A 119,222-nucleotide genomic window follows, 5' to 3' on the forward strand; every position below is an offset into this window, starting at 1 on the left:
ATGAATCCATGATCACCTTCCTCCAATAATATAATGCAACGAGATATTTTATTAGTAAAGCCTTCCCAAAAGTTTATAATCCATATAAAGAAAATAAAAATTTCTTACCTAAATGTGGTTTATAATAAATATTGCATATCTATCAATATAATATACTAAAAGTGAGGAAATCAATGTGGTGATGACAAATATCACTCATTGATTGGCCTCTCTTTTAATATAAATAATTAAATTTAAAATAAAAATAAAGGATCTAATAACATAAATAAATATACATCACATATGTTCACTGCTATGCGTGATAATTACTTCCAAAAATAATTTGATTACATGCTTAATTATATTAGGTTCAAATTATTACATGATCTTTCGCTTATAATTTTAGATGTTATAATATCATTATAATATCGTAAAATTTGATGAATTTTATTTTAGGGCATGATATTGATATTAAACTACTATATAGTGGTTGTAAATATGTGTGGTGCGTCTATGTTTGGTGTAGGGATTTTCATAAAGTGCATGTCAATTATACTAGACAATTAAACATGTAATTGGTACTTTAGAAATTTATAGCAAAGCAAATTTTAAATAGTGCATATCTAACTGTGTCAAAATATCTTGGGATATACTTATTTTAGTAAAAATTTCTCCAAAAGTAAATCTGAGTATGCGTGAGAATTGATAATGGAAAAATATAAAACTCTATACTGCTACAATTTAGTCTGCAACTATGAAATCATAATAAAAATATACGTATTTTTATGCATAGCCTAAATGTAAAGCTCTAACTTTACTAAAATTAGTTCTATTCTCGTGTATGTACGGATATTTAAACTATTTAACTACTTTTTTTTAGTAATATATTTCACTGAAATATTTATTTACCAATAAATCTTGAAGATACTCATTTATAATCATCTAATACGAACGATAAAAAACATTTTTAGCAAATTATTATTAAGTGTCATATATTATTTCCATAATATACAAAAGAATATTTTTTCCATATATAAATGGTAAATAAAAAGGGATAGAAAATAAATGGCAAAGATTTATTAGGATAAAAGTTTTTGGCAGGAAATTTTCACACCATAAAGTGACATAGTCGCTCTTAATGTCTATTTTAAACTTTTAGTATAATGTAATAGAATAGATAGATTTAGGAATTACTATGCAATCATAATTAAAAATATATGGACTTTTTGCTATTCTCACGCTAACACAACCCTATTATGTTGAAATATAGGATACAACAATGAAAACACAAAACAAAAAAATATAGGACCGCAATTCGTTACACCATTTGGTGTTACTCCTGGTAGTTAATTAGTTAGTTTTCTTTTTCACTTGTATCTTTATCCTATATAAAAAAAAATGGAAACACAATTACTGGGATATTCACTTTGCTGGAATTTGACGTGCGAATTTGAATCACCATTTTACAATTAAACACAATTACTGAATATTCACTTTGCTCGGAATTAGACGTGCAAATCACACTTTGAACTTTATATTAAGTTCGATTTAAATGTAGATGAATAAGATTGTGGATATATCTTATAAGGGTTTTATATCCTATTTGGGGGGTAGTAGGGGGAAATTGATTTTGAAATTTCTAATTTTATAATGGTTGTATCTTATACAGTTATACTACGTAGTAAGGGTTTGTTGTTATATTTTATGTTATAATCTTGATCTATCTATCTATCTATCTATATAATATACCAAAAGAGAGAAAATCAATGTTTTAAGTTCGGATATACTAATAACATATTATATGAATTCTTACTCATAATATACTAATAATAAGTGGCATTGGAATAGAGTATGAGATTGTTTTGAAAAAAATGCTAACAATTGATAATTAATGGCAAATGCATTATTTCATAGTTCTAATATTAAAAATGCTAATTGTTGATCGACAATGGCTAATTCTTGGAATGTACTGTGTATACACCAAGATTATTAACTACAAAAATATACTAAGAATCTACTTCAATATCACAATAATATTTTTACAATATGACAATAATATGTTTAAAATAATAAAAAAATAAATTAACTAGGTTGGCCAAAACATCTTTTTAATTATTTAAAATATTTTAACATCTCTTAACATGCATTAAAATATTGAACTTAAATTTACTAATGACCAATTGCATGTATTGTCCATTTTAATTTAAAATATGTGTCTTATATTGACTGTGGATATATATATAACGAATATTTACCTTTGCTTTAATATTTGAAGAAGCATTTACCAATGTTGTGTAAAATATGCTCATTGAATAAAAAATTGTTTAATAATTTTGTATTTTTCCTTTCCCGAATTTTAAATTTCTACGTATCCTTTTATTTAATAGTTTCTAAATCTTTCAAATGAAAAACAATTTTAAGAATTTTATAGTTTCATTTTATATTATTAGTTTATTTGTATTTGATTATTTGATGGGTAATATATTTGCCTTTATTTTACATTAGAATCTAATGAAAAATCTTTGCGCACAATTTTGGATAACGAAATTTATGTGGAGGGGCTATATCGCTCTCTGATTTGTCGCTCTTATACTTGATTCTATAAAAGAAATTTCTCTATCTCCCAGCATGCCTATTTTTTCTATTAAATTATGTAATATATAAGCTTACAATAACTTATCGCATCTAACTCCGTGAAAAGACTATTGCAATGATTAAATTTGGACGGAGATATTACATATTATAATTTTTTGTTTATTTACTCAATTATTATAATAAGACATTGGCTTTGTAGAAGACTTTATAGTAGAATTTTAAAATTCAAAACTCTCTTACCAAAAAAAATAAAAAATGTTGGTCCAAGGGTGGGTGTTTGGTGTGTGTGGATACACAGGTCGGTGATAGATCGAGGATGAGTTATACTTTTTACCCTTTAATAAGGAGATTGACAGGGGTGAGTATCTTTCCTATTGTGAGTGACAGGGATATGGATGAGAATTTTAGACGAGTACAAGTACGGATACACCTACCAACCTCAAAATCATGACAGATGAATAAAGGAAATAGTGAGTAGGTGTTAAGTGATCGGGTAATGATGTAAATATAAAATGATTAAATAGGTGTGACTATCGAAGTGAAAGGTGGATGAGAAACACTATGATTGATACATGTGTTGAATAGATGAAAATAATTTTGTTATGTACCCTTTTTGTTTTTCCTTTTTTAATAAATAAGACACCAAATGGGGTAATCAAAAATTTATCCATCATTAATTTTAATTTGGGAATATCTATAAGGTATATGTGTCCAAAGTATTGTGTAATCAGACAATCAAATTGTGAAAAGAGTTTTAAAATTAAAAACTCTCTTACCAAAAGAATATTGTCGATTCCAGCCGTCTACGGCAAGCTTTGACACATGTAATGAATGGGGATGAAAATAATTGTGTTTAGGTACCCTTATTTGTTTTCTATTTGTAATAAACAACACACCAAATGGGACAAAAACAAATTTATCCATCATTAGTTTTAATTAGGAGAATATCTTTAAGTTATATGTGTCCAAAGTATAAAATCAGACAAACAAGTTGTCAAATACTATATAATAGAGTTTTAAAATTAAAAAATCTCTTACCACAAAATATTGTTGGGTCCATCCTTTTAGGGCTAGGTTTGACACATGTGATGAATGAGAATGAAAACAATTTTGTCTATGTATCTTTATTTGTTTTTTGTTTTTAATAAATAAGACACCGAATGGAGCAATAACAAATGTATCCATAATTAGCTTTAATTAGGAAAATATTTATAAGTTACATGTGTCAAAAGTATAATGTAATCAGACAAACAAATTGTCACATACTCTTAAAGTTTTAAAAGTCAAAACTTTGTTATCAAAAAATAATGTCAAGTTCAGTTGTCTAGGGTTTGGTTTGAGCCGGGTGTGGATACACGGACGGGAGATGAATCATAGTTAATTTTATTTTCCGCCCGTGAGACGGAGATTAGGTCGGAGATATTTTCAATGACTAAATATAAATTATGCCTAATTTCAGTAATTTTCAAAAAAATAAAGAACTTACGTACCAAAGAATGAATATTCAAATGATAGATAATTGAATTTGAATTTAAATATCCCATAAACTTCTACCTTTCCAATTTCATCCCCTTATTGAATCATTAATGACTCAATTAAATAATTTAGTTGAGAACCGTTCAAAAATGAAGAGGGGAGAAAAGAGGATTACGGAGTTGATTGAATTGAAAAAAATTCAATCAAATTGGCAAAGGAATTGAATTAGCTAGGAGAATTAATTAAATTTAATTAATAGGTCATTGACTATGAATGTTGTAAGACGATTGATATCCCAATTTGGACTGGTTTTGGTTTTTTAATTTTATTTTTAAAGAAGGAATATATGCTTGGCCACGTGTCTTCTATGTGGTGATTCTTATGTGTCGCCACATGTCTTCAAAATAGTGTTGCTTAAGGACAACGAAACAAACCAATGAAATGTTGAATGAAGTTGGAAATGGAGTTGAAACGATGAAGTCAAGTTGGAAAAATATAAATCAAGAATGCGTGAAGTTTTCTTGCGGATTACCTTTTAAACAACATGATTGCTTTTGTTGTAATCCTCTCGATTGTTATGCTACTAAAGAAGAGTGTGATAAAAATTGTCATTAGTAAAAACCTCTTGGAGAAAAACAATCTTCTATTAAAGAAAATAATGTCATATGACTTTTGATTAATTAATGAGTTACTTTAAGTGTTTTTTCAAACAAAAAGAAGACAATTATTCTCCCCTTGTCTATTTATAAACTACATAGAAGATCCACAACTTCATAGGAGAAGCAAGAGATTAAAAAGAGGACTCGAGATCTTAACGAGTCAAGGCTAGGCTATCCTCGTCCTAGGCTCCATAGGCCGCAAATAGGCTTGGACAATACCTTTATTTTTTGAGGGAAAGAAAACAAGTATGGGCCCTATCAATGGACATGTAAATAATTTTGGGTGCACGGTGCACCTAATAATTTTCACATTTTTTTAAAGGTAAAATAAATGACCCGTATGAGAGGAAAAAGTCCCTCAATTGAGTCCCATGAAATACGAAATTTATGTACGGGTGATGTACAATAAATATTGTACATTTGAGTAAAATTAACTCAAAATGGTTAAAAGTTACCCTTATATAATGTAAAAGTTATCTATTTTTATATTGGTAAAATTTTTCATTTTAATAAAAAATATTGCTTCTAAATGTATAAAGGTAATAATTTAACCTCAAAAGGTTTATAAATCAATTATCTGTGTCGATACAATTTTTTATTCTACTAGTGAAAGCAATAGAGTCATGAATATCCATGCAAATTAGGGGTGTATTTACCACCTAATCTCTTTGTGGCTTCCATAACTTGCTTCCTTGATTCTGTCAAGCGAAATTCCCAACATTTTGGGACACTCAAAAAGGAAAACGTAAAGAACAAAAATAGACGGATGGAGTAAAACGTAAATATATCTAAACTACACGTACATGGTAAAAGTTACAAAAGTTAATATTCGAAAAATATATATTGAAACGAAATTAACAAGACCACACATAAATATATTATTTCTTATATGTTAATGAGAATTAATGGTCAAAGTTTTTAATGTTTAACCCAAAAAGTGACCACACATAAATATATTATTTCTTATATTTTAATAAGAATTAATGGTTAAAGTTTGTAAAGTTTGACAAAATCAAAATAGAAAAACCTTTAGTGACAGAGGGAGTAACACACATCGAATACGGAGTTAGCTTAAGATATCTAGGCGTATATTAACACAATAACACATACCGGTAAGTTTCTTTTATAATCATGGTGTATGAAACTATAATGATTGTTCCCCAAGGTTAACTCGACTAGCTATCTTCCAACTTTATACCTCGATTGGACGGATATTTGACGGAAAGAATATGGGGTTTGAGTTTTGTTATGGGAAATTATAATGGGTAACCTTCATGTTTCACAAATTCTAAAGATGTGTTTTATTCGCCGCATAAAACTTGAACTTATCTGAACTAAATTAGCTGAAACTAATAAGGTAGCAATTGAAACTGATATGGTGTTGAAAATGATAAGATAGCTGATTAGATAAATTGTTTGGTAAAATTGATTTTTAAGTTATTGGTGTTTAGTTATATTGCGTATATTTTATAAAGCGATTTCCGTAGAAAATGTGTAAAGTCATTAAAATTTCCAAAATATGTCCATTTTTTCCATAATTCCAAATATACCGTCCACGTCATCTCATAAACTGGCATATTTCTTTTTGAATGAGCAAGAGTGAAGCTAGTTTGTATTGATACCTCGATGGGCAACATCACTTAAGTAGCAAGAGCACTCATGCCAAACTCATTTGTTGTTAAGATTCTCTTTTTAATTAATCTACAATAACCCACTTTATGTATCAATTAAGTTATGTTCATATCAAATCAGATCAGACAAAATAAGTTAATTTCAAATCGGATCAGATAAAAAAATATTTAGATCAAATCATATCAGATCAAAACAGAATAGATCAGAAGAAATAATCTAATATATATATATATATATATATATATATATATATATATATATATATATATATATATTATATATATATATATATATATATAAAGGAGGCATATTTGCTGAAATATTAGAGCGCCACCTAGGATTACTACTGGTTTCGGCCAATGAAAAATAAGATTTCTAATTTATTTTTGAATTAAAAAAAATCGATTGCCATGTAGATAATTAATTAGGTGCCACGTAGATATTTTAATTAACTAATTACTAATATATACAACCCCATCTAAAATCAAACACTATAATAATTAAAAAAAATCTAAAATAAAATTCATCCAAAATCAAACATTAATCTAAAATAAATAAAATAAAATTCATTATCCAATATTAGAGCGCCATGTAGGGAATCTAATGGTTTCGGCCAATGAAAAATAATATTTCAAAATTAATTTTGAATTAAAAAAGTCGAGTGCCACGTAGATAAATAATTAAACGCCACGTAGATATTTTAATTAATTAACTAATTAATAATATTACGCATATACAATTTCATCCAAAAATAAACACTCTCATAATTTTATTTTATTTTAAATCTAAAATGAAATTTAATACAAAATCAAAAACTAATTTAATCTAATACGAAGTATATGAAATTGGTATGTAACACCCCGACAATTCTCTCTTTTCTAAAATAACATTTTAATATAAAACGTAGAGAATTATCAAGGCATTATCGCCCGTGTGAAAACGTAACGGCTTATTCAGAATTTTGCAGCGGAAAACATAAAACTAACTTTAGGTTTATAAATAATCGATTACAGGTTTAGTCCCAAAAATCAACCAACGAAAATAAGGAAATATAAATAGTATGACAAGTTTAAAGTCCAATTAAACAAACCCAAGTCAACTTAGCAAATCAAAACTAAATACAAGCTCTCTATTCCCGATCCCAATGATGCAACATCTTCAAACCTGCAGATGGACAATGCTTATTGATCCTTAGAGACTGCTCACCAAAGATTGGGTCATCACAGGATCAATAAGGCATAGCCATGATCAACATGCACAAGCAAAAGCACGTAATCAGCAAAGCTGAGTACTACATACTAAATCAATAATAATCCTAACATGATTCTATTAAACGAACAACCCTAACATGATACTAATGAACACAAACAAGGGCAGAAAAAACATGATAGTTTGACGACCATACTTGACCAGACTAGACTAGGCTAGACTTTTAGCAATAATATTATTTTAGTTGAAATAGACAATGGATCGAGTTGACCGTCCGACAGTCTTCACTAAGGAAGACAAGGTACGGGCGCGACTCCGTAACCTCAGAGACCTGCGATATCGAGGAACATTTGAATAAAAATAGAACACGGTGATCAATCCGGTCCCAAAAAAAGGCCATGGGCTACCACCATGAACCCCAACTCCTGTTTGTCCGTCACTTTAGACGTTCACAGTCTAAAGCTATTGCTACTCAGTTTCACTTTACATGATTTAAAAATTGAGACTCTGTTATGACTCAACAATCACATAAGGCATACAATCCACATTTATTCACAACTGTTTTTATCTTGGAATTAAGTAAGTGATCATAAAGGCATCAATCAAGACTCATTCCAATTTATCCAACATTTCCTTTAACCATGATCAACCCCTGTATATGGGTGTAAAGTTTCAACTTACTAAACAAGGTCCACCGCCCTCATAAAGTAGTGAAAAGCTAAAAAGGAACAACGATCGATCAATCCAAACCAACATATATAGAATAATCTAGTGTTCCCAACCAACATGTTTGTATCAATCATCCATGCTAACATGTTATAATTCTCATAATGCAATCTAGGTTCAATATTTCCATCCAACAGTATTAAACATGCAATTTCAACCTGACCAAGTTCATCAATAATATCAACATAACCAAGTTCATCAACAATCTCAACATAACCAAGTTCATCAACAATCTCAACATAACCAAGTTCATCAACAATTTCAACATGGTTTCAACAAATAGCACGCATTCCAAGCACACAGGTATGTACGTACCTTGTGTAAACAAACTGATAGGCCACTTTAACATTTTCAAAAGTCGCCTAAAGAGAATTCCCCGCCTAAAACAACCAACAAATAATCCCAATGAATCTCTAATCATTCGCAACTATAATAAAACATTCTAAATACATCCTAAACATACTTAGAACCTTCCCCAATATCAAAACTTGAACATTTGATTTCCTAGCATCATAATTATCGAATTCGATGTTTGAAATTCGTTAAAACTTTTTGCAAATATCATACTTAAATTTCAGCAATATAAATTCGTTTCAAACTTCTCCAAAATATATCCAACATGCTTAAAATCATAAAAATAATAACTTTCATAATTTATAATCATCCTACTATGATTCTAAAACTATTAAAACCTTAAAATTCATGCTTTAATAATTAAAAATCATTATTTCAATGCAATTACATAATCTGAAAATTAACTTTATTATTTAAACATAATGTATAATCTGAAAATATAATTTAATCATAATAACTTATAATTCACATTCAATAAACATGAATTAAATCACTAAACTGATTAAAACCCTAACTTATATATTAATCAACCAAAACTGAAAAACATCAACACCAAATCTGAAAATTATAATTTATCTATAAAGATTAATAATTTAATTCAAGAAACATAAATTCAAATTAATAAACTTAATTAAAACATTTAAATAACTTAGGGTTTAAGAAATAACCAAATGGAGAGAGAACAAGAAGCTGCCGGCGGACGAGGTGGTGCGGCGGCGTGAAGGTGGTCGCGGCTATGCAGCGGTAAAGGTAGTCACCCTGTGGTGGCTGTGCGAGCAAAGGGAACCACGAGTGTGAAGGGTGATTTCACGAAGGGGAAGGGAGAGAGAAGGGTGGCCGACGGCTGGTGGCACGACAACAGGAGGTCGGGCAGCAGGCAGGAAGTCGACGCAGTGGCTGGTGGTGGTGGCGACGAGGTGGTTGCTGGGGCAATAAATAGAAACAGCCAAGTGAAGAGATTAAAAAAAGAACGAGAGAAGAAGAAGATGAAGAACGAAGAGAGGAGGAGTTACCAGCGGTGCGACTCGCCGGTGGCTGGTGGCCGGAAGTCGGTGCGGCAGCTGGGCATCAGCTACGAACGTGGAGGATGGGTTTTGCTGTTTATTCTCTTTTGGGTTTTCACGTGAAATTCAAAGGGGTTTTGGCTTGCTTTTGTTTTTACGTGAAATAGGAAGAGAAGATAGGAAGGAAGGAGTTTTGGGCTTATTATGATGGGCTTCACCAGATTGGGCTAGCATTAAGATTGAGTTGTTTGAATTCAAAAAAAATGGTTAGTATTGTTTTTCAAAATTCAATCGAACGTGTTTTCGTAATTCGAATTCTTTTCAACGTAAAATTCTAAAATTATTTTCGATTTCATAAATTCTTAAAATATTTAAAATGCATTTGAATAAATAAATATACATTAAGTATGTATATTTTTACTAAAATTCACCAATACAATTTAAATATCGTTAATTATACGTAAAACTATATTAATAAACTTTATAAATATACGGGGGATTACAATCTACCCCTCTTAAAAGAAGTTTCGTCCCGAAACTTGACACAAGAACTCACACATTTTCCGAAAGTCTTTAATTCATTCTTACTAGAGAAATACTTGTGCCACTCATGTGCACTCTTTTGTCAACTTAAAGTTGTTTGTGTTACTCATGAACACCTTTTTTTTATGCGGAGAATCTATTTACTTGCATCAACATTCATAAGTTGCTAAAAATGGGCATAAAATGCATAAAATTGCTATAAAAATAGGTTAAAAGCGCGGATTTCTATCGCATTCTACCCCTCTTAAAGAAAACGAGTTACGCCCTCGTAACTCACCTCAGGGAATCATTTTGGATATTTCTATTTCAACGAATCATGTCCCCAATTCTATATTTCCACTAAAATCGTAGCAAGTAGGATTTATACCCTTCTTTCCACACAATGCCTCAACAGGTGCCATCTTAATGCTCGCATGGTAACTATTGTTGTAAGAAAATTCAATCAAATCTATGTGGTTCTCAAATACCCTTAGAGTCAATAGCACAGGCTCTCAACATATATTCCATAGTTTGCTTAGTCCTCTCAGGCTGACCGTCAATTGCAGGGTGGAAAGCAGTACTCTTTTTCAATGTTGTCCCCGAGATTCAACTTGACCTTATTGCCAAATTTCAGACTTTTGTTCTTGGTAAGGATCTTACATGTTTCCCTATAAAGGTAATGTCTCCAAATATTCGCAGATAACACAATATCCTCGTAAGGTTTCAACTGACGCGACAACGAGTTTGGAGGTCAAATGCTCCTTTAAAATCTGGAAAGCTTCCTCACATTTCTCACTCCACTTGAATTTCGATTCCTTTTTCAACAAGTTGGTCATTGGTTTTGCTTTCTTCCAAAAGTCTTTCACAACCTCCTTTAATGGTCATCTAAGCCTAGAAACTTTAGATATCCGACACGTTCTTGGAATAGGTCACTCACTCACAGCTTGAATCTTAGCAGGAATTACAGAGACTCTTTTTGGTCAACTTTCCCATTTTACCAAACCTCATTATGCCTTTCATGGATGTATAACTTTTGGGCTTAACTCTTAGCTCTTGCACTAATTCATGTATTTCTTTTCATCTTTTCCAGACAACAAATGATTTCTAACGATCCTGGACCACTCGAATCTTCTCTTAATTTTATTCCCTTAAGTAATGTAGTTTCAATCAATTTAGTCCCTCACTTTTCCATCGATGTCACTTATACACACATTACTTCAAGATTTGTATACTTCATTCACATAAAAATAAATTCTTTCTAAGCGTCTCCAATATAATTCTCAAGTGTTTGTCATGTTCTTTCTCATTCGTTGAATAAGTCGGGATATCATCAATAACATACTTATGGCAGTGCATTGGTTAACCCAAAAGACATTATTCTAAACCCATAATGACAATAACGAGTCCTAATGAGGTCTTAGGCCCTTATTAGTTATTCTCAATTGGTGGTACTTCAAACACAAATCAGTCTTCGAGAACACACTCGCCCAATTCAATTGATCCAATATGCCATCTATCCTAGGCAAAGGATACATGTTCTTGATGGTGTTTAGTTCCCTAAAATCGATGCATAATTCCATGCTCTTATCTTTCTCTTTAACAAACAACGCAGGAGCTTCCCATGGTGATGCACTAGGCCTAATATACCCCTTAACGAAACAACTCTTGCAATTGTGTCTTAATTCGCTCATTTCTGGAGGTGTCATTCTATATGGTGTTTTAGATATAGGCGTCGTTCCAGGAACTAAGTCTATAGTGAACTCAAAGGCTCTAACAGGTAACATATTTGCAATTTTACCCGGAAACACATCAATGAATCCACTCATAATGGCAACATCCTCGGTTTTCACTCCAACTTCGTTACTCACCTCTAACACACTACAGAAAAATATTTCACACTCCCTATTCATCAATTTCCTCACTTGCATTACCGAAATAACTAAAGGTTCTTGGTCTTCTCACAACATCTATATGAGGTCAACCTTCCAATAGGGTTCCTTAAACTTACTTTCTGAATTTCACAATCTACCCCAGCCTTGTACAAACTTAGCCAGTCCATCCCCAGAATTACATCTAGGTTTCCCAGGTTAAACTCTATCAAATCAGAAGGAAAAATGAAGTCTTTTATCCCCAAAGGCAAGTTCTTCAACAATTTGGTACACCTTGTTGTTACACCAATAGGAATACTAACGGGTAAATCAATCACCTCAAAATCTACTAACTTCAGACTCTTAATAAGAGATGACGAAACGAAAGAATAAGCTTTCCCCGAATCAATTAATTTTCTAACTAGCACGTAGGTAATAGAAAAGTAACATAAACTAAGTCAGCAGGTCGTTCAGCTTTATTTCGACTTATCACAGACAGTTTATCCGGGGCCTTGTGATGGTTGTTATTCTAATCCGCATACCTATGGAGGTTTCCTTGGTTGTCCTGCGCCCTTATAGGCTTCGGACCCTGATTTCCTGATTGGTTATACCCTGACTACCCATTGTTACCACTCTCATTACAATTTTGCCCCTTTTTCTGCTCAGTTGCAGGTCGCTAATCCTCCCTTACAGTTTCTACCAGGATGGTTGTTATTGCACATCTTACAGTGATACACTCTTTCAGATTGGTTCCTATTGTTGTTCCCCTGATTGTTCCTTCCTTGAAAATTTTCATTTCCATTTCCATTCCCATTCCTATTCTCATTCATATTCCTCTTGGAATTCCCTTGGTTTTTCCAGCATTAAACTCTTTTCTTTTCTCCCCAACAACATTTTTCTTGTCCATTCTGGACTATAGGCCATAAATATGATCAGCTCCCCCATACACAATATATAAAGACGTAAAGGTTTCCCCACCTAATCCTAAGGTGGTCATGCTATAAGTCTGCATAGTATTCAGCTATGGTCATGCTCCCTATGCTAAGGTTTATGAATTCCTAAGCTTTTTGCTTTCTCATAAAAGGTAGGGTAAAACTTTCCCCTTAAGGCAGTAACAATTGAATCCTAATTGAATCTCTCAGCAGCGCTAAGCCTAGCTCTATTTTCTCTCCACCATAAATCAGCTTCATCTTTCAAGTACATGACTACCCATTGTTGTATTGTTTGTTTTTTCATGTTGGCTTTAAAATTCATCATAAAATTGTTCATAATTGTTGTATTGGTTGTTCTTTTTTCTGGAATTTTATGTTCTTTTTTATATTGTTTGTTCTTTTTTGTTGAATTATTTGTTCTTTCTTGTTTATTTGTTTGTTCACAATAAATATATGGTTAATGTTCATAATGAAATTGTTCACTTCATTGGTCTTTTATGTTTTTACAAGCGCCTATATTGTTTATTTCCAAATAAATAAATAAATGTTCATTTCCAAAATAGTAAATGTTCATTCCAAATAACTAAATAAATGTTCTTTTTCGAAATAGTAAATGTTCATTTTTGTAGTTTATTTCCAAATAAATAAATAAATGTTCATTTCCAAAATAGTCAATGTTCATTCCAAATAAATAAATAAATGTTCATTTCCGAAATAGTAAACGTTCATTTTTGTACCAGTATATTAATGTTCATTTTAAACAACACAAAACGACATCGTTTTGGATGGGGGTACAGCCAACTTTGGCTGTACCCGGGTATAGCCAAAAATTTGCGCTATTCGACATCCGTGTACTACTGACGTGGGAGTACTATTTGTATAGCACTTAAACCATTAGAGCCCAAAGAAAAACCAAGGAAGAAACCAAGTGCAGCAGCAAACCGCTAATCATCTACTGTTTAATCTCTCCCTCATTTTCCCTGATTCCTCTGTTTTCTCAAGGTATTTTATCTCATCAGTTCATTTTTTACCTTTATGATGAGATTATAATTTTAAAAAATGCATGTTCTTACCTTAATTTTTGTTTTGTTGGATAAAGTGTGGGGCAAATTGGGTGAATTGCGAATGAAATATGGACTAACTTTGACAAAATCAGTTGATTTTTGCAGTTTAGGGTTTTAATTTTTTGTTCTGTTGGGTAAAATGTGGGGGCAAATTGGGTGAATTGCGAATGAAATATGGACTAACTTTGACAAAATCAGTTGATTTTTGCAGTTTAGGGTTTTAATTTTTTGTTCTGTTGGGTAAAATGTGGGGGCAAATTGGGTGAATTGCGAATGAAATATTGACAACTTTGACAAAATCAATGGATTTTTGCAGTTTAGGGTTTTAATTTTTTGTTCTGTTGGGTAAAATGTGGGGCAAATTGGGTGAATTGCGAATGAAATATTGACAACTTTGACAAAATCAATGGATTTTTGCAGGTTAGGGTTTTAATTTTTTGTTCTGTTGGGTAAAATGTGGGGTAAATTGGTTGAATTGCGAATGAAATATGGACTAACTTTGATTGATCAGCTTTGCTTTATTTCAGTCCATAATTTCATACTGGATTAGCCTTAATTTAGGGTTTTTTGGGGGGTTTTCACAATAATGATTAATCAACACTAGCTGATTGGAAAATTCTATAGAAAGGGGATGAAATGGGACAACCCTTAGCTCTTGTTTAGATGTGATGAGCTATAATAGTATAATCTGGTACGTAGTCTATAGGCGCTTTCGAAATAATCTTGCTTGCACTTTGCCAGTGTTGATTTTAGCAGTGAATCATTTGGGTGTTTTGTTCTGTTCTAATCTTTATATTAATTGAGTTTTGTTGGAGACATTTGGAGTTACAAGAATGGTTAAGCTTTCTGATTAAGAGCATGTTTGGTATAAATTTTTTAAAAGATGGAAATGGAATCAATTAACTATTTTCATTACCTAATATTTGGTATGAGACGAGTGGTAACACAATCCATTTCCTTAAGGGTAACCATTACCACCATTTGTCCATTTGTTACCTCTTCCAACCCTATGTAACAACATTGTTACACCCTACACAATCCCCAGTTTGTTACAAGTGATTCCTTTCCTAGGGTATACCAAACAACTAATATTGGTAATAACTAATAGCTAACACTACCCTTTCCCCTTCTTATTTATTTACTTTCCATTTCCTCTCCTAAGTTTATACCAAATACTTCATAAGTCCTCTGGGTTATTTTAATTCTTCAGGTTCTGTTAGATATGTTCCATACAAGAACCAAGAAGAGAAGAAGCCATGCCACTCAAGGAGATATACTTAGTGATTTGCCAAGGGATGTGATACATGAAATATGTGAACGCTTGCCCCTCCGGGATGCTGCACGAATGTCTGTTCTTTCGCACAAGTGGCTAGACATTTGGACTTCAACCCCGCATCTTGCTTTTGATTATGAATTTTTTTGTAGTGTTCTTAAAGGAGAAGCTCAGGAGACTCTTAAGTTTGGCAGTATTGTGAGCAAAATTCTGTTTCAACACGAAGGTCCTATTCACAAGTTTTCGTTGTCTGTCCCTCCATTAAAATCCTGCCCAGATGTTGCTCAGTGGATTTCCTATCTGTCAAGAAATGGTCTTAGGGAATTCAGACTTTCTAAAATGGACGATCCTCGTCTTAAGTTGAACTTACGCCTCTTCTCCTGTTGTGACTTGGAAAAGTTGACGCTTCATCGCTGCATATTGAACCTTCCAGTTAATATCAGAGGCTTTCCAAAGCTGACAAGCCTTGAGTTTGACAATGTCTTTTTAACATTCAAGACTTAAAGATCTGATTGGCAAGTCCCCATTATTACAAAATTTGGTTTTGACAAACTTTAATGGTATGGAGGAGAGGCACATAGCTATTGATGCGCCTAACCTCAGACACTTGAATATTGATTGGCTATTCGAGTCACTCGATGTGAAAAGTTGTGAGAATCTTGTGTCGGTTTCAGTTGGTTGGCAGCGATGGCAGGTCAAAGCTGATCGCGATGATGATCGCAAGATTCACAAGGCCAGCTTATGTAATGTGGTTGAAGTTCTAGCTAATTCAAGTAAACTCGAAAGACTTTGTTTAAGAGGTCACTTTTGTAAGGTAAGTGCTATTTGAAAAGTTCATGATGATTTATGTTCTTGAATTTTCTTATCCTTTGATTTTAACATGCTATGGCTGCAGGTGTTGTTTAAAGCAGGTGGCCTTCAGTATACCTTTGAGAAACTGAAAAGTCTGGAGTTGCTAATTTATTCGGATGATCTTCCTTTTGTTGTTAACTGTATTCAGAGCTTTCCTAACATCGAAACACTTAAAATCACTGTAAGTAATCATTTCTATGTTTGGATCTTTGTCTCCAACTCTCCATCTATGTCTATATCTATATAATTCACTATGTAACTCCAATTTGATTGAAATATGCTTCCAAGTGTCCAACTTGGCAATTATTAAGTAGAAGGTATTTCCATGGATTAGGTTGAAAAATGTTGACACGTGCCTGTACCCATGTCGGAGTCTAGAGGTTCCAACATGGGTATTAGAGTTGAAATGAAGAGTCACATTTACATGCTTACAATCTATGTGTGATTGATTCATTGGTTTTGAATTTATCCGTTTGGTAGGGCGTAAAGCGTTTTCATGGAAAATGGTTTTCCTTTTTTCAATCATTTACATACTAGCGCGTCTCCTGTGAGACCAGTCACACCATCAACTTGATGGTGTGACAAGCGCGAAACCAATAGCGTACCTCCTCTAAAACTATAAAAAAAAAGTAACAGATCTAAACTATAGAAGTAACATACCTAAACTAAAAAAGTACCTCTAAAATTATATATATAAAAAAAAGTAACATGTCTAACCTATAGAAGTAACATACCTAAACTAAAAATGTACCTCCCCTAAAACTATTCCGTACAAAAAAAAAAGTAACATGTCTAAACTATAGAAGTAACATACCTAAACTAAAAATGTACCTCATCTAAAATTATAAAAAAAAGTAACATGTATAAACTATAGAAGTAACATACCTAAACTAAAAAAAGTTCTTCCTCTAAAATTATATAAAAAAAAGTAACATGTCTAAACTATAGAAGTAACATACCTAAACTAAGAAGGTATCTCCCCTAAAATTACTCCGTATAAAAAAAGTAACATGTATAAACTATAGAAGTAACATACCTAAACTAAAAAAGTAACTCCTCTAAAATTATAAAAAAAAGTAACATGTCTAAACTATAAAAGTAACATAGCCAAATTCGCAAGTGTGAACTGGTCTCACCATCAGTTGATGGTGAGGACAGTCTCATATAAGAATTTGTGTTTACCTACTTACATTCTACGTGTGATTGGTTCATTGGTTTTGAATTTATCCGTTTGGTAGGGCGTAAAGTGTTTTCATGGAAAATGTTTTTCCCCTTTTCAATCATTTTACGTTGTTTGGTTTGACAAAAGATGAAAAACAATTTTCCATAACTCCCTCAAAGGTGGAAAAACCTTTTCCATTTGGAAGGGAGGGAAACCGCTTTTCCACCTTTCCTCCGTACCTCCCTCTCCCTTCTTACCCTCGATTTCACCTTCTTCTCCCATTTTCTCTTAAGGAATCAAACAAAGGAAAACTAGTTTGGAATAGTGTTTTCCCTTGGGAAATATTTCCATGGAAAATCATTTTGCACTGAGAATATTTTACACCAAACCAAACGAAGCCTTAGCAACATTCAAGTCTAGTAAGTGCAGTATTGTAAAAAAAAAAAGGTGTTTTCTGTATCAGTTAATTTTACAAGTATTATAATGAAGTAGTAACATGGAAATGCCACTAAAAAAATTGGGTTTTTTGTTTTTTAGGTTCTTACATGCACAAATCTGCCTGAACATGTGTTAGACTACAATCCTGACACTACATTGCACCACCTCAGTTATGCCAAAGTTGAAATTGTGAGTGCTTCTAGTACAGAGCTGAAGGTGATTGAGTTTTTGCTTGCCTGCTCCCCTGTGCTTGAGAAATTATACGTACATCCACGCTTCCACGACGACGAGGCCTCTAAATTAATTAGGATGTTAATGCAATCAAACCGGTTACGTAGAGCATCACGAATGGTGGAAGTCATCTGGCCAGAAAACCTGTTGCCAAAAATATCTGTTCAGGTTGCCACCTCATCTTCTTCTACTTCAGGTTCGTCTTCCGAATCCTTTGAAGAGTCTAGTGACTCAGAATAGTTTCAGGTTCGTCTTCTGAAACCTTTCAAGAATCTAGTGACTCAGATTAGTTTCTGGTTTTGTAAGTTGAAACAAGGGAGTGAATGAAAGAATGATCATATCATTTGGTTGTTATATCCTGAAATCATAGGCAGAGCTAATGCTTATTTAAGCTGTATATATATTAGAATTGTTATTATTCATGGATTGTTTCTCAATGTGTCTTATTTGTTTCTACTTTAAATTTGGTTAATTCACATTTAAGGTTGCTTCAAAATCTGATTCCTTTGTGCTATTATGTCTATGAATTGGGATTTGAGGGGAATTGGAATTAACTCCCCGGAATATTATGGCGTATGCCAAACTGTTACTGCAGGAAATCAGAGTTGGTGGAGGTTAAAGATGGCTGTAGGCCTGGCCGGGTCAGGCTTCGGGCCTTGGGCCCACACCAAGCCCACTCTGCATCGTGCCGGGGCGGCAGCCTTGCCTGAGTCTAATTTTACTAAAGTCAACGTGTTTGTCGAGGCTTGTCCAGTTGTGTTTTTTCCAAAAAGAAATGCAGCACAAGCCCGTCCCATGACTTTGTGTTCGGGCCGGGCTTGTTTGTGTCTGTATCGGGATGGGGTTTTTATGTTGGGTCGGGTGGGCCTCGGTCCAATTGAGGTTGTGTCTTCTTGCTTCCCTGACCCTGTCCTTGAGAAATTGTTGAGTATGCAGAACTTTTGTAGAGTATGACAACTTATCAGTATCCCAGTCGTTTGTTATTGGGATGTGCCTTGGTTTTGCACGAAAATGCTAAACTCTTTTTACTAACTTAGCCTTCAATGTAATAGCGGGAGGGCGAAGAGGCCAATATCTGATATGTATTTCAAGATACATATCACCGCACTAAACGACAAAATAGAGATAAGACAAAAATGAAAGTAGGTGCCATTTTTTAAAAAACAGATGTCATTTTCCAAAAATGGATGCCATTTTTTAAAAAAATTGATTTTGTCCTTTAGCGTTTGTCTTATCAGATATTTGTGAAATACATATCAGATATTGATTTATATATCCTCGTAATAACGGGTAATATGTATTTGTCTTTTAGTGGGTAATATGTATTTGTGAAATACATACCAGATATTGATTTATACTTCCTCGTAATAGCGGTGTGCAAACATTCTAGCAAATTAATTTTGGACATCTTCAAATAATCGAGAAATTAAATGAAGATAACAATTACTTTACTAGGAGAAAAAAATCAACAGCTTAAAAGATAAATTAAACCTACGAAAAATCTATATACAATTGATTGAACAACAACAAAGATAAGTTCAAATATTACTACTCTAATTAAAAATCTCACTATATCGTGGTCGCTTGCTCATTGAACTAGGCAAGGGAGGAAGTTGCGGAGTACGCGCCACTTGTGGCGGCGAAGGATTCGACCACTGAGGCACGGGTCCGGCCACCATAAGTGACTCAAGAAGCGGGCCCGCCTCCATCACAGCCTGTAGAAGTTTCCCTTTCTCGGGCCTGGGCCTCCCGTTTGCTAAATTCTCCAATATTGTATTACTAGGGTCATATTCGTAACTTGAGCTAGCACAGTTCAGGTTTTCAGAGTAGTAGAACTCGGGTGAAGATCCGATGGAAAAATACGGGTCCATGGACGATGATGGTGTAGTCGGGTTTGAATAGTTAGTCATGCCCGTATTGACATTCGGGTTAAAGTTCCAACTGTTATGCACAACAGATTGTTGTTGTTGTTGGGTTGGTGGAGTGATTGACGGGTTAGAGGTATTCGGATAATCCATGATGGATGATGGTGTAGTCGGGTTTGAATGGTTAGTCATGCCCGTATTGACTTTCGGGCTAAGGTAATTGTTATGCCTAACATGTTGTTGTTGTTGTAGAGTGATTGTTGTTGGGTTAGAAGTATTCGGAAAATCCATGATGGATGATGGTGTAGTCGGGTTTGAATGGTTAGTTATACCCGTATTGCCATTCGGGCTAAGGTTCAAACTGTTATACATAGCATATTGGTGTTGTTGTTGTTGGGTTGGAAGAGTGATTGACGGGTTAGAAGTATTTGGATAATCCATGATGGATGATGGAGTAGTCGGGTTTGAATAGTTAGTTATACCCGTATTGACATTCGGGCTAAGGTTCCAACTGTTATACATACCAGATTGTTGTTGTTGTTGGGTTGGTAGAGTGATTGATGGGTTAGAGGTATTCGGATCCGTTATGACTTGACCCATAATAGAGCTTATATTGGGTTGTTCTTGTTTATTCGGGTGGGTTGTTGTCATTATAGTATGAGGCTTAAGCTTCATCATTTGTCTGCGTAATTGGTCTTTTGCTTCATCTCTTTCCTTATAAGCAATCTCCAAAAGATAAATCAATTTTTTGATGTTCTCATTGTTAATTTGTGTTTGTTGAAATCTTTGTTCTTTTGCTATTGCTAGTTCGTTTGTCACACGGTAGAGTTGCATCTTTAGATCATCATTGCTCTGCAAAACGTACATTTAATTAGCACATACTAATTCCGTTTCATAAAAGTTACTATTTGCATAAATATTAAAACAAAACGGAAAATTTGGTTGAATATAATAACAAATGGATGAAATTAGAGAAGTGTGTAAAACGGAGGGTGAGTATAGGAAAAAAGAGTACTCAGAAAATAAGTGAAAGTTTGTAAATATTGTGGGTAAGGGTAAGATAGTAAATTGTCATATCCTAAAACAGAATAAAGCAAAGGTAAGTAACAATATGAAACGTACTAAGGGTGAGTTTCATTTACCTAATTTTCACTTCTTTTTTCTTCCTGAACTTATCTTATCTGGACTTATCTGAACTTATTAAAATTTATCAAAACTTATTTTAGTTATAAGTTGTACTTCGTCAACCCTTATTTTATCTGAACTTATCTAAACTCATTTTTTCTGAAATAAGTGGAAATAAGGTGAACAAAATAGGGCCTAAAAATGAAAATATAAATGATAAACGGAGGTAGTCAAGTGATAAACATAAAATTAAGATTTAAGACACAGGACAACAGAATAAGAACGAACATGATAACAAGATTCTGAGTTTTATCCAACATTTGGAAGAAAACTTAGAGATCAAACGAAGACAAAACTCAACTTAACAACATGAAACCTAATTAATGGGAGACCAAAAAGAAGAGGAAATCCGTACAACATTCTATAGTTTTACTTGTCCTATTTGACCTAAAAATTTCGCATAAAAAATGGTAAAAAAAGGTAAGTAAAACGAGACCGAGAAAGTATGTACTACGTATATTAATAATTGAATTGGATGAATAAATTTTGGTAAAAGTTCTCATAAAAAATGGTAAAAAAAGCCAAGTAAAACGAGACTGAGAGATCGAGTATGTACTAGGTAGATTAATAATTGAATTGGATGAATAAATTTTGGTAAAAGTTCTCATAAAAAATGGTAAAAAAAAAGCCACGTAAAACGAGACCGAGAAAGTAAGTACTGCATAGATTAATACTCCGTAATATATTAGATGAATAAATTTTGAAGGAGATCAAAGAATATAATGTAAGAAAGAATGAGCGAAAGAAGAACAAACCTGATCAAAATCCCACAAAAGAGTTAAATCTTCCACATTTTCCAAGCTATCCATAGTCTTCTTCTACGTAACTTTTAAATCAATATTATGAACTTAATATGAGTTTAGAAGAAAAGGGGAGAAATTTTAAGAGTGTAAAAGAATTGTATATTGGTGAATTATAATTAATAATCGTAGAAGATTTTATAATAAAGACAAGAAAAAAGGCGGTGGGGATTAAGAATTTGATGATTTTATCCATATAAGATGTTAAAAATATGTTTTATTAAAAGGAAATAGGTTTTAAAACATTCCATAATATTTAAACAATTACCTTAATTAATTCCTAGCTCATTTCCTTTTGTTTTTATAATATTTGACTAATTTTTCATTTTGATTTTATTTACCTTTTATATCTTCACTTTCTTTCCTTAAATGGTTTCATAATTCTTTCCATGTGTAATTTCGTAGGTAGTTTATTTGTGGAAAGCAAATATTTGCTAGAATTTCCTTTATATTGTGGAAGATATTGAGATTTTTTTCTTCAATTTTCTTAGGGTTTGATTTTCCAAAAAATCTACATGTTGCTATATATATATATGCTGATTTCGGGCAAAAATTTCTTTCTTGTTATATATAAATGATTTTTTAGAAGAGAGTGTATCTTTATTATTTTAACATTTTTGATGATCAGATTGTTCTTTCGTGCCATATTTTTATTGTTAGGATATCTTTTACGGAGTATTGTTTATGGAATACTTCAATTACTGTAACTGAGCCGCGAGGCTACTTTATTTATTCTCCAATTATACTTTTTTCCTTTTATTCAACACTTATTTCTTTTTACGGTTTTTTCATGAAATGCCCCTGAGGTTTAACGAAATGCACCAAATACACTCGCGTGTTTCAAATTACATAATATACCCCTATTTAAACTTATTTGAACCAAATGCCCTTAGACTTAACGGAAGTCTAACACCGTTAGTCATTAGTTTGAATTATCCCTTAATCAACCTAATTGATTAATAATTAACCCCTAATTAATAATTTACTCCATTATGCATTTTCTTTAATTTAATTTTTTTCTCTTTTTTCTTTATTTTCACTCACCCCCTTCCTTCTCTTCTGGTTCAACAAGCTCAACAACAATCCATCCCCTTCCCTCCTGGTTCCACCACCATCGACCACCGACTTCCGTCTCACCGACCACCGACTTCCGCCCCACCGATCTCCGCCCACACCACCACCGAGCCCCGCTTCAATCTAACTCCCGTACAAAAAATCTTCAATCTAAATTCTCATTTTTTTCCCCAAATTGTCTCAATTCGATTTCTAGAAATGCGAATTATATGTTGGTGGAAGTATAGGACAGCAGCACATAGAATTAGAGAAGAGAAGAGGAAAAAGTTAATTTTGTAGCTAGAATTTCAGTTTTTCGTTCTTCAGTTTTCTTCTTCGTTTTTCCTTGCCTTCTTTCTGGATTTTTTTTTGTTTTGATTCTGTTCGCACATAGCAGCAACAACATCGTAATTATGAGATATAGCAGCAGCGATTAGTAGAGATTAGAGAACCTAGTAATTCTATTTTGGTTTTTAGATTTTCGATTATAGGATTAGAATTCAGAAATTTCGAATTCATTTTCTATTGTTCTTGAGTCTGTTCTTCAATTTCCATAAATTGTGTTACGAATGGGATTTTAGCCACGGCTTTACCATCGAACTATGAATTGAGCAATCCAAAAACCATGAAGAGAACGAGCACAACGACGACACTGGATTTGAACTTGAAGAGTGAGAGATCTTGGCTTGCGTCTTTAAGGCTGGTTTCGACTTCTTCTTGGTTTTTGTTCTTGAAGATTGAATCTGGGTTTTCAAGGTTTCAATTTTTTGAGGATTTGTCAATGGATGAGGATTTAAGGGATTTTCAAATTCAGTTTCTAATGGTGTTGAGATTCTCGAACCAGAAGAGAAGGAATAGGTGATTGAAAAGAGGAAAAAAAAAATTAAAGAAAATGAAAAATGGAGTTAATTAGTTAATTATTAATTAATTAAGTTAATTAAGGGCTAATTCGAACTAATGACTAACGGTGTTAGACTTCCGTTAAGTCTAGGGGCATTTGGTGCAAATAAGTTTAAATAGGGGTATATTATGTAATTTGAAACACGCGGGTGTATTTGGTGCATTTCGTTAAACCTCGTGGGCATTTCATGAAAAAACCGTTCTTTTTATACGATTAATATTGTTTGAATATTTTGGAGAGGAATTTTCTTAATATAACACAATAGATACGTTAATATTTTTTACTTTTGTTATAAAAAGAAAAGAAAAAAAGTATATCCCCCTTATCCTTTTTCCAAAAAAAGTATATCCTCAACCTTGTTTTGGTAATACTAATCCGTACAAAGTATCTACATTCTACTAACAATAAATAAAAATAATAATAATAGAATGATGATATCTCAAATTTGGGATGTACGTTTATGTTATGATTTTCTTTTGTCCACTTCAAATAAGTTTATTGCACATAAAATAGATTTTTTTCAGATAAAATAAATTTAGATAAGTTAATATTAATTCAGATAAGTTAAGACATAAATAAGTTAAGTAGTTAGAACGGAGCGCTAGATTGATTGACTTGCAGAATGTGTCAATCATATAATCATATTGAGTCCTTCTTCCTACTAGAATAATTATCTCTATTATATAAGGGAACGCCATAGACGGCGTAAATAGTAATTACTTATTTACCCTTTACCAGAATTAGAAAAAAAAAACAAACTAAACACAAAAATATTTTATACTACAATATAAAAGAAAATCAATTAAAAAGATATTCACTAAAATCACCATATATTAAAACTAAGGAAAAAAATTATGGGGTTAATTAAAAGGAGAAAAAGTAGTTAACCAAATACTCCAGTATTATTGTGTGCATTCTTAAATTATAAGCACACATTGAGTTCATAGAACAGTCGTACTTCAATAGTCCAACCATTGAAGACAAGACAATAAATGTTGTAGACATGATTTGATCTCAAGTATACCTGATCAAAAGGTCGGGTCGTGCCAAGTTTTGGGTCAATTTTGTGTGCTCAGAACCTGCTATTTTGGGAAAAAAATAGCGGGCTTTTCAGGCCAATTTTGGTCGGGCCAAATGCATAACTAAAATTATTGATTTACGTTGCCCAAAGCCCGTAATTTTTTTAAAAGTTCGGCCAAGCCTGAAAATCAGCCCGAAATATTCTGCCCAAAACTCGTTAATTCTTGTGCCACAGGGCTAGGCCCATGTTAATCAGCTCTAATCTCAAGTTTTGGGTACCGCCTCCTAATAATTTTACCCACTAATTTAGTTGTCAACTCATCTATATATAATTATATACGAAGTAGTGATTATATAGTCCATGCATTGCTCCATACTTGTCTTAACTCTTAAACAAGTGTAGAGAAAGAGATCTTAAAGCTTGATTTAAACAATGTCGTCACAAATTTTGTAGTTTTAGTAAGTGTTTCGATCGATCTCTTCTTATAAGAAAAAAAACATGTGGTAGAAGTGAGACCCCCCAAAATGGTTAAAAATGGGCCCTACTTATATTCTTAGAGATTTTGCTTGGAATTTATCTCACTATAGTAAATTAGAGATTTAATAAATAAGGTTCCAACTTCCAACAAGAGTCCAAGATTGCCTTTTTGACAATTCATTCACAAATTGGCTTTTGAAAATAAAAAAATAAAACTTTTTTTGTGTATCAAATGACATCCCATGTACCAACCAGCTCACTCTTATTCAATGCCAACAAAACCCAACTTTCTTTCTTTATTGTGAACACATGGTCCATTTTTCTATCCATCTAACCAATTAAATTATGTTAAAAGATATCATTTCCTTTAAAAAAAATACACGAAAATATTGAAAGTATTTTAAATTATTTTCGATGGAGTATTCATGAATGTTATTGAGTAAACATTGTTTTGAGTGCTTTGGACTTACATGGTATCACCAATTTCATTTCTTGTGAAAAAATACACGAAAATAATAAAGTAATTTTAAATAATTTGGATGAACTATTCATGAATTTTATTGAGTACAAATTGTTAAAATTTGAATGCTTTGGACTTATACGGTTATACATGGTATCACCGGTAAGGCAGTAACATCTAATTACAAGATATTGTAAAGGTTATATGCAGTGCACAAGGCTCCCGCTATTTAGCGTAGGTTTTAGGGAAGGTTCAAATGTACGCAGTCTTACCCTTATTTTCATCGAGAGGTTGTTTCAGGGATCGAATCCGTGACCTAGCAAATAGCAAGTAGACACTTACATCATATCAAGACACGACCTTAGAAGTTTTTTTTTTGTTCGACTACGAGGAGTTCCCACCGCCTTCGGCGAGTGGACTAATATCCCTCGGGAGTTTGCATGAGTACCTCGATGGGCAACATCCCTCCCAGTTGAGATTTTTTCCATAACCAAAGCTCGAACCAAAATAATCGGCTCATCTGAAGGTTAAATGACCGTATAGATTAGGTAGTATCTTATAAAATACAACCAATTATATAATAAAAAATTATACATTTATATATCGAGTTTAAATTTTTATTCAAACTGGCTTATTCGCTAGTAATTCTCAACGAAATATCTTATTTGCACCAATGTTTATATTTTTGAATTTTGAACTTAATTATGGTGGGTTTGTTAATTGATGATCCATCAACCCGATACCAGCCTATTTTGGATGGGGTGGGGGCTAGGTAATGTAATGCATGTTGCTTCCGTAAAGTCGCTTTTTGCATTTATATGGGGCATGACATTGAAGTTTTGGACACAATACTTAGGTGTTCGGTGTTCCTAGTAATTTATTTAAATTATCCCTGTTTGCTAAAAAACATTTGTACAACTTTTCTAGTTTGACATGTACCCCTTCAAAAAAAAAAAAAAAAAAAAAAGTTTGACATGTACACCTCTTAATTAAAAGTTTGTTCATTGAATGGCATAGAGATATTTCTTAGGAAGATTCACATGAGCAAAGAGCTAATTAAAGACTTGCAATTACTCTCTGTTAGAATAATGTCTTGAATCGGTCAAACTCCTTAGTATAACGCCTCAGTACGGAGATTTCGCTGACCGGTTAGCGAGTCAAGGTCCAGGGGCAACGCCCTTGGTTTAGGGGTTTGGGGACGCAACGTGGTCCCCGATGGTGGTTCGGGGGTAACGCCCCAAAACTTTACGGTATCTGTTATTCTGGACTAGGGTTATCTGTTTTGGGCCTATATTTCTGGGCTTTTCCGCATCGCCTAGAGAGTAGTATATAAACTCGCTAGGTCATAACCTAGTTGTATTCTGTAATTTGTACTCCTCAATATCAATAAAACTTTCCCCCCCCTCTGCATGTGGACGTAGCTAACACATTGTTAGTGAACCACGTTAAATATCTGCGTTCTTTATTACGTTATTTAATCTTTCTTTGCATCCGTTGACTCTCTTTTATACTAACTCCCTTTTCCCTTAGGAAGATTCACAAATTAGCCCGACCCACTGCATGAACCGCCGAGTTGATAAACATACCGTATAAATGACAGAATACGGAATATATGACTAGAAGCAAAGTTTCATCCATTTTATAAGTTATAACAACTTTCTTTTATATATACCTACTCCCTTACATGCATGACTAGTGGTATAGGGGTCGTTAAACTTAATCCCTATCCCTTTCCCCCTATTTATCTATATTCTTACATAATAAACATAACATAAAATAACACTATAGATGGTTAACGAGGCAAGTTGAGTGGGTCATGGATGGGTTTGGTGGGGCAGGGATAGTTGACACACAACTGACACATTGAAAGTCAGGGTGGGTCGGGTTGTGAGTTGAGTCGGAAAAAATGGACACAACACGTGATGGGTTGTGGGTTATGTGAGTCGTGGTGGGTTGTATCGGTCGAGTGGGCTTGATGGGTTTGGTGGATTTGGACTAGTTTTGGGGCCTATTTTGGCTCCAATTGGTCAGGTGGATTTGGTTGATTTAGATTGGTTGGGGGGCTGATGGTGGTCAGGTGGGCTTGGACTATTATATAAGCGTTGAAAAATTGTAAATTTATATGAACTTGTATTAATTAATTTCTATGTTATTGACATACTTACATAGATGTATTTATAATAAATAATGAAGTTAAAAATTATTAGCATACTAAACATACAAAATAGTTTAAAATATGATGACGGATCGGGTGGATACATGGTTAGTGAGTTGGGTTCATGTTTTGAGTGGGTTGTGTTTCATGAGTTGGTTTTAGTGGCTCGGGTGTGGTGGGTTGTGTCATATCGAGCGGGGTGGGTCCAATGGTTGTGTAGGAAAAACTATCCAAGTTGGACGGATGGTGTCATGAATCATATGTAGACCCGATTCACGTGAACCACTTCAAACTTTGTTAGAATAGACTGAATTTGACCCGACCTATTACTCGTCTCTACCTAACAAATAAAGTTGATCCTTTTAGAGTTGTAGTACAATTTGGAAGGTATTATCGGTATTACTATTCTTCAATTACTCACCATACAAAATAAAAATAAAAAAAGAGTTTTAAAAAAAAGGAATAAAACAGTTAAAAAGTATGAATAAAAATAAAAAGGTGTGGCAAGTAAAAAGTGATTACAATTAAAAAAGGCGCCAATTTCCCGTTATAAAAAGTTGGTAATACAAAAGTATACTTTTCCACTTTTTAGCACGTGCTTTGGTGAATGATGATAACAAAAAGGCAATTTAAAGTAGCACGCTACATTCCCCATCCAACCACAACCAAACCCTCTTCCTCCTTTCCTTAGATTCAAACTTCAAAGTTCAAACATAGAATATCACATTCAACTAAAGTTAACGACCTTATATTATGCAAATGGAATCATTTTGTTTAACTTATTTTGACTTATTTTAATAAATAATATGAGAAAATTAATTTACACAGAGTAAGTGAAATACAGGTGTATGAAAGATCCCAAAGATGTTGTATTATTTACGTGGTTTTCAACCGCATTTATAATTCTTATACTTAATTCATTTAAAAAAAAACTTACGAATGTTTTTATTGAGTTTTTTTTTTATGGTAAAGAGAAATTTACTTAAGTTATCGTGAAATTATCTAATACAAAACTTAAAGTAGTTTCTCAAACCTCGATAGTTATGAACATTAGAGAGGATTTATACTCATAGATGAGTTAAAGTAGGAATTTGAAGATTTGGATCATGTTCTATTTTACTAAATGAATATGAAAGAATTTTGCATATTAAACTGAGAAATAATATAACTGGACTGAATTGAACTAGAAAATAAGTCTCGGAGAAAGATCTAACTAGTTTACTAATATTAGCGTTCTCTCTCGTTGGCAATCTCTAGTATACTATCAGTTGTACTCCATAACTTGCTATTTTTTTCGCTCATGTGAGGCTACCTGCCTTTAAACAAGTAAACGAGCACACAAAAAAACTATCATGATAGAAGGCCATGCTACCTGCCTTTCGAAACTTCATCTACACAGAAAAGTCCTTGACCGTTCAGCAAGTTATTCAACAAGGAAATAGAAGGCCACGCTCAACAAACTGGATCATAAGACTGTCTGCCTTTAATATTTACATTTATAATTTTAGTTTGTGTATAATCTCGCTCGCATTACATGCATATAAGATTAATTAGTGATTCTATATTGTAAGGTACAACCGGTTGTATCATGCATGAACCTCTTTCCCTCCGTCTTATTCAATGTTCCAAAATATGGTTTATGCACCCGGGTGCACAATGCTCACTGTGCACCCTATTTTACAAAGAACATATAGTTCAAATACAAAGAACATATTGTTCATACCCAAAGAACATATAGCCAATGAACATATAGTTCAAATCCATAGACATATAGTTTAAATATTCACTAGTACATGTACATTGAAATCATTCTCAATGTTCATTAGATTTTCAATAAATGTTCAACAGGGTGCACAATAAGCACTGTGCACCCGAGTGTATAATCTAAATTGCGTCAATGTTCATATTTTTTACATTAATTAATTAACACCATTCTCCATATAATTTATTAAAATAGTCCAAAATAAAACACCCACAAAAGAAGGGCAACCTAGTTGTCAATTAAAAGCCAAAGTGACTCCACCACAATCCTTTCCCACATCCATGACTCTCAACCACACATAATCATGTTTATATCTCTTTCATTTTCTTTCATTAATTTACCCTCTTCCCTTTATTATACTCTTAACACCCCATTTCCCTTCCCAAATTAGAAAAATGTCCAGAAAAAGCCCAAAGCACTCCTCCCATGGATCCCCCCACCACCATCACCGCCGTCTTGACCACCGTGACCACAACCAAGAAGAAAATAAGCAACAACAACAACTAATACCAGGATTACCAAATCACATAGCACACTTGATCCTCACCAAAATCCCACCTTCAATTCTTTACTCTGTTTCTATTTCATGGCGTAAATTTATAAATTCTCCTCTTTTCCCTCCATTTTTATCTCTCTACACTCTCCTAATTCCAAATAATATCATAAAAGATTCACCCAATTCAATTCCAATTCCACAACAATTTCTCACTCCAATTTCCTTTTTTAGCTTTGATCCTATTTCGTGTCAATGGCGGCAACTTCCTCTTCCGCCGCCGTTATCGCTTCTTTTACGCCACCCGCCTTTTATCTCACGCGACCTCCCTGTTCAGTCTGTCACGGTGGGTGACAGGCTGGCAGTGGTGGCGGGGACGACGCAGGATCTTGCTCCGGCTTTGTCTCGTCCCCTGGTGTTCGACCCACTCGCACGTGAGTGGCGGTATGGGCCGGGTTTACCGGTGCCCCGGAGGTGGTGTGCTGCCGGATCACTGGGTGAGTCCATTTACGTGGCGAGTGGGGTCGGGTCCCATTTCTCCACGGATACCGCCCGATCCGTGGAGAAATGGGACCTATCCGCCCATCCCGAAGACGGGTGGGAGAAAGTTAGTCCTCTTCGGGATGGGCGGTTTTCCCGGGAGGCGGCTGACGCCGTAGGGTGGCGCGGCCGCCTTTGCATGGTCAACGTCAAAGGCGACGCCGCCAAACAAGGTGCTGTATATGATGTAAAAGATGACGTGTGGTATGACATGAAGGAGGGGATGGTAGGTGGGTGGCGGGGCCCGGCGGCGGCGATGGATGAAGAGGTGATCTACATGGTGGAGGAATCTAAAGGGGTGGTGAAGAAGTATGTAGAAGAGAGTGATGGGTGGGTGGAGGTGGCGGAGAGTGAGAGACTACGTGGAGCTCAACAAATGGCGGCGCGTGGTGGGAGGCTTTGTATTGTTTGTAAAGGTGGGAGTGAGATTGTTGTGGTGGATGTAGTGGCGTCGCCGCCAAGAATGTGGGTGGTGGAGCCACCTAAAGGGTTTAATGTTGCTGCCGTACATGTTTTGCCAAGAATGAGTAGGGACCACTCGAGTTTGAACCTTCTATAATGTGCCTTTGTAGACATGTAGAATGTAGTTCTAGACCATACAAAATACTTTTTTTTTTTTTTTTTTTTTTTTATTTGATTAATTTTTTAAAGGATCCTAAATAATAATAATAAAAAGCTTGGATTTTATTTGACGAAAAATCACAAAGTCAAGATCATGTAAAATATGTCCACAGTTGTATCTAAAATTGTCAACAGTCAAAAAGTCAAAGGAAATGAGATCGTTTACATTTTGGTTCCTCGGCTAATTTCTTTTTATATGGTTGAACTGACTTTTAAAGGAGTAATTGATATCTCAAACACATTTCTTAATAATTTTTTCAACTATATATAAGGCCATGGGTGTGTTTTGACCTCACTAAATAAATACTCAGTACATAAGTTGGTGGGGAACTCACTTAGTGACTTGGAGGTCACATGATAAAACTGTATCAGCTGCGAAATATTTGGAAGTGACTCAAGCATAGATTTGCATGTTGAGCTGACTAACTTAAGATTGATATTGGATCAATAGGGTCCCTTCTTATTACTTATTAAAATAATAAAAAATATACTCATTACATGTAGAAATAAAAAAATATGAAGTAGATGTACCCGAAAGAACCTGAGTTTGGAAGTACATAACATGAAGTAATGTAATACTCCATATGTCCCTTAATACTCGCACCGCTTTTCTTTTCGGGACGTCCCTTCATATTTGAACTGTTTCTATAAATGAAAATCTTTACCAATATTATATTTCTCATACTTACCTACTACCCCACTTACACCCCTACTCCCTACAAAAAATCATTTAAAAATCCACACCCCCACTCACCACTTCTCACCCCTTACACATTTCTCACTAACGACATTAAAAAAAAAATACACTGCTATCAACTAACACCTATTAAATTAATAAGTCAATTCAAATATCTTAAACTTCGCACCGGTGCGAGTATTAAGGGACAGATGGAGTACATGTTATGGAGTAATTAAAATGAAGTACTTGTAATACTTCTCCATTCGTGTTTTTTTATTTTTTTTGATAATAAAATCAATCCATTAATTAAGAGTCATATAACTTTGTTTTTACAAAGGAAACATAACTTGTATGGAGTAAAGGTTTACAGTATTTGTGTACTACTTTAGTTTTCCGTACATAACTTAGAAAGTAAAAAGAGAAACAGTTCCATTATTTGGTGGACCAAAACCAATATAATTGCACTTTATGTAACAGATCTACCAAATTAGAGGGGTAGTTCCGTAGTTGTTAAGTATCGGCCCAAGTTGCATGAAACTATGAAAGTACTCCCTCCGTCTCTTTTTATTTTTTACGTTTTCCTTTTTGGGTATTTTAAAATGTTCTTTATATTTCCTTTTATATTATCACATAAATGATTTATTATTCTATCAAAATTTCTGTCCAATTATTATTTAACCAATTAAATTAATTGGGACATTAAATTTTTCACACTTTTCCTTTGGGACATTAATTTTTTTTTCATTTCACAATATTAGAATTTTGATAAAAGTGAAAACATTATAAATAAACGTAATTTATCCTGTTTAAATAAAAAAAATTGAGGAATCGCGATGCAAATTAATTAGTCGTTAAAACGCGTGAAAAATACCAAACGTAAAAAACAAAAAGAGACGGAAGGAGTAGTATTTTGACAAATTCTAAGTTGGAATTCAAATTAATTTGCATTTACTTTCCTTACATTAATCCATGCACGTCAATTGTCAATAGTGGATTGTTGTCACACCAAATTGCTTACATTTCTTGGGAATGTTCGTCGTAATTTCCTAACCACTTTATACATTGAATAATAAGAATAATAATCACGAGCTCATGTCCAGTTGATGTGAATTAGGCTAGAGCAACAACTAACAACAATTATGGGTAGACCCTAAACAACCTTAATTTTATGTGATTATTAGGTTAAATGGGAGTAAATATAGCGTAAAACATCGAATTCCGCGCTAGGCCTGCCAACGCGATATTTTTAACCGGGAAGCTACACCGAAGGGTGTTTCCAAATTAAAGATGGTTGTGGGCCGGGGTGGGTCAGGCTTAAAGCCGAGCCTGCAGGAGTGTGCCTAAACAGGCCCAGTCCACGCCAAACCCACTTTGTATCATGCGAGTCAATCAGGGTCGAGAAGTTCAAAACAGGGCCCAAGCCCAACATGGCCCACATGCCGTCGTGCCTAAGCCAAATTTTGCTAATTAGCATGCCTTACCGTGCCGTCGTGCCTAAGCCGAATTTTGCTAATTAGCATGCATTGTCGTGCTTTTTTCAAAAAAAGTGGTCCAGGACTTCGTGTTCGTGCCGAACTGGGTCTTTTTCGTGCCTGATTGGTCGGGTATAGGCTGGCCCAGTACACAACCATCTTTATCCTAAACCATCCAAAACCTCTCTGTTGATTTGATTCTGTTATGCTAGTACTCCTTAATATGTACTCTACAACAAAATTCAACAGGCGTAACAATTCTTAGAAAATACAGAGTACTACTCAAACCAAGAGGCGAAAAACCCTCTGTCTAAGGCATTATCCATGTGAACAAAACAAACCACGCAACATTGTTGGGTTCCTTCCTAATTATACGTAATACAGAGCTTAGCAGCCCATTAATTCACACAACATACCTAAACGTAAACCAGTAACTGTCTATCATAATCAACAACATAAAAATAATAAACATAAACGCCGCTAAAAAGCTAAAAACATAGATGATGAGAGTGAAAGGTGGTGGGAAAGGCAGCTTCAGTTTTCAGAGCTATATGATGTCTCACCAGAAGACAATGAACTTTCCTTTTCCTGCAAACGCTTCAGCTCGTCATAAGCCCATTCAAGGCCCGGGCAATAGTGTAATGGTGGGTTAAATCGGCTGTCATTTATATCAGGTGGTAGGAATGCCCCATTCTCAACCAGAAATTTGACTGCTTCCCTATTCCTTTCTTTAGCTGCTAAGTGGAGCGGTGTCCCTGTAAAAACCCGCCAAAAAATAAGAGGTAAAACCCTAAAGATAAGTGAAGAACACGGTAAAATTAGCTTAGCAGGTGGAGACATTGTAGGTGGTTAGTTAAAAACCATGATAAGACCTCAAGATTAGCGATGAACACGGTAAAATTAGCTTAGCAGGTGGAGACATCGTAGGTGGTTAGTAAAAAAACCATGGTAAGACTTCAAGATTAGTGAAGAACATGTAAAATTAGCTAGCAGGTCTACATTGTAGGTGGTTAGTAAAAAAACCATGGTAAGACCTCAAGATTAGTGAAGAACGCGGTAAAATTAGCTAGCAGGTGGAGACATCGTAGGTGGTTAGTAAAAAACCATGGTAAGACCTCAAGATTAGTGAACATGTAAAATTAGCTAGCAGGTCTACATTGTAGGTGGTAAGTAAAAAAACCATGGTAAGACCTCAAGATTAGTGAAGAACGCGGTAAAATTAGCTAGCAGGTGGTTTGAGATGGTTCGTGTACTTACAACGACAGGGACCCTTGGTTCTAGCTTCGATATTAGCACCTCGCTCAAGCAGCACGTCCATGACTTTTAAATGACCCCCTTCAGCAGCAAGGTGAAGAGGAGTGACCCCTTGCATTTTGGTTCCCCAAGCTGCCAGATTTGCATCCATCCCCTCATTAAGCAATCGTTTAACCTGAGTTTAGGCCCATAAAGTTTAGCATTCATTTCAACTAAAGCAGAACTGCTACGAAGATACAGTTCTCTCTACAAGAAAGAAAAAAAACAGCATAGGGTGCTCGAATGAAAATACAAATGCGAAACAATATTTTTGTATTATTTTGAGATAGAATAAAGATACGGTTTCAGTATGCAGTGATTTATCTAACATCGCGAAAAGCCGAACGGGGCTGGTAAAAAAGATGGTAGTGATTCATAAATGGAATCTCACAGTAGTCGATGAGATTGAGGAGTCAAGATCATGCACGTATCATCAGAACAATGTAACACCAACTCTTAAGTCTATGAGTAGCACTAACTCTACGCCTGAGGGAGAAAACTAGCACTAGCATCAAGCAGAAAACCATCTCATCGAAGTTTTTTTTTCATATCTTGATGTTCTTAGGTACCTTGCAAATATATTCCAAATGGCCCAAGCCAAAAGCCTTACGTTCTTGATTGGTACTACTAATTCCAAGGTTTGGCCTACTAGATTATGCAAAATATCAATGATTCTCAAAGCAACTTCAATTCAACCCCACTAGCCTATTCAAAGTAATTTCTGATTTCCTGAGCCATTATAATTCGTTCATGGCTTCCATACATCATATGATAAAGAAATCCTAATATGGAGAATATCATCAATGCAAGCACTTCTCCCCATAATGAAAGTTTGATCTCACAGAATAACTCAATCCTAGACAACCCAATGAATGATGAAGTTGTAACTTTGTAAGGGGGATTGGCACTTCATGCCTAGTAGATAGCAGATACATAAAAATCTTTAACTTGCGGCTATAGAGTGAGTCAGTGGATGAACTTAAGGACTTAAAGCAGTAAATTGCAGAAGTCACATCAAGCAGGATCACCTTGGGCAGGATTCTGGGACTGAACATTTTTGACATGAAGTTACTCGGATGGACTACTTATACTAGTTGATCACAATGCTGTTACGGCCTTACGGGACCAAAGACTAAGAGTAGACAGCAGTAAAGAACAATCATCATAAGGCCACCATGGTAGTAGTAATACTAAATTAAGCTGATTCGTTCCAGCTTAAACAAAAGCATTGGCAAAAAGTTCAGTGTAGCAACAATAATAAGTCTGTTTAGCAGAAAATGTTAATAAAAAAAGAAGTTAACCTCAGCAAAAAAATCATTTCAAAACACACTGCTAGAATACGTACTATGCCTATTCCTTTTTCTCCTTATATAATCTAGTGACCTGCTTACTGCTAAAAGACAGAGTATAATAAAAGGAGTAGAAGTGTCCATACTCCATAGTCTTCTGTAGAAAGACTAAAATTCTTCCTAATGCCCTTCTAATGTTGGGCACCATAAACTTTCACGAAACAAAGTTTTTACAATTTTGTGCATGCAATAGAATAGGATCTAGCCAAACGGATAAACAAGATTAGAAAATCTTATTATTCTTCCCTAAAATAGAGAAACACCCTAGAGAACAAAAATATGACTAATCGTACATTGTTTCTGATAACTAAAAGCCAAAAGACATCTAGCTCTATTTCATTCAAAACCTAAGAAGCTTTGTCCACACAATTTAAGCAGCTCAAAGCACTCTTTCCCTCCCTCATAAATTATTCTCTTCCTGTTCCTCTCTCTCTTTCATTAAATTTTCAGTTTTCCCCAGTTCACTCTCTCCAAACTAGTTCTCTGCTTCTATGAGCTAGGTCTACAATAACAAAAAGGTTAAAATAAGAATAGGATAAGTCACTTTGGGCTGCTTTTTTGGGATTGTGATCCTTTTTTTTTTTCAAACGACTCTTCTAGGAACAAATCCAGCTACCGTTAAAAGTGCAAATTAATACAGCCAATAAAAGAACTCCTATATCTACAAAGTTAGTGTTGAAAGGATTAACATATCATCTAGGCCACATTTTTATGAGCATATTCTAGATTTCTAGCTAATCATAACTTGATATGATTTTAATCCATGAATAACCTACATAATGCTTATAACTTCAATTAAATATTTCACTAAAAAAGGAAACTTAACAGAGAACACTAAAGCACACTGTTTGATTCATTGCTTCGTATACCAAAGGACGCAACCATCGTCTATCAGTTCCCTGTTTTTTTACAGATCTAAGATTGAGTTTGCCGAATTTATGATCCACAGGAAAAAAGAAAAGAGAAGACCCTTCCCCCCCTCCAAAAAAAAATATAGCATTCAACAGTTCAAGGGACCACTGGGGGAACAAAGTATCTATACCCAGCAACTGACCCTCTCAATCACATTCATTCAAACCCATAAGTAACATTCTACTTCTATCACCTACTCGGTTACTCTGTCGACCCGAAAATCTATACTTGTCAGTAATTTTGCTATACAAGGAACTACAGGGAAGATAAACAGCAAAAAAAATGGATTTATCAAATTGGTCAGCATTCAGCAATATAAGGAAATAAGTTGGCCTCCAAATGGAAGTTGGGGAAGATTTAGACATACTCTGTATATGAAAGAAGAGCCTTTTAAATCATTCGGATGGAAGTGCAAACAAATTCGCACATCGGATGATATGGAAGTAATGGGAACGCAATGACAAGTCTAATAAACTAAGTAACATCTCTTCATAGTAAAAAAAAAAAAAACTCCTCAAGAAGAACGAAAAGGGTCTTCTTTCCATCGGTTTGCAGTAATAAAGCAATAAGAACAAGGGACACTAGCTTGCAGCAATTAGTAGTCCTTCAATCACACATCTTGACCAAGAAATACCTAAACATGGAATCAACTCCTAATTTCATAGAACACTATCCACAACTTGACAAATTGTAGCAATAAATACAAAAAAGTACAACAAACAAGATTAAAACAGTACTAATTATACACTCTCCACTTCTTACATAATTAAAAAGTACTGTAGGAAATATATACCTCCTTAAGGTCCCCTTTCCGAGCAGCAATGTGAAGCGGAGTCCAACCTCTATCATCAGTATCAATGCTCGACCTAAGAGACCGCTTCCTCGACAACCTTCGCCGGGAAAATCCCAAATGCTCCCCTTGAGGCGTAATTAGCATGATCACTGTTGCCCTCAACAGAGGAAACCCGTTTCCCCAAAAACAGCAATCAATTGATGAAGCCTTTGACAACCTTTTTCTTTTCTTTTATTCTTAGAGCTCAAAAACTCCCTTTTAGTCAATCAATCAATCAAGTGAAAACCTAAGGTCGAAAAATCGATAAACCCAGATGACAATATTCACTGTTTTACATAATTTTTCGGACAAAAGAACTGAAATAAAATCAAACTTCGTAAAAGCGAAAGTAGGCGAAAACGCAGGAGAAATTGAAATTAGCGAGAGGAAGAGAAGTAATTAGCCATGTTGTAAGGAGCAAACGGATTCAAACCAGGACCAAGAACACGAAGATTGTTGACAAGGATGATTGAAGAAGCCGTAACCCAAGGGAGCTGATTGAACATTATAATTTTGTGCAGAACCCTAATTTTGAATAAATCGATGAACTGATGAATAAGAAGAACGGGCTTATTAGGGTTTCAGATGAAAATCAAACGAATCCTCGATTGATAATCGACGACATGTGTGATTGCTTGGAAGATGATGATGAGAAGAGTTAATGGAGGTCACGGCTCTGGTCGAAGGAACAAGGGTTGAGTGAAGGAGGAGATAGAATATTTTTGAGTCAAAGGGCCAAGAGAAAGAGAACTTTGTAATTTGTATATGTGGGCTTTTGAGGAAAGTATCAAGTGCTAATATAGTAATATGTAGACTTGTTATGGAGAGAAACGTGAGTGGATTCGGGTCGGGTTTTAGACAGAGCGTTTGGAGTCCGAACCTTTGTTTTTGGTTTGAAGTAGCGGGTTTTCGTAAAGATGATTGTGGGTCGGGCTGGGCACGCCAGGTCCATATAGTTTCGTGTTGGCCCGGGTTGAAAAGTTCAAAATAGGGCTCAGGTTCACGGGATTTCATGTCGGGCCGGGATGGGTCTTCGTGCCTAAACCTAATTTTACTAAATTTAGCGTGCTTCGTCGTGTCGGGTCGAGTCGTGTCGTGCTTATTCCAAAGAAAATATGGCTTAGGCCCTACGATTTCGTACTTGTGTCGGGTCGTGCTTTTTCGTGCCCGTATCGGGCTAGGCTTTTTTCGTGTCGGGTCTGGCCCCAACCATCTTTAGGTTTTGGTAGAAAAAATCGCCACGGAATTAGACTCGATCGGCCCGACATAATGGCTATAATTTTTTGGTCGTGGCTCGGCACGTCTTTTTATCAGGTTTAGATTTAAAGCTCGTTCATGATCTCGTGTAGATAATATCCCGGTGAAAGAATACTCTACAATGTGTCAAATGTGTATGAATCTTCAACCCAAAATGAAAAATAGAATCTACGAAACGTTAAAGCCTCAAACATATTATTCACTAGAGTTAGACTTGATCATCATGATCCCGACCTACTAGCTCGACCCGAAAAATAACGGGTTTTAGGCAGATTTTTATGCTCGTTTAGACATTTCACTAGCATCATAGAGGTTTTTTTGCACCGCGAAAACTGGTTTTGACCAGTGTCAACTTGTGTTGCTTTGTGGCTTTTCTTTGGGATGTTTCGAGTTGCAATGATCAACAAGCACTTTCTCATTTGATAGATATGACTGCAAACATCTAGGAAACCAAACACACAATTAAGATAAACAGTCACGGTTGTATATAAACTTAATAGCATATGAAAACTGAAACCAAGAACACTAACAACTGATATTTCCATGGTGATAGAACAATCAGAAGAGGATCGTGAAAGAAAACATACAAGTCAAAACAGTTAATTCCGTGGAAAGAAATCAAAAGGTAAAAAATATACCCCTTTTTAAGATGAAAAATGTGAGTATCGCTGAAATTGAAGCCAACAAAACATTACCTTTTTGAACTAAAGCTATTTCCACCGAAAAATTTTGAATTTCAAAAAGTTCTTGATCAAAGTATAAATAGTAGGAGTAAGAAATTTGTAAGAAATATTTCTAAAAATAATGAAATGAAATGATTTTATTTTAGGGTTATTCTGCGTGAAAGTGGTTCACAATAATATTATTATGGACATAAAACATTACTTTAGCATCTCTTTTACATAACCTTTATTGTTTACCTAGTGACTATAATTAATAAGTTGTGCACCAATAAGTAAACATTTTATGAATCAAAGTAACCCAATGTTTTCAAAAAAGAATCGTGACCTAAAATGATACAACGTATTATTTAAGCACAACACGTAATATAATAAAGACCCCCTTTGATATTTTTGTAATAGTTTTAATAAACACGTCAAAATGTGTTAAGATCAAGTTGTTGATTTTTTAGACATGATCCAAAAAAAATTTAGTGTGGAATAAGTTCATTTAGACCCTATTCTGTTCGATTTCTTTTGACTTATTTCAGACAAAATAAGTTCATATACGTTCAGATAATATAAATTCAGTTAAAATAAGTCCAATAGAACGAAGCCATATAGTGACTTTAATAAATTAAACACCATTTTTTTTAGATATAGTAACATTTTGAATCAAAATAACCCTATATTTTTAAAAGAGAATTGTGTCTTAAAATTTCATTTTTCAGGCACAACATGTACTAACAACACCAGTTTAATACTTTTTTTACAATAATTCTATTAAACACGTCAAAATAAATTAGAATCAGTTGTTAACTTGTTTTGTAAGTATGATTCACAATAAATTTAGTGTAGACTAGGTCCATTTAAAAATCATCGTTAAAAATTAGGGTTAACGTTATAATTTTGGAGAAAAATCTCAAGATTTTCAACCTTTTGAGGAAAATGTACGGAGTATTTTTTTTTATCGAGACCGACCTAAAATATAAACCGTACGGAAAAATGAGAAAATAGGTGTGTATGAGCTGTCCAAAAACAGAAAAATAATTAAATAAATAATAAAACGCGTGTAAATAATGACGGTTACTGTATAAATATAAACCTCCATCAAATTCACTGCATTATTCCGCGTAACTACATCCACCGCCATAAAAACCCTAATTCTTCAACTTTCTTTCCCTTCGTAATCTAACCCAGATTTCGATCAAAACCCTAAAAATATTATGTTCGTCTACTTCTTCCGAGGAAGAATTATTACATGAAAGGATATTTGTAGGATTTTGATCGATATTTCTAGGGTTTATGAAAAATTAGTTTCTTCAACTGTTCGATATCGGAACTGTTTTCTTGGGTCGTTGATGAAGAACACGAAGAAGAAGTACAGTACAAGTACAAGAGGTAAGTGTAGTTTGTATTTGATTTGCAATTTTAGAGTTAGGTTTTGAAAGTTTTAATTTTTCGGTACCCTTTTCTGTTTAATTGATTTATTAATTCTGAAGGTGTATGTTAATTCCTGATTATATGTTTTTTGTTTGGAATGATGATGATTTGTGAGAGATGTAATATTTTTGGATGAAATTATTAAAATTGTGTGATAGGGATCTTCTTTCTTATTGAGTATATAGATGTTGGTGTTTCTTTATGGGTCTCGATCACTCTACTGACAGTTTGCACAGGAGTTATCGCTCTGTATTTTATGAACTGCATTTGTTTTTTTTTTCATGGTTTTTTTTTTCTGCACAAAGCTTTTGGTCTCTGCATTATCTTGCTGACTCTGTGTCCTTGCATCAAGAATTCTAGATGTCATTTACACTTCCGTTAATTTGGCATTATTTCATCCTCGTTTTATTGATTGTAGCACAAAATGCAAATATTTGATTGTTTTGCCAATCTTTTTCTCAATCTCACTTTTACTGAGTTTCAAGGTAGTGACTTTTCAGTTTTTCGACGTCTGCTAATTGCTGTACTGTTGCTTATTCTCTGGAGTTGCTCTTCCCCATTGATTTTGTTGGAGTGGATGACTTGATTATCTTATTTGTCCCTCTATACAGGTTGACGCCAATGTTGGTGCACCACAATTTAACTACCATGAAAGTAGTTCTAAAGTTGTTGAAATCAAGTATCTTGACAAGAAACAGTCAGGTGGAAGTGGATATGAGTTTGTCAGTGAAATAAAGGGAGGATTGGAAGAGTGTATGAGCAATGGTGTACAGTATACATTGCAGGATTTCCTGTGGTTGATGTGCATGCCGCATTAGTGGATGGTTCATACCATGATGTTGACTCGAGTGTCTTGGCATTCCAGCTGGCAGCCAGAGGAGCTTTCCGCGAGGGGACGAGGATGGCCGGTCCAAAGATGTTGGAACCAATAATGAGGGTCGAAGTAGTTACACCTGAAGAACACTTGGGTGATGTCATCGGTGACCTCAACTAGGTATGTTAGCCTTGTTGTTGCTATATCGCACTATACTTCTCCAGTTGTCCTTGTTATTTTTCACCCTGGAACCATGTTGTATCTGTTCTTTGTAGATTTTGGTTCTGAAAATGACCATCAATTAGGAGGGAATGTGTAGCTTGAACTTTATCTCATCCAACTCTTTGGGTGCGTACTAAAAATTACGCCTTGCCTAGTTCCCTAAGAATTAAGTCTGACTTAAATAATGCGATGCTGTTTTGTTGTATTATATCTAATTTTTGAGAGGATGCCGAGATGTTAAGTTCTGAATATGTTGATGGTTTTTGTGTAATTGATTTGTGGATGTAATTGGCAAGAGGTAAGAACTATTGATTTGAGGATGAGAAATCTTGGAGAGAGCAAAAGAATAAAAGTTGGAATGATGATACTTCATCTGTCTGGCTAAAGAACTCTTGTCTGGTTTATCAGTTCAATGTGCCCAGGAAATGATTTTGATTTTTTAAGGTATAATTTGTTGAAGTGTACTTTTTGGTTATAGTTCACTGTGTTTTTCGTGTCAAGTAAAGTGCTCTTTCGAAGGTATGAGTGAATCTGAGTTGCTAAGTCTTCGAGGTTATACATATGTCGTGGTAGTTGATTTAAGATTTTGAGTTTATAGTGGCTGTATTTATTATTGGTTTATGGAAGTTCTACTACAAAAGCGTACTTGGAGCAATCTTTCTTAGACATGTTTTTTTGTTGGTATTAGGCAACTTTTGACAGGAATGTAGGAAGTCAAGTGCATTATTTTTGATGACTATGCTATTCTTAATGATGATAGGTGTAGACTTAATGAGGGAATGTTACGTTGAGAACAAAAGTGTAATCGGGTAGTTTGTGACACTTGATATATTAGGTCTATTAAATGGATTAATGGATTGAAAGATTATGTTATAATCATATTGGTGAACAAGTTAGGAGTAGTATGACAGTTTATTATGGAAGAATTTATGAAGTGTTTCAGTTATAGTGTAGTATGTGTAAATTATGAGCTATTAATATGCTATTTTAATGGCCTGAGTGAAAAAAGCTTGCCACAGATGTTGATGGTATTAGTGAAAATCCTTTTTGCAGTTAGGGGAATTTGGGAAATGTGATGGAACCGAACAGTAGTTGTGTGGTGATGATCTTTTCGTGTATTTTATTATAGGTTTTAGTTTGAGGGGAATACGGTAATATGCTCGAGAGTGTAAGTAATGTTTTTTCTTTTGTGCTTTATTTTGTTTTAGCCTTGTTGTAAGTCGAAACATTATTGTTCTCCTCCAATTAAAAAACTCAATTTTGGAAGATTTTTTTTAAAGTTGACTATTTTACTGTTGTTAAGTTACATTGTATTGGTTTACAGCTTTCGAGGTTGCTTTTATGTTGTGAGAATAGATGGGGATTTTGAGGTTCTAGGTCATGTTTATGGTTCAGGGTAAGTTTTATTTGAAAGCATACTCAGTAATCTTATAGCTTTTGAGGTTGAGTTTATTTAATGAGAGTATATTGCGATTTTGAGGTTCTAGAATGTATTTATTATGTGGTTGATGGAAAGTTTTATTATGAAAATATACCTGGGAACTATCTTCTGTAGATTTATATTATATCATGCGACTTTTCAGATGAGAATAAGAGACGAAGTTCATGTGTTTTGGTGGTTGTTATTGTGTTTTATTTGGGCCTAAATGATCGGAGTTATTGAGTTATATGCTGTTAAGGAGGGAAAGTTAGCTGTAGAACAAAAGTGTGATTGGGAAGTGTGATATGAGCTGTTTAGTATTAATCAGAAAGCTGAGTATTGCTGTTACAAAATGTGCAGGGTACTGTTTGTAATTCGTGGTTATTTTAATTTTCTGAGAGTAGATGGAGTTTTGAACATTTAGGAACTTTGAAATCATATTTGGAGTAAATATAACTTTTATATTAGACAATATTGTGAGAAGCCAAGTGCATTATGTATGGTCATGCTGGGAGGTGTTATGTTGAGATAAAAAGTGTAAAGGGGAGTTTGTTATGCCTCAAGTCTATGGGATCTTTTGAATGTAGTGAATAGACTTAATGACAAAATGATAAGAGACAGTTAAACAACTTGGAAGTTGTATAGTTAGTTGACGACTTAATTCTTGAAGGATATTAGATATTTAGTGTTGAAGATAAAGTGGACACTTGTGAATACGGCTAGTAGTATGCTGTTATGATGGTCCGATTGGAAATCGCTTGCTGTGCTGTAGTTATTGATGATATTCGTGGGAATCCTTTGTGTAGACTATGGGAATCTAGGTTACTAAGTTCGTATGATCTTAATGTGGTGGACATTCGACTGTAGTTGTGTGATTATCTTTGGGTTTATGCAATTATAGGTGTCAGTTTGAGGGGAAAATGATAAATTTTGCTGTAACCTTATGTAAGGCTCGTTAATTTACTTGGGCTGTCCAACTTTATCGTGCATTTCCTATAAAAACTCAATTCGGGATGAAAATTTTGTTGTAAATGGAAGAATTATATTGGAGTGTGAAGTTACATTTTCATTGGTTGATAGCTTTTGGGTTTACTTTTATGTTAAGAGTAGATTGACTTTTGATTATTATCTAGTTGATGGTAAGTTCTATTTTGATAGCATTTTTGGAGTGATCTTGCATAGATGTATGGGAAGTTCTATCTTATTGGTTAATAGCTTTTGGGTGTGCATTTATGTTGTGAGAGTAAATCAGGCTTTTGAGGTTCTAGGTCGTGTTTATTATGAGGTTGATGTAAAGTATATTTTGAAAACATACTTGGAGTTATCCTGTGTGGATGTTATTATGTCAATGCGACTTTTGAGAGAAGAATGAGAAGCGAAATTCATAGGGTTTGATGGTTGTTATTGTGTGTCTCCTGGCCCAAATTAGTGGAGTTGTTGATTTAAGGAGGGAAAGTTGAGTGGAGAATAGAAGTGTAGTTGAGACGTTGTGATACCTTAATCCATTTGATCTTATGAGTGGAATGATGGAATTGAGTGAATATTATTAATTGATAGTACAGTACAAGTGCTTAGTCTGAAAGTTGTTTTGTAAGTTGAGGTCTTTATCAATAGAAGGATTTATAGGTGTTAACTTTAAAGTTATTATGTTTAACATGTTAAATAGTCTAGCATTTTGCTGTTCTAAGGTTTGTGGAATATTTAGAGACAAGTTAAGCAAGTTTCCTAGAACAACCCAGGCCGCTCTGTACTTTTTGCTGTAAAAGTGGTGGTTTGCATGTTCGTCATTTTTATGAGATGTTTCGTTTTGAGAGGAATATGATGGAAGGCGTGATAGAACTAATGTATGTTAATCAGGGAGCTAAGTAGATGCTGTTACCATATGTGCTTTTATACTGTTCATAAGTTTTGGGGTTATTTTGATGTTGTGACTTGTGAGATTAGATGGAAGGATCTAGTGGCCGATTTTGTTATGTGGTTTATGGAAGAACTACGTCAAAATCATACTTTTGAGTATTCTATGAACTTTTTATGCTGGGCAGTGATTTGAGAAGCCAAGTGCATAATGTTTTGAGGGCCATTGCGGTGTTTGATTTTTGATCTAAATGCTGGGAGGGGTTGATTTAAGGATGAAATGTTATATCGATAACAGAAGTCTCAAGGGGGGAGATTGTGACATTTTAATCTATGAGATCTTTTGGATAGCATGAATGGATATGATTAACTTATAATATGTAGTTGAATAAGTTGGAGCTTGTATAATGAGTTAAAGGACTTTATTCTGGAAGGATTTTAGGTACTAAGTGATGAAGTTATAGTGTTGACGGGTAGTAGTTGTAAACTACGGATAGGAATATGCTGTTTTAATTGGTCTGATTGGCGGTATTAGTGAAAATCCTTTTTGCAGACTGCAAATAGTAACGTGCTGTTTCAATCTTCTGAATGTGGACAATCAGCTGTATTTGTGTGATTATCTTTGGGTTTATTTGATTATAGGTTTCAATTTGAGGGGAACACATGAGATCCTTAGAGAGGAAGTAAAAAATAATATTGTTTTGAAGTCTGATGTCAGGATTCATTAATTACTTGCTCTGTGCAGCTTTTGGGTACCTCTACTTACAAGAACTCAATTTTGAATGAAAATATTGATGTAAACTGGTAAATTATAGTTAAGTTTTTCGTATTGTTTTTTAGCTTTTAAGGTTGCCTTTGTGTTATGAGAGTAGTTGGGGCTTTCTAGGGTCTAGGTGACTTGTTATGTGGTTGCTGGTATGTTTGTTTTGAAAGCATACTATATATGTATATTATATCAGGGGCCTTTCCAGAGGACAAAGAGTAGCGAAGTTCAAATGTTTTTATGGTTCTTGTGGTGTGTTCTTCGGGCCTAGATGAGTGGAGTTATTGAGTTTGCGGTTAGGGAGGGAAAGTTACGTGTATAACAACCGTGGAATTGGAAAGCTATGTTAACCTATGGAAAGACTACTTTGAAATCACACACACAGTATTTTTATGAATAGCAATGTTTTGAGAAGCCGACTGCACTATGTTTTGATGGCCATTACGGTGTTTGATTTGTGGGTCTAAATTCTGGAGGTGTTGACTTAAAGATGGAATGTTATATTGAGAACAAAAGTGTTAAGGGGGAGTTTGTGACATTTTAATTTATGAGATCTTTTGAATGGCAAGAACGGATTGAATGATAAACTGTATATAGTAGAATAAGTTGGACGTTGTATAATGAGTTGATGAATTTATCCTGGGAGGATTTTAAGTATTAAGTGATGAAGTTATAGTGTAGCAGATGTGGACTGCAGATAGTAATGTGCTGTTTTAATGATCTGATTGATGCTAGTAGTGAAAACCCTTTTTGCAGACTTGGGATAGTAATGTGCTGTTTTTATGTTATGAATGTGGCGGTTGACTGTAGTTGTGATGATCTTTGGATTTATTTGATTATAGGTTTCAGTTTGAGGGGAATAAGATAGATGGAGAGTGAGTAAATAATTAGTGTGCTGTTTTTTTTCTTTTCTTTTTCTTACAGTTATGTAAGGTTTCGTTAATTTACTTGGGCTGTCCAGCTTTTGGTACTCAATTTTGTACGATAATCTTATTGTGAAGTGTAAACATTTACGGGAGTTTTACGTTACATTGTATTGGTTTATAGCATTTGAGGTTGCCTTTATATTACGAGAGTAGATGGGGCATTCTAGGGTCTAGGTCACACTTTTTATGTGGTTGATGGGAAGTTCTATTTTGAAAACATTCTTGGAGTAATCTTGTATAAATGTATGATATATCAGGCGACTTTCAAGAGGAGAATGAGAAGCGAGTTCGTATGTTTTTTAGGTTGTTATTGTGTGTTTTTTGGGCCTAGATTGAAGAAAGAGAAGTGAAATTCATATGTTTTTTAGTTTGTTCTTTTTAGTTTTTCGGGCCTAGATAATTGTAGTTGCGGAGTTATGTTGTTAAGTTAAGTGTAGAACAAACATCTAATTGTGAAGTTTGTGATACGAGCTAATTAAATTTATTAGAGAGCTGAATGTTGGTAACTTCCTGATTGTAAGTTTCGAGGTTTTTTAATGCTGTGAAAGTAGATGGAGTTTTGAGGATCTAGTGGTTGTTTTTGTTATGGTGTTTATGGAAATAACTACTTTGAAATCGTCACTGGTGTAAAGAACTTTTTTATGATAGGAATTTTTTTTGAGATGCCAAGTGCATTACGTTTTGATGGCTACTAGGCGTTTGATTTGTGTGGCTAAATGCTGGGAGGTGTTGACTTAAGGAAGGAATGTTATAGACTTACAGTTGAGAACAAAAGTTAAAAGGGGGAGTTTGTGACACCTTAATCTTAAGATCTTTTGGATGCCATCAATGGACTGAATAGCGAAGTGATAATGTAGAGTTGAACGATTTTGTTCTGGTAGGATTTAGGTGTTCAGTTTTAAATTTATAATGTGGCCATGTTATTACGGCTGTGTAATGTGTTGTTTTTATGGTATGAAAGGAAAATGCTTGCTGTCGATATTGTTGGTACTAAGTAGACGAGTTTCTGCACACTATGGGAAATCCAGGTTAAGTTATTTTGTGTTCTGAATGTGGTGGTCACTCGAGTGTATTATAATGATATTTGGATTTATTTGGTTTATAGGCTTCTCTTTGAAGGGAATACTTGGAAGAGTGATAAAAAAGTATTATCCTAAATTTTATTGGAGGTTTCAAAAGTTACTTGGGCTTTCCAGCTTTATGGATTAAGATCTTGTTGTAAAGCAGAAAATTATATCAGGGTGTTACATTACTTCTTATTGGTTTATAGGTTTTGAAGTTGCTTTTATGTTGTGGGAGTAGATGGGTCTTTTGAAGTTCTGGTCCATGTTACTAAGTGGCTGATGGTAAATTCTATTTTGAAATCTGAAAGCATAGTTGGAGTTATCTTGTGTAAATGTGTAGTATATTAGGCGACTTTTTAGAGGAGAATGAAAAACGAAGTATGTATATATATTTTTGATGGTTGTAATTGTGTGTGTTTTTGGCCCAAATGACTGGAGATGTTCATGAGGGGAAGTTATGTGGAAAACATAATTGTAATTGAGAAGTTTCTGATACCTTCCTATGGGATCCTGTTGAACGGAATGACTGAACTGAGTGATTATTTAATTGGTTGTACAAGTAGTACAACTGCTCAATCTGGAAGTTTCTTTTAGAAAGTCAAGGTTTTTGTTCTAGAAGGATTTATAAAGGTAAGTAGTTTGGTTATATATAACATGTTAATCATGTCAAATATTCTGCTATTTTTAAGGTTTATTTGGAAGAGCTTGAGGCAGGATAAGTAAGTTTTATTTAGAAGAATCTTGGATGCTGAATTCTTTATTCTAAAAGGTGGTGGTCGTGCGCTGGTGTGTGTTGGGTACTTTGATGAGAGGTTTTATTTTTAGTGGAATATGATGGAATTCATGGTAGAGCTGATTAATACTAATCAGAGTGGGGAATATCTTGTTACCTTGTGTGCGGGGTCCTGTATGTTAGGGTCGAGGTTCTTTTAATGTGGTGAGAGTAGATGGAGCTTTTGAGGATGTAGTGAATGTTTTTGTTACTTGGTTTACTGGAAGAACTACTTCAAAATTTTGTGAATAACTTTTCATAATACAGAACTTTTTGAGAAGTGAAGTGCATTAGGTTTTAATGTCTATTATGGTGTTTAATTTGTTGGCTTAAATGCTAGGAGGTGTTGAGTGTATTGACTTAAGTAGGGGATGTTGGATTTTGAACAGAGTTTGAAGGGGCAGTTCGTGACACCCTAATCTATCACATCTGTAGAATGAATTGAATGGTAAACTGGGATTATATAGTTGAACGGATAGATATTGTGTAGTTAGTTTATGATTTTATTCTTGGAGGACTTTATAAATTAAGTATTGAAGTTAGTGTATGTGAATTATGGCCGCTTAAATGATGTCTTAATGGCCTGAGTGGAAAAGCTTGCTGCTATGGATATTGATGGTATGAGTCTCCTTTTTGCAGACTATGGGATTCAGGCGCTAAGTTTTGTGTTTGTTGTGGATATTGATGACATAAGTGGAAATCTTTGGGTTTATTTAATTATAGGACTCGGTTTGAGTGGAACATGATGATATGTTCAAGAGAGCAAGTAATTTTTTTTATTGGTTTTATAAGGGGTTCATTATTTTACTTGGGCTATCCAACTACATAGTACTCCTCCCTATAAAATAACTCAATTTGGGATGAAACGTTTTGTTGTGAAGTGGAAAATTATGTTGGAGGGGTATGTTACATTGGATTGGTTTAGCTGTTGATGTTGCATTTTTGTTGGGAGAGTAGATGGGGCTTTGGAGGTTCTAGGCCGTGATTATTATATGGTCGATGACTCCATGGAAATTTTAAATGCATACTTCAGTAATCTTGTATAAGTGTATTATATTAAGCGGCTTTTGAGAGGAGAATTAGAAGCGAAGTTCATTTTTTTCTGACGGTTTTTACTGTGTGATATTTGGGTCCAAATTGTTGGATGGAAAGTTATGTGGAGAACATCCGTGTAATTGGGAAGTTTGTGATACCTTTATCTATGGGATCTTTTGGGGAGTGAATGAACAGAGTGAAAATATTACTTGATAAGAAGGTTTTATTCTATAGGGTTTACTAGGTGTTAGGTGTTTTGGTTGTAGTCTATAAAATGTTGATTATGTTACACAATGTTCTATTATTGAGGTTTGATTAGAAAACTCTAGGTTAAGGAAAACCGATTCTTAAGGGAATCTAGGTCGCTGATTATTGCGTGTTATAAATTTGGTGGTTGTGTTCTGTATAGGCGGGGAGTTGTTGCTGTTGTTTGAGTTTCTTTTTATGCAGTGGGTGTAGATGGAGCTATTTTAGTTTCTAGTGGCTGTATTTATTTAGTGGTTTATGGATAGTTCTACTTCATAACCATAATCGGAGTAATCTTGTGAAAACATTTTTGATACTAGGAAACTTCTAGGAAGAATTCGGGAACCATAGTACATTATGTTTTGATGGCTGTTGTTGTATTTAATATATGGGTCTAACTTCCAAGTGTTGAGAGGTGTTAATATAAGCAGCAAATGTTGTGAACAAAGGTTTAATGTATAATTGATGATACCTTCATCTGTGAGACCTAGGAATGGATTGGATGAATATATCAATTGATAGTTGATAGGTGAACATGTTGGATGTCATATAGGTAGTTGATGATTTTAGTCTAGAAGGATTTTCAGGTACGAAGTGTTATTGTGTAACATGTGAGTTTGGCTCGTAACGTGCTATTTTAATGGTCTGAGTGGAAAAATCTTGGTAGTGGTATTGAACGTATAACTGGAAATCAGTTCTGCATTCTACGGGAATCGAGGCTGCTAAGTTTTTTATGATCTGAATCTGGTGGTTAGTAGTTCTTTGACGATTTGTAGATTTATTTGATTTGAAGTTTCAGTTTGAGGGGAATACGACGATATGCTTGAGAAAGAAAGTAAACAAATATTCTGCTAAATTTTATGGTGCCCTTATGTAAGAGGATCATAATTATTTTTTTGGGGTATTTGGGTGATTGTTTCGGTTTGATGCAGAAAACATATTAGAGTTATATGTTACGTTTTGATTGGTATATAGCTTTTGAGGTTGCATTTACGTTTAGTTGATGGTGTTATTGTGTATTTTTTGCGTCCAAATAATTGTAGGTGTTGACTCAAGGAGGAAAAGTTATATGGAAAATAAAAGTTTAGCTTGGAAGTTTATGATACCTTAAACTATGAGATCTTTTGAATGGATGAATGATTTGAGCGACTATATTAATTGTTCAGAGGATTTGATTCTGTAAGGATTAATAGGGATTTTGGGTTTTTGTTGAAGTCTCTAACATCTTTACAGTGCGAAGTAATGTTCTATTTTGAGGTTTGAGTGGAAAAATCAAGGTATAGGGTAACCGACTCTTGAAGGGAATCTAGGCTGTGGTATACTGTGCTATAAATTTGGTTGTTATGTTCTGATGTTAAAAGTTTTTTTGACGAGGGTTTTTTTTCTTCACTGCAATATGATTAAATACATGAAAGAACAGGTAATATAATCAGAGAGCTTTATATTGTTGTTTACTTTCACCATATTTGTGGGAAACTGTTGCTATTAGATTTGAATTTGGGAAGTCAAGTGCACTATGATTTGATTGCTTTCGTCATATTTTATTCATGGGCCTAAATGTTAGTAGGTGTTGATTTAAGCAGAAAGTGCAATGGGGAGTTTGTGATTCCTTCATCAATGAGATCATTTGAATGGAATGAATTGATAGAATGACTGTATGGCTTACCATTGATAGGTGAACAAGTTGAAAGATATAGTTAGTTGTAGATTTTATTCTGGATGTATTTATTGGTACTAAGTGTAGAATAGTTGAGGTTGGCAATTAATGTGCTATTTTTAATGGCGTGCACGGTAAAGCCTTGGTATATACATTGAAGATCAGAGTTGAAACCAGTTTTGCAGACTACAGGAGTCTGGGCTGCTAAGTTTTGTTTGATCTGAATCTGGTGGTTAAGAAGCTCTGTGATGATCTTTGTGTTTAATCGACTAAAGGTTTCAGTTTGAGGGGATTCGGTGATATTCTTGAGAGACAAGTATGGACTCTGTTCTGCTAAATGTTATTGTAGCCTTATGTAATAAGTTTTGATGGTTGTTATTCGGGTTCAAAAAGTTTCTAAGATGTTCAAACTTCTCAATCGTGTATCAATGTCTATCGTAGTAGGTTACTGTTGAGAGGAGGGTGTGAAGCAAACTTTGTTTTGTTTGATGGTTGTTATTGTGTGTTCTTTGAGTCCAAAATATTGGAGTTGTTTTATTTAAGGAGGGATAGTTATATGGACTATGGAGAACCTAAAGTGTACTTCGAAGTTTATGGTACGTTGATCTATGAGATCTTTCGAATTGAACAATTGATTTGAGCGACTATTTCGATGGGAATCTAGGCATGCGGAGTATTGTGTGTTTTATAATTTGTAGTTGTGTTCTTGATGGTTTTTGATGAGGGGTTTCGTCTCTAGGGGAATAAGATTAAATACCTGACAACACAGGTAATATAATAAGAGGGATGCTTAATTTTGTTACCTCATCTGCGGGGAATTCTTTCTAATGTTTGAGGTTACTTTTATGTTTTGAGTGTAGATAGAGAATTTGTAGGTCTTACTAGAATTACTTATTATGGGTTTCTGGAAAATTCTACTTTGAATCATAATCGGATTTATCTTGTGAGAAGACCTTAGTGATGGTTAGGCAACTTCAAAAAGGAATTTGGGGAGCCGAGCGCATTATATTTTGATTGCTTTTTGTGTTTTTTAGTTATGGTCCAAGTGTTAGGAGATGTTGATTTAAGCAGAAAATATGTTGTTAAGAACAAAAGTGTAATGGGGAATTTGATGGTAAACAAAAGCACAGATCTTTTGATTGGAATCAATGGATTAATGACTGTGTTAACCAGTAATTGATAGGTGAACAAGTTGGAAGTTAGATATTGATTTATTCTGGAAAGATTTTTAAGCGTTATAGTATGGAGCATGTGAATTTTTCGAGGGATGTGCTACTTTCATGGTATGAGAGGAAAGCCTGGTATAGACATTGAACTTCTGACTAGAAATTGGTATTGCAGACTACAGGAATCCAACTCCTAAGATTTAGGTGATCCGAACTTGGTGTTAGTATTTTTGATGATCTTTGGGTTTATTTGATTAGAGGTTTCAGTTTGAGGTGTATGCGGTGATATGCTTGAGGGAGAGGAAGTACACAAATTATCCTGCAAAATGTTATAGTAGCCTTATGTATGAGGTTCTTAAATTATTTTGGGCTGGCAAACTTCAAATTCTTATTAAAAAAAGTTTATTCAGAAGAAAGTTCCGATTTGGAGCAGAAAATCAAAATGGTGTGATTTTGTTACTTATTGATCTGTTTATAGCTTTTGAGGTTGCATTTATGTTTAGAGGGTAGATGCACCTTTTGAGGTGCTAAGACATGCTTGTTATGGGGTTGTGGAAAGCTCTGTTTTGAAAGCATATTTGGAGCAATAGTGTATATTATAATAGGCGGTTTTTGATAGAAGAATAAGAAGCAAAGTTCATTTTGTTATGGTCGTTATTTGGGTCCAAATGATTGAAGATGTGACGTAAGGAGGGAAAGCTACATGGAGAAAAAAAGTCTAATTGAAAAGTTGTAGATAACTTAATCTCTGAAATCTTTTAGATGGAATGATTAAGCGACTATATTAATTGATAAGAGGATTTGATTCTTTAAGGGTTGATTGGTGTTGAGTGTTATGGTTATATTATGGTCTGATATTTTAATAATGCCAAGTAATGTTCTTATTTTTAGGTTTGAGTGGAAAAATCTAGTTATATAGGTAACAGATTTTTGAAGAGAATCTAGGCTGTGTAGTATTGTGTGTTACAAATTTGGTGAGTGTGTTCTGATTTGATTGTCTTTTTTGGTTGTGGAGAACAAAAGTGTGATTGGGAAGTATATGATACCTTAATCTATGAGATCATTTAAAGGGTGATTTGAGCAACTATGTTAGGGGATTTGTAGTCTATGACCTGTTAATTATGCCAAGTTATGTATTATCAATGAGGTTTGAGTGAAAAATCTCGGGGAGTATTGTGTGTTATATACTTGGTGACTGTGTTCTGATCTGATGGGTTTTTTGACGGGGGTTTCATCTTTAGAGGAATATTATTAAGTACATGACATAACAGGTATTGTTGTTAGCATGTTACCACATTTCGGGGGGAAAGTGTTGCTAAGATTTGAGGTTATTTTTATGTTCCGAGTGTAGATGGGGCCTTTTTAAGGTTCTACTAGCTGTATTTATTATGTGGTTTATTGAAAATACTACTTCGGAATCTTAATTGGAGCTATCTTGTGAAGACCTTGATCTTAGGTAACTTCACAGAGGAACTTGGAAGCCTAGTGCAGAATGTTTTGGTGGTTGTCAGTTTAATTTATTGATGGGTTAAGTGTTGGGAGATGTTTTTTAACCAGAAATATTGTGTTAAGAACAATACTGTGATGGTGAATTTGTGATGCCTTCTACTCTAGATCTATTGAATGGAATGAGATAAAATGAGAGGTCGGAAGTTAGAGTTAATGGTTTTACACTGGAAGGATTTTAGGTACTAAGTTTGAGAGTTATAGTGTAGAACATTTGAGTTTGACTAGTGATGGTGTAAAGCTTGAATATAGATTTTGAAGATCAGACTGGAAAATTGGTTTTGCAGACTACGGTAATCCGGACTGCTAAGTTTTGTATGATCTGACTATGGTGGGTAGTAGTTCTATAATGATCTTTTCGTTTATGTGATTAGTGGTTTCAGTTTGAGTCCAAAAATCTTGGTATAGATATTGAAGGTATGATTTGAAATCAGTTTTCCTGACTATGGCTAAGTTCAAATCTTGGAGTAGATATTGAAGGTACTACTGGAAATTGGGTTTGCAGACTATGGGAATCTGGGCTACTAAGTTTTGGTTTAAAGGTTTAAAGAAAAAATTATATTGGAGTTATCTGTTAATTTTATTGGATTATAGCTTTTGAGGTCACATATATGTTGAGAGGGTAGATGAGGCTTTTGTGTTCTAGGCCGTGTTTATTATATTATTGATGGAATGGTTTATTTCGAAAGCATACATGGAGTAATAGTGACATTTTTATTATATTAGGCGACTTTCAAGAGGAGAATGGGAAGCAAAGTTCATGTTTTGATGGTTTCTTGGGTCCAAATTATTTGAAGTGCTGACTTAAACCATGGATAGTTATGCGGAGAACAAAAGTGTAATTGGGAAGTTCATGATGCCTCAACCTATGAGATCTTTTGAATAGAATTATATGATTTGAGTGACTGATACGAGGCTTTGATTCTGTAACGATAAATTGGTGTTAAGGGTTTTGGTCATAGACTGTGACATGATAATTACGCCAAGTAATGTTCTATTTCTGAGGTTTGAGTGGGATGGCAGATTCGTAGATACACTGTATATGTCTTGGGGGTGGACAAAAACTTTTACTTGCAATGATGGAAAATTAAAACTTCAAAATAACGTTTTCAACTTGTATTCTAATCGTACTAAAGGATATCTGGTGGTATATCAACACCTTCGATTCCTATTCCTGTCACTATTATTTCGAATTGTTATGGTGGAGCAGTATTGGCCTAATTTATCATAATTAGTAGCCAATTGCGCTTTGCGCAGTTATAGCGTTGCGACTTTGATGGGATGCTGCGGAGAATTGTGTGTTCTCGTCTGATGTTTCTTTTTTGTGTTCTTATCTGATGGTTTTTTGACGAGGGGTTTTCCCTATTGAGGAATATTATTAGATACATGCAAAACTGGTAATATAATCAAAGAGCTGCATAATTTTGTTAGCTTGTTACCACATTTGTTGGTAATTGTTGTTAAGGTTATTCGGGTAGATGGAGCTTTTTTTAGTCTTAGTGCCAGTGTTTATTTTGAGGTTTATGGAAAATTATACTTTGGAATTATGTAAGGAGTAATCTTGTGAAATCCTTCTTCATTTTGGATAACTTCTAAGGGGAATTTGGGAAGTCGAGTGCATTATGTTGATTTAAGTAGAAAATGTTATGCGGGAATGAAAGTAAATGGGGATTTTGTGATGCTTTCCTCTATGAGATCTTTGGATGGAATTAATGGATTGAATGACCATATTAAATGATAAGTGATAGGTAAACACGTTGGAAATTAATATATATCTTTAGTTGATGATTTATTCTTGAAGGATTTCTAGGTATTAAGTTTAAATGATGTAGAACATGTGAATTTGGTTAGTTATGTCTTATTGTAGTAGTGTGAGTTTAAAAAAGTGTGGTATAGATATTGGAGGTATGACTGGAAGTTGGTTTTGCTAACTAGGGAATCCGGGCTGCCAAGTTATATATGATCACAATCAGGTGGTTAGTAGTTTTGTGGTGATCATTGGTTTTTTTTTTTTTTTAATAATTTGAGAGGAAATGATATGTTTTAGTGAGCAAAAAATGATATCGTAGCCTTACGTACAAGGTTCACAAAGATTTTGGGTTGTCCAACTTATACTTCTCCTCCCTTAAAATATAATTGATCTTGATGAAAGTTTTGGTTTAAAGTAGAAATCATATAGGAGTGGTTGTGGTGTGTTAGATTTACGATGTTAAGTTAGGTTGTGCTTTTGAGGTTCTAGGCTGTGTTTATTATGTAGTTCATGGAAAGTTCTATTTTGAAAGCATACTTGAGTGAACTTGTGAAGTTGTCTTCTATATGAGAAACCTTTTGAGAGGAATATGGAAGCGAAGTTCATCATGTTTTGATGGTGGTTATTGTGCGTGATATTTAGGTCCTAATGACGAGAGGTGTTTGACTAGGGGACGGAATGTATCTTGAGAAGAAAGTGTAATTGTGGAGAGGTGATACCTTTAACTACGTAATCTCTTGAATGTAATGAATGAGTGGCTGTATGATAGTACAGGTGCTCAATCTGGAAGTTGTTCAGTAAGTTAAGATATTTATTTCAGAAGATTTTATCGGTGTCAATAATATGTTAATTTTTCCTAGTAGGCTAGTATTGTGATATTTTTCTGGATCTTTTGATAGAGCTTATGGCAGGTTAACTGACTTTTGATGGGAATCAAGGTTGCTGTTTATTTGTGTTGTAAAGGCAGTGGTTATGTGCTTGTGTGTTGCTCACTTTGATGAAATGCATGATAGAAAAATTAATATTAATCAGAGAGTTGATATTGTTATTACCAGATGTGCGGGGTGCCGTTGGTAAAATTTTAGGTTAATTTTTTATGTTGTGAGAGTAGATGGAGATTTTGAGGATCGAGTGGCTGTTTTTGTTATGTGGATTATGGAGTGTTCTCAATTGAAATCATAATTGGGAGTAATTTTGCGGTGACGTTTTATATTATAGACAACTTCTAAGAGGAAAACATGAGAAGCCAAGTGAACTACTTTTTGGTGGCGCTTATTGTTTAATTTGTGTGTCCAAATGTTAGGAGCTGTAGACTTAAGGAGAATATGTTAATGTGAGAACAAAAGTGTATGGAAGGAACTTGTGACACCTTCATCTATGGGCTCTTTTGAATTATGTAGTTGAACAAGTTGGTAGCTGTGTAGTTAGTTGATGATTTATTCTGAAAGGATTTTAAGGTATGGAATCTAGAACATGTTACATACTTACATGGCTAGCTTGTGCGATTTAAATGGTCTTAGTGGAAAACGCTTGTCATAGAGTGCGAAAGTGCAAGACATCTTCATTTATGAGATCTTTTGAATGAACATAATGGATTGAATTACTCTGCTAACTATTAATATAGCCGACAAGTTGGAAGTTGTATGGTAGTCGACAATTTTATTCTTGAAGTATTTCTAGGTATTAAGTGATACAATTGTGTATTAACGTCTGAACTATGGCTACTAATATGATATCCATGGTTTTAGGGGAAAATGCTCGTTATTGATATTGAAGGTATGAGTGGAATCCTTTTGCAGATTTATTGATTTATAAATTTTTGAGGTAATTTTTATATTTTAAGTGTAGATGGCGCTTTTGAGGTTTAGTGGTTTTGTTTCTTATCTTAGCGCGTCTAAATGATGTGAGATGTTGACTTAAGGAGGGAATGCTATGATGAGAATAAAAGTGTACTAGGGGAATCTCTCTCACACAAAAGTTAGCTATCTTTAGTTGTTTTCCATGAAGTACTTTGCTATTTTAAATGTAGTGGAGATCATTCTGGCAGATTAAGAAACTTTAAAGGGAATTTGGTTTGTTAAGTTGTGCGTATTCTGAAGAAGGTGAGCAGTAGTTGTTGTTTGATGATTTTTGTTTCTATTGATTAGATATTTCGGTTTGAAAGGAAAACAACGATTTGTTTGTGAGATTAAGTAATTCTAAGAAAAAAATTGAGCTTAATGTTTTCATAGGTAAATGTGTGGGGTTTGTTAAATTACTTATTAGGCTAGCCAACTTTGTAGACCTTTTCTGTAAAAGAAAACATCATTTTTGATGTTTCAAAAGGGGGAAATTTTTTGGAGTAGTCACCTTAATTTTTTTTTTTTATTGATTGTAGGATTTAAGGTTATACTTCGAACTTTTTTGTGGGAGTAGATTGGCTTTTGACGTGAATAATGGAACGTATTATATGAGCGCGTAGTTGGAGTTATCTTGTGAATAATATTTTAATATTAGGTGACTTTTGAGCAGAATATGCAAAGCCAGGTGTAGTATGTTTTGATGACGGTTATTGTCCGCGATTTGCGGGTCTATATTATAACAGGTGGTCACTTAAGGAGGTGATGTTAAGATGTTAGGGAGGTGATGTTATATTAAGAACAAAACTGTAATGGGGGAGTTTGTGATACATTATTATATGAGATCTTCGAAGGAAATGAGTGTGTATTATTTGTTGATGATTTTTTTTCTGGAAGGCTTTTGTCAGCGTTAAGGGTTGTAGTTTTAGATTTTTGGTGTATACCCAACTAATTATACCAAGTAAATCAAGAAAACAATTGTGATATTACTAGCAAGTTGCATCCATTGCTTTTCTTAGCGTAGGGCTGTATGGTTTTGGATTTTGCTCATAAGAAAGGCCTATTTTCTTCCTGATGTCTGTGGGTGTTGGATTAGTCATTCCCGCTGCGCACTGAAGTAATTGTGTATTCTAGAGGTGATCAAAATTCGGGCCAGGCCGGGCTTTAACAGTAAAAAATCATGCCCAAACCAATAAATTTGGTGCGGGCCAAAAACAGGCCTTTTGGGCCTGGCTCTGGTCTAAAAATGCATATTTTAGGGTGCCCAACCCCACACTTTTCAGGTCGGGCCAGCGGGCTGGCTATAGTTGATCAGGTCTAGTACTAAATTCTAGAGTGATCGATTTAAGTGGAGATTTATCAGGGGAGGAGCTAATATCAAGGTCTAAGTGGAGGAGCTAATATCAAGGTGTAAGTGGAGATTTACTTTCATGGTTTGTTGTAAATAAGCTTAGTTTTTGAGAAGTTGTCCGGTATTGACTATACTGTGATTTAATGGATGTTCTGTATGTGATTAGTGGGACTTAAGCTTGAGAAATTGAAAGGTGTTGATTATTGGATGGATATTGCCTTGAGAATTATAGTTTCAGATGGTGATGCCTATTTCTTCTATATAGCGATTATTGTCTAGCCCCACGACCTCTGTTGTACTTTTGGGATCTTGTGTCAGATGTTCCCACTGTTAGCAATTAGGTTGATGAAAAAGGTTTCAGGATTATGTCTAATTTTATCCAAATCATACAAAGATGAGTTAAGTATTAGTCATATGCCCCCATCTCAATTGAAAAAAAAAAAAAAGTTTTTGTTTTCGACATTAGAAATGGAAAATAATTCCAAAGTGATAATATCCTTAATTTTTGGTGGTGTATATGTTGTCAATTTGTATAGAACTGCCCAGTCTGTCATGAGTGCTACATGAGATATGGCTCTACTGAAATGTTGTATGTGTAATGTATGTTGTGTGAAGTGAGACCGAGTGCGGAGTGCCCCAAGTTATGATAAGTGAAGCAATCTTGCCAAGGCTTTCGTACCGTGAAATTGTCGGCAAGTGTTCACCGTGATTATTATATGGTCGATGACTCCATGGAAATTTTAAATGCATACTTCAGTAATCTTGTATAAGTGTATTATATTAAGCGGCTTTTGAGAGGAGAATTAGAAGCGAAGTTCATTTTTTTCTGACGGTTTTTACTGTGTGATATTTGGGTCCAAATTGTTGGATGGAAAGTTATGTGGAGAACATCCGTGTAATTGGGAAGTTTGTGATACCTTTATCTATGGGATCTTTTGGGGAGTGAATGAACAGAGTGAAAATATTACTTGATAAGAAGGTTTTATTCTATAGGGTTTACTAGGTGTTAGGTGTTTTGGTTGTAGTCTATAAAATGTTGATTATGTTACACAATGTTCTATTATTGAGGTTTGATTAGAAAACTCTAGGTTAAGGAAAACCGATTCTTAAGGGAATCTAGGTCGCTGATTATTGCGTGTTATAAATTTGGTGGTTGTGTTCTGTATAGGCGGGGAGTTGTTGCTGTTGTTTGAGTTTCTTTTTATGCAGTGGGTGTAGATGGAGCTATTTTAGTTTCTAGTGGCTGTATTTATTTAGTGGTTTATGGATAGTTCTACTTCATAACCATAATCGGAGTAATCTTGTGAAAACATTTTTGATACTAGGAAACTTCTAGGAAGAATTCGGGAACCATAGTACATTATGTTTTGATGGCTGTTGTTGTATTTAATATATGGGTCTAACTTCCAAGTGTTGAGAGGTGTTAATATAAGCAGCAAATGTTGTGAACAAAGGTTTAATGTATAATTGATGATACCTTCATCTGTGAGACCTAGGAATGGATTGGATGAATATATCAATTGATAGTTGATAGGTGAACATGTTGGATGTCATATAGGTAGTTGATGATTTTAGTCTAGAAGGATTTTCAGGTACGAAGTGTTATTGTGTAACATGTGAGTTTGGCTCGTAACGTGCTATTTTAATGGTCTGAGTGGAAAAATCTTGGTAGTGGTATTGAACGTATAACTGGAAATCAGTTCTGCATTCTACGGGAATCGAGGCTGCTAAGTTTTTTATGATCTGAATCTGGTGGTTAGTAGTTCTTTGACGATTTGTAGATTTATTTGATTTGAAGTTTCAGTTTGAGGGGAATACGACGATATGCTTGAGAAAGAAAGTAAACAAATATTCTGCTAAATTTTATGGTGCCCTTATGTAAGAGGATCATAATTATTTTTTTGGGGTATTTGGGTGATTGTTTCGGTTTGATGCAGAAAACATATTAGAGTTATATGTTACGTTTTGATTGGTATATAGCTTTTGAGGTTGCATTTACGTTTAGTTGATGGTGTTATTGTGTATTTTTTGCGTCCAAATAATTGTAGGTGTTGACTCAAGGAGGAAAAGTTATATGGAAAATAAAAGTTTAGCTTGGAAGTTTATGATACCTTAAACTATGAGATCTTTTGAATGGATGAATGATTTGAGCGACTATATTAATTGTTCAGAGGATTTGATTCTGTAAGGATTAATAGGGATTTTGGGTTTTTGTTGAAGTCTCTAACATCTTTACAGTGCGAAGTAATGTTCTATTTTGAGGTTTGAGTGGAAAAATCAAGGTATAGGGTAACCGACTCTTGAAGGGAATCTAGGCTGTGGTATACTGTGCTATAAATTTGGTTGTTATGTTCTGATGTTAAAAGTTTTTTTGACGAGGGTTTTTTTTCTTCACTGCAATATGATTAAATACATGAAAGAACAGGTAATATAATCAGAGAGCTTTATATTGTTGTTTACTTTCACCATATTTGTGGGAAACTGTTGCTATTAGATTTGAATTTGGGAAGTCAAGTGCACTATGATTTGATTGCTTTCGTCATATTTTATTCATGGGCCTAAATGTTAGTAGGTGTTGATTTAAGCAGAAAGTGCAATGGGGAGTTTGTGATTCCTTCATCAATGAGATCATTTGAATGGAATGAATTGATAGAATGACTGTATGGCTTACCATTGATAGGTGAACAAGTTGAAAGATATAGTTAGTTGTAGATTTTATTCTGGATGTATTTATTGGTACTAAGTGTAGAATAGTTGAGGTTGGCAATTAATGTGCTATTTTTAATGGCGTGCACGGTAAAGCCTTGGTATATACATTGAAGATCAGAGTTGAAACCAGTTTTGCAGACTACAGGAGTCTGGGCTGCTAAGTTTTGTTTGATCTGAATCTGGTGGTTAAGAAGCTCTGTGATGATCTTTGTGTTTAATCGACTAAAGGTTTCAGTTTGAGGGGATTCGGTGATATTCTTGAGAGACAAGTATGGACTCTGTTCTGCTAAATGTTATTGTAGCCTTATGTAATAAGTTTTGATGGTTGTTATTCGGGTTCAAAAAGTTTCTAAGATGTTCAAACTTCTCAATCGTGTATCAATGTCTATCGTAGTAGGTTACTGTTGAGAGGAGGGTGTGAAGCAAACTTTGTTTTGTTTGATGGTTGTTATTGTGTGTTCTTTGAGTCCAAAATATTGGAGTTGTTTTATTTAAGGAGGGATAGTTATATGGACTATGGAGAACCTAAAGTGTACTTCGAAGTTTATGGTACGTTGATCTATGAGATCTTTCGAATTGAACAATTGATTTGAGCGACTATTTCGATGGGAATCTAGGCATGCGGAGTATTGTGTGTTTTATAATTTGTAGTTGTGTTCTTGATGGTTTTTGATGAGGGGTTTCGTCTCTAGGGGAATAAGATTAAATACCTGACAACACAGGTAATATAATAAGAGGGATGCTTAATTTTGTTACCTCATCTGCGGGGAATTCTTTCTAATGTTTGAGGTTACTTTTATGTTTTGAGTGTAGATAGAGAATTTGTAGGTCTTACTAGAATTACTTATTATGGGTTTCTGGAAAATTCTACTTTGAATCATAATCGGATTTATCTTGTGAGAAGACCTTAGTGATGGTTAGGCAACTTCAAAAAGGAATTTGGGGAGCCGAGCGCATTATATTTTGATTGCTTTTTGTGTTTTTTAGTTATGGTCCAAGTGTTAGGAGATGTTGATTTAAGCAGAAAATATGTTGTTAAGAACAAAAGTGTAATGGGGAATTTGATGGTAAACAAAAGCACAGATCTTTTGATTGGAATCAATGGATTAATGACTGTGTTAACCAGTAATTGATAGGTGAACAAGTTGGAAGTTAGATATTGATTTATTCTGGAAAGATTTTTAAGCGTTATAGTATGGAGCATGTGAATTTTTCGAGGGATGTGCTACTTTCATGGTATGAGAGGAAAGCCTGGTATAGACATTGAACTTCTGACTAGAAATTGGTATTGCAGACTACAGGAATCCAACTCCTAAGATTTAGGTGATCCGAACTTGGTGTTAGTATTTTTGATGATCTTTGGGTTTATTTGATTAGAGGTTTCAGTTTGAGGTGTATGCGGTGATATGCTTGAGGGAGAGGAAGTACACAAATTATCCTGCAAAATGTTATAGTAGCCTTATGTATGAGGTTCTTAAATTATTTTGGGCTGGCAAACTTCAAATTCTTATTAAAAAAAGTTTATTCAGAAGAAAGTTCCGATTTGGAGCAGAAAATCAAAATGGTGTGATTTTGTTACTTATTGATCTGTTTATAGCTTTTGAGGTTGCATTTATGTTTAGAGGGTAGATGCACCTTTTGAGGTGCTAAGACATGCTTGTTATGGGGTTGTGGAAAGCTCTGTTTTGAAAGCATATTTGGAGCAATAGTGTATATTATAATAGGCGGTTTTTGATAGAAGAATAAGAAGCAAAGTTCATTTTGTTATGGTCGTTATTTGGGTCCAAATGATTGAAGATGTGACGTAAGGAGGGAAAGCTACATGGAGAAAAAAAGTCTAATTGAAAAGTTGTAGATAACTTAATCTCTGAAATCTTTTAGATGGAATGATTAAGCGACTATATTAATTGATAAGAGGATTTGATTCTTTAAGGGTTGATTGGTGTTGAGTGTTATGGTTATATTATGGTCTGATATTTTAATAATGCCAAGTAATGTTCTTATTTTTAGGTTTGAGTGGAAAAATCTAGTTATATAGGTAACAGATTTTTGAAGAGAATCTAGGCTGTGTAGTATTGTGTGTTACAAATTTGGTGAGTGTGTTCTGATTTGATTGTCTTTTTTGGTTGTGGAGAACAAAAGTGTGATTGGGAAGTATATGATACCTTAATCTATGAGATCATTTAAAGGGTGATTTGAGCAACTATGTTAGGGGATTTGTAGTCTATGACCTGTTAATTATGCCAAGTTATGTATTATCAATGAGGTTTGAGTGAAAAATCTCGGGGAGTATTGTGTGTTATATACTTGGTGACTGTGTTCTGATCTGATGGGTTTTTTGACGGGGGTTTCATCTTTAGAGGAATATTATTAAGTACATGACATAACAGGTATTGTTGTTAGCATGTTACCACATTTCGGGGGGAAAGTGTTGCTAAGATTTGAGGTTATTTTTATGTTCCGAGTGTAGATGGGGCCTTTTTAAGGTTCTACTAGCTGTATTTATTATGTGGTTTATTGAAAATACTACTTCGGAATCTTAATTGGAGCTATCTTGTGAAGACCTTGATCTTAGGTAACTTCACAGAGGAACTTGGAAGCCTAGTGCAGAATGTTTTGGTGGTTGTCAGTTTAATTTATTGATGGGTTAAGTGTTGGGAGATGTTTTTTAACCAGAAATATTGTGTTAAGAACAATACTGTGATGGTGAATTTGTGATGCCTTCTACTCTAGATCTATTGAATGGAATGAGATAAAATGAGAGGTCGGAAGTTAGAGTTAATGGTTTTACACTGGAAGGATTTTAGGTACTAAGTTTGAGAGTTATAGTGTAGAACATTTGAGTTTGACTAGTGATGGTGTAAAGCTTGAATATAGATTTTGAAGATCAGACTGGAAAATTGGTTTTGCAGACTACGGTAATCCGGACTGCTAAGTTTTGTATGATCTGACTATGGTGGGTAGTAGTTCTATAATGATCTTTTCGTTTATGTGATTAGTGGTTTCAGTTTGAGTCCAAAAATCTTGGTATAGATATTGAAGGTATGATTTGAAATCAGTTTTCCTGACTATGGCTAAGTTCAAATCTTGGAGTAGATATTGAAGGTACTACTGGAAATTGGGTTTGCAGACTATGGGAATCTGGGCTACTAAGTTTTGGTTTAAAGGTTTAAAGAAAAAATTATATTGGAGTTATCTGTTAATTTTATTGGATTATAGCTTTTGAGGTCACATATATGTTGAGAGGGTAGATGAGGCTTTTGTGTTCTAGGCCGTGTTTATTATATTATTGATGGAATGGTTTATTTCGAAAGCATACATGGAGTAATAGTGACATTTTTATTATATTAGGCGACTTTCAAGAGGAGAATGGGAAGCAAAGTTCATGTTTTGATGGTTTCTTGGGTCCAAATTATTTGAAGTGCTGACTTAAACCATGGATAGTTATGCGGAGAACAAAAGTGTAATTGGGAAGTTCATGATGCCTCAACCTATGAGATCTTTTGAATAGAATTATATGATTTGAGTGACTGATACGAGGCTTTGATTCTGTAACGATAAATTGGTGTTAAGGGTTTTGGTCATAGACTGTGACATGATAATTACGCCAAGTAATGTTCTATTTCTGAGGTTTGAGTGGGATGGCAGATTCGTAGATACACTGTATATGTCTTGGGGGTGGACAAAAACTTTTACTTGCAATGATGGAAAATTAAAACTTCAAAATAACGTTTTCAACTTGTATTCTAATCGTACTAAAGGATATCTGGTGGTATATCAACACCTTCGATTCCTATTCCTGTCACTATTATTTCGAATTGTTATGGTGGAGCAGTATTGGCCTAATTTATCATAATTAGTAGCCAATTGCGCTTTGCGCAGTTATAGCGTTGCGACTTTGATGGGATGCTGCGGAGAATTGTGTGTTCTCGTCTGATGTTTCTTTTTTGTGTTCTTATCTGATGGTTTTTTGACGAGGGGTTTTCCCTATTGAGGAATATTATTAGATACATGCAAAACTGGTAATATAATCAAAGAGCTGCATAATTTTGTTAGCTTGTTACCACATTTGTTGGTAATTGTTGTTAAGGTTATTCGGGTAGATGGAGCTTTTTTTAGTCTTAGTGCCAGTGTTTATTTTGAGGTTTATGGAAAATTATACTTTGGAATTATGTAAGGAGTAATCTTGTGAAATCCTTCTTCATTTTGGATAACTTCTAAGGGGAATTTGGGAAGTCGAGTGCATTATGTTGATTTAAGTAGAAAATGTTATGCGGGAATGAAAGTAAATGGGGATTTTGTGATGCTTTCCTCTATGAGATCTTTGGATGGAATTAATGGATTGAATGACCATATTAAATGATAAGTGATAGGTAAACACGTTGGAAATTAATATATATCTTTAGTTGATGATTTATTCTTGAAGGATTTCTAGGTATTAAGTTTAAATGATGTAGAACATGTGAATTTGGTTAGTTATGTCTTATTGTAGTAGTGTGAGTTTAAAAAAGTGTGGTATAGATATTGGAGGTATGACTGGAAGTTGGTTTTGCTAACTAGGGAATCCGGGCTGCCAAGTTATATATGATCACAATCAGGTGGTTAGTAGTTTTGTGGTGATCATTGGTTTTTTTTTTTTTTAATAATTTGAGAGGAAATGATATGTTTTAGTGAGCAAAAAATGATATCGTAGCCTTACGTACAAGGTTCACAAAGATTTTGGGTTGTCCAACTTATACTTCTCCTCCCTTAAAATATAATTGATCTTGATGAAAGTTTTGGTTTAAAGTAGAAATCATATAGGAGTGGTTGTGGTGTGTTAGATTTACGATGTTAAGTTAGGTTGTGCTTTTGAGGTTCTAGGCTGTGTTTATTATGTAGTTCATGGAAAGTTCTATTTTGAAAGCATACTTGAGTGAACTTGTGAAGTTGTCTTCTATATGAGAAACCTTTTGAGAGGAATATGGAAGCGAAGTTCATCATGTTTTGATGGTGGTTATTGTGCGTGATATTTAGGTCCTAATGACGAGAGGTGTTTGACTAGGGGACGGAATGTATCTTGAGAAGAAAGTGTAATTGTGGAGAGGTGATACCTTTAACTACGTAATCTCTTGAATGTAATGAATGAGTGGCTGTATGATAGTACAGGTGCTCAATCTGGAAGTTGTTCAGTAAGTTAAGATATTTATTTCAGAAGATTTTATCGGTGTCAATAATATGTTAATTTTTCCTAGTAGGCTAGTATTGTGATATTTTTCTGGATCTTTTGATAGAGCTTATGGCAGGTTAACTGACTTTTGATGGGAATCAAGGTTGCTGTTTATTTGTGTTGTAAAGGCAGTGGTTATGTGCTTGTGTGTTGCTCACTTTGATGAAATGCATGATAGAAAAATTAATATTAATCAGAGAGTTGATATTGTTATTACCAGATGTGCGGGGTGCCGTTGGTAAAATTTTAGGTTAATTTTTTATGTTGTGAGAGTAGATGGAGATTTTGAGGATCGAGTGGCTGTTTTTGTTATGTGGATTATGGAGTGTTCTCAATTGAAATCATAATTGGGAGTAATTTTGCGGTGACGTTTTATATTATAGACAACTTCTAAGAGGAAAACATGAGAAGCCAAGTGAACTACTTTTTGGTGGCGCTTATTGTTTAATTTGTGTGTCCAAATGTTAGGAGCTGTAGACTTAAGGAGAATATGTTAATGTGAGAACAAAAGTGTATGGAAGGAACTTGTGACACCTTCATCTATGGGCTCTTTTGAATTATGTAGTTGAACAAGTTGGTAGCTGTGTAGTTAGTTGATGATTTATTCTGAAAGGATTTTAAGGTATGGAATCTAGAACATGTTACATACTTACATGGCTAGCTTGTGCGATTTAAATGGTCTTAGTGGAAAACGCTTGTCATAGAGTGCGAAAGTGCAAGACATCTTCATTTATGAGATCTTTTGAATGAACATAATGGATTGAATTACTCTGCTAACTATTAATATAGCCGACAAGTTGGAAGTTGTATGGTAGTCGACAATTTTATTCTTGAAGTATTTCTAGGTATTAAGTGATACAATTGTGTATTAACGTCTGAACTATGGCTACTAATATGATATCCATGGTTTTAGGGGAAAATGCTCGTTATTGATATTGAAGGTATGAGTGGAATCCTTTTGCAGATTTATTGATTTATAAATTTTTGAGGTAATTTTTATATTTTAAGTGTAGATGGCGCTTTTGAGGTTTAGTGGTTTTGTTTCTTATCTTAGCGCGTCTAAATGATGTGAGATGTTGACTTAAGGAGGGAATGCTATGATGAGAATAAAAGTGTACTAGGGGAATCTCTCTCACACAAAAGTTAGCTATCTTTAGTTGTTTTCCATGAAGTACTTTGCTATTTTAAATGTAGTGGAGATCATTCTGGCAGATTAAGAAACTTTAAAGGGAATTTGGTTTGTTAAGTTGTGCGTATTCTGAAGAAGGTGAGCAGTAGTTGTTGTTTGATGATTTTTGTTTCTATTGATTAGATATTTCGGTTTGAAAGGAAAACAACGATTTGTTTGTGAGATTAAGTAATTCTAAGAAAAAAATTGAGCTTAATGTTTTCATAGGTAAATGTGTGGGGTTTGTTAAATTACTTATTAGGCTAGCCAACTTTGTAGACCTTTTCTGTAAAAGAAAACATCATTTTTGATGTTTCAAAAGGGGGAAATTTTTTGGAGTAGTCACCTTAATTTTTTTTTTTTTATTGATTGTAGGATTTAAGGTTATACTTCGAACTTTTTTGTGGGAGTAGATTGGCTTTTGACGTGAATAATGGAACGTATTATATGAGCGCGTAGTTGGAGTTATCTTGTGAATAATATTTTAATATTAGGTGACTTTTGAGCAGAATATGCAAAGCCAGGTGTAGTATGTTTTGATGACGGTTATTGTCCGCGATTTGCGGGTCTATATTATAACAGGTGGTCACTTAAGGAGGTGATGTTAAGATGTTAGGGAGGTGATGTTATATTAAGAACAAAACTGTAATGGGGGAGTTTGTGATACATTATTATATGAGATCTTCGAAGGAAATGAGTGTGTATTATTTGTTGATGATTTTTTTTCTGGAAGGCTTTTGTCAGCGTTAAGGGTTGTAGTTTTAGATTTTTGGTGTATACCCAACTAATTATACCAAGTAAATCAAGAAAACAATTGTGATATTACTAGCAAGTTGCATCCATTGCTTTTCTTAGCGTAGGGCTGTATGGTTTTGGATTTTGCTCATAAGAAAGGCCTATTTTCTTCCTGATGTCTGTGGGTGTTGGATTAGTCATTCCCGCTGCGCACTGAAGTAATTGTGTATTCTAGAGGTGATCAAAATTCGGGCCAGGCCGGGCTTTAACAGTAAAAAATCATGCCCAAACCAATAAATTTGGTGCGGGCCAAAAACAGGCCTTTTGGGCCTGGCTCTGGTCTAAAAATGCATATTTTAGGGTGCCCAACCCCACACTTTTCAGGTCGGGCCAGCGGGCTGGCTATAGTTGATCAGGTCTAGTACTAAATTCTAGAGTGATCGATTTAAGTGGAGATTTATCAGGGGAGGAGCTAATATCAAGGTCTAAGTGGAGGAGCTAATATCAAGGTGTAAGTGGAGATTTACTTTCATGGTTTGTTGTAAATAAGCTTAGTTTTTGAGAAGTTGTCCGGTATTGACTATACTGTGATTTAATGGATGTTCTGTATGTGATTAGTGGGACTTAAGCTTGAGAAATTGAAAGGTGTTGATTATTGGATGGATATTGCCTTGAGAATTATAGTTTCAGATGGTGATGCCTATTTCTTCTATATAGCGATTATTGTCTAGCCCCACGACCTCTGTTGTACTTTTGGGATCTTGTGTCAGATGTTCCCACTGTTAGCAATTAGGTTGATGAAAAAGGTTTCAGGATTATGTCTAATTTTATCCAAATCATACAAAGATGAGTTAAGTATTAGTCATATGCCCCCATCTCAATTGAAAAAAAAAAAAAAGTTTTTGTTTTCGACATTAGAAATGGAAAATAATTCCAAAGTGATAATATCCTTAATTTTTGGTGGTGTATATGTTGTCAATTTGTATAGAACTGCCCAGTCTGTCATGAGTGCTACATGAGATATGGCTCTACTGAAATGTTGTATGTGTAATGTATGTTGTGTGAAGTGAGACCGAGTGCGGAGTGCCCCAAGTTATGATAAGTGAAGCAATCTTGCCAAGGCTTTCGTACCGTGAAATTGTCGGCAAGTGTTCACCGTGATTATTATATGGTCGATGACTCCATGGAAATTTTAAATGCATACTTCAGTAATCTTGTATAAGTGTATTATATTAAGCGGCTTTTGAGAGGAGAATTAGAAGCGAAGTTCATTTTTTTCTGACGGTTTTTACTGTGTGATATTTGGGTCCAAATTGTTGGATGGAAAGTTATGTGGAGAACATCCGTGTAATTGGGAAGTTTGTGATACCTTTATCTATGGGATCTTTTGGGGAGTGAATGAACAGAGTGAAAATATTACTTGATAAGAAGGTTTTATTCTATAGGGTTTACTAGGTGTTAGGTGTTTTGGTTGTAGTCTATAAAATGTTGATTATGTTACACAATGTTCTATTATTGAGGTTTGATTAGAAAACTCTAGGTTAAGGAAAACCGATTCTTAAGGGAATCTAGGTCGCTGATTATTGCGTGTTATAAATTTGGTGGTTGTGTTCTGTATAGGCGGGGAGTTGTTGCTGTTGTTTGAGTTTCTTTTTATGCAGTGGGTGTAGATGGAGCTATTTTAGTTTCTAGTGGCTGTATTTATTTAGTGGTTTATGGATAGTTCTACTTCATAACCATAATCGGAGTAATCTTGTGAAAACATTTTTGATACTAGGAAACTTCTAGGAAGAATTCGGGAACCATAGTACATTATGTTTTGATGGCTGTTGTTGTATTTAATATATGGGTCTAACTTCCAAGTGTTGAGAGGTGTTAATATAAGCAGCAAATGTTGTGAACAAAGGTTTAATGTATAATTGATGATACCTTCATCTGTGAGACCTAGGAATGGATTGGATGAATATATCAATTGATAGTTGATAGGTGAACATGTTGGATGTCATATAGGTAGTTGATGATTTTAGTCTAGAAGGATTTTCAGGTACGAAGTGTTATTGTGTAACATGTGAGTTTGGCTCGTAACGTGCTATTTTAATGGTCTGAGTGGAAAAATCTTGGTAGTGGTATTGAACGTATAACTGGAAATCAGTTCTGCATTCTACGGGAATCGAGGCTGCTAAGTTTTTTATGATCTGAATCTGGTGGTTAGTAGTTCTTTGACGATTTGTAGATTTATTTGATTTGAAGTTTCAGTTTGAGGGGAATACGACGATATGCTTGAGAAAGAAAGTAAACAAATATTCTGCTAAATTTTATGGTGCCCTTATGTAAGAGGATCATAATTATTTTTTTGGGGTATTTGGGTGATTGTTTCGGTTTGATGCAGAAAACATATTAGAGTTATATGTTACGTTTTGATTGGTATATAGCTTTTGAGGTTGCATTTACGTTTAGTTGATGGTGTTATTGTGTATTTTTTGCGTCCAAATAATTGTAGGTGTTGACTCAAGGAGGAAAAGTTATATGGAAAATAAAAGTTTAGCTTGGAAGTTTATGATACCTTAAACTATGAGATCTTTTGAATGGATGAATGATTTGAGCGACTATATTAATTGTTCAGAGGATTTGATTCTGTAAGGATTAATAGGGATTTTGGGTTTTTGTTGAAGTCTCTAACATCTTTACAGTGCGAAGTAATGTTCTATTTTGAGGTTTGAGTGGAAAAATCAAGGTATAGGGTAACCGACTCTTGAAGGGAATCTAGGCTGTGGTATACTGTGCTATAAATTTGGTTGTTATGTTCTGATGTTAAAAGTTTTTTTGACGAGGGTTTTTTTTCTTCACTGCAATATGATTAAATACATGAAAGAACAGGTAATATAATCAGAGAGCTTTATATTGTTGTTTACTTTCACCATATTTGTGGGAAACTGTTGCTATTAGATTTGAATTTGGGAAGTCAAGTGCACTATGATTTGATTGCTTTCGTCATATTTTATTCATGGGCCTAAATGTTAGTAGGTGTTGATTTAAGCAGAAAGTGCAATGGGGAGTTTGTGATTCCTTCATCAATGAGATCATTTGAATGGAATGAATTGATAGAATGACTGTATGGCTTACCATTGATAGGTGAACAAGTTGAAAGATATAGTTAGTTGTAGATTTTATTCTGGATGTATTTATTGGTACTAAGTGTAGAATAGTTGAGGTTGGCAATTAATGTGCTATTTTTAATGGCGTGCACGGTAAAGCCTTGGTATATACATTGAAGATCAGAGTTGAAACCAGTTTTGCAGACTACAGGAGTCTGGGCTGCTAAGTTTTGTTTGATCTGAATCTGGTGGTTAAGAAGCTCTGTGATGATCTTTGTGTTTAATCGACTAAAGGTTTCAGTTTGAGGGGATTCGGTGATATTCTTGAGAGACAAGTATGGACTCTGTTCTGCTAAATGTTATTGTAGCCTTATGTAATAAGTTTTGATGGTTGTTATTCGGGTTCAAAAAGTTTCTAAGATGTTCAAACTTCTCAATCGTGTATCAATGTCTATCGTAGTAGGTTACTGTTGAGAGGAGGGTGTGAAGCAAACTTTGTTTTGTTTGATGGTTGTTATTGTGTGTTCTTTGAGTCCAAAATATTGGAGTTGTTTTATTTAAGGAGGGATAGTTATATGGACTATGGAGAACCTAAAGTGTACTTCGAAGTTTATGGTACGTTGATCTATGAGATCTTTCGAATTGAACAATTGATTTGAGCGACTATTTCGATGGGAATCTAGGCATGCGGAGTATTGTGTGTTTTATAATTTGTAGTTGTGTTCTTGATGGTTTTTGATGAGGGGTTTCGTCTCTAGGGGAATAAGATTAAATACCTGACAACACAGGTAATATAATAAGAGGGATGCTTAATTTTGTTACCTCATCTGCGGGGAATTCTTTCTAATGTTTGAGGTTACTTTTATGTTTTGAGTGTAGATAGAGAATTTGTAGGTCTTACTAGAATTACTTATTATGGGTTTCTGGAAAATTCTACTTTGAATCATAATCGGATTTATCTTGTGAGAAGACCTTAGTGATGGTTAGGCAACTTCAAAAAGGAATTTGGGGAGCCGAGCGCATTATATTTTGATTGCTTTTTGTGTTTTTTAGTTATGGTCCAAGTGTTAGGAGATGTTGATTTAAGCAGAAAATATGTTGTTAAGAACAAAAGTGTAATGGGGAATTTGATGGTAAACAAAAGCACAGATCTTTTGATTGGAATCAATGGATTAATGACTGTGTTAACCAGTAATTGATAGGTGAACAAGTTGGAAGTTAGATATTGATTTATTCTGGAAAGATTTTTAAGCGTTATAGTATGGAGCATGTGAATTTTTCGAGGGATGTGCTACTTTCATGGTATGAGAGGAAAGCCTGGTATAGACATTGAACTTCTGACTAGAAATTGGTATTGCAGACTACAGGAATCCAACTCCTAAGATTTAGGTGATCCGAACTTGGTGTTAGTATTTTTGATGATCTTTGGGTTTATTTGATTAGAGGTTTCAGTTTGAGGTGTATGCGGTGATATGCTTGAGGGAGAGGAAGTACACAAATTATCCTGCAAAATGTTATAGTAGCCTTATGTATGAGGTTCTTAAATTATTTTGGGCTGGCAAACTTCAAATTCTTATTAAAAAAAGTTTATTCAGAAGAAAGTTCCGATTTGGAGCAGAAAATCAAAATGGTGTGATTTTGTTACTTATTGATCTGTTTATAGCTTTTGAGGTTGCATTTATGTTTAGAGGGTAGATGCACCTTTTGAGGTGCTAAGACATGCTTGTTATGGGGTTGTGGAAAGCTCTGTTTTGAAAGCATATTTGGAGCAATAGTGTATATTATAATAGGCGGTTTTTGATAGAAGAATAAGAAGCAAAGTTCATTTTGTTATGGTCGTTATTTGGGTCCAAATGATTGAAGATGTGACGTAAGGAGGGAAAGCTACATGGAGAAAAAAAGTCTAATTGAAAAGTTGTAGATAACTTAATCTCTGAAATCTTTTAGATGGAATGATTAAGCGACTATATTAATTGATAAGAGGATTTGATTCTTTAAGGGTTGATTGGTGTTGAGTGTTATGGTTATATTATGGTCTGATATTTTAATAATGCCAAGTAATGTTCTTATTTTTAGGTTTGAGTGGAAAAATCTAGTTATATAGGTAACAGATTTTTGAAGAGAATCTAGGCTGTGTAGTATTGTGTGTTACAAATTTGGTGAGTGTGTTCTGATTTGATTGTCTTTTTTGGTTGTGGAGAACAAAAGTGTGATTGGGAAGTATATGATACCTTAATCTATGAGATCATTTAAAGGGTGATTTGAGCAACTATGTTAGGGGATTTGTAGTCTATGACCTGTTAATTATGCCAAGTTATGTATTATCAATGAGGTTTGAGTGAAAAATCTCGGGGAGTATTGTGTGTTATATACTTGGTGACTGTGTTCTGATCTGATGGGTTTTTTGACGGGGGTTTCATCTTTAGAGGAATATTATTAAGTACATGACATAACAGGTATTGTTGTTAGCATGTTACCACATTTCGGGGGGAAAGTGTTGCTAAGATTTGAGGTTATTTTTATGTTCCGAGTGTAGATGGGGCCTTTTTAAGGTTCTACTAGCTGTATTTATTATGTGGTTTATTGAAAATACTACTTCGGAATCTTAATTGGAGCTATCTTGTGAAGACCTTGATCTTAGGTAACTTCACAGAGGAACTTGGAAGCCTAGTGCAGAATGTTTTGGTGGTTGTCAGTTTAATTTATTGATGGGTTAAGTGTTGGGAGATGTTTTTTAACCAGAAATATTGTGTTAAGAACAATACTGTGATGGTGAATTTGTGATGCCTTCTACTCTAGATCTATTGAATGGAATGAGATAAAATGAGAGGTCGGAAGTTAGAGTTAATGGTTTTACACTGGAAGGATTTTAGGTACTAAGTTTGAGAGTTATAGTGTAGAACATTTGAGTTTGACTAGTGATGGTGTAAAGCTTGAATATAGATTTTGAAGATCAGACTGGAAAATTGGTTTTGCAGACTACGGTAATCCGGACTGCTAAGTTTTGTATGATCTGACTATGGTGGGTAGTAGTTCTATAATGATCTTTTCGTTTATGTGATTAGTGGTTTCAGTTTGAGTCCAAAAATCTTGGTATAGATATTGAAGGTATGATTTGAAATCAGTTTTCCTGACTATGGCTAAGTTCAAATCTTGGAGTAGATATTGAAGGTACTACTGGAAATTGGGTTTGCAGACTATGGGAATCTGGGCTACTAAGTTTTGGTTTAAAGGTTTAAAGAAAAAATTATATTGGAGTTATCTGTTAATTTTATTGGATTATAGCTTTTGAGGTCACATATATGTTGAGAGGGTAGATGAGGCTTTTGTGTTCTAGGCCGTGTTTATTATATTATTGATGGAATGGTTTATTTCGAAAGCATACATGGAGTAATAGTGACATTTTTATTATATTAGGCGACTTTCAAGAGGAGAATGGGAAGCAAAGTTCATGTTTTGATGGTTTCTTGGGTCCAAATTATTTGAAGTGCTGACTTAAACCATGGATAGTTATGCGGAGAACAAAAGTGTAATTGGGAAGTTCATGATGCCTCAACCTATGAGATCTTTTGAATAGAATTATATGATTTGAGTGACTGATACGAGGCTTTGATTCTGTAACGATAAATTGGTGTTAAGGGTTTTGGTCATAGACTGTGACATGATAATTACGCCAAGTAATGTTCTATTTCTGAGGTTTGAGTGGGATGGCAGATTCGTAGATACACTGTATATGTCTTGGGGGTGGACAAAAACTTTTACTTGCAATGATGGAAAATTAAAACTTCAAAATAACGTTTTCAACTTGTATTCTAATCGTACTAAAGGATATCTGGTGGTATATCAACACCTTCGATTCCTATTCCTGTCACTATTATTTCGAATTGTTATGGTGGAGCAGTATTGGCCTAATTTATCATAATTAGTAGCCAATTGCGCTTTGCGCAGTTATAGCGTTGCGACTTTGATGGGATGCTGCGGAGAATTGTGTGTTCTCGTCTGATGTTTCTTTTTTGTGTTCTTATCTGATGGTTTTTTGACGAGGGGTTTTCCCTATTGAGGAATATTATTAGATACATGCAAAACTGGTAATATAATCAAAGAGCTGCATAATTTTGTTAGCTTGTTACCACATTTGTTGGTAATTGTTGTTAAGGTTATTCGGGTAGATGGAGCTTTTTTTAGTCTTAGTGCCAGTGTTTATTTTGAGGTTTATGGAAAATTATACTTTGGAATTATGTAAGGAGTAATCTTGTGAAATCCTTCTTCATTTTGGATAACTTCTAAGGGGAATTTGGGAAGTCGAGTGCATTATGTTGATTTAAGTAGAAAATGTTATGCGGGAATGAAAGTAAATGGGGATTTTGTGATGCTTTCCTCTATGAGATCTTTGGATGGAATTAATGGATTGAATGACCATATTAAATGATAAGTGATAGGTAAACACGTTGGAAATTAATATATATCTTTAGTTGATGATTTATTCTTGAAGGATTTCTAGGTATTAAGTTTAAATGATGTAGAACATGTGAATTTGGTTAGTTATGTCTTATTGTAGTAGTGTGAGTTTAAAAAAGTGTGGTATAGATATTGGAGGTATGACTGGAAGTTGGTTTTGCTAACTAGGGAATCCGGGCTGCCAAGTTATATATGATCACAATCAGGTGGTTAGTAGTTTTGTGGTGATCATTGGTTTTTTTTTTTTTTAATAATTTGAGAGGAAATGATATGTTTTAGTGAGCAAAAAATGATATCGTAGCCTTACGTACAAGGTTCACAAAGATTTTGGGTTGTCCAACTTATACTTCTCCTCCCTTAAAATATAATTGATCTTGATGAAAGTTTTGGTTTAAAGTAGAAATCATATAGGAGTGGTTGTGGTGTGTTAGATTTACGATGTTAAGTTAGGTTGTGCTTTTGAGGTTCTAGGCTGTGTTTATTATGTAGTTCATGGAAAGTTCTATTTTGAAAGCATACTTGAGTGAACTTGTGAAGTTGTCTTCTATATGAGAAACCTTTTGAGAGGAATATGGAAGCGAAGTTCATCATGTTTTGATGGTGGTTATTGTGCGTGATATTTAGGTCCTAATGACGAGAGGTGTTTGACTAGGGGACGGAATGTATCTTGAGAAGAAAGTGTAATTGTGGAGAGGTGATACCTTTAACTACGTAATCTCTTGAATGTAATGAATGAGTGGCTGTATGATAGTACAGGTGCTCAATCTGGAAGTTGTTCAGTAAGTTAAGATATTTATTTCAGAAGATTTTATCGGTGTCAATAATATGTTAATTTTTCCTAGTAGGCTAGTATTGTGATATTTTTCTGGATCTTTTGATAGAGCTTATGGCAGGTTAACTGACTTTTGATGGGAATCAAGGTTGCTGTTTATTTGTGTTGTAAAGGCAGTGGTTATGTGCTTGTGTGTTGCTCACTTTGATGAAATGCATGATAGAAAAATTAATATTAATCAGAGAGTTGATATTGTTATTACCAGATGTGCGGGGTGCCGTTGGTAAAATTTTAGGTTAATTTTTTATGTTGTGAGAGTAGATGGAGATTTTGAGGATCGAGTGGCTGTTTTTGTTATGTGGATTATGGAGTGTTCTCAATTGAAATCATAATTGGGAGTAATTTTGCGGTGACGTTTTATATTATAGACAACTTCTAAGAGGAAAACATGAGAAGCCAAGTGAACTACTTTTTGGTGGCGCTTATTGTTTAATTTGTGTGTCCAAATGTTAGGAGCTGTAGACTTAAGGAGAATATGTTAATGTGAGAACAAAAGTGTATGGAAGGAACTTGTGACACCTTCATCTATGGGCTCTTTTGAATTATGTAGTTGAACAAGTTGGTAGCTGTGTAGTTAGTTGATGATTTATTCTGAAAGGATTTTAAGGTATGGAATCTAGAACATGTTACATACTTACATGGCTAGCTTGTGCGATTTAAATGGTCTTAGTGGAAAACGCTTGTCATAGAGTGCGAAAGTGCAAGACATCTTCATTTATGAGATCTTTTGAATGAACATAATGGATTGAATTACTCTGCTAACTATTAATATAGCCGACAAGTTGGAAGTTGTATGGTAGTCGACAATTTTATTCTTGAAGTATTTCTAGGTATTAAGTGATACAATTGTGTATTAACGTCTGAACTATGGCTACTAATATGATATCCATGGTTTTAGGGGAAAATGCTCGTTATTGATATTGAAGGTATGAGTGGAATCCTTTTGCAGATTTATTGATTTATAAATTTTTGAGGTAATTTTTATATTTTAAGTGTAGATGGCGCTTTTGAGGTTTAGTGGTTTTGTTTCTTATCTTAGCGCGTCTAAATGATGTGAGATGTTGACTTAAGGAGGGAATGCTATGATGAGAATAAAAGTGTACTAGGGGAATCTCTCTCACACAAAAGTTAGCTATCTTTAGTTGTTTTCCATGAAGTACTTTGCTATTTTAAATGTAGTGGAGATCATTCTGGCAGATTAAGAAACTTTAAAGGGAATTTGGTTTGTTAAGTTGTGCGTATTCTGAAGAAGGTGAGCAGTAGTTGTTGTTTGATGATTTTTGTTTCTATTGATTAGATATTTCGGTTTGAAAGGAAAACAACGATTTGTTTGTGAGATTAAGTAATTCTAAGAAAAAAATTGAGCTTAATGTTTTCATAGGTAAATGTGTGGGGTTTGTTAAATTACTTATTAGGCTAGCCAACTTTGTAGACCTTTTCTGTAAAAGAAAACATCATTTTTGATGTTTCAAAAGGGGGAAATTTTTTGGAGTAGTCACCTTAATTTTTTTTTTTTTATTGATTGTAGGATTTAAGGTTATACTTCGAACTTTTTTGTGGGAGTAGATTGGCTTTTGACGTGAATAATGGAACGTATTATATGAGCGCGTAGTTGGAGTTATCTTGTGAATAATATTTTAATATTAGGTGACTTTTGAGCAGAATATGCAAAGCCAGGTGTAGTATGTTTTGATGACGGTTATTGTCCGCGATTTGCGGGTCTATATTATAACAGGTGGTCACTTAAGGAGGTGATGTTAAGATGTTAGGGAGGTGATGTTATATTAAGAACAAAACTGTAATGGGGGAGTTTGTGATACATTATTATATGAGATCTTCGAAGGAAATGAGTGTGTATTATTTGTTGATGATTTTTTTTCTGGAAGGCTTTTGTCAGCGTTAAGGGTTGTAGTTTTAGATTTTTGGTGTATACCCAACTAATTATACCAAGTAAATCAAGAAAACAATTGTGATATTACTAGCAAGTTGCATCCATTGCTTTTCTTAGCGTAGGGCTGTATGGTTTTGGATTTTGCTCATAAGAAAGGCCTATTTTCTTCCTGATGTCTGTGGGTGTTGGATTAGTCATTCCCGCTGCGCACTGAAGTAATTGTGTATTCTAGAGGTGATCAAAATTCGGGCCAGGCCGGGCTTTAACAGTAAAAAATCATGCCCAAACCAATAAATTTGGTGCGGGCCAAAAACAGGCCTTTTGGGCCTGGCTCTGGTCTAAAAATGCATATTTTAGGGTGCCCAACCCCACACTTTTCAGGTCGGGCCAGCGGGCTGGCTATAGTTGATCAGGTCTAGTACTAAATTCTAGAGTGATCGATTTAAGTGGAGATTTATCAGGGGAGGAGCTAATATCAAGGTCTAAGTGGAGGAGCTAATATCAAGGTGTAAGTGGAGATTTACTTTCATGGTTTGTTGTAAATAAGCTTAGTTTTTGAGAAGTTGTCCGGTATTGACTATACTGTGATTTAATGGATGTTCTGTATGTGATTAGTGGGACTTAAGCTTGAGAAATTGAAAGGTGTTGATTATTGGATGGATATTGCCTTGAGAATTATAGTTTCAGATGGTGATGCCTATTTCTTCTATATAGCGATTATTGTCTAGCCCCACGACCTCTGTTGTACTTTTGGGATCTTGTGTCAGATGTTCCCACTGTTAGCAATTAGGTTGATGAAAAAGGTTTCAGGATTATGTCTAATTTTATCCAAATCATACAAAGATGAGTTAAGTATTAGTCATATGCCCCCATCTCAATTGAAAAAAAAAAAAAAGTTTTTGTTTTCGACATTAGAAATGGAAAATAATTCCAAAGTGATAATATCCTTAATTTTTGGTGGTGTATATGTTGTCAATTTGTATAGAACTGCCCAGTCTGTCATGAGTGCTACATGAGATATGGCTCTACTGAAATGTTGTATGTGTAATGTATGTTGTGTGAAGTGAGACCGAGTGCGGAGTGCCCCAAGTTATGATAAGTGAAGCAATCTTGCCAAGGCTTTCATACCGTGAAATTGTCGGCAAGTGTTCACCTCAAGCATGACTATTGGAAGCAATGTGCAAAAATCAAATGGTTCTTCCGAGCTGATCAAGGTACGTCCTTTATCTTTAGATCAGCAAAAACTCGTAAGTGTAGAAATGAGATCAGATGCATTCAAGGTAGTAATGGATCTTGGATCATGGATAATGAAGAAATAAAACGAGAATTGCTGGTCTATTGTAAAAATTTATTCAACCCATCACAACAACAAGAAGGGGTAGGCAATTGGATGTCCCACATGCCAAAGCTCACTGAAAAAATTTATCCCACTTGAATTAACCTTTTTCAGACAGAGAAATAAAAGAGGCACTTTTTAGTATGGGACCGAATAAATCACCGGGGTCATGGTATTCCTCCGATATTTTTTCAAAAAATTTGGGAGCTGATAAAGCATGATGTGATATTAGCGGTTCGGTCTTTCGATAATAGTGGCCATCTACTTAAGGAAATGAATAAAACGTATAGTACTGTAATCCCGAAAGTGGAAAGGCTTACCTCAGTGACTCAATTCCGGCCTATAAGCTTATGCAACACTTCATACAAGATTATCTCCAAGTGCGTTGTTCGAAGACTGAAACTTATCATCTGTGAAATTGTGGGGGAATTCCAAAATGCATTCGTACCTGGGAGATCAACGACTGATAATTGTCTTATAGCCGTTGAGCTCATCACACATTTGAAGAAAAGAAAAGGGAGAAAGATCCAAGCTGCAGTTAAAGTAGACTTAAATAAAGCCTATGACAGAATAAGATGGGAGTTTGTTTTAACAGTGTTGAAGGCTATTGGGTTTAGGGAGAAAACCGGATTTGAGAACAATTAACTACTTCACCAACAACTACTGAATATTGGATACAATGGATACACCAGTGCACGTCTACAGTAACTTCTTATTCAATTCTGGTAAATGGAGAGCCGTCACAGTTCTTTTCACCAACAGCAGGGCTACGTCAAGGAGATCCTATCTCCCCATATATCTTCATATTATGTTTGGAAGTTTTATCAAGAACTTTAATCAAGAAGCAACAGAATCGACTCATCAGAGGCATCAAAATTTCCCCTACAGCGCCAGAAATCAATCACATATTCTTTGCAGATTATGCACTTTCAAGCCTCCATGGACAACTTTGCGAACCTAAAGAGCACTATTGATGTATTCTGTTCAATTTCAGGCGAAATGGTCAGTCTTCCTAAATCATTTATCATGTTCAGTGCTAACTCTCATCCCAAGTTTTGCAGGATAGTGAGGAAGAAATTAGGCATGAAAGATCAAAAAGAATTTGGGTCGTATTTGGGGTGTCCAATGCAGGTCAGTCTACGTACTACGAAATGCTTCAAAGATGTAGTCCAGAAAATCAGTTCCAGAATCACCTCTTGGAAGTACATGAAGCTAAATCAAATGGGAAAGTTATTACCCATCAACAACATTCTGGTGGCTTTAGCTTCTCACATTATTATCAATTTACCTCATGCCCAAATATATCATCAAGCAAATATCTTCTCTCCTGTTGAAATTTTTGTGGTCCTCGAAAAAAGGCCAATTTATTCGAAGAAAACTGCTCTTCTGGAAATGCACAAACAGGAAGTTGGACTTTCTTTCAGAAACATTGAATTGCTCAACAAAGCTTTTGGTGTTCAGGCATGCTTGGCGTTTACATTCTCACCCGAATATCTTGGTAAGCAGGATTTTTAATGCCAAATATAAGCAAGACTGGTTGAGTAGAAGGTTTCAGGATTATGGCTCGGTCCATCACGACCTAATGGGCAGAATCTTCAAGGTATGGCTGAAATTGAAGCCAACAAAACATTACCTTTTTGAACTAAAGCTATTTCCACCGAAAAATTTTGAATTTCTAAAAGTTCTTGATCAAAGTATAAATAGTAGGAGTAAGAAATTTGTCAAAAAAATATTTCTAAAAATAATGAAATGAAATTATTTTATTTTAGGGTTATTCTGCGTGAAAGTGGTTCACAATAATATTATTATGGACATAAAACATTGCTTTAGCATCTCTTTTACATAACCTTTATTGTTTACCTAGTGACTATAATTAATAAGTTGTGCACCAATAAGTAAACACTTTATGAATCAAAGTAACCCAATGTTTTCAAAAAAGAATCGTGACCTAAAACGATACAACGTATTATTTAAGCACAACACGTAATATAATAAAGACCCCCCTTTGATATTTTTGTAATAGTTTTAATAAACACGTCAAAATGTGTTAAGATCAAGTTGTTGATTTTTTAGACATGATCCAAAAAAATTTAGTGTGGAATAAGTTCATTTAGACCCTATTCTGTTCGATTTCTTTTGACTTATTTCAGACAAAATAAGTTCATATACGTTCAGATAATATAAATTCAGTTAAAATAAGTCCAATAGAACGAAGCCATATAGTGACTTTAATAAATTAAACACCATTTTTTTTAGATATAGTAACATTTTGAATCAAAATAACCCTATATTTTTAAAAGAGAATCGTGTCTTAAAATTTCATTTTCAGGCACAATATGTACTAACAACACCAGTTTAATACTTTTTTCACAATAATTCTATTAAATACGTCAAAATAAATTAAAATCAGTTGTTAACTTGTTTTGTAAGTATGATCCATAATAAATTTAAAGTAGACTAGATCCATTTAAGAATTATTGTTAAAAATTAGGGTTAACATTAAAATTTTGGAGAAAAATCTCAAGATTTTCAACCTTTGAGGAAAATGTACGGAGTATTTTTTTTTATCGAGACCGACCTAAAATATAAACCGTACGGAAAAATGAGAAAATAGGTGTGTATGAGCTGTCCAAAAACAGAAAAATAATTAAATAAATAATAAAACGCGTGTAAATAATGACGGTTACTGTATAAATATAAACCTCCATCAAATTCACTGCATTATTCCGCGTAACTACATCCACCGCCATAAAAACCCTAATTCTTCAACTTTCTTTCCCTTCTCAATCTTCGTAATCTAACCCAGATTTCGATCAAAACCCTAAAAATATTATGTTCGTCTAATTCTTCCGAGGAAGAATTATTACATGAAAGGATATTTGTAGGATTTTGATCGAAATTTCTAGGGTTTATGGAAAATTAGTTTCTGCAACTGTTCGATATCGGAACTGTTTTCTTGGGTCGTTGATGAAGAACACGAAGAAGAAGTACAGTACAAGTACAAGAGGTAAGTGTAATTTGTATTTGATTTGCAATTTTAGAGTTAGGTTTTGAAAGTTTTAATTTTTCGGTACCTTTTCCTGTTTAATTGATTTATTAATTCTGAAGGTGTTTGTTGAATCCTGATTATATGTTTTTTTGTTTGGAATGATGATGATTTTGTGAGAGATGTCGTCTTTTTGGATGGGATTATTAAAATTGTGTGATGTTGGTGTTCCTTTATGGGTCTCGATCACTCTACTGACCGTTTGCACAGGAGTTATCGCTCTTAGAGAAATTTACCAGTCTGTATTTTATGAACTGCATTTGTTTTTATTTTCATGGTTTTTGGTCTCTGCATTATCTTGCTGACTCTGTGTCCTTGCATCAAGAATTCTAGATGTCATTTACACTTCCGTTAATTTGGCATTATTTCATCCTCGTTTTTTTGATTGTAGCACAAAATGCAAATATTTGATTGTTTTGCCAATCTTTTTCTCAATCTCACTTTTACTGAGTTTCAAGGTAGTGACTTTTCAGTTTTTCGACGTCTGCTAATTGCTGTACTGTTGCTTATTCTCTGGAGTTGCTCTTCCCCATTGATTTTGTTGGAGTTGATGACTTGATTGTCTTATTTGTCCCTCTATACAGGTTGACGCCAATGTTGGTGCACCACAATTTAACTACCATGAAAGTAGTTCTAAAGTTGTTGAAATCAAGTATCTTGACAAGAAACAGTCAGGTGGAAGTGGATATGAGTTTGTCAGTGAAATAAAGGGAGGATTGGAAGAGTGTATGAGCAATGGTGTACAGTATACATTGCAGGATTTCCTGTGGTTGATGTGCATGCCGCATTAGTGGATGGTTCATACCATGATGTTGACTCGAGTGTCTTGGCATTCCAGCTGGCAGCCAGAGGAGCTTTCCGCGAGGGGACGAGGAAGGCCGGTCCAAAGATGTTGGAACCAATAATGAGGGTCGAAGTAGTTACACCTGAAGAACACTTGGGTGATGTCATCGGTGACCTCAACTAGGTATGTTTGCCTTGTTGTTGCTATATCACACTATACTTCTCCAGTTGTCCTTGTTATTTTTCACCCTGGAACCATGTTGTATCTGTTCTTTGTAGATTTTGGTTCTGAAAATGACCATCAATTAGGAGGGAATGTGTAGCTTGAACTTTATCTCATCCAACTCTTTGGGTGCGTACTAAAAATTACGCCTTGCCTAGTTCCCTAAGAATTAAGTCTGACTTAAATAATGCGATGCTGTTTTGTTGTATTATATCTAATTTTTGAGAGGATGCCGAGATGTTAAATTCTGAATATGTTGATGGTTTTTGTGTAATTGATTTGTGGATGTAATTGGCAAGAGGTAAGAACTATTGATTTGAGGATGAGAAATCTTGGAGAGAGCAAAAGAATAAAAGTTGGAATGATGATACTTCATCTGGCTGGCTAAAGAACTCTTGTCTGGTTTATCAGTTCAATGTGCCCAGGAAATGATTTTGATTTTTTAAGGTATAATTTGTTGAAGTATACTTTTTGGTTATAGTTCACTGTGTTTTTCGTGTCAAGTAGAGTGCTCTTTCGAAGGTATGAGTGAATCTGAGTTGCTAAGTCTTCGAGGTTGTACATATGTCGTGGTAGTTGATTTAAGATTTTGAGTTTATAGTGGCTGTATTTATTATTGGTTTATGGAAGTTCTACTACAAAAGCGTACTTGGAGCAATCTTTCTTAGACATGTTTTTTTGTTGGTATTAGGCAACTTTTGACAGGAATGTAGGAAGTCAAGTACATTATTTTTGATGACTATGCTATTCTTAATGATGATAGGTGTAGACTTAATGAGGGAATGTTACGTTGAGAACAAAAGTGTAATCGGGTAGTTTGTGACACTTGATATATTAGGCCTATTAAATGGATTAATGGATTGAAAGATTATGTTACAATCATATTGGTGAACAAGTTAGGAGTAGTATGACAGTTTATTATGGAAGAATTTATGAAGTGTTTCAGTTATAGTGTAGTATATGTAAATTATGAGCTATTAATATGCTATTTTAATGACCTGAGTGAAAAAAGCTTGCCACAGATGTTGATGGTATTAGTGAAAATCCTTTTTGCAGTTGGGGGAATTTGGGAAATGTGATGGAACTGAACAGTAGTTGTGTGGTGATGATCTTTTCGTGTATTTTATTATAGGTTTTAGTTTGAGGGGAATATGATAATATGCTCGAGAGAGTAAGTAATCTTTTTTCTTGTTGTGCTTTATTTTGTTTTAGCCTTGTTGTATGTCGAAACATTATTGTTCTCCTCCAATTAAAAAACTCAATTTTGGAAGATTTTTTTTAAAGTTGACTATTTTACTGTTGTTAAGTTACATCGTATTGGTTTACAGCTTTTGAGGTTGCTTTTATGTTGTGAGAATAGATGGGGATTTTGAGGTTCTAGGTCATGTTTATGGTTCAGGGTAAGTTTTATTTGTAAGCATACTTAGTAATCTTATAGCTTTTGAGGTTGAGTTTATTTAATGAGAGTATATTGCGATTTTGAGGTTCTAGAATGTATTTATTATGTGGTTGATGGAAAGTTTTATTATGAAAATATACCTGGGAACTATCTTCTGTAGATTTATATTATATCATGCGACTTTTCAGATGAGAATAAGAGACGAAGTTCATATGTTTTGGTGGTTGTTATTGTGTTTTATTTGGGCCTAAATGATCGGAGTTATTGAGTTATATGCTGTTAAGGAGGGAAAGTTAACTGTAGAACAAAAGTGTGATTGGGAAGTGTGATATGAGCTGTTTAGTATTAATCAGAAAGCTGAGTATTGCTGTTACAAAATGTGCAGGGTACTGTTTGTAATTCGTGGTTATTTTAATTTTCTGAGAGTAGATGGAGTTTTGAACATTTAGGAACTTTGAAATCATATTTGGAGTAAATATAACTTTTATATTAGACAATATTGTGAGAAGCCAAGTGCATTATGTATGGTCATGCTGGGAGGTGTTATCTTGAGAAAAAAAAGTGTAAAGGGGAGTTTGTTATGCCTCAAGTCTATGGGATCTTTTGAATGTAGTGAATAGACTTAATGACAAAATGATAAGAGACAGTTAAACAACTTGGAAGTTGTATAGTTAGTTGACGACTTAATTCTTGAAGGATATTAGATATTCAGTGTTGAAGATAAAGTGGACACTTGTGAATACGGCTAGTAGTATGCTGTTATGATGGTCCAATTGGAAATCGCTTGCTGTGCTGTAGTTATTGATGATATTCGTGGGAATCCTTTGTGTAGACTATGGGAATCTAGGTTACTAAGTTTGTATGATCTTAATGTGGTGGACATTCGACTGTAGTTGTGTGATTATCTTTGGGTTTATACAATTATAGGTGTCAGTTTGAGGGGAAAATGATAAATTTTGCTGTAACCTTATGTAGGGCTCGTTAATTTACTTGGGCTGTGCAACTTTATCGTGCCTTTCCTATAAAAACTCAATTCGTGATGAAAATTTGTTGTAAATGGAAGAATTATTTTGGAGTGTGAAGTTACATTTTCATTGGTTGATAGCTTTTGGGTTTACTTTTATGTTGAGAGTAGATTGACTTTTGATTATTATCTAGTTGATGGTAAGTTCTATTTTGATAGCATTTTTGGAGTGATTTTGCATAGATGTATGGGAAGTTCTATCTTATTGGTTAATAGCTTTTGGGTGTGCATTTATGTTGTGAGAGTAAATCAGGCTTTTGAGGTTCTAGGTCGTGTTTATTATGAGGTTGATGTAAAGTATATTTTGAAAACATACTTGGAGTTATCCTGTGTGGATGTTATTATGTCAATGCGACTTTTGAGAGAAGAATGATAAGCGAAATTCATAGGGTTTGATGGTTGTTATTGTGTGTCTCCTGGCCCAAATTAGTGGAGTTGTTGATTTAAGGAGGGAAAGTTGAGTGGAGAATAGAAGTGTAGTTGAGACGTTGTGATACCTTAATCCATTTGATCTTATGAGTGGAATGATGGAATTGAGTGAATATTATTAATTGATAGTACAGTACAAGTGCTTAGTCTGAAAGTTGTTTTGTAAGTTGAGGTCTTTATCAATAGAAGGATTTATAGGTGTTAACTTTAAAGTTATTATGTTTAACATGTTAAATAGTCTAGCATTTTGCTGTTCTAAGGTTTGTGGAATATTTAGAGACAAGTTAAGCAAGTTTCCTAGAACAACCCAGGTCGCTCTGTACTTTTTGCTGTAAAAGTGGTGGTTTGCATGTTCGTCATTTTTATGAGATGTTTCGTTTTGAGAGGAATATGATGGAAGGCGTGATAGAACTAATGTATGTTAATCAGGGAGCTAAGTAGATGCTGTTACCATATGTGCTTTTATACTGTTCATAAGTTTTGGGGTTATTTTGATGTTGTGACTTGTGAGATTAGATGGAAGGATCTAGTGGCCGATTTTGTTATGTGGTTTATGGAAGAACTACTTCAAAATCATAATTTTGAGTATTCTATGAACTTTTTATGCTGGGCTATGATTTGAGAAGCCAAGTGCATAATGTTTTGAGGGCCATTGCGGTGTTTGATTTTTGATCTAAATGCTGGGAGGGGTTAAGGATGAAATGTTATATCGAGAACAGAAGTGTCAAGGGGGGAGATTGTGACATTTTAATCTATGAGATCTTTTGGATAGCATGAATGGATATGATTAACTTATAATATGTAGTTGAATAAGTTGGAGCTTGTATAATGAGTTAAAGGACTTTATTCTGGAAGGATTTTAGGTACTAAGTGATGAAGTTATAGTGTAGACGGGTAGTAGTTGTGAACTACGGATAGGAATATGCTGTTTTAATTGGTCTGATTGGCGGTATTAGTGAAAATCCTTTTTGCAGACTGCAAATAGTAATGTGCTGTTTCAATCTTCTGAATGTGGACAATCAGCTGTATTTGTGTGATGATCTTTGGGTTTATTTGATTATAGGTTTCAATTTGAGGGGAACACATGAGATCCTTAGAGAGGAAGTAAAAAATAATATTGTTTTGAAGTCTGATGTCAGGATTCATTAATTACTTGCTCTGTGCAGCTTTTGGGTACCTCTACTTACAAGAACTCAATTTTGAATGAAAATATTGATGTAAACTGGTAAATTATAGTAAGTTTTTCGTATTGGTTTTTAGCTTTTAAGGTTGCCTTTGTGTTATGAGAGTAGTTGGGGCTTTCTAGGGTCTAGGTGACTTGTTATGTGGTTGCTGGTATGTTTGTTTTGAAAGCATACTATATATGTATATTATATGAGGGGCCTTTCCAGAGGACAATGAGTAGCGAAGTTCAAATGTTTTTATGGTTCTTGTTGTGTGTTCTTCGGGCCTAGATGAGTGGAGTTGTTAAGTTTGCGGTTAGGGAGGGAAAGTTACGTGTATAACAACCGTGGAATTGAAAAGCTATGTTAACCTATGGAAAGACTACTTTGAAATCACACACACAGTATTTTTATGAATAGCAATGTTTTGAGAAGCCGACTGCACTATGTTTTGATGGCCATTACGGTGTTTGATTTGTGGGTCTAAATTCTGGAGGTGTTAACTTAAAGATGGAATGTTATATTGAGAACAAAAGTGTCAAGGGGGAGTTTGTGACATTTTAATTTAGGAAATCTTTTGAATGGCAAGAACGGATTGAATGATAAACTGGTACTATATAGTAGAATAAGTTGGACGTTGTATAATGAGTTGATGAATTTATCCTGGGAGGATTTTAAGTATTAAGTGATGAAGTTATAGTGTAGCAGATGTGGACTGCAGATAGTAATGTGCTGTTTTAATGATCTGATTGATGCTAGTAGTGAAAACCCTTTTTGCAGACTTTGGGATAGTAATGTGCTGTTTTTATGTTATGAATGTGGCGGTTGACTGTAGTTGTGATGATCTTTGGATTTATTTGATTATAGGTTTCAGTTTGAGGGGAATAAGATAGGTGGAGAGTGAGTAAATAATTAGTGTGCTGTTTTTTTTCTTTTCTTTTTCTTACAGTATTATGTAAGGTTTCGTTAATTTACTTGGGCTGTCCAGCTTTTGGTACTCAATTTTGTACGATAATCTTATTGTGAAGTGTAAACTTTTATGGGAGTTTTACGTTACATTGTATTGGTTTATAGCATTTGAGGTTGCCTTTATATTACGAGAGTAGATGGGGCATTCTAGGGTCTAGGTCACACTTTTTATGTGGTTGATGGTAAGTTCTATTTTGAAAACATTCTTGGAGTAATCTTGTATAAATGTATGATATATCAGGCGACTTTCAAGAGGAGAATGAGAAGCGAGTTCGTATGTTTTTTAGGTTGTTATTGTGTGTTTTTTGGGCCTAGATTGAAGAAAGAGAAGTGAAATTCATATGTTTTTTAGTTTTTTCTTTTTAGTTTTTCGGGCCTAGATAATTGTAGTTGCGGAGTTATGTTGTTAAGTTAAGTGTAGAACAAACATCTAATTGTGAAGTTTGTGATACGAGCTAATTAAATTTATTAGAAAGCTGAATGTTGGTAACTTCCTGATTGTAAGTTTCGAGGTTTTTTAATGCTGTGAAAGTAGATGGAGTTTTGAGGATCTAGTGGTTGTTTTTGTTATGGTGTTTATGGAAATAACTACTTTGAAATCGTCACTGGTGTAAAGAACTTTTTTATGATAGGAATTTTTTTTGAGATGCCAAGTGCATTACGTTATGTGTGGCTAAATGCTGGGAGGTGTTGACTTAATGAAGGAATGTTATAGACTTACAGTTGAGAACAAAAGTTAAAAGGGGGAGTTTGTGACACCTTAATCTTAAGATCTTTTGGATGCCATCAATGGACTAAATAGCGAAGTGATAATGTAGAGTTGAACAGTTAGTCGACGATTTTGTTCTGGTAGGATTTAGGTGTTCAGTTTTAAATTTATAATGTGGCCATGTTATTACGGCTGTGTAATGTGTTGTTTTTATGGTATGAAAGGAAAATGCTTGCTGTCGATATTGTTGGTACTAAGTAGACGAGTTTCTGCACACTATGGGAAATCCAGGTTAAGTTATTTTGTGTTTTGAATGTGGTGGTCACTCGAGTGTATTATAATGATATTTGGATTTATTTGGTTTATAGGCTTCTGTTTGAAGGGAATACTTGGAAGAGTGATAAAAAAGTATTATCCTAAATTTTATTGGAGGTTTCAAAAGTTACTTGGGCTTTCCAGCTTTATGGATTAAGATCTTGTTGTAAAGCAGAAAATTATATCAGGGTGTTACATTACTTCTTATTGGTTTATAGGTTTTGAAGTTGCTTTTATGTTGTGGGAGTAGATGGGTCTTTTGAAGTTCTGGTCCATGTTACTAAGTGGCTGATGGTAAATTCTATTTTGAAATCTGAAAGCATAGTTGGAGTTATCTTGTGTAAATGTGTAATATATTAGGCGACTTTTTAGAGGAGAATGAAAAACGAAGTTTGTATATATATTTTTGATGGTTGTAATTGTGTGTGTTTTTGGCCCAAATGACTGGAGATGTTCATGAGGGGAAGTTTTGTGGAAAACATAATTGTAATTGAGAAGTTTCTGATACCTTCCTATGGGATCTGTTGAACGGAATGACTGAACTGAGTGATTATTTAATTGGTTGTACAAGTAGTACAACTGCTCAATCTGGAAGTTTCTTTTAGAAAGTCAAGGTTTTTGTTCTAGAAGGATTTGTAAAGGTAAGTAGTTTGGTTATAATATATAACATGTTAATCATGTCAAATATTCTGCTATTTTTAAGGTTTATTTGGAAGAGCTTGAGGCAGGATAAGTAAGTTTTTTTTAGAAGAATCTTGGATGCTGAATTCTTTATTCTAAAGGTGGTGGTCGTGTGCTGGTGTGTGTTGGGTACTTTGATGAGAGGTTTTATTTTTAGTGGAATATGATGGAATTCATGATAGAGCTGATTAATACTAATCAGAGTGGGGAATATCTTGTTACCTTGTGTGCGGGGTCCTGTATGTTAGGGTCGAGGTTCTTTCAATGCGGTGAGAGTAGATGGAGCTTTTGAGGATGTAGTGAATGTTTTTGTTACTTGGTTTACTGGAAGAACTACTTCAAAATTTTGTGAATAACTTTTCATAATACAGAACTTTTTGAGAAGTGAAGTGCATTAGGTTTTAATGTCTATTATGGTGTTTAATTTGTTGGCTTAAATGCTAGGAGGTGTTGAGTGTATTGACTTAAGTAGGGGATGTTGGATTTTGAACAGAGTTTGAAGGGGCAGTTCGTGACACCCTAATCTATCACATCTGTAGAATGAATTGAATGGTAAACTGGGATTATATAGTTGAACGGATAGATATGTGTAGTTAGTTTATGATTTTATTCTTGGAGGACTTTATAAATTAAGTATTGAAGTTAGTGTATGTGAATTATGGCCGCTTAAATGATGTCTTAATGGCCTGAGTGGATAAGCTTGCTGCTATGGATATTGATGGTATGAGTCTCCTTTTTGCAGACTATGGGATTCAGGCGCTAAGTTTTGTGTTTGTTGTGGATATTGATGACATAAGTGGAAATCTTTGGGTTTATTTAATTATAGGACTCGGTTTGAGTGGAACATGATGATATGTTCAAGAGAGCAAGTAATTTTTTTATTGGTTTTATAAGGGGTTCATTATTTTACTTGGGCTATCCAACTACATAGTACTCCTCCCTATAAAATAACTCAATTTGGGATGAAACGTTTTGTTGTGAAGTGGAAAATTATGTTGGAGGGGTATGTTACATTGGATTGGTTTAGCTGTTGATGTTGCATTTTTGTTGGGAGAGTAGATGGGGCTTTGAAGGTTCTAGGCCGTCATTATTATATGGTCGATGACTCCATGGAAATTTTAAATGCATACTTCAGTAATCTTGTATAAGTGTATTATATTAAGCGGCTTTTGAGAGGAGAATTAGAAGCGAAGTTCATTTTTTTCTGACGGTTTTTACTGTGTGATATTTGGGTCCAAATTGTTGGATGGAAAGTTATGTGGAGAACATCTATGGGATCTTTTGGGGAGTGAATGAACAGAGTGAAAATATTACTTGATAAGAAGGTTTTATTCTATAAGGTTTACTAGGTGTTAGGTGTTTTGGTTGTAGTCTATAAAATGTTGATTATGTTACACAATGTTCTATTATTGAGGTTTGATTAGAAAACTCTAGGTTAAGGAAAACCGATTCTTAAGGGAATCTAGGTTGCTGATTATTGCGTGTTATAAATTTGGTGGTTGTGTTCTGTATAGGCGGGGAGCTGTTGCTGTTGTTTGAGTTTCTTTTTATGCAGTGGGTATAGATGGAGCTATTTTAGTTTCTAGTGGCTGTATTTATTTAGTGGTTTATGGATAGTTCTACTTCATAACCATAATCGGAGTAATCTTGTGAAAACATTTTTGATACTAGGAAACTTCTAGGAAGAATTCGGGAACCATAGTACATTATGTTTTGATGGCTGTTGTTGTATTTAATATATGGGTCTAACTTCTAAGTGTTGAGAGGTGTTAATATAAGCAGCAAATGTTGTGAACAAAGGTTTAATGTATAATTGATGATACGTTCATCTGTGAGACCTAGGAATGGATTGGATGAATATATCAATTGATAGTTGATAGGTGAACATGTTGGATGTCATATAGGTAGTTGATGATTTTAGTCTAGAAAGATTTTCAGGTACGAAGTGTTTAAGTTATTGTGTAACATGTGAGTTTGGCTCGTAACGTGCTATTTTAATGGTCTGAGTGGAAAAATCTTGGTAGTGGTATTGAACGTATAACTGGAAATCAGTTCTGCATTCTACGGGAATCGAGGCTGCTAAGTTTTTTATGATCTGAATCTGGTGGTTAGTAGTTCTCTGACGATTTGTAGATTTATTTGATTTGAAGTTTCAGTTTGAGGGGAATACGACGATATGCTTGAGAAAGAAAGTAAACAAATATTCTGCTAAATTTTATGGTGCCCTTATGTAAGAGGATCATAATTTTTTTTTTGGGGTTGTCCAACTTTTTCTGCTAAATTTGGGTGATTGTTTCGGTTTGATGCAGAAAACATATTAGAGTTATATGTTACGTTTTGATTGGTATATAGCTTTTGAGGTTGCATTTACGTTTAGTTGATGGTGTTATTGTGTGTTTTTTGCGTCCAAATAATTGTAGGTGTTGACTCAAGGAGGAAAAGTTATGTGGAAAATAAAAGTTTAGCTTGGAAGTTTATGATACCTTAAACTATGAGATCTTTTGAATGGATGAATGATTTGAGCGACTATATTAATTGTTCAGAGGATTTGATTCTGCAAGGATTAATAGGGATTTTGGGTTTTTGTTGAAGTCTCTAACATCTTTACAGTGCGAAGTAATGTTCTATTTTGAGGTTTGAGTGGAAAAATCAAGGTATAGGGTAACCGACTCTTGAAGGGAATCTAGGCTGTGGTATACTGTGCTATAAATTTGGTTGTTATGTTCTGATGTTAAAAGTTTTTTTGACGAGGGGTTTTTTTTTCACTGCAATATGATTAAATACATGAAAGAACAGGTAATATAATCAGAGAGCTTTATATTGTTGTTTACTTTCACCATATTTGTGGGAAACTGTTGCTATTAGATTTGAATTTGGGAAGTCAAGTGCACTATGATTTGATTGCTTTCGTCGTATTTTATTCATGGGCCTAAATGTTAGTAGGTGTTGGTTTAAGCAGAAAGTGCAATGGGGAGTTTGTGATTCCTTCATCAATGAGATCATTTGAATGGAATGAATTGATAGAATGACTGTATGGCTTACCATTGATAGGTGAACAAGTTGAAAGATATAGTTAGTTGTAGATTTTATTCTGGATGTATTTATTGGTACTAAGTGTAGAATAGTTGAGGTTGGCAATTAATGTGCTATTTTTAATGGTGTGCACGGTAAAGCCTTGGTATATACATTGAAGATCAGAGTTGAAACCAGTTTTGCAGACTACAGGAGTCTGGGCTGCTAAGTTTTGTTTGATCTGAATCTGGTGGTTAAGAAGCTCTGTGATGATCTTTGTGTTTAATCGACTAAAGGTTTCAGTTTGAGGGGATTCGGTGATATTCTTGAGAGACAAGTATGGACTCTGTTCTGCTAAATGTTATTGTAGCCTTATGTAATAAGTTTTGATGGTTGTTATTCGGGTCCAAAAAGTTTCTAAGATGTTCAAACTTCTCAATTGTGTATCAATGTCTATCGTAGTAGGTTACTGTTGAGAGGAGGGTGTGAAGCAAACTTTGTTTTGTTTGATGGTTGTTATTGTGTGTTCTTTGAGTTCAAAATATTGGAGTTGTTTTATTTAAGGAGGGATAGTTATATGGACTATGGAGAACCTAAAGTGTACTTCGAAGTTTATGGTACGTTGATCTATGAGATATTTCGAATTGAACAATTGATTTGAGCGACTATTTCGAAGGGAATCTAGGCATGCGGAGTGTTTTATAATTTGTAGCTGTGTTCGTGATGGTTTTTGATGAGGGGTTTCGTCTTTAGGGGAATAAGATTAAATACCTGACAACACAGGTAATGTAATAAGAGGGATGCTTAATTTTGTTACCTCATCTGCGGGGAATTCTTTCTAATGTTTGAGGTTACTTTTATGTTTTGAGTGTAGATAGAATTTGTAGGTCTTACTAGAATTACTTATTATGGGTTTCTGGAAAATTCTACTTTGGAATCATAATCGGATTTATCTTGTGAGAAGACCTTAGTGATGGTTAGGCAACTTCAAAGAGGAATTTGGGGAGCCGAGCGCATTATATTTTGATTGCTTTTTGTGTATTTTATTTATGGTCCAAGTGTTAGGAGATGTTGATTTAAGCAGAAAATATGTTGTTGAGAACAATAGTGTAATGGGGAATTTGATGGTAAACAAAAGCACAGATCTTTTGATTGGAATCAATGGATTAATGACTGTGTTAACCTAACCAGTCTTTTCGAGGGATGTGCTACTTTCATGGTATGAGAGGAAAGCCTGGTATAGACATTGAACTTCTGACTAGAAATTGGTATTGCAGACTACAGTAATTGATAGGTGAACAAGTTAGAAGTTAGATATTGATTTATTCTGGAAAGATTTTTAAGCGTTATAGTATGGAGCATGTGATCCGAACTTGGTGTTAGTATTTTTGATGATCTTTGGGTTTATTTGATTAGAGGTTTCAGTTTGAGGTGTATACGGTGATATGCTTGAGGGAGAGGAAGTACACAAATTATCCTGCAAAATGTTATAGTAGCCTTATGTATGAGGTTCTTAAATTATTTTGGGCTGCCAAACTTCAAATTCTTATTAAAAAAAGTTGATTCAGAAGAAAGTTCCGATTTGGAGCAGAAAATCAAAATGGTGTGATTTGTTACTTATTGATCTGTTTATAGCTTTTGAGGTTGCATTTATGTTTAGAGGGTAGATGCACCTTTTGAGGTGCTAAGACATGCTTGTTATGGGGTTGTGGAAAGCTCTGTTTTGAAAGCATATTTGGAGCAATAGTGTATATTATAATAGGCGGTTTTTGATAGAAGAATAAGAAGCAAAGTTCATTTTGTTATGGTCGTTATTTGTAAGGAGGGAAAGCTACATGGAGAAAAAAAGTCTAATTGAAAAGTTGTAGATAACTTAATCTCTGAAATCTTTTAGATGGAATGATTAAGCGACTATATTAATTGATAAGAGGATTTGATTCTTTAAGGGTTGATTGGTGTTGAGTGTTATGGTTATATTATGGTCTGATATTTTAATAATGCCAAGTAATGTTCTTATTTTTAGGTTTGAGTGGAAAAATCTAGTTATATAGGTAACAGATTTTTGAAGAGAATCTAGGCTGTGTAGTATTGTGTGTTACAAATTTGGTGAGTGTGTTCTGATTTGATTGTCTTTTTTGGTTGAGGGGTTTTGTCTTTTGAAGAATATGATTAATGTTAGCGTGTTTGCGATTTGTTAAGGTTTGAGGTCATTTTTATGGTGCGAGTGTTAAAATATGGAGCTTTTTAGGCCCCAATGGTTGTGTATTTATTATTTGGTAACTTCTACTTTTGAGTATAATAACTGAAGACCTTCTTGGTCTTGACTTCTAAGAGGAATTAGGGAAGAGGAGTGCAATATGTTTTGATGGTTGTCATTGAATTTTTCTTTATGGGTCTAAGTGTTAGGAGGTGTTGATTTAAGCATAAAGTGTTTTTAGAACAGAAGTGTAATGGGGAGTTTGTGATGCTTCTATCTATGAGATCTTTTGAATGGATTGAATAACTATATTTGCTGATAATTGATAAGTGAACACGTTGGAATTTACATAGTTTGTTGATGATTTTATACTTGAAGGATGTTAGGTACTTAAATGTTGAAGTTATTGTTTACGACATGTGAGTTTGGCTACCAAGGTGCTATTTTGATGGCGTGGGTGGAAAATGTTTGACGTGGATTTTGAAGACTACACTTTACGGGAATCGTGGCAGCTAGGTTTGTATGATCTGACTTTGGCGGTGATCTTTGGGTTTATTTGTTTAGAGGTTTTGGTTTGAGGGCAATACAACTATATGCTTGAGAGGGCAAGTAAACAAATTATTTTGCTAAATAATTATTGTAGCCTTTTTTAGAGATTAATAAAAAAAATTGGCCTCTCCAACCTATACTTCTTTTTTCATACTAAAAAATGTTGATTTAGAAGAAATTTTCTCTTTGAAACAAAAATCATTTTGGGTTGATCTTGTTAAATTTGATTGGTTTATAGCTTGAGGTTGCATTTATTTTTAGAGAGCAGACGGGCTTTTGGAGGTTCTAGGCCATGCTTATTATGTGGTTGATGGTAAGTTCTATCTTAGAACCATACTTGCAGTCATCGTGTATAGATGTCTATGAGAACGAAGTTGATTTTAGGACTGTTTTTGGTGTTTTCTTTAGGTCCAATTTATTGGAGGTATTGACTTAAGGAGGATAATTGTGTGGAGAACAAAAGTGTGATTGGGAAGTATATGATACCTTAATCTATGAGATCATTTAAAGGGTGATTTGAGCAACTATGTTAGGGGATTTGTAGTCTATGACCTGTTAATTATGCCAAGTTATGTAATATCAATGAGGTTTGAGTGAAAAATCTCGGGGAGTATTGTGTGTTATATACTTGGTGACTGTGTTCTGATCTGATGGGTTTTTTGACGGGGGTTTCATCTTTAGAGGAATATTATTAAGTACATGACATAACAGGTATTGTTGTTAGCATGTTACCACATTTCGGGGGGAAAGTGTTGCTAAGATTTGAGGTTATTTTTATGTTCCGAGTGTAGATGGGGCCTTTTTAAGGTTCTACTAGCTGTATTTATTATGTGGTTTATTGAAAATACTACTTCGGAATCTTAATTGGAGCTATCTTGTGAAGACCTTGATCTTAGGTAACTTCACAGAGGAACTTGGAAGCCTAGTGCAGAATGTTTTGGTGGTTGTCAGTTTAATTTATTGATGGGTTAAGTGTTGGGAGATGTTTTTTAACCAGAAATATTGTGTTAAGAACAATACTGTGATGGTGAATTTGTGATGCCTTCTACTCTAGATCTATTGAATGGAATGAGATAAAATGAGAGGTCGGAAGTTAGAGTTAATGGTTTTACACTGGAAGGATTTTAGGTACTAAGTTTGAGAGTTATAGTGTAGAACATTTGAGTTTGACTAGTGATGGTGTAAAGCTTGAATATAGATTTTGAAGATCAGACTGGAAAATTGGTTTTGCAGACTACGGTAATCCGGACTGCTAAGTTTTGTATGATCTGACTATGGTGGGTAGTAGTTCTATAATGATCTTTTCGTTTATGTGATTAGTTGTTTCAGTTTGAGTCCAAAAATCTTGGTATAGATATTGAAGGTATGATTTGAAATCAGTTTTCCTGACTATGGCTAAGTTCAAATCTTGGAGTAGATATTGAAGGTACTACTGGAAATTGGGTTTGCAGACTATGGGAATCTGGGCTGCTAAGTTTTGGTTTAAAGGTTTAAAGAAAAAATTATATTGGAGTTATCTGTTAATTTTTATTGGATTATAGCTTTTGAGGTCACATATATGTTGAGAGGGTAGATGAGGCTTTTGTGTTCTAGGCCGTGTTTATTATACTATTGATGGAATGGTTTATTTCGAAAGCATACATGGAGTAATAGTGACATTTTTATTATATTAGGCGACTTTCAAGAGGAGAATGGGAAGCAAAGTTCATGTTTTGATGGTTTCTTGGGTCCAAATTATTTGAAGTGCTGACTTAAACCATGGATAGTTATGCGGAGAACAAAAGTGTAATTGGGAAGTTCATGATGCCTCAACCTATGAGATCTTTTGAATAGAATTATATGATTTGAGTGACTGATACGAGGCTTTGATTCTGTAACGATAAATTGGTGTTAAGGGTTTTGGTCATAGACTGTGACATGATAATTACGCCAAGTAATGTTCTATTTCTGAGGTTTGAGTGGGATGGCAGATTCGTAGATACACTGTATATGTCTTGGGGGTGGACAAAAACTTTTACTTGCAATGATGGAAAATTAAAACTTCAAAATAACGTTTTCAACTTGTATTCTAATCGTACTAAAGGATATCTGGTGGTATATCAACACCTTCGATTCCTATTCCTGTCACTATTATTTCGAATTGTTATGGTGGAGCAGTATTGGCCTAATTTATCATAATTAGTAGCCAATTGCGCTTTGCGCAGTTATAGCGTTGCGACTTTGATGGGATGCTGCGGAGAATTGTGTGTTCTCGTCTGATGTTTCTTTTTTGTGTTCTTATCTGATGGTTTTTTGACGAGGGGTTTTCCCTATTGAGGAATATTATTAGATACATGCAAAACTGGTAATATAATCAAAGAGCTGCATAATTTTGTTAGCTTGTTACCACATTTGTTGGTAATTGTTGTTAAGGTTTGAGGTTATTCGGGTAGATGGAGCTTTTTTTAGTCTTAGTGCCAGTGTTTATTTTGAGGTTTATGGAAAATTATACTTTGGAATTATGTAAGGAGTAATCTTGTGAAATCCTTCTTCATTTTGGATAACTTCTAAGGGGAATTTGGGAAGTCGAGTGCATTATGTTGATTTAAAATGTTATGCGGGAATGAAAGTAAATGGGGATTTTGTGATGCTTTCCTCTATGAGATCTTTGGATGGAATTAATGGATTGAATGGCCATATTAAATGATAAGTGATAGGTAAACACGTTGGAAATTAATATATATCTTTAGTTGATGATTTATTCTTGAAGGATTTCTAGGTATTAAGTTTAAATGATGTAGAACATGTGAATTTGGTTAGTTATGTCTTATTGTAGTAGTGTGAGTTTAAAAAAGTGTGGTATAGATATTGGAGGTATGACTGGAAGTTGGTTTTGCTAACTAGGGAATCCGGGCTGCCAAGTTATATATGATCACAATCAGGTGGTTAGTAGTTTTGTGGTGATCATTGGTTTTTTTTTTTTTAATAATTTGAGAGGAAATGATATGTTTTAGTGAGCAAAAAATGATATCGTAGCCTTACGTACAAGGTTCACAAAGATTTTGGGTTGTCCAACTTATACTTCTCCTCCCTTAAAATATAATTGATCTTGATGAAAGTTTTGGTTTAAAGTAGAAATCATATAGGAGTGGTTGTGGTGTGTTAGATTTACGATGTTAAGTTAGGTTGTGCTTTTGAGGTTCTAGGCTGTGTTTATTATGTAGTTCATGGAAAGTTCTATTTTGAAAGCATACTTGAGTGAACTTGTGAAGTTGTCTTCTATATGAGAAACCTTTTGAGAGGAATATGGAAGCGAAGTTCATCATGTTTTGATGGTGGTTATTGTGCGTGATATTTAGGTCCTAATGACGAGAGGTGTTTGACTAGGGGACGGAATGTATCTTGAGAAGAAAGTGTAATTGTGGAGAGGTGATACCTTTAACTACGTAATCTCTTGAATGTAATGAATGAGTGGCTGTATGATAGTACAGGTGCTCAATCTGGAAGTTGTTCAGTAAGTTAAGATATTTATTTCAGAAGATTTTATCGGTGTCAATAATATGTTAATTTTTCCTAGTAGGCTAGTATTGTGATATTTTTCTGGATTTTTTGATAGAGCTTATGGCAGGTTAACTGACTTTTGATGGGAATCAAGGTTGCTGTTTATTTGTGTTGTAAAGGCAGTGGTTATGTGCTTGTGTGTTGCTCACTTTGATGAAATGCATGATAGAAAAATTAATATTAATCAGAGAGTTGATATTGTTATTACCAGATGTGCGGGGTGCCGTTGGTAAAATTTTAGGTTAATTTTTTATGTTGTGAGAGTAGATGGAGATTTTGAGGATCGAGTGGCTGTTTTTGTTATGTGGATTATGGAGTGTTCTCAATTGAAATCATAATTGGGAGTAATTTTGCGGTGACGTTTTATATTATAGACAACTTCTAAGAGGAAAACATGAGAAGCCAAGTGAACTACTTTTTGGTGGCGCTTATTGTTTAATTTGTGTGTCCAAATGTTAGGAGCTGTAGACTTAAGGAGAATATGTTAATGTGAGAACAAAAGTGTATGGAAGGAACTTGTGACACCTTCATCTATGGGCTCTTTTGAATTATGTAGTTGAACAAGTTGGTAGCTGTGTAGTTAGTTGATGATTTATTCTGAAAGGATTTTAAGGTATGGAATCTAGAACATGTTACATACTTACATGGCTAGCTTGTGCGATTTAAATGGTCTTAGTGGAAAACGCTTGTCATAGAGTGCGAAAGTGCAAGACATCTTCATTTATGAGATCTTTTGAATGAACATAATGGATTGAATTACTCTGCTAACTATTAATATAGCCGACAAGTTGGAAGTTGTATGGTAGTCGACAATTTTATTCTTGAAGTATTTCTAGGTATTAAGTGATACAATTGTGTATTAACGTCTGAACTATGGCTACTAATATGATATCCATGGTTTTAGGGGAAAATGCTCGTTATTGATATTGAAGGTATGAGTGGAATCCTTTTGCAGATTTATTGATTTATAAATTTTTGAGGTAATTTTTATATTTTAAGTGTAGATGGCGCTTTTGAGGTTTTGTTTCTTATCTTAGCGCGTCTAAATGATGTGAGATGTTGACTTAAGGAGGGAATGCTATGATGAGAATAAAAGTGTACTAGGGGAATCTCTCTCACACAAAAGTTAGCTATCTTTAGTTGTTTTCCATGAAGTACTTTGCTATTTTAAATGTAGTGGAGATCATTCTGGCAGATTAAGAAACTTTAAAGGGAATTTGTGTTGTTAAGTTGTGCGTATTCTGAAGAAGGTGAGCAGTAGTTGTTGTTTGATGATTTTTGTTTCTATTGATTAGATATTTCGGTTTGAAAGGAAAACAACGATTTGTTTGTGAGATTAAGTAATTCTAAGAAAAAAATTGAGCTTAATGTTTTCATAGGTAAATGTGTGGGGTTTGTTAAATTACTTATTAGGCTAGCCAACTTTGTAGACCTTTTCTGTAAAAGAAAACATCATTTTTGATGTTTCAAAAGGGGGAAATTTTTTGGAGTAGTCACCTTAATTTTTTTTTTTATTGATTGTAGGATTTAAGGTTATACTTCGAACTTTTTTGTGGGAGTAGATTGGCTTTTGACGTGAATAATGGAACGTATTATATGAGCGCGTAGTTGGAGTTATCTTGTGAATAATATTTTAATATTAGGTGACTTTTGAGCAGAATATGCAAAGCCAGGTGTAGTATGTTTTGATGACGGTTATTGTCCGCGATTTGCGGGTCTATATTATAACAGGTGGTCACTTAAGGAGGTGATGTTAAGATGTTAGGGAGGTGATGTTATATTAAGAACAAAACTGTAATGGGGGAGTTTGTGATACATTATTATATGAGATCTTCGAAGGAAATGAGTGTGTATTATTTGTTGATGATTTTTTTTCTGGAAGGCTTTTGTCAGCGTTAAGGGTTGTAGTTTTAGATTTTTGGTGTATACCCAACTAATTATACCAAGTAAATCAAGAAAACAATTGTGATATTACTAGCAAGTTGCATCCATTGCTTTTCTTAGCGTAGGGCTGTATGGTTTTGGATTTTGCTCATAAGAAAGGCCTATTTTCTTCCTGATGTCTGTGGGTGTTGGATTAGTCATTCCCGCTGCGCACTGAAGTAATTGTGTATTCTAGAGGTGATCAAAATTCGGGCCAGGCCGGGCTTTAACAGTAAAAAATCATGCCCAAACCAATAAATTTGGTGCGGGCCAAAAACAGGCCTTTTGGGCCTGGCTCTGGTCTAAAAATGCATATTTTAGGGTGCCCAACCCCACACTTTTCAGGTCGGGCCAGCGGGCTGGCTATAGTTGATCAGGTCTAGTACTAAATTCTAGAGTGATCGATTTAAGTGGAGATTTATCAGGGGAGGAGCTAATATCAAGGTCTAAGTGGAGGAGCTAATATCAAGGTGTAAGTGGAGATTTACTTTCATGGTTTGTTGTAAATAAGCTTAGTTTTTGAGAAGTTGTCCGGTATTGACTATACTGTGATTTAATGGATGTTCTGTATGTGATTAGTGGGACTTAAGCTTGAGAAATTGAAAGGTGTTGATTATTGGATGGATATTGCCTTGAGAATTATAGTTTCAGATGGTGATGCCTATTTCTTCTATATAGCGATTATTGTCTAGCCCCACGACCTCTGTTGTACTTTTGGGATCTTGTGTCAGATGTTCCCACTGTTAGCAATTAGGTTGATGAAAAAGGTTTCAGGATTATGTCTAATTTTATCCAAATCATACAAAGATGAGTTAAGTATTAGTCATATGCCCCCATCTCAATTGAAAAAAAAAAAAAAGTTTTTGTTTTCGACATTAGAAATGGAAAATAATTCCAAAGTGATAATATCCTTGATTTTTGGTGGTGTATATGTTGTCAATTTGTATAGAACTGCCCAGTCTGTCATGAGTGCTACATGAGATATGGCTCTACTGAAATGTTGTATGTGTAATGTATGTTGTGTGAAGTGAGACCGAGTGCGGAGTGCCCCAAGTTATGATAAGTGAAGCAATCTTGCCAAGGCTTTCGTACCGTGAAATTGTCGGCAAGTGTTCACCTCAAGCATGACTATTGGAAGCAATGTGCAAAAATCAAATGGTTCTTCCGAGCTGATCAAGGTACGTCCTTTATCTTTAGATCAGCAAAAACTCGTAAGTGTAGAAATGAGATCAGATGCATTCAAGGTAGTAATGGATCTTGGATCATGGATAATGAAGAAATAAAACGAGAATTGCTGGTCTATTGTAAAAATTTATTCAACCCATCACAACAACAAGAAGGGGTAGGCAATTGGATGTCCCACATGCCAAAGCTCACTGAAAAAATTTATCCCACTTGAATTAACCTTTTTCAGACAGAGAAATAAAAGAGGCACTTTTTAGTATGGGACCGAATAAATCACCGGGGTCATGGTATTCCTCCGATATTTTTTCAAAAAATTTGGGAGCTGATAAAGCATGATGTGATATTAGCGGTTCGGTCTTTCGATAATAGTGGCCATCTACTTAAGGAAATGAATAAAACGTATAGTACTGTAATCCCGAAAGTGGAAAGGCTTACCTCAGTGACTCAATTCCGGCCTATAAGCTTATGCAACACTTCATACAAGATTATCTCCAAGTGCGTTGTTCGAAGACTGAAACTTATCATCTGTGAAATTGTGGGGGAATTCCAAAATGCATTCGTACCTGGGAGATCAACGACTGATAATTGTCTTATAGCCGTTGAGCTCATCACACATTTGAAGAAAAGGAAAGGGAGAAAGATCCAAGCTGCAGTTAAAGTAGACTTAAATAAAGCCTATGACAGAATAAGATGGGAGTTTGTTTTAACAGTGTTGAAGGCTATTGGGTTTAGGGAGAAAACCGGATTTGAGAACAATTAACTACTTCACCAACAACTACTGAATATTGGATACAATGGATACACCAGTGCATGTCTACAGTAACTTCTTATTCAATTCTGGTAAATGGAGAGCCGTCACAGTTCTTTTCACCAACAGCAGGGCTACGTCAAGGAGATCCTATCTCCCCATATATCTTCATATTATGTATGGAAGTTTTATCAAGAACTTTAATCAAGAAGCAACAGAATCGACTCATCAGAGGCATCAAAATTTCCCCTACAGCGCCAGAAATCAATCACATATTCTTTGCAGATTATGCACTTTCAAGCCTCCATGGACAACTTTGCGAACCTAAAGAGCACTATTGATGTATTCTGTTCAATTTCAGGCGAAATGGTCAGTCTTCCTAAATCATTTATCATGTTCAGTGCTAACTCTCATCCCAAGTTTTGCAGGATAGTGAGGAAGAAATTAGGCATGAAAGATCAAAAAGAATTTGGGTCGTATTTGGGGTGTCCAATGCAGGTCAGTGGACGTACTACGAAATGCTTCAAAGATGTAGTCCAGAAAAATGCTTCAAAGATGTAGTCCAGAAAATCAGTTCCAGAATCACCTCTTGGAAGTACATGAAGCTAAATCAAATGGGAAAGTTATTACCCATCAACAACATTCTGGTGGCTTTAGCTTCTCACATTATTATCAATTTACCTCATGCCCAAATATATCATCAAGCAAATATCTTCTCTCCTGTTGAAATTTTTGTGGTCCTCGAAAAAAGGCCAATTTATTCGAAGAAAACTGCTCTTCTGGAAATGCACAAACAGGAAGTTGGACTTTCTTTCAGAAACATTGAATTGCTCAACAAAGCTTTTGGTGTTCAGGCATGCTTGGCGTTTACATTCTCACCCGAATATCTTGGTAAGCAGGATTTTTAATGCCAAATATAAGCAAGACTGGTTGAGTAGAAGTCTCAATAATCAAAAAAGAAATCAGGCTTCATGGGCAGCTAGAGGTATATTCAAGACTACTTATGATATGAGAAATGCATTAAAGAGAAGAATAGGAAATGATACCACTGCAGAAGAATCCTTGCTTATCATACTCCACAAAGTAATGATGAAGATTCCTGGATTTGGAGTGGAAACAATGCCAAAGGGTACACTGAAAAATGGGTACTGGTTTCTCAGAAGCCCCAACACAACAATTCAGAAGAGTAAGTTCTGGAGAAATATCTGGAAACAACAAATGTGGCCAAAATGGAAATTATTCTTATGGAAACTCCTGAATAATGCTCTTCCCACAGGATTAAATATGATTAAGAGGAATCTTCAAGTTAAAGGTACTTGTGTGTTTGGGTGTGAAGAAATTGAGAGCACAGATAACTTTATTCAGAGATTGCATCATGGCTGCTACTCATATTTGGAAAGCTTCTTTTCTGGGAATTCAGGTTCAACCTCACTCACCAATCATTTACAGATTGGATTAAAAATTTCCTAGCTTTACTGATGAAAGAAGATAAAGGTGAGAGTTTAAGAGTAGTATATTTTATCTCTACTCTGTGGGCTATCTGGTTAGGCTGAAATAATGCTATTTAGTGAAGATTAAACAGGAGTGGATGGAGAGATGGAGGTATTCTTGGAGTAACCATATGACAACTGAGCCATAATCTACGTATTGGATTTGTGGTTTATTTTATTTGCAGTCTAATTGTTGAGGGCTAGTAATACTAGTGTGGAAGCTCATGTTTAGAAAAGAAGAGCATCTAATGTTGACTGCAGCTCTGTTTTTTGTGTGTCTTGAATCGCATCCCTTAAGGATGATGATTGACCGTAGTTCTTACGCCATATCTCTTCTTGTTGAGATGGTAAGATTCAACGAACTACTAAGGCTATATTTGGTTCAATTGTCCTACAAAGTATGTAGCATTGGAGTATATGCATAATTTGTTTACAAGTTTTGGACTATCTCTGTACAAGTTTAATTGGTGTGTAACAGGTAATATCTGGGATATCATTGTTTCCTGCAATCTGTTTAGCAGTACCATATGGTTATGTGCAGATACTTCTGCAATGGTAGTACTGATCATGGATGCATATCATCACAGCAGGAACCGTGCCGTGGGATTTAAGAGAATTGCTTAAAATTTGTCATCATCAGTTCAATTGCATTATTTGCTTCCCAACTCTTTTTCTTTGCGGTTTTGGGTGATGTTCAAAAGATGCAGAGATTGAATGGGCAGCCACAGCCTCAGCCACAGCCACAGCCACAGCCACAGCCACAGCCTCAGCCTCAGCGCTGATGATACTTTTAGGAAGGATTCGTAGTACAGATGATACTTTTAGGAAGGATTCGTAGTACAGAATTTATGTTTCTATTATTATTCTGAAAAATTGTACTACTTTGTATAGATTCAAACTTATTATCCGATGTTATTGATGTTATCAGTTTGCCAAATGCATATTTTCGTTGGGTTTTCTTTTCTCGGGCCTTTAAGAACTCTTTCGGGTTCCATGAACCAACTTCTCCTTCGGAAAACCCATGTTTGACCTCCATAAATTTCTGCAAACGTATTATGATTTTGGCGGAACACGATTTACATAAATAAAATGCCCGCTCTATCCTTTCCCCTAAATTTTTTTTTTTAAAAAAAAGTTAGTTGTAAAAGCATGGTTGAGTGGTCTCACAATGTAAGCTAATTATCAATTGAAAGATGAACATTACCCTAAACAGACGTGCGATAAACCCTATCAGTCACGTAGTGGTTTTAGATGTATACTCCATAATTGGCTTTCCAACAACTTTTAGTTTTTGTCGAGAACAACTAGTCACGCTTATGGAGTTATGGGTATTACTAAAAAGAGCACAACCCCTTAACGAATTTGTAAAATCTACAGTAAAAGCTAAGTTTTTTAAGCATAATTAACTACTCAAAGCTACGCAACGCTCTGTAGAACGCCATGCACGGTTATATACAGATTCTCAAAGGAAATTTAGCTTCCTTTTTGTTCAACTACAAGGTGTATAGTACAGGATGGTCTGGAGTCCAGGTCTCCCATTATTATTTCAAACAAGCAACAAAAGTCCTAATGTAATTGTATATAGATCGAAGAAAATATAGTCGGATACAATTTAGACATTGCACCGGCATCATGGAGGGTTTACTACACCGTAAAAACCGGGTTTGACCATAGTGTCAACTTGAGTTGCTTGGTGGCTTTTCCTTGGGATGTTTCGAGCCGTAGTGATCAATAAGCTGTTTCTCATTTGCTAGCTGTGACTGCAAAATCCAAAAAAACAAACACACAATTGAGGTGAAAAACAGTTGAAAATCATGGTTGTACATAAACTTAATAGCATGCAAAATTGAAACCCAGAACATCAGCAACTGTTATTTCCATGGGGAAAAGATTGAGAAGAGGGAAAGAGAATATACTAGTCAAAACAGTTAAATCAGTGGCAAAAAACCAAAAGGTCCAGTAATTAAATTCTTTCTCACAATATGAAAATTTGAGTGATGCTGAAATTGAAGCCAATGCAGACATATAATCATATATGGAGTAGTAGAATAACACCTACGCACCCCACATAGGAAAAAGGAAACCAGGGAATCAAGGGTCGATCTGGAAAACACCAAAAAAAGAAAATGGTTGATCATGGAAATTGAAGGAGGAAGGAACACCAGAAAACAAGAGACAAAGAGAGAATTGCAATGAACACCAAAAAGTCTCCAAACCCTTAACCACGACCAAAATTGAATGAGGAACATTGAAGAGATCTCCCTCACACTAAAGAAAATTGAAGCACTGAGAAGGCACAATTTCAAGAAAATTGGGCAGATATTTCAACGTAGCAGAATGAATTATCATGGGAAAACTTTCACTTGCTAAAGTTAGACCTGATCATCATGAGCCCGACCCGTCCAATAGTAGGTTTTGGCAACTCAAAATTGCAATTTTAGTTATAAATTTGGCCTGACCTGAAAATGGCCAGAAAAGCTCGCTATTTTTACCCCGAAATAGCAGGTTTTGGGCAGAAAAATTCGGCCAGGAATTTGGCTCGGTCCATCACGACCTAATGGGCAGAATCTTCAAGGTATGGCCCAGACCAAACCCGGCCCGCAATTGATCAGGCCTAGCTAAAGTAGCAAACTGAATACCTAACACTAAACTCATGTCTCAAAAATCAGATAATTTCTTTCACCTGAAAGACGGAATGAGAACCAAAGGCAAGAGATGAACTATTATTAATTCTGTAATCCTCCAAGGACAACAGAAGCCCAATGAAGGATCAAGATTTTAGTATTAATTTGGACCTTAAGAAGGGTGAGGAAAGAAATAGAAGCAGAGCTGAATGGTAAAAATCCTCTTTTGTAGCCTTGTAGGGTAAGGAGGAACTGTTGAACCAAATTGACACACAACTCCTCATCCCTCGTCTTTCGAACAAATACATTGGCTAGAAGAGTCCCTATATCATGCATGCACCTCCTATAATTAAAAACTTTTACTTCTGTCCTGTATCTGTCTTTTATGCCTCATATGCAGCTCCAATAATTACTTGTTTACTTTAGATGTTGGTAATAACAGAAGGCCCAAAACACACACTAACACAGCAAATAATCCCTTAAGAGTCCACCATCATCAAATATCGATGACTTGCCTGGAGAATTATAGTGCTTAACTATTTAGCTTTCATAGTAGAAAGATAAATGAAAGGCCTTCACATGATTGGGAGAACAAAAAGGGTATGAGATGAAATATATATTCTTCTATGCCAAATCGTACATTAACAATTAGACTCGTACCTATCTTCCTCACACAATGATATTGAGTTAGTGAAATAGCCATTGCCCTTGAGTTATACTCTCTAGTTTATACTCCCAAGTTTGCGATAGATGAAAATTGAAAAGCATTCTCCTATTTAGAGATTTCAACGAGGGCATGAGATGACATCTACATTACTATAATGTCAAATGACTCACAACAAGACCATGATGCATTCAAATGGATAAGTTTGATAAAATAGATAAAGAAAACTAAGAACAATTGTTATTCAGAATAAACCATAAAAAGTTGGTATTATAAAGGGTAAGGTTATAAAAATTTGTTGAATTTTGGGCATAGGTAGTTCGAGTGCAGGAAAAGAACTATCCCAAAACATAACAACTCCAGAAAACATAGCACTTAATTACTGGCAGAGGGGACATTGAAATAGAAATTATGTGAGTATATGAAAAAAGGAAAAGGTGGTCATCCGGAGATGAAACAACAATAACAAATAAATGGAAACTGATAAACATGAATACCCTCGAGATAAAATAACGAGTGAGGAAGAATATCCAATTAAGTACCCAGAGTAATCACCCACGAGAAAGGGAAATCCGGAGGGTAATTAAAGCCCATCTAAGATCTTACGCCTAGACTAAAAGAGTAAAACAAGACCTCCTGCTAAAAGTCGGTCCAACCTTGCATGATTACTTAGCTTCAATTCTTAAGTCTGCCCTCCTCTTAAAACCTTCTAGCATTTCCTAGCTGTTGCTCTTTACTTGCCCGAACCAAAAACAAAGACCAAAGAATGGATAAAATGTAGATTTCTCCATATTTAGGACCCCGGATGATTTTCCTTTCTACCAAGCTAAATTACGAGAGACTAATTCCATCTACAACCAGGACCAAGAGACAAGAACATTCCACCGCCAAGCAATAGCATAACATCCTGATACCATAGTTTATTTTTTACCAACTATATGCCTATTCTAAAAGTATGTCTCGCGACTTACATCTAATTCCCTAATATCCTGAACATAATACCATCACTCAAATTGAAACCATAACTCTTTAGGCCTTTAATAAGAGGTATACATAGACTATTTCTTTGAACGGTGGAACACCGAAATTGTAGAGAGTCAATATACTCCATATCACAGTCATGACCATTTCATATTCTTCAAAGAATGAGAGTAGTAGCATATTACAACCATTAGATATGATGGCATAACCTTTGCATTGGTTAAAGGGGATAGTCTAGGGTATTGGGATAAATGTTACTTAAATGTCCCCACAATCCCACATATAAAATGAAGAACAATTACGGAACAGGGCATAAGTCGATCCAAAACATTTTCATCCTTGGAAACTCCTTTTAACCACTTCGGAAACTCATCAAATGACATTGGCAAGGAAAAAATCATTGTCCTGAAAGAAATATACAGGTCAAAATTTTTATCATGTTTTTCCTACTACCTTCCATTTTCGCACGACAATAGAATAAGAAACTTACTCCCTCTGTCCCTTTTTTATTTCCCCGTAGAGAAAACTTCACTTTATTAAGACTTGGGTGTAAATTGTGCACATGGGACTTATGTGATAAAGTGGACCCATGAGGAGAGGGATAGAGATAGAGCAAGTGGAAAAACATACCAAAAGGGTATGGGACAACCTCAAATAGTCATAAAAAATGGCATATGAATCAATAAAAAAAGGGACGGAGGGAGTACTTAATTGAGAAAATAAGAAATATATGAGATGTCATCTACGATGAAGTCAACTTTGAAGGGGAAAAAATCACACCAGGCCATGGATCCAGCATAGTGTACCTTGTCAATTGCAATTTACGGAAGTGCAATTGTAATTCGCAATTGCGACAATTGTCACTTACAGCAGTTAGTGAAGTAAAACAAGTACTCCGCAGTAAACAAAACAAAGAATAACAGTGGCACCTCATGTTACTCATGTGCAATTAGGGTACTTTTACCAATTTTAGGTATGTAATCAGTAATCTTATTCGAAAGAATGATAGGGTATCATTATCCCCAGCTGTGTCATACCATTATAGTAGACACAGAAAATTTAATGTCCCTCTAAACCATTTTACACTTCTCTACAAGAACACAACAGACAAGACAGCACATAAAAATTTGTATTGCAGAAATTAAGAACCCCAACAAAATATTACTACTTACATTCCTAAATCCTAACAAAATATTACCACTGGCTCACTTGGGAAAAAGAAACAGGAAAGGAAATCCAAAGATGCAAAATATCCCATGATACTTATCTGAATTTGATTACTTGATGTGATATTTATATAGATTCAAGCTATCGTTCCCTTTTTACTTTCTCTCTCTTCTCCTGCTTCTTTTTTTCCCTACCAATCCCTCTAAGGCTCTAAGGCCTCTAACTACCTAATTCAAAGTCCAAACATTGGCCCCAGAAATTCCCATCATTTATACCTTATAGTTGCAGCTAAAAGTGTCTCCTTTCTTTGCTACAATCTACAGATAGACTTTTAGAGGTTGAAATATGAATTGACATGGAAGAATCAACATCTACTGTCACCACTTCAACTGGCCTTCTACTAGACACCATCCCATGAACTCCTCACTCTTGAGAAACAAGCTGTAACATTTGCATCACAAAAACGCGACCGACAATACACGGATCTTCCTCTTCTCATGCCTTTTTTTTTAAGGAAAAGTGTAGTGCTTTCATTAATCAAGGGACAACTTGTCCATAAGAATATACGGGGCAACCTCACAAGGAAAGTGATTGACCCGAACTTGTTCGGTTCAGAAAGGCACTAACCTAGCAAGGTGATGGGCGACAAAGTTACCTTCTCATGCCTACTTTAATCATCACATATTCAAAATTGATTACTTTTTATAACTATATCTATACACTCCCTCCATCAGGAAATTGTCACCTTTCCTATAACAGTAACAATCGACCGATTGACGTTTGAATTTCACAATAAGCCCCCACTTCGACCACTTGACTTTCGTGACGGAATTGGTGGGTATGTGAAAACTTTAGTAAATCATATCTCCTTAATCAAGAGGGGTTAGAACAATGTCACAACTAATTGCTAACAGAAGGAGTATAATACTGGCAAAGCAGATGATAGAAAGAAAAAAGAAGAAAAAGATGTTCTTTCTTTGCCAAAATTCAACAAGACTAACCTACATTACCCACAATTTTTTTTAATCAAATTAACATCGAAAAATCTAAATAATTGGCAAAAATTGACAAAATAACAGATAGAAATTGAAAAATCCATACACAAAAAAGTGAAAAAACAATGGGTTTGGGGAATTCAAGTGGTAAGCAAAAACCCAGAAACTAAAAAAACAGGAGAAATTGCAATGAACAATGATTAAATTGAAGAAACCTTGCAGATGGGGCAGATGACTTTGAGTCCAACAGCACGAGCCTCGATCTGGGAACCCTTATTCTTTTGATTTTTCTCTGCATTTTTTTTCTGAGCTTCGAGCTTTTGCTTTCCTCTTGTCATCTCTCTTGAGGATGGAGCAACAACAAGGGTTGCGTACTTGCGTTGGTTTCAAGTTTCAAGATTGCGGTCTCGTCTTTGAAAAGGAGAGATTTATGTAATTTACGGATTACCTTATCGGCTCTGAACTTATCGTATACTCCCTCCGTCCCGGAATACTTGACATGTTTTCCTTATCGGGCCGTCTCTTAATACTTGACCTGTTTCTAAAAATGAAAATATACTAACAATATTATATTATTTCTCACTCCACCCCTACTAACCCACCTACACCCTACTACATACAAAAAATAATTAAAAAATCAACCCATACTCTCCCAATCCCACCTCTTAACCCATCCCCCTTTTATTGAGCCGGTTATTTCAACCATTCTCACCTCTCTTTTATCTCTCCTCCTCTCCAGAAAAAACTTCAAACTTCCCAGAGAAATCATGAACATCACTATTCATCTTCTTCCTCAATTTTCCTCTGTATTTTCGCTCAAATATTTTCGCAATTTCCCACAAATTCACTCCATGAATTCGTCCAAAATTACAGATCTAGGTTCCTCCACTAATTTTATTCAATGGTCTAGGGTTTTTTTCCACATATTTTGTCAAAAGATCAACGTTTTGCGTCTACAAATTCGAACAAAAAGCTGGGAATTACGGGATGTTCAAAGATCTGGGATTTTCGTCCACCTCACAAAATCGTTCAAAGATTTGTGATTTTCGTCCTCAAATTCATTAAAAGATCTGGGATTTTCATTGGTTTTTCATCTACAAGTTCGTCCATTTTCGATCTCTTTAATCTCTGATTTGGTGAGTTCTTCATTCGACCTATTTACTTTTGTATTTTTTCTTGAATCGTTTTGTTTTGATGAATTGATGTCGTTGAATTATGAGGCTAAATTGTTGCTTTTGATTTGAATTATGAGGCTGAATTCTTGAATTGTTTCCTTATTTTTTTTGTAAAAATGTTGGTTTTGATTTATGAGGCTGAATTGTTTCCCCTTTTTTTTTTACAAAATCCTGGATTTTGTAAAAAAATCGATTGATTTTTTAATTTTGTAGAGTGTCAGGGAGTACTGATTTTCATTTTTTGTAGAGTGTCTTGGTTTTTTTTAATTTTTGAGAGTGTCAGGGAGTACTGATTTCCATTTTTTCGCTCATTTTCCAGATGACTTGGTTTTTTTGCTCCAATTTTTTTGCAAATATTTGTAAGGAATCAATCGATTCTGATGAGTTGTTTTGTTTGCAGTTGTCGAGGTTTGTTCATGGATAAATTGGTTCAAGCTGCAGTTTAGAAAACAGAGGAAGAAAATTTTGATTTGTCTGACTCTGAATATTTTGGGGTATGGGTTGACGATTCTGTTGAGCCATTTCCTGTTGTTCCTGAAACTCCAATGGATGATGTACCCGATCCAGAAACTCCAATCGATGATGTAAACAATCCAGAAAGTCCAATGGCTGATTTATATGATCCAATGGTTGTTCCCGACACTCCTGATCGTGGCATAGCCATGACTCTATCTTTTTCCCGCAAGCGTAAAGGTAACGGTGATAAGGTGGAATCTAGCAAGCGTAAAGGTAACGGTGATGGTAAATATAAGGTGGAATCTAGCAAGCGAGGTAAGGTATCAAACGATGATGTTTTTGAGATGTTAAAAGGTTATGTGCCTTCTCTTGAACGTCATATGATGGGTGATAGCTCTGATAGTGAATGATTCTGGTTGTTGGTGTTCTTGAAAGTGAATAAGTGTTGTTGTTGGTGGTTAGTAAATGTGTCAATATGTAGTTGTGGCTATTGTTGTGGCTATTCTGTACTTTTGTTGCACTCTGTTGTGGTTGTTCTGTACTTTTGGTTATTCTGTACTCTGTTGCACTCTGTTGTGGTTATTCTGTACTCTGTTGGTGTTATTGTGGCTCTATAATTGGTAAGCAACAACTAAATGCTACATGTTGCATTGCAACCTAAAGACTCCCTGTTGCATTGCTTCAACATATGCTACACATTCTTGTACTAGAGTAGGAGGTGGAGAGAAAGTGACAGGGTGTATGTTTTGTCTCTCCAAAGCTTCTTTGCCAACATGTTTTTGCAAGTAGTTGTTGCTTCCCTTGACTCTCATAACCTCCATTAGTACCAATTGCAAACTAAGGAAGACTCTATTTCCTTTGATTGGACAAAATTCCCTAAATGCAACTTTAACATTCTTAACCAACTCTTTGGTGTTTCTAGGACACGTTTGGTCTTTTAGGGATTGTATTGCTCGAAAAAAACCGAGGTCTAGCACATTCATATCTGGACTGTTAGGAGGTTGAAATATCAACCTTAACTGTTTGTTTGAAAGTTGAACTGCTTCCATCCATTCTCTGTCATTCACCTTTATATGAGGTCGTGCATTGTCTTGTTGCAAATAGATTGGACCTTGATGATCTGTTGGCCACTTTTGCATGATTGCTGGAATAACTTGCCTGATTAACATGTTTCTGTAACATTCCTTTGTGACTGACGTCACTGGTTTGAGCTCCAAAGTGCATGCTGGCCTGTTTCTACTTCTCCTCTTTGCTGGTACCCACCTCACAAACGGAAACATGCCTATTTTACCATCGAAAATGCATTCTTTGTTTGCATTGAATCGTGGTCTTGCAACAGCACAAAGAAACATGACTTTTGTGATGAATCTCTTGCTCTTACATGATCTGTAAGGCCCGAGTTCACCTGGGAGAAGGTAATACCTTTGTGTCCCTTTTGTCATGTAAACCACTTCTCATCTAAGTGGATTACGTTGTACATATCACTAAAACATCCACTGTTCTGATCAATTGCTCTAAGGCACCACTTCACTCTTTGTTTTACATTTTCATTGGTAAGTGATGGTTTCATTGCATTGCTACGTGGCTTTATTAGCCCCATTTGTTTCCACCTGTAAACTGTGCTCTTCCCAATCTCTAATGCTTTTGCAAGTATCCTAACGTTTACTCGTTTGTGATATGGAAGTTGAGCAATTAGAGGAAGTTTGCTTAAGTGAAGCTTACCTTTTGTGCCGCACTTTTTGGGTTTATGTGATTGAATGCTGACTGCTTGTTCATTGTCATATTGTTCTCTAGCCTCGTTCCCGATTCTTTGTACTGTGGACCGGCTGACATCAAAAAGATGAATTGCTTCATTGACAATGCCCCTCTGCTTCTTCATTCCATTTTTTCTCTGTATAAGTATCCAGTTGTCAATTCTGGTTTTTTCTGCATCGGTGAGTTCTCTGTTGGGCCTTCTCATTTTGTACTCAGTACACTAGTTGCAACCAAGTGAGAATGGAAGAGGCAAACTTCGATGAAGTTCAGACTCTCTTTTCACTTAAGGATGCAATTTTTGTGCTGAATTTATGGTTAACTATACGAATTGCAACCAAGTCGGACTTGAAGAGGCAAACTTCAACGAAGTTCAGACTCTCGTTTTACTTCAACGAATTTCCCATTTTACTTTTGCTCTGTTTTAGAATTTCCCCCCATTTTTTAGAGGGAAAAGTGTAAACTTTGTTGGAACTTTCCCCCCAAATTTTAGAGGGAAAAGTGTAATTAAAGTGGAATTTTGGAATTTTGCCCCCAAAAAATTTAAGGGGTTTGGACGTGGTTACATTTTGCCCCACTGTCATTTTTTGCCCCCACTGTTATTTTTTTCACAAGCAGGTAACCGGTCAAATTTGTGAATCAGGTCCCCACACACCCACCCCCCACCCCCTTTACACATTTCCCACTAACTACATTAAAATAATACCCCACTATCAACTACTCCTAATAAATTAAATAAGTCAATTCAAGCTCCTTAAACTCTGTGCCGGTCAAACCGGGTCGAGTAATCCGGGACGGAGGGAGTATAATATTATCTTATCTGAATTTATAGACCATTATTTAATTTATACGTAATATTATCTTATTTTATTAAATGTGAAATAAGTGAAAATAAGATAAAGAGAACAGAGCCTTATTAATACTACTATTACGTAGTTGAAATAGAAAGGATATGGATACTTTGGAATCAAATAAGTAAGATAACTACAATCCATACGAGATGTTAAGTGTTGTTAGTTGACCGGTAAAGTCATGGTAAAGAGGGGTCGTGATTTAGAAATTAAAAGGTACTATGTACTTATGTTGTTGTAATTTGTCGTTAAGTGTATCTTTTAGTGAGACTCGTTGAGGGTCGCAGATGACTCGGGAAATAAAGTCACCTAGATGACAATGTTGGTGTAGGTTGAATATAAAGCAAAGATTCATAAGGTGAGAATGTGGTTGGTCAGCAAAATGATACTTATCTAAAATTAGATTCATAATTTGGCTTGCTATGTTTGGGAGGTCGTAGACTATACAACGATTACTTAAAATGCACATTTATAAAACTGATAACTGTGGTATTTGTGAGCAGGATAGTGAATCCCACTAACACTTGTTCTTTGAATGTTTACAACAATCAATGCATTCACAAAAACAATATGGCTTGGAATCAAGGCCATACCCAATTGTTTCTACTTCATTTTGAGATAGATCAGTAACGAGCAAGCAAAATCTCAATTTTGGAGAAAAATTGCAATTGCATGCGTATGTGGTTGCAACTTTGTACTTGATTTGGAATGTGAAAAATAAAGCTATATTTGGAACAGTAAATAACTGTTGTGCATGTAATAGTTACGGAGATACAAAACATAATGAAACATAGAATCGATTGTACCTTAGGGCTTAGGTACAAAAGTGTTCCAAGTTGATAGAATTTGGTTTGTATCCTTAGGATAAATTGTTAAATTGGTAGTTGTTATATGTTGTAAGGTTTAGGGATACTGTTTGGTCGTTGTTGGTAGGTCTTTAAAACGGGGAGTCCTTCCTAAAAGATTTGTCTTTCTCTTGAAACCTTTGTTGTAAGTTTGGATGATTGATTTTTTGCGATAATATTGTTGACTTACCAAATAAACTAAAAATCCAAAACGATACTTTGTAGTTGTTGACTATTATAGTAGCAAAATAATCTTGTCTTAATTGACTCTACTACAGTTTAAAATTGATCATTCGCTTGTTAGATTTTGCGAATAAAGTTTTTAGTGCACAAATCACTAAAACACAACCCATCTCTCGTACTTTATGTTAGATAATATAGGGCCTAAAATACCGACCCATCCCCCTTCTAGTCAATACATTACCCTCCTCCAAGTAGGGATGACAATATTAAATGGATATCCATTAATCCGATCCACCCGCAATTATTAAATGGATGGATACTCGAACAAAACGGATGAGATGCGGATGACGGATGAATCGGGTGACAGATCGGGTCGGATATGGATGATGATCGCTCCATCCGTTAATCATCCATTCACCCGTTTAATCTATTTTTCTTCCAAAATTTTAATAAAAATGTTAAATATTTAAGAAAATAATTTAATTTCTTGTTGCAAAATGTTTTATATTAAGATTTTGTTTTGTCCATTTCCGATGGAGCCAAAGATTCATTTGTTCTTTTGGCTGTGGGATGTAATGGACTAAATCAAAATGACTCTTAATACCTTTTCGCTTCTTTTCCATGAGGTAGAAGACGGTTGTCCCGTTGTTGTTCCGTCATCGCTTTTGGGTCAATTGAAAACAACCTCTCTGCAATCGCAGGGGTAAGGTTGCGTATGTCCGACCCTGCGGGAGCTTCTTTGAGGAAATGGGGTAATGATAATGATGATGATGCTGTTGCAATTTTTTTTCTTCAAACCAATTGTTCTTATTTTCATAACTTTATACAAAATAATTTTTATGGATAAAAAGAAATATATATTGGTGTTGTTTTTTTTATTTTTTTAATATAAAACATTCATCTGTTAGTCACCCGATCCACCCGCTTCATCCGCGGATGATGGATGGGTGGATACGGATGACGGTTAAGCGGGTGACGATGGATGCGGGTGGAGCGAATTGATCAACGGATGGATGTGGGTGAAGCTTCATCCGACCCGAATCCGATCCAATGCCATCCCTACTTCCAAGTCCGGAAAGAGTCAAACATATAGAACTTCACTAATTGAAAAAAAAGTCAAAG

At 34.8% G+C, this 119,222-nt stretch overlaps 4 protein-coding genes, 2 long non-coding RNA genes and 1 pseudogene across 7 annotated transcripts; 3 read left to right on the forward strand and 4 right to left on the reverse strand.

Moving 5' to 3' along the window:
* The first annotated feature begins 13,756 nt into the window (after positions 1–13,756).
* Positions 13,757–18,413, forward strand: LOC110801362 (F-box/FBD/LRR-repeat protein At1g13570-like; annotated as a pseudogene).
* Positions 18,414–19,529: 1,116 nt separating this feature from the next.
* LOC130463702 (uncharacterized) lies at positions 19,530–21,835 on the reverse strand. Its single transcript, XM_056832918.1, has 2 exons — positions 21,782–21,835; positions 19,530–20,693 (listed from the first exon to the last, which is right to left on the reverse strand). Exons 1-2 carry the CDS (start codon positions 21,833–21,835, stop codon positions 19,530–19,532), a joined length of 1,218 nt encoding a protein of 405 aa, XP_056688896.1.
* Positions 21,836–29,883: 8,048 nt separating this feature from the next.
* LOC110801327 (F-box/kelch-repeat protein SKIP25) lies at positions 29,884–31,485 on the forward strand. The gene has a single exon (XM_022006674.2). It carries the CDS (start codon positions 30,051–30,053, stop codon positions 31,245–31,247), a length of 1,197 nt encoding a protein of 398 aa, XP_021862366.2. The 5' UTR covers positions 29,884–30,050; the 3' UTR covers positions 31,248–31,485.
* Positions 31,486–33,742: 2,257 nt separating this feature from the next.
* LOC110801344 (phytochrome-interacting ankyrin-repeat protein 2) lies at positions 33,743–38,618 on the reverse strand. Its single transcript, XM_022006695.2, has 3 exons — positions 37,808–38,618; positions 34,718–34,889; positions 33,743–34,215 (listed from the first exon to the last, which is right to left on the reverse strand). Exons 1-3 carry the CDS (start codon positions 37,949–37,951, stop codon positions 33,995–33,997), a joined length of 537 nt encoding a protein of 178 aa, XP_021862387.1. The 5' UTR covers positions 37,952–38,618; the 3' UTR covers positions 33,743–33,994.
* Positions 38,619–40,653: 2,035 nt separating this feature from the next.
* LOC110801364 (uncharacterized) lies at positions 40,654–107,350 on the forward strand. 2 transcript variants are annotated; one of them, XR_008924265.1, is made up of 5 exons: positions 40,654–41,163; positions 41,817–42,199; positions 80,751–84,029; positions 84,653–85,035; positions 104,013–107,350. It is a non-coding gene; the product is annotated as an uncharacterized lncRNA (long non-coding RNA). The 2 variants fall into 2 exon arrangements; XR_008924266.1 differs by lacking the exon at positions 80,751–84,029 and having other exon boundaries at positions 40,697–41,163.
* Positions 107,351–107,927: 577 nt separating this feature from the next.
* LOC110795201 (uncharacterized) lies at positions 107,928–113,668 on the reverse strand. Its single transcript, XR_002535213.2, has 2 exons — positions 113,054–113,668; positions 107,928–108,167 (listed from the first exon to the last, which is right to left on the reverse strand). It is a non-coding gene; the product is annotated as an uncharacterized lncRNA (long non-coding RNA).
* A 1,439-nt stretch (positions 113,669–115,107) lies between these two features.
* Positions 115,108–115,911, reverse strand: LOC130463703 (uncharacterized). Its single transcript, XM_056832919.1, has one exon. The coding sequence runs from the start codon at positions 115,909–115,911 to the stop codon at positions 115,108–115,110; it is 804 nt and encodes a 267-aa protein (XP_056688897.1).
* Between the last annotated feature and the right edge of the window lie 3,311 nt (positions 115,912–119,222).

Source organism: Spinacia oleracea, chromosome 6 (genome assembly GCF_020520425.1).
Source record: "Spinacia oleracea cultivar Varoflay chromosome 6, BTI_SOV_V1, whole genome shotgun sequence".
Lineage (NCBI taxonomy): Eukaryota > Viridiplantae > Streptophyta > Magnoliopsida > Caryophyllales > Amaranthaceae > Spinacia > Spinacia oleracea.

Coding starts and splice junctions, on each gene's coding strand:
- LOC130463702 (XM_056832918.1), bottom strand. CDS start 21,835: ATGGATAGCTTGGAAAATGTGGAAGATTTAACTCTTTTGTGGGATTTT. Junction 20,694..21,781: donor TTTTGTGGGATTTTGATCAG/GTTTGTTCTTCT, acceptor TACGTTTTGCAG/AGCAATGATGATCTAAAGAT.
- LOC110801327 (XM_022006674.2), top strand. CDS start 30,051: ATGTCCAGAAAAAGCCCAAAGCACTCCTCCCATGGATCCCCCCACCAC.
- LOC110801344 (XM_022006695.2), bottom strand. CDS start 37,951: ATGCTAATTACGCCTCAAGGGGAGCATTTGGGATTTTCCCGGCGAAGG. Junction 34,890..37,807: donor GGAAAGGGGACCTTAAGGAG/GTATATATTTCC, acceptor GCCTAAACTCAG/GTTAAACGATTGCTTAATGA. Junction 34,216..34,717: donor AACCAAGGGTCCCTGTCGTT/GTAAGTACACGA, acceptor GGGTTTTTACAG/GGACACCGCTCCACTTAGCA.
- LOC130463703 (XM_056832919.1), bottom strand. CDS start 115,911: ATGACAAAAGGGACACAAAGGTATTACCTTCTCCCAGGTGAACTCGGG.